Genomic DNA, 125,949 nt, shown 5'->3' with positions numbered 1-125,949 from the left:
CCGTGCTCGGGCCCTAATAATAAACCTAACAGATACAATAGGGTCCTTGCACTCCGTGCTCGGGCCCTAATAATAAACCTAACAGATACAATAGGGTCCTTGCACTCCGTGCTCGGGCCCTAATAATAAACATTCGAATTACAATAGGGTCCTTGCACTCCGTGCTCGGGCCCTAATAAACCTAACAGATACAATAGGGTCCTTGCACTCCGTGCTCGGGCCCTAATAATAAACCTAACAGATACAATAGGGTCCTTGCACTCCGTGCTCGGGCCCTAATAATAAACCTAACAGATACAATAGGGTCCTTGCACTCCGTGCTCGGGCCCTAATAAACCTAACAGATACAATAGGGTCCTTGCACTCCGTGCTCGGGCCCTAATAAACATTCGAATTACAATAGGGTCCTTGCACTCCGTGCTCGGGCCCTAAATATTAAAAAATGAAAAACATTTCAGAACACAGAATGAATTTCCAGAAAACAAAACGAAATCTTCAAAAATGAAAAACATTTCCAAACCGGAAGAGGCAGGTACTATGGGACAACGCTGATTGGATGATGATTTTTGTCAATCATTTCAACTGAAAAGTATTTTAAATGAAGCGATGACTGATTTTATCGTCCAAACAACAATGTACTATAATAATCCACGTATTTCCCATTTATATATCAAATAAAAAATGCAGCAAACTGTTAATGAACTTTAAAATTATTTTTTTAACATTTCGCCTGACACACGGTCACCCGGAAGTAGTTTGTGAGCACTTTTACTTTGAACGCTGTGCGCTAATGTCTACGGCTGCGAGGTTCACGCTGTCAATCATCTTTAGGTAAGAATCAATTCTGTGATCTTTTCTTTTGTCAGTCACATGTCTCTAAGGATGTTAATTTTAGGATGTTAAAGTGCTGCTTTGAAAAGATAATTTCTTTTTATCTTGCGCATGCGCAAAACGAACCCGATGGAGACGAACCGTCTTCACATGATAGCCGTTCCCGTTTTCGGTGACAACATGAGAGAAAAAGCTCCGAGCCAGCCTGATTCTGTGATTTATACAGTAATTACAGTAATTATATGGCATCAGTGTTGCTAAAAATCGACTTTAAGACTGAAATCAGTAAAGAAGTTCTTATGGGAAATAATATTTAAGTGCATTGTATATTTTTGAACCATGCATATACACATATACTGAAACTTAAAAATGAACTTTAAAGTTTATAAAATACTTAATTGAATTAACATGTGATATTTCTGCAGGTGAAGTTTCTCAAAGCGAAGTTCCAGAAAGGTTTGTGCTGCAGAAGAACAGATGGCAGCTCTACATGGGAATACAAGAAGACTAAAGTCATTCATATCATTGTGCAGTGTACAGGCAAGTCACCATGATTTATGTGAAATGTAATCAATAAATATTATTTAACCTTAATATCTAATTTTTTTTTTAAAATTGCAGGTCCTTTAAAAAAAAGTCTTTAACCTGCTGCATAAGCCTGATTAGTTGTAAATGATGCAGTGGGGAGTGAAAAACGAAGCACAATTCCTGGCTTTAGCGTCGGGCTGATGATCTGGAAATCACATCTATGAGGAATCGCATCAAACACTTGTACAACTCCAAACAACTTAATGTTCCTTTAAGCAAAACTCCAGTTTAAAATGTTCATATTAGGCTTGCTTCATTTAGGAGTTTTTCCATGTTTACCATTTTAGGTTTTAAAGCTTTATTAACAAAGATGATGTTTGATTTTCAAAGCTGTTGTTTAGAAATGTTTTTTTGTCAATGAAAAAACGGAATGCTGACGTGAGGATTGTAATAAAGGATATGAAAATAAACAAATTTGTTTCATAGCAATGCAGTATATTTATTGAAAACTTAACATGAATACGTTATTCAGTAACAGAAACAAAGAAACAGTTGTGGATTTTCCTTTATGGGCTTCTTCATGCAGTCAATCAAATGTTGCGCTTACATTCAGCATTTACTCAGCGTACCTGTCAGTCACATTTATTAGAGGAAAAAATGCATCTGGGAAAAGTCTGTTTGTGCTTAACACCTATATCAAAAAGAGTCATGTCAGGGAAGTTTTGTCCACATTGCTGCTCAGCATCACATCCAGAGGAAGATGCACAGGTAAGGGACCCCAGTTCCTGCTCGTACATGCTTGCAGCTTCCTCTGCACTGGACTCCAGCTCCAGCTCTTGAAATCCCTGACAGAGATAAATTAATAAATTAAAAATCCCTGACAGAAAAACATCGGCTGCCGTTCATCTTTCATTCAGGAAAAAGTTGAGTTCATCAAAATGAGGAGAAAATGGGTTAAACCAGAAATTCATTAGGGAGGGGTCAAAACACCAAACTCAGAATAAAATACATTATTTCAGTCTTATAAAAAAATACATTCTAAAACAATTTGGTATTCCTCCTCTGCCTGAAAGACTAAAACGTTTTTTTTAAAGATTTATTTTACACTACAGACTTTGCCACCTTTAGTTACACACCTGGACGTGTCTGATGATGAGCACATCCAGTCATTTACTATCATGTTTCTGTGCACTGACACACTCTAAAGTCACAGATCTTAATAGTGTAAATAAGAAGCATTCATAAATGTTATTCTGAGACACAAACTGCTGCAGTTTGCCTGACAGCTTTGCTGATTTATGCTGCTGGTACACCTGTCTGAGAATCCTGCCCACGTGACCCCCTCTCCAGCTGATGAGGTAACCTGTCATTAACTTATGACTGAAGGATCTTGGATCTGTCTGTAAACACCCACCTAGAAATCACGTGTAACGCTACATTTATTAGATCAAACAAATGTGCCTCCATACCTTATCTGTGGATGGCGGGACTGCATTTCCTGATGTGCGCCGTCTTTTAACACCCGTTTCTTCGCAGCTGCTGCTTTAGACAGAATCCTCTCACGACATTTTGAAACATTTGTAAACCTGGTTGGTGTTGATATTTCTGTGTGCGTTCTGTCATCACATCCGCTAAATATTCAAAGATTAACGTTTATGTTAACGTTTTATCGTCCCTTTCATTGTTTACCTGCAGAACGGACGTCATCCACACAAACTACTTCCGGGTGACCGTTCTGCTTCAGACGAAATATTCAAAAAATAATTTAAACCTTCATTATCTGTTTGCTGCATTTTTTATTTAATATGTAAATGGGAAATACGGGAATTATCATGGTACATTGTTGTTTGGACGATAAAATCCGTCGTCGCTTCATTTAAAATACTTTTCAGTTCAAATGATTGACAAACATCATCATCCAATCAGCGTTGTCCCATAGTACCTGCTTCTTCCGGTTTGGAAATGTTTTTCATTTTTGAAGATTTCGTTTTGTTTTCTGGAAATTCATTCTGTGTTCTGAAATGTTTTTCATTTTTTAATATTTCATTTTTTTTCTGAAATGTTTTTCATTTTTTAATATTTCATTTTGTTTTTCTGAAATGTTTTCATTTTTTTTATTTCATTTTGTTTTCTGGAAATTAATTTTTTTTCTGAAATGTTTTCATTTTGTAATATTTCTTTTTTTTTCTGGAAATTAATTTTGTTTTCTGAAATCTTTTTTTCTTTTTTATGTTTTGTTTTCTGAAATTTTGTTTTGTTTTCTAAAATGTAATACGCTTTTTAAATTGTTGCTGTGATCTTAAAAATGTTTTTGTATCGAGTGATTTGTTGAATGGTTTGCACTTCAGGGCCACCGTAGATTTTACCTTTTTTCCTTACAAATCTAAAATGATAATTTGAAAATTTGCATCAATTCATTTACTTAGGTTATATTTGGTTAATAAAGACATTGGTTAGTCCATTTTTGTCTTTATATTTGCAGCGTGACAACATTTGATTGAATAAAAACAGCGAATATGTAAATACTTTTATTTTGAAATTCCTACTCATGGGAAGGCAATGAAAACATGAAGCCCAGATGCAGGTTAAAAAAGACAAAAGAAAAAAACATGGAGGTAAATCAAAATATATTTAAATATGGCTCAATGGAAAAGTGTTTAAAACAACTGAAACATTCAAGAAAAGCTAAATGTATTTAGGGGTGACTTTCTAAAAAAATAAAACAGAAAATAAACAGCCAGATAAAACTGTTGCCTTCATAATAATCTCTCATCTGAAGAAAACCAGAGGAGTGGAAAGTTCTCAGAATTCATGGGGCATCAGCTCTGACTGCTCTGTGGCCTGGAGTGGAGCAGCAGACCTGCAGACCTGCAGACTGGACAGCAGTGGGCAGGTGCACAAGAAAGCTCTTATAATTGTTGGGCAGCTGCAGCCAGGCCTCTGGTGGGGCAATACAGCAACTCCTGAGGAAGACACGCAAAATGAGCTACTGCATCAAAAATTGAGGTTGGCAACCTCCATGCACGTCTGGGCGATTTTTCAAATGAGCATTTCTGGGCCCCAGAGGAAACCACAGCACTCCTGCTATCATAAGCAATTGGAAGGAAAATGAACACAAAAATCTTTTTTTCCTGGCATGCATAACTAGGTTGGGCAAGAGGGCACACTGTGATGTTCAAAGAATGGTGGATAATAGAGGCAAGAACAAAAAATTAGGTTAGCATATTTTTACCAATCACGTTTCATCTTCTTTTTCTTTAAAGAATGAAAAAGGATCAGAGAAACCGACTTTGAGCCTTAATAAGAACTGGGGCTGTGTTGTTTTTCTTGCTTTCATTGACAGACCATTCGAAGCTCAAAGGAGAAATAGCTCAGTTTTCACTTCAGTTTCTAAACCTTTTTCAAAAGTTTGATTTCAAATCACAGACATTTGCTTTTAGCTTTCTTTAATCCAAAAGCCTTAGCACGATTTAAGCGTTTTTCTTTATTAAATAAAGAAGAAAAAATTCCAGTAAGTGCTAAATTTTACAAAGTAAAATCAAAATACACCAAGTTGTTCAATGAGCTCTTTTGAAATGTAAGTTTTTGAAGGATGCCGAAATAGAAAGTTTGTTAAATTTATCCCAGAGGCCAAAAAATAAATTCAACAGAACGATATTCAAATATGGATCTCACTGTACCTCGAAATACCAGAAATTGTCAAAAAAAAAAAAAAAACATTTAGGGAAAATGTTTTTTTTTCTCTGCAAAATAGAATTGTAATATAAATCAACAATCTAGCCACCCATTAAACCAAGTTACACATTCCACCTTCATTTTAGAAAGCAGTGATTGGGTCATGCATTCTGACGGTTTGTGTTTATAAAAAAATATATTTTAAAGCAATCTACCTTTTGCTTTACATATTAATATTATACAAAATAATAAGAATCATAATACAACCAGCCCTCAATGTCTGGCCAGAGAGCACCTACAAAACCCGGTAGAAAGAGCACCCCTTCAATATTTCCCACCGTTACCAGACTTAATGCAAATATACTATTTAGGGTGATGCCCAGTTAGCTCTGGGCTAAGCACGTGTACACAACCAAATACACACTTTTTTAGGTTAGCTAAACATGTCATTGTCAACAGTACCTCACCTAACATGTGTTATAATCTTCTTTTAATTCTAGAAAGCAATGTCATGAAGCTGAAATTGATGGATTTATTGACAGGTGGCATCTAATAGAACTATTAGCTTGATGCAACACCATCTTGACAATTCTTTTTTTGAGCTTGTAAGTGTGATATAATGTTTATTCCTCTCTATAAACACCACTCTGTCTTAGCACCAGCCTCCTCCCAAACCATGAAAACAAGTGGGTTCTCACATTGTGAGAGGAACAGCCCCTTCCAGCAAAGGTCTGTGCTGCCAGCACCGCCCCCCCAGGCTGACACACTCAGCCACTTTCTCCACAGAGCTAGTGGTGTTTGGCAAAAACGTTTTCATTTCATATGCACACTATGCATCTTTGCAAACGTTTGGGTGTTGCTTGTTTTCGTGGGCGAGATGCAGACCCGCCGCCGAGGCCGACTCTAGGTTGACGTCATTAAATGGGTGACATTCACATGGAGCGAAAGGCGCAGGTGCCTCAGAGATCGAGTCGGCTTACTTCTGGTTAGGAAAAGGAGCTGTAAAAATACTTCATATTTAATTTTTGTAAAATGTCCTTTAGTGTTCCAAAGGTACCGTATTTTCACGACCACAAGGCGCTCTTAAAAGTCTTAAAATTTGTCCAAACTGAAGAGGGTAATATATTATATGGATATAGTTTATTCTAAAAGGTTTCTGAAAAGCATAAAATAGGCCCTTTAACTTATTGCTTTTTTTGCCCCATAGCATTAGCATGTTTCATCCTAAGCTCATTCTTAAAACAGTTACTCCTTCTCACTGTTTAGGTGTAGAGATAATGTAGAGTATTAAAAAACTGCTTGTCATATTTTAAACCTAAATTTGCACAAGACTTATGAATGAGCCTTAAGCAATACATTCATTGAACACGACTAACTTGTTGGTGGAAACTAAAACTTTAAAACTAAAGCTTAAACATACATGGTAACATGACTGTCTTTATTTTTATTTTTTTAAACAAAACAAACTTAAAACACACTTGGGGATAAGTTGAAACCAACTAGCCACAGATAACTGACAAACAAATGACTTCCCTGAGATTAAATATAAACCAGACTCCCAAATAAGGAGAGGTTTAATCGACTAGAACAGAAACAGCTGTGGATGATTGCTCACTCAAATCTGGTGTGCTAAAACTGAAAGGATACAAAAAATAAATAAATAAAGATTGAAACCAAAAAATGAAGACAAGAAAATGACAAATCCTCACAACAGTTTAAACCCAGTGAAACTTATTGAAAGAACTTGGTTACTTTTACAATGTGTCTTCCTTTTTGTTTTGTTTTTTTTGCCATTTTGAGATGGTGTCATTGTTTCTAAGGACACATAGAAATCTTAGCAAAAAGTAGTACTCTTAAAATTTATTTTATTAAGTGAACTTTTACTTAAGTAAAACTTAGCAAGTTTACTATAAATCATGTACGTGTGGTGTAGGAAGTACACAATATCTCAATACTTCTTCAGATACTTCAGCTCAATCAGGGAGAAGACTCTTCTTGTTTGAGCTGAAAGTTTAGACGGATGGTCGGGTCTTTGTAGATTTGCAGTGGTCTGATACTCCTCTCCTTCCGTTTCAGATATGCTCATTTTTATAACAATAAAAAGGACGGGGAAAAATGCACGGAGTGCATAAATTGATTAAAGAATTTTCCATCATAATCATTACATCACAAAAAGGTAGGGGTGCTTTATAAACTCATCATCCTCTCCTTCACTCTCACTCATGGTTCAGAGACGTAAGCATAGTGGGACAAAATAACTCGGCAAAACACAGTAAAACAGCTAAACAACTAAACACATTTGGTCAAAAACCCACACTTAAACCCAAATTTGTTCAGACAGGCAAAGGGAAGGGTATCCCACAATCCCTTGCGGTGCCGATCTAACAGCAGCACCAAAGTTACACCTACTTGATTGAATTAATTTGAATGAAAGTAAAATAAATGTCTAATAACTACGTGTTATTTTTAAGCTGACTTAACCAAAAAAATGATTTATCTTAACTGAAGCAAATAATTAAGTTAGATCAAAGTGAAAAAGTTTATTTTTCCAACATCCACATGTGGTCTTATCACCCTCTCATGGTGGAAAAAGTATTATCTGAGCTTCTTCATCCACTAAATAATCTTCAAATGGACACGCCATGCTGTTTCACCGCTCTCAAAACAAACTAACCTTCAACTAAACCTGCTCCAGATCAGGTTATGTTCAGAGCATGAGTTACTATGGCAACTTGACATATCCTGAAACATACCTCCAATTCTGGAACCGAAAGCTGAGGTTATCAACTTCCTTAGCCTCAAATTTACCGTGGGAGCTAGCATAACCTGCTTTCTGGAATACCCCCCAGGGGTGTCCAAATTCAGGCCTCAAGGGCTGGCAACCTGCTGGTTTTCCAGAAACCCTGCCTCATCTGCTGTTGATTACTTGGATTAGGTGTGTTTAGCCAATAAGGAGTTTCAACCGCAGGTTGATTGGAAAACATATAGGCCACTTGAGGCCTGGAATTGGACACCCCTGGTATAGACTAAGTAGTATACTACACTAGACTACTTTATGCTAGGGGGGTATATAGATCTTTATAAAATGTCTAATTTTATCTCCATTGAGCAAGGTTTCCTATCCAGTATCCTTTTGTATTGTTTTAGGTGAGTGTGGTGATTTAATTCACATCTGGGATCAGCCTGGGTTAAGAAGAAGGCTCACCTTTGTTCACAAACAGTGCTTATGTGAGTCCTAAGGCTCCTACGGGTGATTGTTAAAGTTGTGGGTGAGCTGGCCTTTCTGGGAGCTGTTTGACCTCTTCACAGGAGATGTCAAATTTTATCTATCTGGTTGATGCTTTTTTTGACAGCCAAGAGCTAGTGAGGCCTGGAAACAAAGAAAAAAAAGGAAAACAAATATATAAGTGAAGTGAAGGGGATTAGAAGCTAAGAGTGAACTGACAGCTCTTTGTGGGTTCATAGACGTGAAACCTTTCCCATTAATGCAGCTTTCAAGGCATTTAATAGGACAGGGTAAAGCCAACTTAGCACATAATTTCTTAAAGTTGACGTTTTAATCTTTTTACTTCACTGTTCTGCTCCATTCTGCATCACCCTGATATTTGATGAACTGAAGAACCCCCCCCCCCTGTAGTTCACATTTTCAAGTCGTGTCTTTAGATAACTTGGCAGAGTTGTCTGAGCAACACATTTGCTTTTAGCAGAGCAAATAGCTTTTTTTAAATGTAGCTCTAATTATATTTTCAGACGGAATTAGCTCTTTATGTTCTCCAACTGATCAATCAATAAATTGATTCATTGATTTCTCATGCCATGGGGCTCGTACACACGCATTCCAGCGACTACTTCCAATGAAAAGTTTAGACTGGCTTCTGCGTTCAAAACCCTCATCTTCATGCATCGCTACTCAAGTTTTTAAGTCAGATTTTGGCCTCTACGCACAAAATGCATGACCATCAGATGTGAGTTGAAGGTTGAACCATCTTAACCAATCAGGGAACTCGGTTTTGGTAGAGACGCATGGGTAGCATCCTTTTCAGTTCACGGAAGTGCCAACCATTTAAAAATCAATCACGGAGAAGAAACAAATAATTGGGATTTGTGCCTGGCCACAATTATATGACGCCAGGGCTTTCTTATGTCGGAATGGCGCAGTGAAAGAAAATTTCTGTAGCAAGATTTGCACAGCTTTGATATTTTGCACCAAGCCTATAGCCATATCCTTCGTAACTCAATTTTCAAGTGGCGTGCTTTCTTCCTAAGATTGGAGTTTTTTAATTCACAGATGGCGTTTGCCAGGCTACCAAATCAAATCTCACCGCCTACTTCAAGTTTCTGTGGGAATGTTTTCTCTGAGGATCTGGCATTGAGATAATGATGATATTGTCACCTTCACCCACCACACTTTGTGCAGATGGTGCTCTTTTCCTTTCATCCTTTAGCATTATGTTTTAGTGCCTCTACTTTGGCTTAATAGGGACTGCTTATTTCTTTCTATTTTCTACTGGAGAAAAAGCTGAAAGTCCTGAGGTCACTTTGAGAATTTTTATAAAACTGCAGCTTGTTAAATGAACCATGAAGCACGTGTTCAAAGCCTCAGATTGTTCTTCAACTAGAAAGTGAGGCAAACAACAAAACTGAGAATAATGCTACTGAGGCAGCATATGTCAGTAGTAGAAACAGTTTGACAGTTTTATTGTGAAAGAAACATCTTAAAAGCTAAGATCAAGTGCAAAATAAAAATAAATAATTAACTCCATGTTAGATTTGGTAGTATACATGGGGAAAGATTTAAAGCTTGCAAAAGAATGATTCTCAGTTTTTTTCTGTAGCTTCCATAATTGTCTTATTGCAAAATAGTTTGATAAAGCTGGAGCTTCCCGACAAACAGAAACATATTTGTTTCTGAAAAAGTTATATATTATATATATAACTTTGTGAGCAACTTATTGACTGCAAGCTGCTATGGTCCTGCTGCCGTTCAACTAGCCCAAATAATTAGACCTGTGTTGTTTTTAATGGTGATTAAGTATTTTTGTTTTCTTTAGTATTTTCCTAAGTAGGTGCAAACCAAAGCATTGACTAAGCCATTACATTTTTGGTTGTCCAAACCCTTGGAGGGCTGTAGACAGGTGCGGGTTAGGTTGTGGGTTGTAGTGACATTCATAGCGACGTCGCTTTTAGATCCTTCGATGTCGGCTCTTCCTATCATTGTGAAGCAGAATTCACCAAGCTTTGGATTGTTCACCCACTAATTGGGAACGTGAGCTGGGTTTAGACTGTCGTGAGACAGGTTAGTTTTACCCTACTGATGATGTGTTGTTGCAATGGTAATCCTGCAATAGTTGCAGACCCTATCTTCAAGGGAGTGGATGTGTACCCTTGCAGTTTCCTTTTGCCTTCACCTTAACCCTTGTGCTATCCTAAGCACTTTAACATTGGGAGTTGGGTCATCTAGACCCCACTAGACAGTGCGCTGAACCTTTTTTCTTCAATCATTTGTTATCTTCACTGGTGTCCATGGATTACATGAAATCTTTCCACCTTTATCCACCTTTGTCATGGTAGGGAGAACACGTAAATGTAAGGGTGGGGTCATCTAAGATAGCACAAGGGTTATGGGACGTAATAAAAACATTGCCTACCATTGTTGTGCGTGTGGTAAGGGTATCGTGAAATATTTGTCCGGATAATGTGAATTTTATACACTTGTGATGTGCGGGTGACGAGTGGCCCTAACATTAGTAAGGTGTGCGTGTACTGGCTCCTTACTGATGTGTTCGCGACGAACTGCATGCCCACTGAAAAAAATGTGTGTGAACATTTTCTCTCTTTGGGCTCTCCAGTGGCCAGCGATCTTTAAATATTGTGTTCGCCCACAGACAGCTAAGCCATAACATGGAGATGGACACTCAATTTAAAAAAAACAAAAACATTTTGATCAGACAAAATCTCAAAGATCTTGGAGAATCTTTCAACCTCCGTTTAAGGGGTTGTCATTAGGTGATCTTTCCAAACTCATTAGTATTTAAATTTTCATTCATAAGAGCCAACTAAAATGCCTTGTAAACTTTAAAATCCAGAATCATTCCCCTTCCTTTTATAGATATGACAGATGATGAATAGGGATCAACAGCATTTCCCTGTGATGAACAGGCCACTAGTGGAGGGTATGCTCTGCTTTTCCACCTATGATGAATAGCCCCTCCGGACTGGTGTGACTCTACTTAGGATGAAGCAGATACACAGTAAATAATGGATGAATAAATGAGTATTAAGGGATTTAAGGATCATAAAATATGTATAGCTTTTTCAGAGTTAAAGGGAGAAAATTTAACAGATTATATTTGTTAGGTCATGACTGTGACTGTAGGTGCAGGTCAGAAAACATGCAGTAGACCAATCTGTACGCACCACATGGAACATGACCTTTTGGAATCTTTTCAAACTTGTTCCCAACTTGTGACAAATTCCACAAGCACAAAGATCCTGGCTTTGTTGTACTCCAATGAACCTACAGGTAGGAACTCTGTTATGTGATGTGGAAAAGTCCTTGGACCATGTTTTACACCTACTGTTCTGATTGTGTTGTTTGACACACCTCAATCTGAACACAGCCATTACAGCTTTTGTTGCTCCACAAAGCACCAGCACTTCAGGGAAAAGTGTTTACCCCTTAAAGTAGATTTAAAGTTATGCAAACAGAAAACAAAAGTGTAAAAGATTGACTTCAGTTAAAAAATAAAATTTCAATTAATATGTTATTTTTACAAAACAGCAGAGCAAATTACCAAAGATTTATATGTCAGCAGGATCTATTTTAAATGATGCGTTTGGGGATTGAGAAGCTCCTTCAAGGTATGGTCAATATCTGCCCTGTGTCCAAAAATTGGATTCTTGCTTTTCCATTCTGCTGTGGATCTGTGACTTTTAGAAAACGTTAAACTTTGATGTGAAATCAAATTAAATGTCTTTTGGAGAAAAATAAAATATAGAATGACAGATACTGGTGCATGATGGGAGATGTGTTCAATGGAACATTGGAACAGGGATTTCCTGTCTGCCCCAATGATAGTTGGGGTTCTGATATCAGACAGGAAATGTTAGAAAAAAAGTTTTGACTGAACTAAAGCAGAACAGAAGGAAATATTAATGGTATTTCTAGTGAAATATTTTTTAACAATAAAAATACAAAAAAAATAAATAAATACAAGTTATAACCTTTCCTAAATGTTCATAGCTAAGTGGGTTTTAGAGCTTTCGGTACTGGTTCTTTGCACAGGCAGTTTTTGAATTCCTCTGAGGATCAGAGCGTCTTTCTTTCTCTTACAACACTTTTCGGAACTTTTGGTTATGCAAAAAAAAAAAAAAAACTTGCACTCTCTGCTCTCAATTTCCACTTGATCCTTTCACTATTCCGGCATGAAAAAGCGATTTTCTTTTTTTTCCCGACAACTCCGGCTTGAAAGCATTCTTGCTGTCTAAACGTGTGATTGGTAAGACTCTAGGCGATCCGGGTCTCTGAAGCTGCATTTCCACACCGCTTGCTTTTATCATATGAAATGGTTAAACTTCAGAGAGGCCTCGCACAATGTCTGTATGAGATGCATGCTACTTGTAGCACAAAGCACCTGGAGCACACAAAGTGCTATGCTTTTATTTTACGGCTTGGAGTAAGACATAAACCCCTTGCAAATTACAACAGGCTGCAAACCACTGGGAGAAGCACCTGAGATAAGCGGCTTTGATCCTGTGCCTTCTCCGCCGCCCTCCAGCAGCCATCCGTCAACAAAAATCCAAAGCTAAGAGGAGATCTAAAACTCCGAAAATTGTTTTCCTCTTTGCTCCACAACTTTGAATCCATTGCCCAAGTATTTTACGTTTTTCGTCAGCAGCTTCTTGCAGAAAATTGGATACCAGTTTTGGACTTGTCATTAAAATGGAGAGGGAAAAAAAGAAGGCTGTAGCTAGGGATGGGCAATATATCTGTACCAGTATTGGTGTCAGCCGATATTTCCATAACTTGAGTTTATCTGTGTCCTAAATAAAATAAAAAAAATCTACTGATATTCTTCTGACTGTTTTCAGAAACACTTTATTTTTTAAATGGGTACTTTTTCCTAAACGATTGGGATACTAATGTTTACCATCATAGTCAGAAATTGACTGTATTCAGGTAAATGTTATGTTTTGATAGGGACACGTTGTTCTTAATAGATCCCTAGCAATGGGAAGCTTATGGTTTAGAATTATGTCCATTAGTCAATAAATGGCCTGAATGTTTTCAGATATATTTACAAAGTTTTAAAGTGATGCTTGTTCATAGAAGATCCTTTGCTGTATGTTAAAAAGCTCAAGTACAATGTGATTTTCCAGAATGAGAAAAGTTTTGCATTTTAATCAAAAAACAAAAAGGAACTCTAAACTTTGTGTTACCATAGACGCTTAAATATCGGTATCGGCTAATATCGGCGCAGTTGCAGGGGAAATATCGGTTATCGGTATCAGCCAGAAAAAAAACTTTTTCGGCCCATCCCTAGTTGTGGCATTGGTTTTGTTTGTTTTGTCATTTTTCTTTTTTTTTTTGGGGATTGTCTAACTAGATCATTGTTAGATATTGTTTTGTTTTTTACTTTAATCTACTTCTGAAAGCACATTTTTTGCATATGGAGTTTTATTACACAACTATGTTTAAAAAAAAGACTCCTTATTTATGTGTTAATTAATGAATCATATTTATATACTTTTGCCTATGATTCTGTAAACGTCTGAGCTATGGGAGATACCTGCATAAACATAAACCCAAGGTAACCAATACCAAATATGAGTTTGTTTGTTTTTTTTTAACTACAAACACTTTAAGAAAATTTGTGTTTTTAATGTCATGATGAATTTTTACTTAGCCATTGATAATTACTTAACTTTTAATTGAAATAAAAAGTGTTTCTTGTGTTGACCCACTTTTATTTGGATTTTCATAAAAATGTTAGATTTGTAGTCTTTTTTTGAATAACACATTAAAAAATTAAATAATTACATTCAAAAGTAAATGCAAAAATATTGAAAAAATTGATTCTAAAAATGACAATGATTCAGAAAAATGAACAGCGCTTTATCTATCCATGCCCTGTTAAATGTAAATTTCTTCATGATCAAAACTGTAGCTTCTTAGTTCTTGCCTTTGTCATGGTCTGTGCCGTGACGCTGTAGCGCCTTTCATTTTCTTTTAAAAATTGTCTGTGTGCAACCAGCATATTGGTGCATTACGATTGGTTCTGTTGCGCTTTATTTATTTTATGCCATCAAAATAAATGTAGAAAATTTTCTCATAAAACACAACTTGTAATTGTCAGATATAATAATTCAAGTTTTTGGTGTATTTTTAAGGTATTATTTTCACATTTATAAATGTGTTTTTTTAAGATCCAACGGGAACCCCTAAAAAAGAACAAAATGAAACAAATAACAATTAAAAGTGGTAAAATACAATACTTTTGACCCACTTATGGGAGACTGTTCCCATAGAATTTGGTGGTAATCATGACTGTGGTTATGACTCCCCATTATACCTGATATGCCTATAGACCACACATAAAAATGTATTTTATTCAGTGTATTAACAAAGTTGTACTTTACATTTTATAGACAGTGTTTTTGTAATTTTTCCATCACAAACAACAGCATTATAAAAATAAAAGCACATGTAACATATATCATGATTATGGTACATTAATTCTCCTTTGTAAATCTCTTGTTCCTTTACTTTATTTTAGTTTTTTTCTTATAAAATTCATGGCAGACTTTTGAAAAAATGCTATATTTTTGAGGATGTACAAACATAGGAAACAAGCAGACTGGGTTCTATATTAAGATGGAGGAAAAAAAAAATAAAAAAAAAAAAATAGAATCAAATTTCCAAAAGAACAAAAAAAAAATCATGAAAAAAAGACCATAATGCATGTGTTTGTAAGATGATTACATTGCTTGTATTTATCAGCAAAAGCTTTTCTTAATGCATTTAAGTGACTGACATCTGTGTAAGCTGCAAACATTGCACCACTGGCAAATTATGAGTGATGGCAGAGCTTTAAATCTGTGTTATGATCTGTCAAAGTTCAGCAGGAGTGAAAAGCTGTGAGGCAAGTGTGGTGAAATCCTCTTTAACTCTAGGGTGTTGTACAAATTTATAGGAAAAGCCGATGTGAGAATCTCAACTACACTGCTGAGACTCACAATAACATATAAAATGTCCCCAAATTGTCCACTGAACAGCTTCAGAATTGCTCTTTACCATCATCAGGCCTCTGGGATAACCGCTCCATCTGTGCTCCTGGTCATCTGCCCACTTATTAGCTACACAATTTGGTTGTCTCGTATTCTATGGAGTGCGGCTGCTTGGCACTAAAAGTCTGGAGGGCAGCCTGGATCCTGGCAACGTCTGTGGTTGACAGTTTGAGCCTGTGCCGTAACAGACAGGAGAAGAGATCAAGGGGCTGAGCTCCAGGTGGGGAGAGCCGGTTGACCCGGTCCCGGATCTCCAGCAGCTGCAGTAGGGCTGAATCCTGCGAGCCCTGAGTGTAGGGGTAGTCCAGCTGTAGAATCAAGTCTTGGATCGCTTCAGGGTCAAAGTGCATACTATAGCCATACACCTGGATGCTGTTTATCTTCATGTAGCCGAGATTCTGTCCCGGTTCTAGGTATTCCAAGGGTTCATAATACACTGTTCCGTTTCCGTTCATTGAGGGCCCTCTGACCCGGCTCCGCAGGTAAAAGTGCACAGTCTCAAAAAATGTCTTCCACTTATTACCTAAAGCCAAAGTCCAGTTATAACAGTCATGGGGAAGGTCTAGTTTAGTCCTCTCCCAGTCTGGGTAGTTGTTTTGGTCAATGGGCATGATCCAACTCTCTGAGTGGCTGCCCCCAAACGGATTGATATAGACGGATAGCATTGGGTCCAGTGTGCTGTTCCTGGTAAGGCAGATCTGCAGAGAAATCCCCAAGAGCATGTGGACATGGTTTGACTTATATTTATTACTTTTCAGTGTAAGCAGCATCCTCTTCCTCCACGAGGGGTCAAACCAGTTGTTCAGCCTGACGTCGTTGCTGACAAAGATTCCATGAATGCTGATGCGGTTGTCACGCCTCTGCAGGAGGTAGCGCAGCTCTATATCCTGCAGGTCGATCTCGAAGCCGATGTAATGGTCAGTGGAGTCCGGCACCTCGTTCCGGCACATGCCCTGACTCAGCATGTAGCCGTGGTTGCAGGTGGCGCAGCGGGAGCGGTTTTCATAAGAGCATGATGCGCAGGAAGTGCCCTCTCCCACCGTGCAGGGGATCACACTCTGGCAAGGGGGGTGTTCGTAAGGGCAAGAGCAGCTGCGGGTCTCCTCCAGGTAGGAGCCGACATGATTGTTTTCACTGCAGTACATGATGGAGAGGATGTAGTTCAGCCAGTAGCTGAAAGGCCTGCAACACAGAGAGCAGCAGATTATTTCTACGCAAAAACAGAAGCTGCCTGTCAAGAAATCGAAAATAGTTTGACTCAGATTTATGTACAAAGGACTTAACTTGGGTTTCACATCGACAAAAACACTGCAGACATTAGTTATGGGCTTCCGCCATTCATAAACCATGTTGCCCTTATTAAAAAACCCTTTCTCTATTTGAAACCGAACATATTTTTGATGACACATCATGCTCTAGAGCTGATGCATAAATCCGTCTAATTAAATGTGATTTAGGAGGCCTGATTAAATCCTCTCATTACATAAAAAAATGGGTCATCATAGATGTCATGAATGCTGATGTCAAAAAACAGCCAATATCAAAGAGGCAGATTTTCAACACCTCCCATGTCTGCTGCTTGATCTGGTGGGGGTGTTAACATTCCTGCACTTTGCCTCATCTTCTCATCAGACCTCCTGAGTGAGACTCACATCTTCGTAATCCATTTGAATCGCTGAACTTTTTTGATCAAATCCAACCTGGAAATTATAGCCTGTCGACACGTGCAGTGAAAATTCAGTCCCTCACAGAAGATAAAGATGATTCAGCTGCCATTCACATCGCTTCGAAGACTTACAAACTTTCTAGTCTGTGGCTAAAATAACTAGGATGAGCTCTGGATCATCACTGTCAAGTACACAAAACACTTGAACACTAAGTTGTCTGACTGATGTGAAATATTTGGGGGGGGGGAAAGAAATGACAGCATTGTTATTTTACAGATTCTTCTCTTTGCACCAGTATTACTTACCATTTTTGTTGTACTAGTAAATGTTAGGTTGGGGGTTGAAGGGGCTTTAAGCTAGTGGGAAAGCATGTAAAACAGATGGATGGTGGGAAGTAGGGGCTGCCTTACTCCATTTCAAAAGTCACAACTCAGAGGTGAATTTCTAATGAACTACTGCTGCTCTGCAGAAACTATTTCCTAGAAGACGTCACAGGATTTTTAATTTTGGCTAAAACAACATATTTATAATTAAAAGACCTCTTGGGACGCTTTAAAATAGATCAAAAGATGATTGGAGTGGAACTTGAAGTTTTTGCAGTTTCTTTAGTTTGTTCTGAAACCGTTGACTTTAAAGTATAAGCCAAAAAAAAAAGAAATCAATCCATCACAAAAGTGCTAAAATATCATTTGTGTCTAAAACAAAACTCAAAGATAAAAATGAGCAAAAAAACAAAACAAAAACAGGACAACGGTGAAAATGTTTTTCATTCAGTACATGCTGTAATAGCAGACCCGAATTCCAGAGAATAAACAAGCAGATGGACTGCATGACAAAAATGTAATGTTATCAATCAGTCTCCCTCTTGCTTTATCCAACATCTGTCACATTTTTAGAATCCATCTTTTTCCTCCAGCAGCGTTAGAAGCTCTGCTGCAGGCACCCTGTGCTTTCTGCATAGATTATCCAACGAGAACTGCAGAGCTCTCATTGTGGGGCTAACAATCAACTGCACAAATGGAGAAAAACTAAGAAACTGATACCCAGAAACTTAACTTTGACAGTAACTTTGGATGTGTCAAGTTTTTTTCAACTTGTGAAGAAGATGTGAAGCTTTATAGTAAAATAATAAAATACAATTAAGTAAGATGAAGCATTTAGTTAAGAAAAAAAAGTCCATCTTAGTGTAAAGTCTATCTATTGAGATGATAGGTTGTGAAGGAATTTGTTTTATTATTATCATTGCTTAAATGTATTTGGTGAAATGTATGTTTAAATGTTAACTCAGATTGACCTTTTTACCTCTTCTGAAAACAGTTGTGTTTGTTCATCTGCTTCTCATCCCCAGCTAGGAAGAGGGGGTTTTACGACACACTGTCCTTAGCTGATAAGGAATACTGTCTGAAGTTAGAATCCACCAAATGGGTCATTATACGACACCCCCTAATGAACTTTTTCTCTTTGTCTTGAAACTGTTACCTCCTTCTTCTGTTCTTAATAAAAGGTGCACAGGGACAAGCAGAACCTTTGAGAAGAGAAGCGTGGTAGACGTTTTCTGTGACTCTTGCTCCTCTCCCTCGTGCATGAGAAACTTGATTCTTGTTGTGGTTTGTTGTTTATAAATGTGTTTTTCTTTAATGTCTAGATGCATTTATCTGACACAGGTCTTCTTAAAATTCACCCTATTTGACATTGTTACCACCAAGGTTGTGTTCTTTATGGATTCTTGAAGTACTATAACTTGTAAACAGAAAAAAAGGGGCCTATTTTTGAGTGTTTGTGTATTTTATTGCTGCTTCGAACTTTTTAAATAGCTCATTTTATTGCAAATGCTTTAGGATACACACATCGAAAGACGACCATCCCTGAAATGGTTTCTTTATACGGCAAATCTTGACGGTTGATTTTTTTTTTTTTTTTTTGATTTAGCAAATAAGATAATTATTTTAGGCATTGGTTATTTACTAATCTATGAATATCCTTGTCCCCTGATGTAAAAATGTGTGAGGGTCAACTATTTAGCCAGCATTCTTTGAACCCTTATTATTAGATGAAATGCAAATGAACTATTTCACAAAAAATTACAATGGGATACTTTTTATTTCTTCACATAGAACAGAAATATATCTAAACACGTTTTTACTAAGATTACTGTGAATTTCATTTTTAAAGACCAAAAATAAAATAAAGAAATGTTCCGTCTATGGACGAAAACAGTTTGTCAGATTTAAATGGGTTTGCAAACTGTAATCTTCTAAATGTAAATCATGCGAACAGGAAAATGACACAAATAATTATCTTATTCAGAGGTACAAACACTTGTGGTTTTGATCAGAGAAACAAATAATACTATTCTTCTCGTTTGACCCCTAAGGCTGTGAAGGTCAAGTTGTTGCCACAGCTTTACAACAGCTTGCAACATAACTCAGCCAATCAAAAATCTAGAAATCACTGTACTTAGAATGTGCTCAGGGCCGAATATTATTGATTTTATGACAGGACTTCGCAGGCTAGTAGAAATTTTAATGGAGGCTGCATTTGGCCCACAGCCAGACTTTGGACATGCCTGTCCTAGTCTGACCCTAATTACCAGGATTCCTAACAAGGTTACTAATTTGAACATTTAGTTTGTTTGTTTGTTTATGCATTCTTGAAACTACATGAATGGATCTTTTACTGTTGATAACAAGTTTGTTTTTTTTCCAATATACAGGACTATTAAGGTTTTTCAAGGAAATACTTATCTGTAAAATGTTCAAATTTTGATTCTGATTAAACTTTAAATGTATTATATTTTATTAAAAATAAAAAATAAAACAATCATTTAGTGCCACATTTGTGACAGGCATTCAGAAATGCGCTAAAACCATGATTTTGAACATGCATTTAGCACATGGTGTTCACACTGGACATGCAATACTGTTTACTGCTAACAGTTGGAAGAGTCGTGTTGCAAAATGTCAAATGCAAATCTCGCATCTCTTGCTCCAGGCTTTTTTTTCAACAGAGTTTTGAATGTGGAAGCCTGAAACCCCGATAAATGCACGTTTACAAAGATTTTTCAGTGGAAGGGGTCGCTTGTGTGTGCATGTAGCATAACACTTGTTTCTTGGCATGTTGCATTTTGTAAAATGAGTCTGAGATGAGTTTTGTTTTCAGCATCCTGTGCCACAACTACCCTAAGAAAACGGTCAACTTTATATCTGCTGCTTTTTCACTACACTGTTCCAGCAAAGGAGTGAATGTAGTTTGTGTGACAAAGGGAGGGAAAACGGAGAGGATGTAAAAAAAGAATCAAATAAAAAGTGCTGAAAGCTTGTCAGTGGAGAGTCAATAAAACGTATTAGCAGTTTTAACAGAACCCAGCCTTTCAGAAACTCATCAGTTAGTCAGCTGTGCATATCTCAGTCCTAGAGAGCAAACTGTGCACAGCACGACAGAGGAAGCTGTCTCACTAATATATAGCGCATTGTGTCAGCAGGACATGTAAAGTGTCATGGAGACGCAGCGTGCAGTATAGGCCAAAGAGACGCTGCGTGCTCACTCTGCAATCTGTTCATTGTCTGTCAGTTCATTTCACACAGTTCAATGTCACACACAAACTTTCTCCTGCCTCGGATTCAATTTACGTCGGTGAGCAAAACTGTTCCTTTTTTTTTTCCTACTCTCCACAGAAGATGCATTTTGTTTTTTCCCCATTAAAAGCCATTTTCATTTGCTTGGTGAACCACAGGAGAGAAAACAGCAGCACCACTTCTCTTTTCTCTATTTTTTGTGCCTGTTCCTCCTCCTCCACACACAAACACACAGTTTTACTCATGTCCGTTTCATGCATTAGTTTCTGTTTACTTTGTATTCCTCTGGCAAAGGTTTGGGATTTATAAATATATGTATACATATAATTTTTTCAATAAAAGTATAAAACAAAAGCTGTAGCTAAAAAGTGGAAACATAGAAAATTAAAAAGAATTAAAAAAAAACCTCAAACGGGAAAGATGTCTACTCTTTTTAACTGCAAAAGCAGGATTGGAAACTTGATAAAAGAATAAGAGCTTATGAAAGGATTGTGTTATGGAAAAAGAAATAAATGAATAATTAAAATGCACTGAACTGAAAAGTACTGGGGGGGGGTCACATTTTACATTTTAGTTTTTAAGATATCTTTTTTTAGTAACTTAGTGTTTAAAAATAAAAGCTCATGTCTTAAACAATTCAAGATGTCAATAAAAAATTTTGTTTTAATTATTTGAACATAAGAACCTTTTTTTTCTGTTGAGTAAAGTAACAGCTCCCATCCACTGAACTCAAATAACTTGAAATTTTGTCAGCCAGTTTTACATTGACTGAAATACAACAACAGTTGAAAAGACATTTTTTTGACAGAACCAGAAAATATCTTGACTATAAAAACATGTGTTGCAGTTTTTTAGGGTAGCGGGAACAGACAGAGATATACCATATTTTCCGGACTATAGGTCGCTGCGGAGTATAAGTCGCACCAGCCAGATGATGGCAAGTATGGAGTTGAAAACTTTTAATTTATCTTTGAACTGTTGCATGATGTGCGCTCGCATGCTGTCCATCACGAGCAGAGCTTTGCGTGTTTTAAAAAAGCCGTCTGGACGCTCATTGTAGCGCTTCGCTAGCCATAACTCCATCATTTCTTGATCCATCCACCCTTTTTCATTCACGGCGACAGTAAGTGACAGGAACTGGATTTTTGGCATTGTTTTTCATTTGAAAATGACCATCGGTGGCAATTTTGATCCATCTCCACAACATGCCAGCACCAAGCGTGATTTCTCGTCAACAGTTGTTACTATATTCACACTCTCTAGCCCTTTTTCTGCGACACTTCGGCCCATGGGAATGTCTAATGTGAGGGGGACCTCGTCCATGTTAATAATATGATCCGGTGTCAAGCTGTGCTCAGTTACATGCTTTGCAACGAACTCACGGAAACTGTCTACCTTGGCTTGGAAGTCTGCTGGCAGTGTCTGGCACATCGTTGTCCTTGCTCTGATAGAGTGGCGATTGCGTTGCATGAAGTGGTAACACCAAGAAGGTCCTCCCGCAAAGTCATTTATATTCATCTCCTTGGCAACCACCTTTGCGTGGAGACGCAACTGCACTGTTGACAAGCCTCTCCCGGCGGCACGTTGTTCAAGCACCCATAAGCGAACTTGTTCCTTTAGCTGTGGCCACCTAGCCTTTCGGCTGCATATTTCACTACTTGCAGCTTGTAATCTGCAGAATATGATTTTCATATTCCAATTTAAGAGCACATTCATTCAAAATAAAAAAAGGGTTTATAACCAAAATTGAGCCAAAATATGTATTATTTCAACCTTTAAAATGACAAACAAGGGATGTGCCAAAAGGTGAATGACAATATCTGATGCTTATTGTTGTAGCCACTAGGGTTTTTAAAATACTTTAAACCGCATCTATATTTTCTACATTTCCTCTGATCAAATCATTTTTTACATTTTATTTTATTTTAAGGTTGTTTTAAAAAAAAAAAAAAAAAAATCCTGTTACCAATAGCCTTTGTTTGTAACGCACAATATACGGATTCTGTGTATGAAATGCTCTACATAAGTAAGGCTGCCTTCTTTTATTCAGGATGCAATATAATTCATGATGCAGCCGGAATAATTCATTTACCAATGGCAGCTTATCACAATGGCGCATAGTTTTTAATTTTTTGTTGTTTTATATGTCTTCTATTTCCTAATAGTTACTCCCACAGTTGACTTCTTCACGTCAACCTGCTTACCTATTCCAGATTCAGTCTTCCCAGCCTGGTGCAGGTTAACATCTTTGTTTCTAGTGTCTTTAGACAGCTCTTTTTCTTGGCCATAGTGGAGTATGGAGTGTGACTGTTGTGGACAGGTGTCTTTTATATAGATTGGTGCCATTAATATACGTAGGTAACGAGTGGAAGACAGAGTGGAGGTCGTCTTACAGAAGACATTAAATGTCTGTGAGAGCCAGAAATCTTGCTTGCTTGTAGGTGAGCAAATGTTTATTTTCCACGATTATAGAGTTGATGAAAATGAAGAAAATGACATGCCACTCTCATCTTTTAAGTGGGAGAACTTGCACGATTGTTGGCTTTATTATTATACTTTATTGCCCCAGTAAGACTATGAAAAGAAAAAAATCCTTTATGGATCTAGAGAAATATTAAAGATTTGCATTTATCCGGAACCAGTAAACCACAAAATTTAACCTCTATCTCAAAATGAAGCCTGGTAAAGGACAAACTACTATTTAAAGTGACTACATTGACCACTGTACGCTCGTTCGAAAGTGTATTCACAAGCTTGACACCCCAGATGCATGTGGCTGGAGCTACTGAAACATGTTTGTATATATCTAATTATCTTCTTATCTTCTTCAACTTCATCTTCTTCCGTTTTGTCCCTTACGGGGTCACAGGGCGGTCGGAGCCTATTCCAGCCACTTATGGGCGAAGGCAGGGGACACCCTGGACAGGTTACCAGTCTGTCGCAGGCATAACAGATTGGTTTTATTAATTTTAAAGAGCTCTAAAAAAGTATCGCTAAACACCTCTCCACGTCTGGGTTCATGAGATCATTCAGAGACTCCCCCAGTAAGGTGTAACTCAACGTCTACTGTTGGAGCTGCCTCTGAATGACGGCTGGTTTCTTTTGGGTTACCGTCTCTCTGCGACCCAGTTTGACCTATCTTTCAGAGAAAAATTAAATAAAAATGAAAAAACCTTTTTATTATTGTCTCGATGAAAAAAAGAGAAATATCACTTCACCTGCTGATCACATCACTGAGCCATCACGTGCTGGATGTGCCACGCCATTCAAACCACGCTGCTGTGCCGGACCAATGCACCGCACCTGACACTCAAATTGCGCCGCAGGACTTCTGATCGCTTCTGTACGTTGACTTAACATTGAAACTGTTAACTTCTGATGCACAAATCATGTTCAGGTTCAGGTTTTTTGGACATTAGCTTAGTAATTTTTGTTCTAGTGGACAGGAATTGTAAAATCTGACAGTGAAAATGAATACTTTGGTTCTCTTGTTCAGTAATATGTAACATTATTTATCTTCACATCTTACAGGGTGGTATAGCAGTACATTAACTTTATTTAGTTTAAGGTATGACTTAAACTAACCCTTTTATAACTTTATCTTCTAAATAATGAATTGGAATGCCTGAAAGCAGAACTCTTCTGACTGTTCTCCTGTTAAAACTGTTAAAAATACATGCTTCCCAGACACATTACACTTTAATATTTTCTCTGTGAGTAATATGCATTCTTTAATGGACCTTGGAGCTTTATAAACCATTTGTTACCCCTTTCACACTGGAGCTCTAGTTGACAATCTTTCGACTACCGAAATTCATCAACCATTTTCTGTAGTTTAGGTTATTCCACCTGATTCTGAAGCGGAGAAAAGCAACCTTGTGCTGATATGCAACATTATACAGTAGTGCAGGGGTCGGGAACCTATGGCTCGCGAGCCATATATGGCTCTTTTGATGGTCACATGTGGCTCGCAGACAAATCTTTAATTATACTTTTTTTTTCATTAGACCAGTCCTTCTCGGGCGCGATGCGATGCCAGAGGCGCGCAGTAGTAGCGTTGCTTGGAGAAAAAACTATCAGTTTACTATTATCTATTATTTCACAGAGTTTGTACCACCCGGAAACCTGTGAATTGCCGTGCCTAAAACGGCGCGCTCCCGTCTCTGAGAAAGAGCGCGCAGTTGCGGGGACGGGATGTGTGAGGGAGAAGGGGGGGGGGGGGGGGCAGCAGGTGAATCGCGCAGGGATGGCAAAAACGTAAACCCCGCTGCCCGTCACTCACTGCAGCGTGAGTGTGTGTTTGGCTCCAGGTCTGCATGTGATCAGTCTGTCTCACATCTAAAGAACATTCAGACCTACGATCACGTTTAAAGTCTCAACGCCTGCATGAAGCAGAAACTCACCACGTATCAACCGGACAAGACCATCAGCAAAACTACCACGAATCATTTATTAGCAACAGCATAACGATGACTTATTGTACTTTAAAAGTGTTAAAATTACATCAAATGCACACATTCATTTGTATTTTTAGTTTTAAAAATATTGTCGCGGACTGAGTTTAACTTGGCTGTTGGGCCTCGTTAAAAGTTCTGGAGTTCATGGAACGCATCGATCAAGCAGTGATCTGATTGGCCCTTTGTTCTGTCGCTCAGCCTGTTGTTAGGGAGTTTGGACCAATGGGGTTCAGCTATGGGCCGAATAAGGGAAATGGGAGGACTGGAGCGGGAGCAGGGGAATAAAAAGTTGAGAGAAGCGCTCTCGTCTCGTCTCGGCGGGCGAGAATAAGGAGTTGCTGAATTAATTGTACAGCGTTTGTTAGGGGTCTGCAGTAACCAGAACAAAGAACCTTAAAAGAGGTTAAGTCTCCGTGCCTCAGTGTGGGAAAGGGACGCTACATTATTGTATGGCTCTTTCAAAATTACATTTAAAAATATGTGGCGTTTATGGCTCTCTTGGTCAAAAAGGTTCCCGACCCCTGCAGTAGTGAAATGTTTACACAAGGATACTAGGATCGTGAAAAATGGTTACAGTATTTCAAAGTGTGTGTTTTTTCAATTTCACCAGTGACATCTCAGGTGTTAAAGAGTCAATGAAGTTATGACATTGGGAATTTATATGCTAAAAATACCGTATTTTCCGGACTATAAGTCGCACCGGAGTATAAGTCGCACCAGCCCAAAAATGCATTATAAAGTAGAAAAAAACACAGATAAGTCGCACTGGACTATAAGTCGCATTTTAACTTTCACAACCTTATATGACACAATCATAGCAGACTGTTTATCTAATAATTTCACAGTAATTTTTTCTCAAACTTATTTATTTATTCCTTTCATGAAGCATCATTGGCCAACTAATACTCTGTTTTCATCCTGTTTTTGTAGAAACAGTTGTCATTTTTATTGTATTTCTGAATCTATGAAATCATTGGAAAATAGAATATTATGTTGTTAGCCTTCAAGATCTTACTGTAAAAAAAAGTTTGCTGATTCTCTGAGTCACTTAACATACTCTTAACACTTAACATACCTCATACATCAAATTGACCCAGGAACATCATCTCTGTTCCTCACAAATGAACATAACAGGAGGGTTAACAATGTATTTATTTCAATTTATTTCTAATATAAGTCGCTGCGGAGTATAAGTCGCACCCCTTGCCAAACTATGAAAAAAAGGGCGACTTATAGTCCGGAAAATACGGTACTTTAAAACAAAATTTTTACATAATCATACTTATTTATCTTATGGAGTCTTTCAGTTTATATGGTATGACCCAAAGTATGGTAAAAGAAAAGCAGATAAAAATGTTTAAATGATTTTTTTTTTATGGTTTTGTGATTTGACTGATAACTTCAAGTTTGTTTTTCCTGAAACGGATTGGGACCAAGTGATGAGGTGTAACATTGAAGCACCCTACAGTGAGACCTCAAAGCATTCATCTATTGTGCGGTCCTGCTTAGTTCACTTGATGAATAGTGTAACAGATGTGTAGTAGGTGCAGCACTTCCTTATCACACAACCACATCTGTGTGAAGAAAAAGGTCAGCTGAAAAAGCGTTTCTCACCTCTCCCTCAGCATGATAATTCGGGGCTGGGTTTGACACCTCTTGCTGAGGGTGAAGAGCTTGTTGATGATGCGTCGTGCTTTGCTCAGGAGCTGCTGGCTGCTGAGCTCCAGCTGTTTGTAGCGCTGATGAACGGATGCCTCCGTCTTCCAGAAGTACTGGATGGCGGATGAGTTCAGGGCGTAGAAAGTGGGAAGCCTTCGAACAAAGTTCTGAAACTCATCTGGAAGGCAAAGAGGAGTGTGAGATGAGAGTCAATTACCCCTCTTTCCATCACCAATGGCACGCTTGCTTTCACACTGTGTTCAGGCTGTACTTGGTCAATTCAGAACAAAACAAATGGGAGAATTGGTTTTTAGAGGTCACAGGATGTCTGTAGCTACGGGGCGAGCTGAAGAAGAAAAATGCAAACAGAAAAAAAGGAAGGATTAAAGATGGGATGGGGCGATATTTCTTTTGTAATGAACAGCCGTCAGCAAGCGAGCTTAGTCCACAAGTCTGTCAGGGAGAAAGCAGGATGGTCAGGGAGCACAGAGGACATAATCTGTCAGCCCTGCAACAGTTTGCTGCATGCACAGCGCATAGTAAACAGATTACATTAACGAGGCTTCCAATAGCAGCACCATCATCATGACAATTATGATTGGCTGTATTGAAAATCAAAGCATCTGCAAGTCTGATTATGAAAAAATGACCATGCGGCTGTTTGTAATTAGTTAACCTTATGTTGACAATGAAGCATCTGATTAGAAAACAAATTAGGAATCATTGGCCTTCCTCATGGTTATGCAACAACTCTTCCGTGCTCCTGTGAACATTTTCAGGTGATTCAACTGTCTTAATAGATTAAAGGATTTTCTGTTTTGCCAAAAGAGAAAAACAACACGACTGTTGCTGCATCCGTAGTTTGCAATTTAAGAAACATTTCCAAAGATAACCTTCAGCAGTGGTCTACATTATTGAGGAGCTGTGGCTTATGTTTACGGGTGGATACGGGCTGTGTGTTGGTAAAAATGGGAAGAAAAAACATTACGCAGCAAGCAAGTGACCCAAACATTATGTTACGTTTGTAGGCTACTTGGTGAGCCCGTAGAGAGAAAATGGACAATAGGTCGCAGCAAACACTTTTTGGATTTTTTTCACGCTCCCGGAAACCTGCGCTATGCTGAAAGGGGCCCGTTACTGTTGTTGAAGTAACAAGTGTGTGCTTAGAAATGAAGAAATTAGACAATCAGAATATGTTGTGTGGACATAATACGGGCATCCTTCAGGCACTAATATATCACGTGCAAACTCCATTCGTCTGGCATTTGTGGACGGCCAGTGCTTCTGCCTCACTAATGATAAGAGTGGGGCGCTAATGGCTCCGTAAGACAGCATTACTTGTACGTCATAGGTGCCAGTAAATGACATTATCTTTGCAAATGCTTCATGATGGCTGCTCCTGCAGATGACCCTCTATGGACCCGGCCAACCCAAAACCTACAGCACCCATACGGGTCAACTCCAATTCATGTGCATGTGATTAAGGCTTTAGAGATAAAACAGCAGTGTCCCAGTCATGAGGAAAGGTGAAGCAATGCCTGGCTGTTTGGTTTAGATTTAGCATAATACTGAACTCCTACATGAGTGGGATGCGATACCAGCAGTAACAGGGTGATAAAACAGTGGCATGCCAGATGTGAGCAGATTGCTATCTGTTTTTGAGATTGTTAAAAAAAAAAAAAACAAAAAAAAAAAAACTTTTTGCCTAAAGAATAGTTTAATTTGGTTTTATTATTATTATTTCATTTCATTTTTTTTGAGTGGCTTTTTTGGAGAAGAGCATAAAGAATAAAACTATTTGCAATGTGCATGGATGATGCAGACTCTATGAATGTATTATTTAAAATATGGCTTCATGAAAATCCAGAGAAACTTTGCGTAATATGTGCAGATTTTCGACAAATGTCTATGATGAATAACAGTTATGGGTAAATTACTTCTAAAAAGTAATTAACTACTTTACTTAATTACTGGATCAAATTTGTAATTAAATTAAAATACTCATTGCCTATATTATTTGAAAAAGGAATTCACTATTCTCATTACTTTAATTTTTTCCTCTCATATACAAATTCTCAAGAGGAAAACAAGAGACGGAAAACACCCTATGGTTGTGAAAATACTGTAGCTGTTTCATGCTAATACTTAACGGTGAATATAACATAATGTTGAGGATATAAAAAAAAATGTCAGGTGTTATTCATGTATTTGTTCATTTTATTTTTTGTGGCAATTGATGTCAATAGCATATTCACAAATGCATTTATTCTAAAGACTAGAGGAATTGTGAGTCACAGATGGATGTGGCATATTTGAGTCTGGATTGTGCGCAACATCTGGCTTTTAAAAATCGCTCTCGTATGAGTTATTGAAGCTTTATTCCCCGTGAGACGCAGTCAAAAATCACAACGGCTGGAGACAAGTTAGAAGGAGGGACAAAATGGGGAAAACAAGAGGGGAGAAAAAATGTATGCAGTGTTTTTTGTGAAAGACAAAAATCTAGTTGTAAGTATTAGAGCTTAGCCTAACCATCATTTTATCACACGAACAACATGATCTTGTCCCTTGAAACCTGCAATCTAACCACCATTATCATCTTGTCAGCCAGTTAACAGGAAGAGTGTTCCCTTCTGCTTTTAAAAATAGAAGACTCTGTCAGGTCCAGGAAGAGGGAATAAATAAATTAAAATCAAGGTTATTACAGCGATTTATGACTACGGTACCGCATTCATTTTTAAATGCTGAATCTATTAACAGTTGAGACCAAAAAATACTACGCATGATCAAAAGGGTATAGTTTCCCCTATCAAATGTTTGACTCGAGCCAATGGCTGCTAATTTGATTTTTCTCACACAATTTCACTTCAGTCCTGTGAACAAGAGCATAAGGCCAATGAAACATTATTAAAAGTGGTGATAGTCTGACACAGCTGAAGAGCCTAAGAACCTCTTTAATAAAACACATTGCGCACAGTGTGAAATCAAAGCAAATCATATCTGCCATCAAGCGACTGCAGGAACCTCATTTAACAATTTCTGATTCTGATGTGACTTTTCCTGTGGAAGATAGAGTGTACAAGCAGATGCATGTGGGGGTTTTGGGGAGATAATATTCCTTTATTAAATACAGCTCTGCCAACTGCACTTTTCAGGGTCTCTGGTGGCTTAAGTTATTGACAAACTATGTGATAATCAACTGCTGCTCTTACTGCAGCAGCAATATAGGCAGAAAGGTTTTCTCTGAGCTCTGTGCATGGAGCTAAGTTTATTAATAATGAGACCAAACTCATATTTTTTTGCTGAAAGCCATTTGTCAAACGTTGTATGGGATGGACCACACCATAAGACCTCAAAATTAGCTTCAGTTTAAAATCGTGAACAAAATTACTTTTATCCTTAGATAAAATTGGGAGGTTGTCAAAATCCAATTTTTCCTTTGTTTGTAAGAATTATTTAACAAATCCTCCTTAAATTCTTTCAAAAAAACGTATTTTGATAGGGCATGTTTCTTTCAGTTTCCACCATAGATTATGGTTTGCCACCATAGAATAGGAAGTATCTGGTTCCAAGAAGCCAAAATGTCATGAACATAAATCATTTTCTAAATGTGACGTCACACTCACTTAGTCCAGTTTGCATAAAGTCAATGGTGGGCACTTCGATCCACTCATCTAGGCAAATGTTGGACTCTGACAAGCTGATGTAACTGGTGTAACACTGAGGTTGGTAATCGTATCACTCATTGGGCAAAATTTGAAATTGTGTCAGTTTTGCTGTCACAAAGTAACACCATAGCTTCTTGGATTTATTAAGAAGTTTCTGTTTTAGTTGTGAAGGATTGCTGAGTTTTTTCCCATTTTCAAAGATTTTTAAAGTCTCACTCCAATCATCTTTAGATTTAAGATGTCGTTTTCTAGGACATAGTTTCTGCAAAGTGGCAGTAGTTCATTAAAAATTCATATCTGAGTTGTGGGCGGGACAGACCGTCACACCCCAACTTATCATAACTGGTGCAACAAAAGTGGTGAGCAATATTGGAGCTATCCAGATGTACAGTTTTGAGCCAGATTCCAGCTCAGAAAAGGAAAACAAAGACACACATGTATCTAGTCTGATACAAGTGGGTGCATTGTAATGGAGTAGAGCAGGGAAGTTGTGGCCTGCCGATTGAAGCTACTTCAATTGTATTTTTTCATCTGATTCTGATTTGCAATGATTTGAAAAAAGAAATACTCAGAAATGAAATGTTAAGCTTAATAATGCCACAAGAACATGTTACAAACACCAAAAACCTGATTTTCATCTTAATGGGTCTTTAAACCAGGAAGCAGTGGATTTTGTTTATTCTTTTTTTTCCAACAAAGGCATTTACTTTGACAGAGGACAGATAAAGAAGCTGCTTGCACCAAAAAAACTGATATCTAACTTATGCAGTGTTTTACTAGTCATTCTTGTACTTGTCTGCTGAAAATACTGGTGAGACTGCACATGCTTAATGCTTTTCAGGGGGGATAAGCTTTGATGTTAACAAATCGAATGAAGCCTGGATTGAGTGTAGCAATATGGCTTGAATTAGGGAAAAAAAGGAGAATAGAAAAAAACAAGTGTTGAAGTGTTATTATTCACATTTTTTGCATCATTTCCCAAAATGAAAATGTTTTTATCATAGATTAAAACACGCGATATTGCTTTTCAAATTGTGTGATGATGTAGAAGTTTATTTCCTTTGACGTGTTCATTTATACACTTCTGCTTTTCCTTGGGCTATGAAAGAAAAGGCTTTAATCACTGTGGAACCTATGACCCTTAGTTTTAAGTGGCCCTTTTTCCATTTTCTGGACTTTGATTATTGAACCAAACCGCTTACCCTGCAAGCAAAGAGGCTCAACTGGCACCAGAATGCGGTTGTTAGGATGTCAGGGATGAGGGCCGTGCGATACGACAATCCGCACTCCGGGATGTCAAATTAATAAGTAGAACATAGTTGGCTTTGCTGCTTCCATTCACTCAGTCCTGCTTTTGATATCTCCGACTGCCTTTTGCCACTAAGGGGGATGTTAGCGATCAATAGGGAGCGTTTATGACTGTATTGTGTTTACAGCTTTTTTTGTCAGTGTGCGACTTTTATTGTGGTAGTTGGAGGGTAAAATGTTTCTCAAAAAGGATCTAGGCATTCATTTGTGAAAATTGAACACTGATGAAAACCACTACAATTTATTCAACTTGATGTGTTGTAAAGCCTGGCATCTCTTCTAGGTATATGAGCAATAAAACTGTTAACATTTGTGCATATTGATGTTCTTTCTGCTCCTTTCTGTGTTCCTTTTTTCTTTGATCTTGCAAGATCCAATTGTCTCTTTTTTTCATCTTTTCCTCTCTGCCTCTGCCAGTTGGCTCCTCTAACAATCGGCTGTAAATTGTAGCCAGTGAGAGGTGTCACTGTTGTTGAATGAGTGCAAGAAGGATAACACTGACCTGACTCCTCAAATTCTTGGTTGGCCGTGTACCAGGAATCTTGGATTTGCAGTAAGCTGGCTTCCATAGCCTTCAGATGCACCTCAGGGCAATTACAGCGTGGGTAGTCGACGGCACACTGGCACCAGCAGTCATTGTCCCGGCACACAAACTGTCCTTCCTCATTACAGGCTATGTAGCTGAGAGCAGCCTGCACAAACCTGGCTCTCAGATACACGGGGAGTATTGCCTGGAGACCTGAGGCAAGGACCGAAACATGACAAAGGCATGGATGAATGGACAGGGAACTATGTAGAAGGTCTTTGAGCTTTACACAAACTGCACATACATGGCAGCTGCATTGCAAGGCCTCTAAATCACTTTATGCTGGACTGGCACTCTTCTTTTACATGTTCTTTTGCCACGTTTGACATATGCTTGGCATCATATGCAATATACAGAGATTCACTTTGTTTTATTTTTACAGCACACTTGTGTTTCTTTTGTTTTGAATCTTCACTGCCTGTGAAAGCATGCGTTGAAAAAAGAAAAGAAAAAAAAAACATTTGAAAGAGTGATTGAAGCTAAATTTGTTCTGACACCCTCATGCTGCAGCTATAAGCTTGCCAGAGAACAGACACTGTGACAATTCCATCAGAAATTGGGAGAGTTCAATTATGGATGGCCAACCTTGCAAATGAATCTTGTTTTCAGGGCTCTGAACCAAAACGGAGCTGACAGAGTCGAGGTTGTCATAGTTACTGCATCCGAGAGGACCCGTCCTTGTTTCGGTCACCTAAAAGGAGGAAAGCACAAGCACACAATGAAAATCCATACTGATTAAGAAAGCAACAAAAAGAATTAAATGTGAAAAGAGATGGTACACAACTACTACTAATGATTTTGTGAGTCAGTAAGATGGAAATTGAGTTGCCTTAGGCCTCTCAGGTGTAAATTGTAATGAGCACGAGTGGGTTTCATCTGTCAAATTCATCACAGCGTTTTGGTTTCATACTACCCTCTGACAATTATCGCATCCTAAAATCCAAAATTAGTTGTCTCCTTTAATTCTAAAAGCACACTAGGATTATTTAATTTCTTGGTTTAAACTCGTATCCGAACTATGAAATAGGGCTACAAATCTGCACAGGCACAAACTAGCAGCCCTTTTAACAGTAACCCATGAACACACGAGATGAATAATGGTTAAAGTTGTTTGTATTTTTTATCTGCAACACTAAACACTTTAAAACTTTTAAGATAAAACATGACTCAAAAGATATGAATGTCAGGATTCATTAAAAATGAAGCCTCCCTTGAATGCTGAGCTATTTCCAGCATGGATGAGCTGTGTTGTGTGGATTACTATAATTTTGATTTGATTTTTTGATTTGAAATGGTTTATTCCAAGCAATCAAATAGGAATCATACACAAAAACAGTAAAATCATCAGTTATACATTCGTACAATAACTAATCAAACTTTGGATAATTAGACATATTAATAAATATTGCTTGACAGGGATTGGAAGGAAGCAAACTTATATTATCCCACCCCTGTTCTACTGTAACCATTTTATAGCATGATTTATCAATATCCGGTTCCAACCTTTTATCAGATAGAATTAAGAATCTTGCAATATCAATAAAGCACATGACAAAGATGAATTACTTAAATTATTTTGTAAAAAATAATTAGGAAAGAAGTAAAGTTTGTACAAATAAGAATGCGTTTACATTTCAAACTTATGGTCCTTCTTTGAAAAAATTAAATTAGGGTATGATCCCAACTTTTACAAAGTTGGGATACTTGTAAAACTTTTGCATTTACGTAAAACAGTTAATTACTGGCTACGACTGTAAACATAAGCTTCCCAATCTATTAGGAGCAAGTTTACAGTTTAAAAATAAAGTGTTTCTGAAAACAATATATATTGGTAGATTACTTAATATTTGACAGACATGATAAACTGAAATTATGTAAATATCAATCGATTCAGTTACTGGAGCCGATATATCGCCTATCCCTAAACAATACATAAAAAATAAAAATAAACTTTTCTGGCTCAGCATATTTAACCTCTTATATCTCCATCCGATGACTTATGAACATTGGTATTTTCAAATATTACTTAACAACTTGACAACCAAGAGAAGAAAAATCTTAGCTTTTTTTTTCTTTGAAGAAACTGATAGGAATCATATCAGTCCTTTGGATCGGAGAAATTTTTTTATTTTTACTGCAGCTGATGAAGATTTTTGAAGCAGTTTACAAGGGAGTGCACACATACAGAAAGAACAACTTTATCTCATCCCAAGAGACATTTTAACATATTAAAAAGAAAAAAAGCAGATCAGTGACATCGAGTGAGATGCCAAACAAGTTGGCAGAAACAGCTACTTTGGCACCAACTGCGTGGCATTCACCAGTCTGTCCAGGGAGAATACGGTCTCCTCATTAATGCACACTCCATGCGTCCTTACTGTACAATTGCATCACTTACAGGCAATCAGTGAAAAAACAAGAGAAAACTGCAATGCAGGTAAAATTAGTAGAAACATTTTCCGAGTATAAGGGTTGACATGTATCACAAGGAGGCAAATGTACGGAATGATGGACCGTTAGTTCTTAGTTAGACAAGCTCAGTCAAACTACAGACAGATCACAGTAGTCTCCATTGAACAGTCAACTCCAGGGCACTACGAAGGAATGTGGCCAAAAGTAAAATTTCTGATTCGGGACATTTTGGATAAAGCATTCCAACTTGTTTTAGGAGGTATTCTAGAAAGGTGAGAATTCAGGGCCCCAAGAGGATGTATAGGAGTCTGGTTCATATTGCTATCAGTAATGCACGCAGGTGGCCTGCTAAAATATCAAAGATGGATATTATGAGCCCCCAGTTCCAGAAAGTTCATGCACTATTTTTTATCTACGGGCATTCTGCGGGCAACATATTTTAAGATTGTAACAAACATTCAACGTAAGAATGTAAGTAAAGACTCATGTGTTGGGTGCTCGTTCCTCTCAGTCCAGTTGTCAGAAATGAGGAAATTAAACAGAGTGTAGTTTGTGTGGGCATACTGAAGGCATCCTACGGCACTTACGCATCACTTGCACACCCCAAGCATTAGCGCACGGTCAGTATGGAGCCCGGGTGTGCACCTTGCTAATGACTACAGTGTGGCGCTAGGGCACTGCAGGACAGCATCAACTGTAAGTGTGTGTAACTTACATTATCCTTACAAATACTTCACAATACATTTACCACCAGCATGACAGTCATACGTTTTATTTTCGTGACAATCCTTAAGTTGGCAGCACCAGCCACAAGCGAACTGCAAGACATACCTACACACCCTTAAAGATGCGTCTGCACCTCTATGACTATATGGGCCCAGACAACCCAAAAACCTGCAGCACCTGTACGGGTCAACCCCTGTAAGGCATATGTCGAACCTGTTCCCAGGGGATGTCGGACTTTGGCTGACTGACTAAGTGCAGCCAGGGGTTCTGTAACTCTGCTTTGGGAATGATCCCCTACCTGCCATATTGAAGTAAGACATTAGGAGGCCATGGAAAAAGTGTTTTTTCACCTCTCCAGATAGGTGAAAGCTCTCGCTCCAAGTGGAGGAACTCAAATATCTTTGAGGTCTCGTTGAAAAGTAAGGGAAGGATAAAGTGTGAGATTGGCAGGCAGATAAGTGTAGCAAGTGCAGTAATGAGACTGGTGTTGATCCGTTGTAATGAAAAAGGACCTTAGTTTACTGGTCAATCTATGATACCTATGGTCACAAGCTGCATCCGTACTTACCTCCCCACCCCCACCCTATGGAGAATTAAAGGACGTTTTTGAGAGAGTGAGGTCTGGGTATACCTCTGCTCTGACTGCTGTCCCGAAAAATCTGACATCAGATAAGCAATAAAAGATCAAATCATAATTAAGAAAAAGTACATGTACAATATATATTTGACTACATATGAAGAAAGTACCAGTATAAAGCTCAGTAATTTTTGTCCTCAAGGATTTCTGACATCGTCTGACTGACATAGACAAAAGAAATCTTCATGAAAAACATTCTGAAACAGATGCAGAATTCATGAGTCCGTAGCCAAGCCAGCATTTCGAAAAACAAGATCTATATGAGAGCTGCTTTTACAGAGCAGAAGGTTGGGTGAGGCTTCTTTCATAACATCTGTTGTTAATTTGTTTTTTACTCGTGCTTGTAAGTTCCCTTTACCTTTCCCTGTGCCGAGAATAAAGCATCCTCTTGTACAAATGTGCCTCCGGAAGCTGTTTAGGCAGATAACTGATCCTGAGCTCCACTCAGCTCCATCGCTAGTCGGCCGATCTATTAGACCCCACTACATATTCCCGCTGGATTTATTCTACTACAAATTTTATATTCCCATTTATTACAAATAAAATGTTGTGATTCAGTGGGTTGACTGAATATAATAAGCCTATAAAAGCGAACAAAAAGGCAAGTATTATTTTTATGGAAACTTCTTCAATTTTCTCCAGCTATAAGGCCATTATTCTGTCAAAATTAATCATAGACTAATGCATTAAGGTGCAAGCAATTACTGCACAGTGAATATTGTGTGCTCAATAATGTGGCCATTTTACTAAACTTGGCCTGTGAAGTCTTTAATACAGTCACTCTTTGACATAAAAAGAATATTACCAAGTCATGTTCATTTGAAATGGCCTTTAGAAACAGTGGTTACAATTACTGTGAAATTCATTTCAGGAAAATGTAGAGGGTGGCTCTTCTCATTTGGAAAAAGGACGAAATAGGAGCAAAGATCTAACTTTGAAGTGGAAATAATTGTGTTGCAGAGTAAACAGGATGTCCCAGTCATGTAAAATGTGCCAATTTGTCTGTTTTTATATTTTTATTTTTTCATTTAAGATGGTAGAATTTTATAAACACATTTTCAAAAGGCTTATATTCTACATTTTGCATTTAGAGGTTTAAATATCTTCAGTTTTTCTTTCAGATTTTTGACATGCCAATAACGTTTAATTGTCGACCAAGCACAAGTGTTGCTGCCGTTTTATTAAACCATGATATTTCCATGGTTATTCCTATATCTCTGTGCTTTTGCAAACATGAAAAGTATGCAGAGAGATTTCAAAATCAACACCCAAACTCATGAAATCAGATCAGAATTTAGTTAGGTCTATCTTAACCCTCAACTCAAATTAAATCGTCATATAAAAGAAATGTTTAAAACAATAAATACAAATAAAAACGCCTTTAAATCAATCTGAAATCACATAGCTAAAGTGTGTTCATCTGGTCAACCATTTCACACCGGAGCTTTAGCTTCAGTGTTGACATTCTTTTGACTACCGTAACTGTTTTAAGTAATAAAAGTAATTCCAGTGGATTATGAGGTGGAGAAAAGCAGCCTCGCGCTGATATGCAACACTTTTCAGTGGTTAGTTGCTTAGATAATCAACATAAATCAGCTTATTCTATCATGGAGAAAATTGGCTTTGCGCTGGTATACAACACTTGACATTCATATTGTGTTGCATGTCAATGCAAAGCCACTTTTTTCCGCGTCAGAACCAGCTGATTTACAATGATTGCATAAGAGGTCGAAGAGTTACAGTAGGTCAAAGAGCGAGTGTTCTTTATGTGTCACAGGCAACAGCTCCAGTGTTCATAGCATCAACACATGTACTTGTCTTGAAAGACCAACATACAGTTCTGTCTTGGCATATTTGGGGTTTAGTTTTACCTTTTTGCATTTACTCTTTTTTGTGTTTTAATTGCTCTTTTTTCTTTTATAAAGAGATTAAAGTTTCAAAATAGTTCAGTATGCTCCCTGGAGAACATTGCTGAACTTTAAGTTCATCATCTACTACAATATCTCAGATAAATTAAAAATGGTAGGGAGGGGGGTGCAAACTTGTATGGATTTGGCATTTGGAGAAATTAAAAATGAGTGCTTTTCAATTAGAGGTGATTATTTATTTATAAATCCCAAGCAATGTTTTAAGTTTTCTTTTTTTCTCTCCCCTCTGCTCCTAATAACAGAAAATAGGGGATGTGGGGAGAAAAAGACACAAAGGATGTTAAGGTTTTTAACTCTCATTCAGGATTCAATTATTTTTCTTTCCATTAACTTTTGTACAAAGTTAGTTTTCAAGGATATTATTTTAGAGTAACAGTGGCAGGATTGCTCAGTTGGTTAAATGCAGGACTATGTCATGAAATTACGGTTCGATTCTCAGAGGGCACAATAAGCTTCATCCAGGGTAGGTCCTTGGCCAAGACCCTTTCCGCTACTGCCTAACTATGTAGCCACATGGGGGGCAAAGTCTAGGTCCCCCTGTGCAGTTCGCCAGCCCGGATAAAATACAGGGTTGTGTTAGGAGGGGCATCCAGCGTAAAAATCTCTGCCAAACCACCTGTGTGACTCAGTGAAAGCTGATTCGCTGAGCTGACCCCTAAAGGGATGTCAAAAGGTAAAGAACAAAATTATTTTAGACTAGAGTAACAATATTCTGATTTGAGTACAAGCTGTAGTTGCTTTACCTGCCTCTGCTTGGCAGCAGATAAATATCAAAATACACCCAAATGCTTTTGTCAGAGCAGAGCCAAACAATGATCTCTGATATTCAGACATTGGGTCCTAACTGATACACTGAAACCTCCAATACCAGATTTTGGGGAAGGCAAAGTGTCTAGTTGGGCAAATGTTGCCTCGTGGTTTGCAGCATAGCACAGCTCGCCTCTGAAAGTCAATACTTGGTACACAAAAAAAAAAAATTTGTTGTCTTTTGTTGTAACAATTTAATTTGCGTCTGAAGCTATGTTCACTCCAGCCTTTGCATTGTATGTCCAAGCGACCACTATCAATGAAAAGTCTTATGCATTCCATTCAAAACTATGGTCTTTACCCGTTCCTACGCAAGTTTCTATCCAATGCAAAAGTTTCTACGACCTTCATGGCCATTGAATGGCGTTGAAAGTTAAATTAGGTTGAACTTTGACTAATTTTGATCAGGGATTTGGTAGTGACGTATGGTAGTGACGTCTGTACAGACTAGCCAGACAGAGAGACAGAGATGGGAAGGACGTGCAACAGATAAGGGTGATTAAGGACAGAGATGGAAAGGTGCTAACAACCCAGGAGAGTGTACAGAAAAGATGGAAGGAGTATTTTGAGGAGCTGATGAACGAGGAAAATGACAGGGAAAGAAGGGAGGAAGATGTGGTTGTTGTGGAGCAGGAAGTAACAGAGATTGGAAAGGATGAGGTTAGGAAGGCTCTGAAAAGGATGAAGAGCGGAAAGGCCGTTGGTCCTGATGACGTACCTGTGGAGGTATGGAAGTGCCTAGGAGAGACAGCAGTGGAATTTCTAACAAGGTTGTTCAATAGGATTTTAGAGAGTGAGAAGATGCCTGAGGAATGGAGGAGAAGCGTTCTGGTTCCGATCTTTAAGAACAAGGGTGACACGCAGAACTGCAGCAACTATAGAGGAATAAAGTTGATGAGCCACACAATGAAGCTGTGGGAAAGAGTAGTGGAAGCCAGGCTTAGGAAGAAGGTGGAGATTTGTGAGCAGCAGTATGGTTTCATGCCCCGTAAGAGCACCACTGATGCCATTTTTGCTTTGAGAATGTTGATGGAAAAGTACAGAGAAGGTCAGAAGGAGCTGCATTGTGTGTTCGTAGATTTAGAGAAGGCGTATGACAGGGTGCCGAGGGAGGAGCTGTGGTACTGTATGAGGTCGTCTGGAGTGGCAGAGAAGTATGTCAGAGTAGTTCAGGACATGTATGAGAGAAGTATGACGGTGGTGAGATGTGCTGTAGGTCAGACAGAGGAGTTCAAGGTGGAGGTGGGACTACACCAAGGATCAGCTTTGAGTCCTTTTTTGTTTGCTATGCTGATGGACAGGCTGACAGACGAGGTAAGACAGGAATCTCCCTGGACAATGATGTTTGCGGATGACATTGTAATTTGCAGTGAGAGTAGAGAGCAGGTGGAGGAACAGCTAGAGAGGTGGAGGTTTGCTCTGGAAAGAAGAGGCATGAAGGTCAGTCGTAGTAAGACAGAATACATGTGTCTGAACGAGAGGGATCAAGGTAGAAGCGTTAGGTTACAGGGGACTGAGGTGAAGAAGGTGCAGGAGTTTAAGTACTTGGGGTCAACAGTTCAGTGTGATGGGGGGTGTGGAAAAGAGGTGAAGAGGCGAGTGCAGGCAGGTTGGAGCGGGTGGAGGAAAGTGTCAGGAGTGTTGTGTGACAGAAGAGTGCCAGCAAGACTCAAAGGGAAGGTGTACAAGACAGTGGTGAGACCAGCTCTGCTCTATGGGTTAGAGACGGTAGCAGTGAGACAGAGACAAGAGGCTGAGATGGAGGTAGCGGAGATGAAGATGTTGAGGTTCTCCTTAGGAGTGACCAGGTTAGACAGGATAAGGAACGAGTACATCAGAGGGACGGCTCATGTTGCCTGTGTTAGCGACAAAGTCAGAGAAGCCAGACTGAGATGGTTTGGACATGTTCAGAGGAGGGATAGTGGATTTATTGGTAGAAGGATGTTGGAGATGGAGCTGCCTGGCAGGAGGGCAAGAGGACGGCCAAAGAGGAGATACATGGATGTCTTAACAGAGGACATGAAGTTGGCTAATGTTAGGGTAGAAGATGTCCATGATAGAGTGAGGTGGAAAAGGATGATTCGCTGTGGCGACCCCTGATGGGAAAAGCCGAAAGAGAAAGAAGATTTGGTAGTGACGTATGGGTAGTGTCCTTTTTAACTCATGGAAGTGCCAACTGACTCATTGCGGTTTATGCCTGGCCGGAATTATATGACACCAAGTCTTTCATATATATGTGAATAGAGCTGAGAAACAAAAAGCCCGGAGCAAGATTTGCAAGATTTTCACTGCCTCAACATTTTGCGCTAAGTCTCTTCCAACTGCAGGTAGCAGAAATGCGCTAGTAAACAGTAGTGCATCTCTAGTGTGAACACCACATGCTAGCGCATCACATGCTTGGTGTGATCATTGCAAATCTGATTTACTGGTAAGATAAACATGAGGTAAACCGAATGGTCAAATGAAAAATGATACTTCCAATTGAGTAATTTAACTTTTTTCTAAATAAGAGATTAAATAAATAAATATATAATAAAAATTGAATGCCAAAAAAAACCCATTAAATAATAAATGCTCTGGATTTTCCCCAAAATCTTCTAAGGAAGTAAAAGCTTGATCTGAGAAAAATTCTGTTTTTACTTTTGCCGTCAAACCTTTGGCAAGTATTTCACAACTCTTTGCTGCATATCTTTAAAGTTGTAAAATCTGAAGTAAAAACAAAACACAGATACATAATGAAATATTGCACAAGCCATCCTATCCTTAGAGCTCATGATATGATTGTTTACTGTCTAAACTCAATCTTGGCTGACAAAAGCTTGATGTAGAGGACGCTTACACCCAGGCTCCAGGAACACCAAAGATAAACTGCCATCCTGAAGGGAGATCCATCTCTTCATGTCACTAGTGAATTATTGCCAAACATCACAACTGTGTTTGGTTTTAATATTTTCCCAAAGGTCAATACACAGTAACCACATCTCCTTCATAAATTAATGACAACAAGCGGATATCCAGCCAGAAGGAAAAAGGAAGGGTTCTGCCTCCACGGGCAAAGAAGTTGCCTTTAGTTGATGTGTACTTTTGACAGCTACAAGGTCAATGGGGAGCATACAGTTCAGAGAGACATGAAGGGGAATACAAGCTGGCAGCTCTGTATAGTATACATCCAATACCTCCAGTGAAAATGAAACTGTAACAGGGCATCTGTTATTCACTATACTACCACAGAAATGTAGCCTTGTAGATTTAAACAGGACATGTAGACAGAGCCTCCATAAGAAAAGAAAAATATCCCCCACTAACTCCTTTTTTTTCTTCATTATTGATGCACTAACTCAATTAATTAAAAACCAAACAGCTTCCACAGGGACTGTCAAATTAAATTCTACAACAGACAGATGTCCAACTTAAAGGGGAAAATTGACCAAATGCAAATCTGGAGATGACTCTTCTGTGCATGAAAATGTGGCCATCTGCTAAAAAGAACCCAGTGGGGCTCAGAAACACAAGAAAAGTCAGCCATTTGACAACCACGCCACCCCCCAAAAAAAACAAAACCCTTTTCATACATTTGTCCATATTTAACTTTTCACTGGGCATGTTTTGCTAAAAGGAAGTAAAAATAAATAAATAAATAAATTTAAAAAAACCACGGAAGTTGCACTATAAATGATATGTAAATGAAAAGGATCAGTTGGTGGGGTAATTATTAATGTGCCATAACTGAGTACAAGATAATTGTGCTGACTGTGTTGGAATAACTAACAGCAGCATTTAATGGAACATTTAATTGCACTTAAACTCTTTTCTAGAATAAGCAGTTTGTGATGTTCAGACACACTGGGGACGTGACTTGTTTAGCATATCAGCGTGAAGTTGCCCTCCAGGCCTAACTTTTGATGTCTTCTCCTGCTTCAAATGCTCTTTTACACACCAACCCTGCAAACATCCTTTGAGTAAATTATTTTGTCTGCATCTTTCCCACAGATGGATACCAAAAAAAAGATGCAACGCAGAGAACTTAAATAAAAACAATGAACTTAAATCTGTTTCATGGTGGAGAAAAAGTTATTTTTATATGGATTTTGGAAGAAAATAAATTAACAAAATATTTTAAATGTATCATCGAGACAAGGCAGTGATATTAATGTACAATAAAACAATAAAAAGACACATTTCAAATATTTTTTACTCCCTTCGTTAAAATTCCATTCCGGGGCCTGTAATTAAGTTGGTACTGTAAGCAATTCATCAAGACAATCTGGACATTTCTTTTTGTAAATTTAAGGATCAGATAAATTTCATTGACATGCTTATTTTCTCCTAGCTGAATGTCTGTGTATGTTTGCCAAGATTGTCATGGGTAAAAAAGAGGGAGTACAATTCTTTTGTAGGGCAGAAAAGTTGGCTGTATTATATGCTCGCACCAGGCATGTCACATGCATTCAGGAATGTGCTAAATGGGGGAAGTAACTTATTTATTTATTTATTTATTTATTTTACGGTTTACTTGCCTATGTATGCCAGTTGGAAGAAGATTTGGGAGAAATGCTGAAACGGTGCAAATCTCTAAATTCTTGCTCCAGGTTTTTAGTTTTCCAGCTCAACTATGATATAAAAAAAACATGATGCCATACAATTCCGACCGCACAGAAAACGCAATTCTTTTAATGCAATTCTGCTCCATGATCAATTTGCAAACTGTCAGCACTCCCATGAATTCAAAGGCACGCCTTTCACTACCACATCCGAGTCTCTAGTTTAACTTGCAACATGAGCTTGCAACACACATTCAATGGCTAAACATTTTGTACATAGAGCACCAAAAGGGTCATGAAAACTCGCATAACTATCCGTGAATGTGAGCATTATGAATGATTCTTCATTGGAAGTGGCCACTTGAATGTGCATTGCTGAAGGCGGTGTGAATGTAGCATTAGCTGTGGTTCATCTTTCGGCATATCCCTTCAGGGGTCACCACGATAATTCAGCTTTAACTGATTCACATAGATGGTTTGGCAGAAATCTTTACACTGGATTCTCAACACAACCCTTTATTTTATCCGGGGTGGGGACAGGCTTAAGGGGGCCCAGACTTGGGCCCCCAGAAGTGGGAAGGGTCTCACCCAAGGACCCACACTGGATGAGGCTTATCACGCCCTCCTGGGAAACAAACCCTGGTTTTCCATGCACCAGTTCTAAACGCAGCCAACTCAGTCATCCAGCTGAGATAAGCGCTTATGCATCTTGAGGTCATATACTCTGCTCGTGATTCCATAGAGTCTTTAGTTCTCCAAACATTTTTCTCCACAAAGGTTTGTTGTTCAACTAAATGATTATGAGTCCCACTTCTGACATCATTGTAAGAACTCGGCTAAGTGATTGCTTGATACATTTCTTTAGAATAATTATCTGAACTTTCACAGGAAGGAAAACATGTGGCACCATGGATCACACAACTGTAATCACATATTTTTTTTTGGCACAAAAGCAGAGCATGCTTGCTCAATATTTGCAGATATGACTAAACAAACCATCTCATAGATGTTAAAGGAGCAAACATTATTAATACACAATAGGTAGATGGCATCTCCCTTCAACAGTAGTCACAATGGCAATTAAAAACTAAAGTTATTAACTTGTAAGAGTAATTTAATAGATTGGGGATCCTTGGTTCACGCAAAGAAAATGGCATTCCTGCTTAACTTAAATCATCACATGTTCACTCAATAAATACTAATAATTATTACACTACTGATTTGTGGTATGTCCCTTTAAAATATTTGTATTTTAGGCACAGATAAACTCTGTGTGAGTTAATAGTTTCATTTTGAGATCAAACTAAATGTTTTTCTAACTGTCCTACACTAAGCCAATGGATCAATCATTTTCTGCACTATTATGCACACATAAAAAATAATAATAGATAAAATGTGGCTTTCCAGAGTCCAGCGCTAGAATAGTGAAACTTAATAAATTAAATAACTCTAACTTCTTTTACTTTTTGGTATGGCCTGGTCCATGGAGGCACTGTCTCCTAAGGGGAGCTAGGTGCGTCTTGCAGTTCCCTTGAGGCTTGTGCGGTGGTCACCTCAAGGGATGTCGTAAAAATGGAATGTAACATTGTTGTGCAGTATCGTGAAGTATCTGTAAGGATAATGTAAGCTACTGGGAAAGACTGGCGCCCTCCCCAGGGTGAACCCCGCCTTTCCGTGACCCCGAAAGGGATATGGCGATAAGAAAATGGATGGATGGATGTAAGTTGCACTGACCATATCCACGCGTAAGGGAAGTTGTGACTAAGGCTTTAACTTAGACAATGGCATTAAAGTAGAATTGAACTTATGAGATTCTAAATTTTTACATCCAATTGTCTCTCCGCTTTGACAGTTACTAATGTACTAATGTGATTCAATCGGATATAAATGATACAAATAGACTAAAGTATTATTTCCATAGATGTTAAATGAATCCAGTCCAGTCTAATAAAACCATAACACAAACCTCTGCTTCAATGCCCCTTTTACATGCGACTGCCACTTGTACTTAATCGCCTATCATTAGTTTGAGTCAGTGAACTGGGCCTACTTGCTCTTTTTGTACATCTAAAATTTATTATAAGCAATAAAATGAATTCACCAAGCTGTATTCTGATTCTAATTTTCAACATTCAGTGAGCCTTTGTGGGCTGTGGGGAAAATTAGCTCTTGTGTTTCCACTCCTTCATTCATGTTTTTCCCTTGATTTGCCTGCATAGCGAAGCAGGAAAACTCATTCCCAAGTGAGCCCCGAGGGCATCCCTCTTCTGTATCTTACTCTCTGTCAGTGAAAATGTTACTGTGCCTGCTGCCTCACACTAGAGCGGGGACATGCGGCAGATTGTAAAGTTGACATAGTTCCCCTCTGAGATCGCAGAGCAGCCCCACAAAGACAGGATGATTTCATCTCTTGACATAGTTAAGAGCCGGTATTTGGCAACTTGCATTTCAAAACGCTACACAGCAGCTATTTTTGTTTTTTCAGGCAATGAGAGGGTACTTACCTTTCTCACACAGTAATTCAGTGAGTTCAAGTTTTTCTTTTTGCCACAACAGCAAAGTTTAAGTAACATTTAAGCTCTGTGTGTTGTAAAAAAAAAAAGAAAAATACATGACATTAAGCAAATACTAGTTAGATTTATGCCAACTCATCAATAGAAATGTTCTTAATCGGGCATGTCCCAAGTCCGTCATGTTAGCCAAATGCAATTTGCAGGCTCCTGTCATAAAATCGATAATATGCAACAGGACAACAGCCTAAATTACGTTTTAGGTTGTTGTCCTGTTGTAACAGTCTTGTGAAACCTTCTGTGACATTTTCTAGCTCATTTCTAAAATGTCAGCTGTAAATAAAAAAGAAAAGTTGACATTGAGGACCACCGCTTCTAGGACGATTGGAAATTGGCATATTTTTTGTGAAATATATAACAACTGTGTCTGCCTAATATGGTAATAAAATGTGGCTGTTTTCAAGGAGTTCAATATCAAGAGGCACTACTAGACGATACACGCTGTCAACTACAGGCTAAATGGGAATGAACAGTGCAGATATTTGACACATTTACATTATTTTAGGTAGAACATTTCTTTTAAAGAATTTAAAGAAATGAAAGGTCTGCCATTGCAATACAATATTGATTAAATAGTTAATTTGCGTTTAATGTTTGTTAAAAAAGTTCAAAGAAGTCAGGCCGAATGGTTGGCCCTCATCATCATTTTGCATTATCTGGCCCTCATTACAAAAGGTTTGGACATGCCTGGCCTATGTTGATAAAAATTGAACAGGCCAAATAAAAAAAACAAATAAATAAATAAAAAATGTAGTTTCATAAATAATTTAATGTGCTGGGTGTGTACAGTAGATAGAAAAACAGACTAAACCTGTTGAGATTTAGAAAGACAGCACATCACCTATCCTGTGAACATGTTGCACTGATACATATAGCTTTGAGGCACATTTATTATTGAAATTTCAAGCCGCCTGTATTGTTACAGGACCAGCCAGTTGTGGACATTTTATTGACGGAGAATCATCACCACTGCAAGTCTCTCATATAAATAAATAATCCCACAAAACAGCACAAAACGTTACTTAGCGAGCTCATCTGAGCAACGGCAATCTTTAAATTGCTACACTTGAGTACTAGGGGGGATGGAAAGGGGAGGGGGGGGGGCATAAAAAAGCATTAATGTTTCATGAAAATCATCCCTCATCTCAAAATTGCCTCATTTACTGCACCTTCAAGAATTGTCGTCCTCTTAATCACCGCAGCCTAGGAGACGGAGTAAATCCACATTTGCATCTGAGATTCGTTTCCGGCTGTTTACTCAGTCTTTGAGGATTTCGATGCATGTGTTAAGACCACTTTGTTGCAGTGGCTTACACTCTAATGTTGAGCAGAGAGGGATAAGCTTAACGTATAAGCAAGGAAAAGGGGAAGGAAAAGAAGAAAATAGCATCAGAATGAGATTATCCTGTGCCTTGAGAAAAGTGGGGAAAAAAACGAAAAAGAAAAAAAAAGGGTCCCTCAAAGCTACAGGGGAGCAGACGGGGGACCTCTGGTAGTTGGAAGAGCATTTTAATTCTGGATGTGGTTTTATGTTCACAGAGCAAAACTATTTTATCAAAAGGGGCTAGTCACTTGCAGATAGCCCAAAAGGAGATATTTACCTAGTTTTTGGGAGTATAAATCCATTTTTTTTTACATAGTTTAGCGAGGCATGCGACTTATATTCAGGTGTGACTTATATGTGATTTTACAACATATCTCTCATTTATTTGCTGTTTTCCCACTAACAACCGGTTGCCCCTTTAGCAATTGTTTCCCAGTTACAACTACTAGAAGGCACTGTAGGTGTCTGTAGCCAGGGGCATGTTCAACGGGGAGGGTGGTGGGGCAGCAGCACCCCCCAAGATGTGCCACCCCAGTTGCCCCCCCCCAAGCTGAGACATTGAAGCTTGGTTTGGCATAAAATGTTGAACGACATGTACTGCCCCCCCCCCACCTCAACCCCCTACCATCAGTACCACACACTAGAGAAGGCTGGAAAGTCGCGTTGACGGCAGACACCAAAAGGAGCAATATTCACACAGTGACAATATGTTTTTAAGTTAAATAAAGTCAATGACATCAAAATATAATATAAAAACAAGCACACTATTAAACAACAAATAGTATTACAGGTATTAAAATCTTATGAAACAACTTTAGTTGCTGGTTTGGTTTACTAAAATATAAATTTCCTAACATTGCTGATGTTACAGTCCTAACCAACAGTTTCTTTGTGACAGAATTTTTTTTTTCAGGATCCACAAGTAGAAACAGGAAGATAAATAAGAGGAAGCAATGAAAGGTTCAAAAAAAGACTGCAGATTTCTTCATTAAGAAGCAAAGGATAGAAGGTAGGGAATGATTGAGCAGCAGCCATCAGGCACGTTGAGTTCTCCAGATATATGTGCATGAACAGAATTGAAAATTCTAATCGAAATAACAAGGTTTTATCTGAATAAATTGGATGTAATAAGACAAAGTTCATTTTTTGAATGTAGATTTTTAAAGTAAAGGGATTGCAGTTTGAAAGCAATAACACAGGTTGAGTTCGGAACAGTTTTTGGTAAACAAATGACCAAAATAAAAATTAAAGATTAAAAAAATCCATGATCTGAAAAATGTATTTAATTTTTAATTGCAAAAAAAACTGTTCCTTGTGTATGCTGGTTTTTTGTCTTTTGTAACAATATTTTTATAGATCATTGTTTGTTTTTTTTGTGAAAACACAGAGTTGTTTTTTAGCAAGTGCAACTATAAACATTTTTAGTATGTTGCATAATGTAAATATTGTTAACTGCTAAATTAACTCCGTTGAATGTGAATCACAAGTTGTGATTGAAGTAAACTTTTTGTTCCTTCAATTCCAATGGAGAATGTTAAAACTCTGCCCTGTCACAGTGAGAGGGTGAGGGCTTTTTTGAATACTCTGTACTTTTTATATAAATCAAAATGGATGAAGAGGCTTTGCTGTGGCTTGTTTTGATTTTATTTTGGGGTGTTGAAACCACTTACGTAATGGGAACCACTAACGTTTTTATGATTTGAATAAGTCTTGGGTCATTTGCAGGTTTCCCAAACCTGTGCCCATATCTGGCCGCCCCTAAAAAAGTATTTACTACTGACAGCAAAACACAAGAAAAAGAGCCGTCCAAATCAGCCATGGAGGAGACTCTGATCGTTCTCCTGAACTTCATAATATTTTTCCTATTTGCATCAAGACATTATTATGGCCCGCAGCACTCACAGACTGCAAGGACCATATTGTAACTGCTACGAGGGTCGAACACTCAAAAAGGTCCAAAACGTCAAAAAAACGCGTCCTAACGCCAAAAAATGAGGTCAAAAGTCGCCCAAAGCACAAAACAACACGACAATTGTGTAACGCAACAAAAATACACACACACACGCACAACACCAACGCACAAACGTCAAAATTGTAATCGCAAAAATGACGATAAAAACAAGAAAAAGCCCCAAAAAGCCCTCAAAGGAAGGGTTAAAAGCCCAAAAGACATGCCCAGCCTATAGTAAAAGACAGGCCGCATTGAAATACATAGGCCACCTGACTGCAAAAATGTTTTATATTGTTTTTCGAATGTTTATTATTACTATTCTTGTTATTCCTGCTTTTAATTTTCCTTCATCTGACCAATGCGGAACAGCAAGTCATCAAACAGTGTTACAGACATACGCAAGTACCGCTGGTAGAACCACCATAAGAAGGTAAAGATCACCGTAAAAAATGAGGGACATTTGATGATCATTGAAAAAGAGGCAGCAAATGCGAATCTTTTGCGTGGTAAGCGTTCAATGTGATCGCAGCATTATGGTGGGCTTGCCGGATTTGCAATTTATACTCCAGAGTGAGTTGTTTATGCTTTTTTCTACTTTGTTATCTATTTTTGTTATGCATGCTCTGGAAAATATGATAAATATAAAATTTACTTAAAGAAAAACAAAAAGCTAATCTTAAAAGTTGCAAACAAGGATTTAAAAAATGTAAAACGGCCTTATTTTTAAGATTCTATGTGATTCAGAAATTTAAAAACAGGTTAAGAAGGTTGCTTCGTCGACAGCCCATCACGCAATGAAACGTATCGGTTTGAAATGCAAATAAGTTGGAGACACGACGAAAAGACAAATTGTAAAACATTCATATTACTTTTTGAATAATGAAGGGTAGAAAAACAGGAAAAGAAAATCCACCCACCATGAATTATTCATACATGCTCTTGTCATTTTTCCTTTTTCCTTGTCGATCCTCTCATCATAGTCGCCTTAAACTTTGGGACTGCTGTTCTCCTCGTCTGTCGTTCACTCGGGTCACGTTGTCCTCCTCACATCTGTGCTCACATTGTCTTCTTGTTCACCTGCCTGCACCTCAAACTTGAATAAAAACCTCTTCAAGCCCCCTTTTTTTTGTCCTTGTCTCATCTCGTCGGCTGAGCCGCATATTACAGCTCAACCCCCCCTCCCTGGAAAATGTTTGACAAATGGCGGAATCTCTCAAAGGAAATTACTGAAATGGAAGGGCTGATTCATCACTCCGAGTAACAGCAGAGCTATTTTTTTGTAGCACTCCTATCTCATTTTTTCTGTCTTTGATTATTTTCCACTGTCGCTGCTGTGCTCGCTGCTACAGGCCTTCAGGCCAGGGAATTCTACCATTTAAATGTGTTATCTCTTAAAGCAAGGGGACCAGCGATCCCCTTAAAGGCAGCTTTGTTTTGGCATCCGTCTTCATTGGGGTGCGGTGAAAACCCGTGTTTGGAATTAGAGGCTGCTGATGCTGTGAATATTTTACATCAGTCACCTGAAAAAGCCTCAGAAACAAATGTACCACAGAGGGCTTTTTCTCCATTCATCTCAATCAGAGGGGTTTTTAGCAGCACTCGGGTTCAGCAATGGCAGCCAAATTAGCTTGCCGACCTCTTGCCAATTCACTTTAGAGAAAATACAGTTTTATCTCTGATGGACTGTAGAGTGGGGCATCACTAACTGTAAGTGAATGAAAACTGAGCTGTGTTGTAAGAACAGCCAGGCAATTTAGATTTTTTTTGCAGATACTGCGACAAATCAAGATGAGGGATTCTCAGGCTTGTTTCTGCTTTCAGACCAATAAGCTGGATGCCCTAAAAAGATTGTATTGCTAAATATTTAATTTAATAGTGATAGTTTAGCTCAGTGTTGGCTATTGATTGAAAATATAAGGCCAAAAAGCAAAATACTTAGCAAATGGTAAATGGCGTACACTATAGCGCTTTACTAATTTCTTAGCAGATCAAAGGGCAAAAAGCTATAGATGCACAGGGTACATAATGTACGCTCAAGTATGCATGTTTAGCCAATGGTGTTCACACTGGACAAGCAGGAAGGGACTTCTTTTATTTTTCCACAATTTACTAGCACATGTCCATGACTAGCACATATAGTTGGAAAAAGCTTGGTTTGAAATGTCAAAGCAGTGCAAATCTGGCTCCAGGCGTTTTCTTTCACAGCTCTATTCTGATATTTGAAAGACTTGGTGTCATAGAATTCCAACCGAGCACAAACCGCAACTATTAATTTCTCCTCCATGACCAATTTTTTAACTGTTAGAACTTCTGTGAATTAAAAAGGACTCCATTCATACATCACTACCAAATCTGAGTTCCTAACTGGTCAAAGTTAGACCTCAATAGGTAAAAATCTGACCGTGTTCAGTGGCCGTGCGTTTTGCCAAAAAACGTTCATAGAAACTTGTGCAGCTACGCTTGAATGCGAGAGTTTTGAATACAGAAGATTCTTAAATGTCAAAGACTTTTTTATTGAAAGTGGTCACTTGAATGTTTGTTGCCGTAGGCGGTGTGAACGTAGCTTTACAGTCACAAACACATTTAACCACGCACACACAAATGGTGGCTGCCTAAAACTGGCGCCAGCCAATAACCACCAGCAAACTCAATATAACGGCTTCAATATGGGCCAATTTTTTGAATTTTGCAAGCAAGAATTTTGTGGTGTTAACCTTATATCACCAAAGCTGTTGCTGGTGACACCTGTGTAAAAAAACGCTCATTGACATGGCCGTAATTCTTCAACCGTTTACATGATCAATTTGAATCAGATGATTTTCCAGTGGATAAAAGCACCGACAGAATTTGTTAATTTATGTTAATTGCATTAGCATTTCAATATCGTAAAGTGTTGCATATCAGTGCGAGGTAGCTTTTCTACGCTTCAGAATCCGTTGGAATTACATTAATTGCGTAAACTGTTAAAGAGTGAGAGAATGTCAACACTGGAGCTAAAGATCTGGGGCCTCATTTATAAAACTTTGCGTAGGATTTGCGTCAGAAGTGGCTTACGGATGAAATATAGGACGTGCGTACGCATCTTTCCCTTAATAAATCACAACCAATTCTAAATGCTGCGCAGCTTTTGCGGCTTCATGACACGCCTATAGTTGCCCAAAAATAGTCCGTGAAACGCCCACAAATTAATATTCATGTCTTGCGAGATCATGGCAAACACAGAGAGGAAATCAAAAAAACGTAACTTCACTCAATGTGAAGTAGAAGTTATCGTTGGCGAGGTGGAAAAGAGGAGAAAAATGTTGTTTGGAGGGGACAGTGTGGGCATTACTAATGCCAAAAAGGCACTTGAGTGGCGAACGGTGGCAGACGCCAAATGCTGTAGCCTCACAACCTTGGACCGTGGCCGAAATGAAAAAGAAATGGTCGGACATCAAAGTCGAGGCATAAAAAACGTCTAGCGCTGCATCGCCAGAGTGTCTCTGCCACCGGGGGGGGGCACTGGAGCGCCAGATGCACCGGGTGACACGCGTAAACACGCTGAGGCGCGCGCTTTTCAGTCGCCGCTGCTGTTTTTTACCGGTGTGTTTTTTAACCAGCCCTGTTACTCCCATAACGTTGCCGCGACACAAGCGGAAGGAGAGCTTTACCCGTTCACCCCTCCATGCACTGCTGATACTCATTCTTAAACACGTACAACAGTATGGCGAGCCGGGCATTGGCCCCCCCTTTAGCCCCTAAGACTCATGGGAAATGTGGAATCGCGGATGTAAATTTCCTCATCATAACTGAGGGATGTAATGTTGATTATATGATTACTGTTTGTAATTTTATGTATGATACCTAGATTGTCAATAAGTAAAAAAAAATGAAATAAAAACACCATAACTGAGGAACTTGTGAACAGAATAGACGTCCATGCTATTTGACAGATGTCGATACACTCAAATACGTGAGCCTGAGGCAAAGCTGGCACCACCCACAATGTGCTAATGAATTCCACTCATTCTGGGATGCTGGCCGTGATCTGTCAGGACGACAATATCGCCTAACACATGCGCGGCTTGTACTCTGCCGCGGCTTGTGTGTGTATAAAACTAATTTTATACGTGAAAATGGGTGGGTGCGGCTTGTAATCGGGTGCGCTTTGTAGTCCGGAATTTACGGTAGTACGTCTGTCCGTCCGTCCGCACGCCCGCACCTATATCTGCTCCGCCAGATGGACACATTGACGGGAATGTCAGTTTTGTACATTATTTCGTTCTGTTAACTATATCATTTATGAGGATGAATTGCACAACATGCCAGTATTGCAGAACATATTTCACTTTTCTTTTTGCAAATAAGTGTTCATTTGAATTTCTGTTGTAATTTTCGTTTGATTTTTTTTTGTTTGTTTCACTGCTGACCGATCAAACGGGTGTTCGTGTAGGCTGTTAATTGTAAGACTTGCTTTGTGAAGTCGTCATGTTATTTCTGAGAGGCAGGATTGTCATTTTCACTTTCACGTGTTTCTTCCATCTGCCGACGGTGTCGCCGTTTCTCATTTCACCCGTTTTTGTGCGTACGTCTGGGTCAGAGCTTGCGTGAAGGACCGCACATTTTCCTGTCAAGTTTGTTTTTTATAAATATCAACTATTGCGTAGAGAGTGGCGTACGCCTTCTTTTGTGCGTACGCAACGTTTATAAATGAGGCCCCTGGTGTTAAAGAGTTACAACAACAAGCTGTTGCTGCCACATATGCGCTCAGAAAAAGGATAAAAACATTATAGGCCAATTTTAGGCTCAATTTTGAGGGAAATGGGTGTTTAGTGTAAAGTGTAAAGGCTTCAAGATAGTCCATGTTTTTTTGAGGGGCAGATGTCCAAACAAATTAACCCCAAGGTCAGGATCTAGTCTTAGGAGTACACCCACACATCCCAAAACAAAGTACAGGAAAGAGAAATGGAGAAAAATGGAGGAGGAACTGAACATATATGGTGGTTTGTGAGGGTTAGCGGTCGAAATCGTCTTTTGCTCTTTTCTTATTCTTTTTGAGCAGGAGGATGGAGCAGTGGCCTTTGGAGGCTGACAACAGTGTAAGGTTGTTAAGGTTTCATGACCAGCCTGTCAAACGCCAGCAATTTAGCAGGAACTTCTGGTGCTATACCAAATAAAGATGATGCTGGGTTTTCACAGAAAAAAAAGTTACCTAAGGAATAAGTCATAAATTCTTATCCAATTGGCAAATTTTCTTTAAATAAGCAAAAATAATCTGCCAATGGGGTAAGAAAACTGGTCTCACCAAGAATTTCTATTTTAATAAATAAATTCAAGTCACTAAGAATGTTTTTTTCTCAAGCTAATATTAGATAGCTATTGAAAAATGTTTTCTGGCAAGACAGTAAATAAGGCATTTTTTCTTGTTAAGAAAATGTATTTTTACTTCAGATTCAGTGTTTGCAGTGTGTCATTTATGAATGTATATGAGTAATGGAAAAAGAACAATGAATGCTATGATTTACAGACTTCAATAAAATAATATATTTATTTGACGTCAGCGCTGACCAGAGCCAAAAATGACCAAAAAATATATAAATATATTATATTTGTTCTGCAATTCAGGAATTAAAAGTTAAAGAGAAAAGTTCAAACATAAAAACATAAAAAAAGATAGACAAATGTGTTCACTGTACCACATTGTTTTGAAAATTTAAGTGTCGCTTTCACACAGCTCTTATTTTGTCATCATAATTTATTTCAGACTAAGAAGGATAAGATTATCCTCCATGTTAGTTTTGGCTGTTCATGTCAACATGTCTCGTGCCAAAGCTAAGTTCCTGATTGGTTGATGTATTGCATGTTTTTCGCCGGTTTAGATTCCGTTCAGATTATTTAACTCGATTCACTGCAACACTCAAATCTTGTTGCGAAAGCCGAAACACACTGCTGCCCGAGCGCCACGCCCGACACTCTGATCATGTCTGTACATTAACTTAACATTGAAACTGGACGCCACTAATGCACAAATTGTGTTTTGTGTGAACGCAGCACAAGAATGGACAACATCTGTAACGCTTTGTTTAGACCGTTTACACATTTTTGAAGTTAGTTTGATATCTTTCCTTGGTCAAGGAGACGAGAGTGGACCTGAGCAGATGACTTTATGTCGATCCAACAGGTTGCATTGCATGCCCTCCCAGCAAATGTAGACATGCCATTGAGACTAAACTGTGACCGATTGGAGAGAAGAAAAAGACATTTCCATATTAGGATTATTACATGTTTAGGATTTAAATTTAAGTTGGAACCCCAGCTATGTTTAGCTCTGATTTTACCGTATAATTCAGCATTTGCGCAATTCCAATTCAGTAAAATTCTAGGATATCACTAGTGCCAATATGCATTTTTTCAATATAACACGTTTGCTTCCAACTACTCACAAACTGTCCCAATTTGCTGATGTACAAACCTACGTGCATATAAATGTGCGAACAAGAAATAATCAAAGGTCAAGCTTAAAAATGTGAATCCTGCTTGTTCTCTGCACAGTTTAGATGAAGGGAAGTGAGATCTGATCATCCCAGGCTTCTACTCAGTCCTCAGGGCCCAAAATCCTACATGTTTTCCATTTCTTGCCTAAAACACGACTGAGTTTAATGACTCTCATTATCAAGCCTCTGCAGAGCTCGATGATAAGTGGTGCCAGGTATCTTTTAAGCTTGCTGACACAGAAAACATGCAGGACGGTGGGCCCTGAGGACCAAGTTCAGAAACCACAGCTGTAAAGCATTGTAAATGGGTTAAAAAGCCATTTTAAGCATGAAGCACTTTCCAGCAACGCTAAAAGCACCTCCTTTAACTGAGCCACATCACCCAGGTATCTAGCCTACTCCTGATAGAATCATGTCGAGATCTTCTATAGAGCACTTCTTCTATTCCACTCACTTTTAATCTCATCTTTTGACATTCTGACTCATGTAAGGCCTCTATTTTCATCCCGCTGGTCTTTTTGAGCACCATATTTCCTTAAAATCCAAAAATCCCTGACCGCAAAGCCTTTTTTTTTCTTCCCCCCCCCAGTGACTCAGCACTTCTTTGTGGAGCACACCAGCTATGCAGTCACATAACAATCAGAGCAAGAAGGCAGACAGTGTCTCACGATGGGGTTGGGGCTCTTGCTGCCTTTAATCTGGGATCCTAATCAGTTTACCTGAAGCGAGTGCAAACACAATAAAGCCGTGTGGGAATAGAAAAAATAAAGAATAGAAAGTTCTTTGGAAAACCTGAAGAATTTGGTGTGAAGGACAAACTCTGCTTTTTTAATCCCTTTGGCCTGATAACGACTGACAGAGTGATGAATGAACACACCCTGAAGGCATTGAGCAGTGAAAGATGCGGGTGATATTTACATCATAAGCTTATCTGGCTGTGTGCTGCATGCTCTCCACATATGAGCTTTTGCATACACAAACACACAAAAGAGCAAAGAGTGATATAAACAATCCAGCCCGCTTCATCTGCTCTCTTGGTCGAACTGTCTCATGTTCATCAAGCGTGTATGTTTGCATTCAGCTGCATTGAAACTGAAAACAAAAACATGTTGAGAATGACAAAGGCATGAGATCCCTGTAACAAACCAGAACAATCATGTCAACAATAACATTATTTCTATTAGTTGCACTGAGATCATAACTCTAATTAATACGCACACTTTCAAAATAAAAGTTTAAACCGTTGAACAAAGTTCTCTTGACTGATACAAAAAGAAACCAAATTTGGAAAACATACAAAAAAGTAGGAAAAATGGAACAATATTTAACAATAACAATAAAAACCTGTCAAAGATTTTTTTATTTAAAAAAAAAGAATACGCACTAATAGATCCATTTGTAATAATAAGATGCTCAAAATTCCTAAATGTCAAAAACACTATTAGAACACAGTTAGAAAATTAGCTGTTAACCGTTTTCCACATGCAGAGAACAAACTGAAGGAACTTTCGTTAATGGATCATTATATAATAATGAGTTAATTACCATCTTAGAATTGCTTATTCAAAAGGAGAGTAAAAGATGGACAGAAAGTGATGAAGTAATTAGCGAGTACCCAGCATGGTGTACCACTTTAATTTAAAGTGCACACAAAGAGTAATAAGTCTAAAAACGATTGAGAAATCATTGAGTTTTCTTTTTTTTGTATAATTTAAAGAAACTAAAATATTCAGACTATGTGGCGAAATGTCTGCACATATCATCAATGACACTTTTTAAGACACAATAAGTAAAAGAAGATGGCAAGAGAATTCATTAACTGATTTTTTGAGCAATTATCTCACAGTATTTCATCACATTTCCATAGTTAATCTTGTTCCTATTACAAAGCAATAATTAATAAGAATTATGTCATACTAGAACCACTTTGAAGCATTATAAAGTAATGACCAGCTAGCAGATAGATGACCTCACAAAAAAGCTGAAAGCTGTGAACCTTCTTGGAATAATTATCAGGTAGGTGCTGCTAATGAAATGCATCTAATGAACTGATCATTGGCAAGTGAGGCCACTCTATAAAAAGCAGTGGAGCAGCTTGGTTTGTGTGTTAACACAAAGCCAGGGTGCAAAAGCGTCGGCCATGGTCTCAAAGACACAATCATTGCTGCCCGTCAGTCTTGAGAGGGTTGTAAAAATTGTTTATGAGAAGAAAATATTTCAAGTCCCCTGCTAGTCTTTACAGATTGGATGCACCAGCAAGTTCAGCTCAAGGTTAGATAGTATAGAAAAAAGGCTAAAAATGCAGCTGACACCTCAGAGAGGGGTTGCATTTTTTATGTTAAAAGTTCATGACTAGGCTTAAAAAGAAAAAATCAGAGAAAAAAAAAGCTTCCTTTGTGACCAAATATTGACTCAGCAGCAGACTATATGGGAGCAAAGAACAATTGTACACAACTTTATGAAATAGCCAAACAATATTCCTAAGCAATATAAAAAAACAAGTACTGTTAACCTTGTTTAACAAAGGAGGTAGGCTAAATTCTAAAAGTAACCTGTGATAGGTGAAATCCGCAAAGTATGACTATAGGAAATGGCGTATACTTATTAAGTGATTTCTTCCTCGAAGGCCCAAAGCGTTTTACAGTCACAGGTCCATTCACCCAGCCAAACACACACAAACACTGTGTCTTGCACATGGGCGGGCAAGGCAGGAATCACACCTGCAATCTTCCAATCAGAGTTTGACCGCCCTACCTCTGCACCACGGCCGCCCATTTCAAAGATGTGTAACCCCTCACTACACGTTTTATACACTTTTCTCAGACATACAATTGCGTTTTAACACTTTCAAAGTCTAAACTTTCAAATAAAAAGAAGTCTAGTATTAGAGAATCAAAACAAAGCTCTGCCAGTGATGGAAGATTTATGTAAATCTGGCAAGCTGAGCGCATTCTATACACGAGATATGGCACAGAGCAGATTCATTGACAAGATGTACAGCCAATCAGGGTGCAGGGAACAGTAAAAGAAAAAAAATCCCCCAAAAAATCTGCGTAAAATGTGAATCTGACAGAAATGTACAATATCTGTCACAGGTGGTTGTGGATTTTTTTTTACATTGCTTCATATTTTTTCCTTCTAAATAGCAGATTTACACAAAAAAAATATTTATATAAAAAGTTTTTAATCGGGGTTTCGAATTATGTTAAGAAACAAGACAGACTTTTCTGCTCCTGTCTCGGCTCATATTTAGCTGTGAAATAGCCACAATAGAAATGTCCCAGAGTGAAAAAAAAAAACGAGGCTACATTTAATAAAAAAGGCCAGTCAAGTGTGACAAAGTGAAAGTGCTTGCATTCACAGCTGGAAGACTCATACAGTTATTATTAGTGTCAGACGGCAAAACTGAAAGGTTTCATACCCAACTTTAAAAAAAAAAAAAAAAAAGATGTTTGGTAGCACTTTATATTAAGATTCCTTAACAAGCTTTGTCAACGCATTAACAAGCATTATAATAGAATGTTTAGGGTGTTAGTAAGACATTTATTAGTACAATAAGTCTACTAAGGTTTATTAAATTACTTAGTTAACACATTTACAAGCATTATTATTAGGATGTTTTAAAATGTTACCGGATGGTTCAAATCTAAAATGTGCTTTGGTTCATTTACAACCAACGTTAATGGCTAGTATTTCTAGTTAATCTTCTCATCCTCTTGTTTTGCTTGTGCCAGTTCACCATTTAAGTCAGGCAATGATTCTGGGTATTTTTAGAGAATTCTTTAAGGTTCTGTGTTGACAGTAAACTTGTTATGGATAAGTGAGCTTTTGTATTAATCTCACGTTTTATACCATATGATTAGGATGTGAAAAATATACATTTAAGGCTCCATCACCTCACTTCATGGTGAGAATGCCCTGGTTCAAATCCCAGCTGGGACCTTTCGGGGACTTTGCATGTTCTCCTCTTAAATATGTGTTTTTTTCCGGAAACTCTGTCCCTAAAAACATGCATTTTAGACTGATTGGCAGGTCTAAATAGTTGCTGGGTGTGAATGTGAGTGTGTGTGGTTGTCGGTTATCTTCGTTGTACAGTGATGGACTGGAAAAGCATCCAAGGTGTACCCTGCCTTTGACCAACAGTGGCTGGTATAGGCCCCAGCAACCTCATGACCCCAAAAGGGATTGATCAGGTTTAGACCTACCGTATATGTACCTAAATGGTTAAAAAAGGAAAAAATAAATAAAAATTAAAATAAAAAAAATAACTAATACTCCCAAAAATCCCACTCTGATCATCTTTTGATCTAATTTAAAACCATTCCCAGTGGTCTTTTAATTATGATTATGCTTTTATTTAGACAACATCTATTTTAGGAAATAGTTTCTGCAGAGCAGCAGGGTTTTACCAGAAATGTGCCTCTGAGTTGTGGGCGCAGAGTTAGCCTGGCCCCATTTCCCATCATCCATTTGTGTACATGCTTTTCCGTTGGCCTACATCCCCTCACAACCACAACATAACATTACTGGTGCAACAAAATTGTCAGTAAATATCTGAGTTATCCAGCCATACAGTTTTGAGCCAGATGCCAGCTCAGACGAGAAAAACAAAGACAATAAATGGATCTATTTTAGAGGTAAGATCGGGCCTAGAAAATCCAGCCCGACCCGACACAGGCCCGCGGGCATGAAAGCCGAAATCGGCCCGAACCCGACCAATTAACTTGATTTGCAGGCCCGAGCCCGAAGCAAACCCGAAAGTTCAATTTATCCCATAGTTTTTTGGCAGAAAAAAATGCCAAACGTTACGAGATTTTGATGTGCACTCGCTTAATTACGCGGAGAAATACTGCAGCCGCGGCGGTGAGCGTTTGCCTTTTCCGTTCCCCTGTCTTAAGTTTATCCTTGAATTCTTGCTGCTCCATATCGGGGATACCTAAACAAAATAGATGCGGACTTGCGGAGAGAAGATTACATTTACGACACGTGCGCAAAGTGTGCCCTGGCTCTGCGTCTGCGCTTCCTGTTTAGTAGTAGTTATATAGCAATGACCTTACAGCGCCTTCTCTGTTTTAACCAAATTATTTATTTATAACAAGTATTCCTTCGTTTAGTATCCACATATATCGTTTTAGTATACATTTTTATAAACATATTGTAAAGACCCAGAATTTGGACAGAGCTGCGGGTGGCTGGCGCCCCCCTCTTTCTGCCGGTTGCTGGACCACAGTGTATGTCAATCAACAGTGGGCTGGGGACTGGGGGGCGGGGTCTACCTGTGTGTGTGTGTGTGTGTGCGTTCGGTGAACGTTTTCCCTCTGAGTAAGAAGAAGCTGGCTGTGCCTTTCAGTTCATGCGGTAACTGTTCTGACATGCAGGATTAATAAAGAGCTGTTTGACAACCGCCCGCCTAAGGAGCTTCTTTGCAGCTATTACAATATAATTATTAAAAAAGTCAGCGAGACAGAAGCTCGGCCTGACCCGACCCGAAATTCAGGTCGGGTCGGGTTCTGACTATTTTAATCTTAACTGTCTTTATAAATGTCCTTCAAAGGCCTAAAGAGCATGCTAAAATACCTAAAAATTGACTTTCATTGGAGTGAGTCTTTAAGCCAATTAATCAGTATTTGGTACAGTACATCAGAGGGACGGCTCATGTTGCCTGTGTTAGCGACAAAGTCAGAGAAGCCAGACTGAGATGGTTTGGACATGTTCAGAGGAGGGATAGTGGATATATTGGTAGAAGGATGTTGGAGATGGAGCTGCCTGGCAGGAGGGCAAGAGGACGGCCAAAGAGGAGATACATGGATGTATTAACAGAGGACATGAAGTTGGCTAATGTTAGGGTAGAAGATGTCCATGATAGAGTGAGGTGGAAAAGGATGATTCGCTGTGGCGACCCCTGATGGGAAAAGCCGAAAGAGAAAGAAGAATCAGTATTTGGTACAGGCTCTAGTGTCTCATCAACAGTGGTTTTCCATGTTTTTTTTTAACTCCATAGTTCTTTGTAGTTAATAGTAAATACAATATGCATCATCAAGTGTGATATACTTTATCTGATTTTTAATCTCCACCAGAGTTTCAAAAACTGACCATCTGAAAGCATCAGCAAAGTACAAGCTATCAGTTACAGTCAATACTCGTCTTTTCCAAAGACGCATGAAAAAGTGCCAAATTTTTGTCTTCTCTTTTTAGACCACCACTGCCCTTTTAACACACGGCATTTGGTTTATTTAGACAGGTGTGCATGAAAGGAAACAGTTAACTGTTGGTTTGTTGTAAAATGGATTTTCCGATGGAAGGGACCATCAACTCTCACTACACAGGTGTGTGGTTAACCGTCTGCTGGATAACTTCATGTTGTCACAAGTAACTGTGCAAATGTGTTCAGAGCGATCAATACTTGTGATTGATATATCCTTGGAAAGGCTGCAAAAAAATTCAACACTTTGTATAAGTGGTCGTATTCAGTTGGCTTGTGAGCACAGTACGGCTTAACATTTTTATGCTTCATTCTCCTTGAACCTAAAGAAGGGTACTTTCCCGAAGATGGTGCTTAAATGTTAATGTAACTGATTTAATGAGATGAAATAGTCTTTTTCCTTTATCCAGCAGCCCTACACCTTCTCCTGACACCAAAAATGACTATTTAAATGCCAAAATACCAGCTTTTACCTTTGCATGATAAGAAGCTGATTTTAAAAATTTGAACTTGACTTGTGGTTAATAAGGACACACATAATAGGTAAAAAAAGTGTCAAAATCGGTTTGCTGTTTTGTTATCGTCTTCTTTGTGAAAACAAAGCAGTATTTCATAGTATTGCATGATTGCATCAGTCCATTGATGTCACTTCTTCAAAAAAGAATGCAATGGTTTTCTATTTTTCTGCTGTCTCTGGTACATGCAACCGCTTCATGCCCAAAGAAATTACTGCATTGTCAACACATGCCAGAGAGGCTGCCAAAGAATGTAGATAACAAGACAAACAATAGAACCTAATTGATAAAATTGGTAAAAGTATGTAACGCTAGTGATCAGTTTCTTCTATGGCATGCTGGATGTCAATACAGGAATCAGCGAAACAAAATCTCTTTAGAAAAATGACCTTTAGAAGTTGCAGTAAAATTAAAACTATGGGTGGAATAAAGGGCCAAAGTGAGCTTAGAGTTGCCCGAAGAGCAGCAGGCTTTTACCTTGATGGCAGTGGAGGCAATCTGGATGTGGTGCAGCTTGTGCAGGGTGCTCTCCCTGTCGATAAAGTAGGAAGCAGCCAGCTGGTGCAGAGCTTCAAGCGTCACAGCTGTGCCATTGGATTCACTCCCTTCAGATGTCCGACTCAACTTCCGCTTGTCCACAAAGATCATTAATGACTCTTCCCCTGCGAATACAGACGGAGCGACACAAACGTTGGCGTCATTGCATTCTTGACTCAGTCCCTGGAAGCGCACACTTAGCATTCTCAGGTCGCGTTGTTATTGCGAATGCAACAATAGGTGAAAAACTGCAGAAAAAACACAAACATTTGCTCATTTAATACTCATAGGGTGATAAATCTGCAGCTGGTAGTAAATGCACAAATTACTTCACAGAACAAGTATTTAAATGAGTCGAAGCTTTCAGAGGATTGAACTGACAGAGGATGGAAGGAGTCAGAGATCGATGGAGAAATCCTTTTCTAATGGGATTAGGTTTTATAGACAAAAGGGTTTTAATTTGCAAAGACACTAAAACAGCACACATAACATCACTACTGGGGATACATAAAGTTTTACACTTCTAGAGAGAAAAAAAATCACTTTTAATAACTGTTCCTTTTTTTATCATGGAAAAGTGAAATCTGGGCATTCAACCCAATCTATTCCATTTAATGACTTGATGTTCCTTTTAAAGACACATTTCTCAATAAGCTATGAAAACTCGATTTAATTGACTTTAGCGGAATTGTTTAAATTATTTCCATGAATGAAAACAATGCAGAATTCAAAATCCTCATCCCTGTGGGTGTCGGGGACTGCCGGTTCCTCAAAGCAGCTGGCGTGCTGTGAAGCATCAACAACTGTAATATTAGATACTGCAAGCACAGACTCCAGAAACATGAAAAGATTGTTTGTCTGATCGTTTTTGCCACGCTGCGTGATTCATCAAATCACGCAACAAACGAGCTCTTTAGGCTGTGTCCAGTGGAGCCTCAGAATCACAGGTGTTGTGTTTGACCAATGGATGTCTGGGGACTGTCATTCTCAACATCTGTTTGGAGAGCTCTCCTTCCATCTGTTAGAGTTTCAAAACTAATGTTGTTGCTGTCAAAGCCTTCAACAAGGATAAAGAATCATGACGTTTTTTTCTAATTTTTTTTTTCTTATCGCAAATCTAAAAAAAAAAAGAAAAGCTTTGATCACTGTCAAACTTTACAAACACTGAGGTCGAGCTCTCAGCTGGATTCAATTGGAGCACACATGACTTCATTTTTAGCATAGATTTAAAGTATTGGTGCTAACCTTTAGGGCTTGGACGAGGGACCTCGGTACATGTCAGACTGGTTTAAGCCAAACTCCTCAACTCCAGGCCTCAGGTCTTTTAGCTGGAGAATGTCAGCAGCTGCCTACACCTTAAATCCCTGAGGGTTTCACTTGCTTTTGCTTAGATGTGATTGTGTTGACTCCATTTAAAGGAAACTAAAGACTTTTTTTTTTTTTTTACGAGACAGGTTTCCTGTGTTCTCTTCTTTTTTAAGGTTTGTATAGTAGTTATGTTTGTGAAATGTTGGCTTGTTATTGACACAAAAGCAAAAAAATAAATAAGAAATAAGGGAAAATTCCTGAAATGACACAACTGCAACGCTTGGGAGAATGTCAGACAGGTGTTGCAAGATATTTTGTGTACTTTCACTACATATTTGTGAGGATTATTACTTTATTTCGGTTTTTGGTCATGTTCTCTTAGCTGTTTACCTTCATTCAGTCACACCAGGTTTAGGTTGCAAATTATCCCCAGTTTCCTTAATTTAGTTAACGATCATTAGTGTATTGAAGTATTGGGTTTTCTGTTTGTTATTGTCAGCTCAGCTGTTCCTCTTAAAATAAATAAATAAATAAATAAACATGCTCTTGTCATTTTTTATTCTATTTATTTAATGATTCGGTTTCTGCCACTAAACCATGTCTCATGCATTTTGGATGCTACACTCATCTCCAGTTCCTGATAGCATTGAATTTTGAAATAAAATATCTGACCCGTCATTTTTTCTTTTCCTGTTTTCAGCATTTTGGGATCAAATTACAAAGAAATCAGATAAAAGACAAACATTACATTTCCCTCAAAAATTTATCGTCTCTCAAATAAAGACAAAACGTGAGAGAATTAGGTAATAAAAAAGTTCAATAATTGTTTTAGAATTTTTCCCCTTTTTTCATGATGAGATTCAGTAAAAATTCTGAAAAGTAAGAACTTCAATATATATGTTATAATAATAAAAAAATTGTAAGAATACAGTTATTTTTTAAAGAAAATCTAGTATTTTGGGAGAGAAAATGATTTGACTTTTTTTTCCCTCCCTCATCCTAAGAACACTTATAGCTTTCTAAACCAGTTCATTTGCTACTAGGCCAACGACGTATTGTGCATTTAACTAGTACACAATTTCAGCAGCTCAAGAGGGAGAGACCCCTTGAAAGTAAATTAAAAAAAACATTTGAAAACCTTTTGAGGCATTCTTGAAACGTTATCATGTTTGATTTGCTGTTTGAAATGTGAAATGAGCTGTTGCAGCCCAGAGAAAAACAATCTTAAGGTTAATCTCACAGGCGTCCATTTGCACAATCTTGTGCCTAGAAGACTGTACAAGAGCACATGTTTGTCAAATGAGGGTTAGAAATAGATCCAAACTTTGGGACATCCAAATCCACACTGATAAGCTAATAACAACCAAAAGAAAGGATGGCTGACAGGCATCAGAAAAGGAATGAAAAAAAACAAACACATTTGTTGACTGATAAAACAATCCCCACTGATGGTAGCAGTGACTAAAAGGAGCACAAGTAGCCTCAAAATAAAAAAAAAAGAAATCACGTGGACGGTGAAGGCAAAAGTGGTAATTGGAGCATTCAGGGCTGTGACCCGGAGTGCTCCCATAGCAGGCAGATTCCAAGAACAACACAGGGGATCTCAGTCCAAAAAGACTGCAGTCCTTGGAACAGCTGAGATTGAAGCCTCAGGCGTCCAGGCCTTTGGCAGAGGACCTGAGCACGCCTCTTGAAGGAACTGGGGCTGCTCAATGTATTTAAAATTTAACCAAATTAGAGCTGCACGATATGAGGAAAACTCGCGATATGCGATATTAGTGATCAATATTGCAACGATGATATAACCTGCGATAAGTCAAAATCCCCTAAATTATTCTCCAAAGGACCCTCGTCTAATTAGGAGGGCAACATCTAACATAAAAGTAAGTAAGTAAGTAAGTAATCTTTATTTATATAGCACTTCTCACAGAGAGCGACTCACAAAGTGCTTCACAAAGTAAAACAATATAAAATCAGTAACGATACCCAATAAAACGCACACAGGCACAGAAATAAACAAACAAGCAACACTCAAAAAACGTTCACTTTGAATGAACATAAAAAAATTATGGAAAGGATTTCCACATGATTAGATTGCGTTACTTGAACAAAAATGAATCATGTTGGTCCTACTTAATTTATTTAGGTTGGCTCAACTTAATGTATTTAGGTTCAAACTAATAAATTTAAGTTGATTCAATTTAAATAGAGCAGTTGCACCCAACTTTAAATTGATATTGTTGCTCATTCTAAAAAGAAAAAAGTTGATCCAATTTAATTGAATCACTTCAATTGGTCACACCTAAGTAAATTAAGTTTATTTAACTTGAATTTCTATTTATTTCTTTAATTTTATTTATTCATCTGTAATTGATATGTTGTTCCAAAGTTACAACCAATGGGTCTTTTAATTTTCACATCAAAGACATGAATTACCCAGCAAAGTCCCACATCACAAGACAGGAGCTCAATTACCGCGAACTCTGTGTTAAGTATTGGAACATTAACAGTTTGCCACACAAGGGGGTTGGTCTTCATCCTCTACCAAACTTTAACTCATGGTGCAAAAAAAATAAACATAACAGTTTAAATCACTAGTTAAAACAGAGTAAAACAGCTAGACAATAAAATCCATGGACAAAAACTCACACTTAGACCCCAATCTGCCCAGATAGACAAAGAAAATGGTATCCCACAATTCCTTGCGATTACTAATGCATCCAATTTAATGGTATCATGTTGGATCAACATGATTGAAATTAGTAACTTTTAAATGGATTATTTTTATGTACAATCGACATGATTCATTCACGTAAGATTTACAAACATAAAATTTTCTGGTTGAAATGACAAGTTACTTTTTCGTTAACTTAATTGGCTGGTAATTTCCTTTTTTTGAGTGAAAAGTGAACACAAGTAAAAGTCAGCTAAAAGCTTTCCTAAATAAAAAGGTCTTAACTTGAGCTTTAAAACACTCGACCGAGTCAATCTGGCCGATTGGTCAACAACGTGAAGGGCTCCATCTGATTGGCCAAATGGATAAAGGGATTTATTCAATTCATTAAATAGTTCAATTTGCTAGAAGATTGTTTTAGAACATTTAAGGTTTACCATTTATTGCGATTTTCGCCGACTTTTGCTACATGGATATTGCACAGCTTGAAATCGCGATAACGATAAATTTGCGATTAATTGTGCAGGCCTAAACAATTTTTTTTTTTTTTATAGTTAAAAGTCACCCCCAAATGCTTTGTGGAATTTGAAATGTGTCCACGACAGAATCACAGCTGAAGGAAAGAAAAAAAAACTGGCAATTAAGCTTAAACTAAATCAGAATCAACATAAAAAACCCAAATGGCTTTCAAAAAAGCAGCTTTTAATTTGAGTTTAAAGGCATCAAGAGATTCCTCATTCTCATCACAAATAGAATCTGAAAAATAAATAAATAAAAAGTCTGACAGTTGAAGACTGTTTCACATTCTGGACTTGGATAGCCGCAGTGTAACATCTAGCTCAACATTCAGAGAGTGAAAGTCTTCTTGTATGTTGATATGGAAACAAGAGATTTTCTATTAACTTCTTAGCATCTGATAAGAATGTCTTTGAAGGCTCTTCTACTTTTGAGTGACAGCCAGTGCAGCGAGGCCAGAAGAGGAGAGATATGGGCTCCCCCGGCTGTTTCAGGCTGCATTCTGGCAACAGTGTCGTGAATCAACTGTAGAATTTTTAAGGGCACGTTGAAGACAGGCTGGTAAGATGACTTTCCAGTTCAGCCAAAGAAGTAATAAACGTGAAGATGGCTTTTTCAGCAGAAACTTCAATATCAATATGACAATTTAAATATGTCTGTCTTTTTTTTCCCCTCAAAATGGGTATTCTGCCTGCATAAATTGGAAACAGAAAGACGCTATAAAAATATTGCTTTCTATTATGCATTTCCTACCACTATACACAGCAATGTTTTTTGGCCAACACGTCATAAAAAAGGGTTTGGACCACTCTCTTAAATCAGTTTCATTACTAGCTGATATATCTGTATTTATACCATGTTCCGGGTGAATACTCGATTCTGATTGGCTGCTGGGTGTGCATCAAAACCTGATAACCGCACGGTGAAAAAAGAAGTTCCGGTCACCTAGCTTGAATGTTTTGTATCACTGCGCCGGCTTCTTAAAAACAACCTTTTGCTTCATCATTTGGACAAAAACAAGCGGTAAGAGGTGAACTTTTTCTCTGAACTGATGCTTTATTCAACCCATCGGAAAGATCAGCATATATATATATCACCGAATCTTGACTGCAGCGGTGGCCCGACGCGGACTATTTGTTACGTGATGCGGCATATCCGCTTTTTGTGAGAAAAGCGATCCAAATTTGAAAAAAAACAAGAATTAAGGACTAAAAACTGGTTAATATGTATTGCCTTTGTAAATGACCATGGTATGAGCGGGTTAATGGCCTTCGAAGTGTGCATTCTTACTTTTTAAGGTACTTCGCAGAAGCAACCGTCCTCCACTTCGTGTTAAACGGTTCAAGCTTCCACGGCGTGCGTTAAAAAGTAATAACGCCTACATCGTCGGCCATTAACCCTTACCTACTCACCATCACTATACTACATTACTTTGGTTAGAAGACAGTTTTTAAGTTGCAATATTTTAGATTTTTTATTGTTTATACAATTTTTTTTGCTAATATCAGATCAAAAGGGAATACATTATTTCTTGCAGGATGTACACAAGTGGTCCCCAACCCCTGGACCGCGGCTCAGTACCAGTCCGTGGGTCATTTGGTACCGGGCCGCACAGAAAGAATAAATAACTTCCATCTTCTTTATTTTTTAAATCTGAAAGGTGTTTTATTTGGAAAAATTGCCTGATTCTCTTTTAAATCCGTCTATGTCACCCTCGACGCAGGCCAAGGCGCTCTTCTCGGTCACATGATAGGTTAAAATAAAATCCAGGAGCTAGCAAAATGAGTAAAAAAACAAACGTCCTTGGAAAGTTTCTTTGCCAAGAGGAAAAGGCCCAGCCAGGAGACAGAGAGGAAGGAGCCTTCGACTTCCAAAAAAAAATAAAGCTACATTTAATAGACAGTTCTTCTGTCTATTAAATGTGGAAAAAAAATGGAAAGGGTAGAGGATGATGACACCTGTGCGATGTACAATGACATGCCTGTCAAGCTCAAAGTTCGACTAGTCACATCTTTCTTCGTCCTTCCTCGTAGTGTCGCTACAATAAACATTCGCCACATCTTATAGACCGGTCCGGGAATCTATTGTCTGACGTCTCACCAGTCTGTGGCGTTACAAAGGTTGGGGACCATTGATGTACACAATAAAATTGTTATAAAGCATACATATTCCAATATTCTTAACATCAAAATGAAAGACAATAAAAATCTACCACTATTGTAAAACAAATGTCATCTTAAATTTGGATAATAAAGTTTCAGATGACACAGGACCACAGGACCTGTCTTCTAAACCTACTCTGATGAAAGTAGTGTTTTAACATGCTCTTGAGGCATTTTTCTGATTATAGAGGACATATATGGAAAAAAATGGAATAAAATTCCGTTTCTGTTTTTTTTTTTAGGAATCGCTGTAAATCAGGAGCAGATAAAAATAAATGCTGTTGAAGAATTTGTGACAGAAAATACATTGGGCTCCCTCCTCCTAGTTCTCAGATATGGGGAAAGGAAGGGCAGGTTAGACTCAGAAGTGAAAAATTTCTTAGAAAAAACTGCCCCTCTGCAAAAACTATTTCCTAGAAAATGACACTGGCATCATCATATATAAAAGACCACTGTGAACGCTTTTACAAAAGATTAAAAAAAACGATTGGAGTGAGACTGTAAAGCCAAATGGATGTCCAAGATTTTGGAAACTTTTGGTTCGGTTCACTGTGTTTTTAAATTCTACAAGTTGGTTAATAGCTACTTTACTTTAGATAAAGAAAACAGCTTTTGGCATGCATTTCAAGACCAGTAAGATTTTACAAAGAATTTGTAAATTTGCCACACCCAGATATGCTGTTTTAAACCAAAATCATTTTACTATTTTTAAACCCTTTAAAAATGAAGATCTTCTTTTTCAGAGAATGTAAATAAATACTTATTTTCTAAATAGAATTAATTGATAAACAGATATACAGACCCTTTCTTAAAATTAATAATTTTCCGCATAATAAAACACAAGCGTTTAAAGCACTTGTGGTAAAACAGTCTGATGTGCAGAATGCTGTAAAAGGTGTGACTCTTCCTTCTGCTATAGTTTAATTGTAGCAGCAGAAAGATTGCAACATAGTCCTCCCAGACTATTTAAAAGCTGATATTTATCATCTGAAAGTGTGTGCACAAGAGGCAGAAAAAATGAAAGAGGTGTCAGGAAAAGGGGAGGGAAAAAAGGCTTGTGCACTAGATAAGTGTTGTAACTTTGCTGGGCTAAAAGAACTCTGGCAAAATTTACCATAAATGTTTGGTAAATGTATAAATTCTGTGATTTTTGTCAGAGAATACAGGCTTTAAAAGTAGTAGTCAATCTAATTTTTTTTACAGCTGAGTCAATATTCCGTTAAGCTTGAATCTATATAAGGATAATTCAAGCTTAATTTTAATTTTTAAATCCCAAGTCTTAATAGGTGTTTCCTTTGTTTAATCTTTTAGGATTACTTATGAAGTGGCTATATGATACAGTTTTAATAGTTATTTAAACGCCTTTAGGCTTCAGCAGCATTTTTTAAGCCTTTTAAATTGATAACATTTGCCTTTTGTGAGCCTTCAACTGTCTTGCATGAGTTTCAAGGCACCTCTGGTCCGATTGGTGATTAAACCACACCCAAACATTCCATTTCATGCTGGCTGCCTTTTGATTGGTTAGCCTTACAGAGGTGAGAGCCTCTCCGAACACAAAAACACAGATGGGAGATTTGTGAACGACAACAAGAACAAATGAACAGCAAAGCCGAATTGTTCTGCAGCTTTAGATGAAACTATGTAATCTTTGTAAAACCCTGCAAGCATGTTTGTAGGCAAAACTGTCATCCTACTGTACAATGCTGAAGATTTTAAAACAAAACAAAACATTTGAAAGCAGCTGTATGCTCATGAACGGTTTCTTTGTTCAGAGAACAGCCAAAATAAGTTGGGAAAGCAAGACTTTTGTGGACAAAAGACAAAAAGCAAAAACATTGGTCCAAAAAAACTCTACTACATGAGGTTCTTAGTATTCATTTTCTGTAAAAAAAAATAAAAATAAATAAAAAATAAACACAAAAGTGAAGCTCACTGTCAGCGAAAATTAAACTGAATCCACTGCTGCTTAGATTTTTAAACCTTCTAAAAGCCACACCATAAAACAGCATTATCATTTTTTTAAGAAATAAAGATGGTGTAAATTATGATACACCGGTTGATTTGGTGAGTTTTTGCTCCCAACAATGTCAGTTTAAAACAAAAATAATAATAATAATAATAATAATAATAATAATAATAATAATAATAAGACATGAGTGTTTAGAAAGAAAAAAATCACCCTGTCACATAGTTTTTTTTTTTTTTAAATTTTATTGGCAAACTGTTCTTGCCAAAAATGTTTTTTGAGATTTTGTGGAAATAACGAGGAAATGTCTTTCTGCTGCCCCTAGTGGAATAATAATTCACCACAGGGTAACATGAACCATGTTATATACAAAGGACTTTTAAGTACAGTTATGACTGTGAAAGCTGTGACAGATTTATATTTGCACTTTTTAACTATTGTTTTTTCAAACATATATATCTATATTATATATCTATATTTAACCCTTTAACACCTGAGATGTCACCAGTGACACCTAAATAGCATACACTTTGTGACAAACTTTAACTTTTTAACGGTTTATGCAATCAACGGGAATCGAATCATTCTCACGCAGGAGAAAAACTATGGAGAGAAATTAGACTCAGTCGGATTTGTGCGTGCGTAATACTTGATTTGTGCGTAAATTGGGATTTGTGTTTGCATATTCTTGCTTTGTGCGTTTGTAAATTAGGATTTGTGCATAAATTTGGATTTGTGCGTGATTTGTTACTCACATTATACGTTTTGTGTATAAGTTAAAAAAATATAAAATGAAAAAAATACAAAATGCAATTTATGTATGCACAAATTAAGATTACAACAGTTTGAAACTACTTACACACACACATCTTTGAAAAACACAAATCTCCAGTGTACAAGCAACATGATGTTGTTTATTTACCTCCCAGTGTTGCAGAAAGCAGGAAGTGGGTTCCATATTTCCTGATAATGTTGTCAATGATGGCACTTTGACTGGGCCTTCTGCCCAGCTGCCTAATAGTCTGGAGGAACTCGGCGTCCAGCGGTATGGAAAAGCCATTGTTTTCTTGTCTCTCCAGGGCCAAACTGTTCACCTTCCAACGTCCAAACTCTCTGCAGCAAAACACAAAAAAACACATGGTCAACAAAAAAAACATGTTGTGCTGCAACATGAATGTTAGGAACGCTGCATGGAGGCTCATTTGGGAAAGCCTAAGAGAGACGAAATGTTGCACAAAATCCTGAGAAATGTGGCTCTAAGAAGTGGTGAAACAGGAAGCTGCAGTTAGACAGATTCACGAAAGCCTCAATTTAGGGATTTACCTTGATATAGCAATAAAATAGGAGGTAAATATGTAGCTTTTAAACACAAAAGGTTTAAAAATGATATTTTAGTGTCAGCTAAGTGACTGTTTTGAACTAAATTTTTATTTTTAAAAAAATGGCCCCTTGCTGTCTTCACTCCAGATCAGAGAAATATTCTGGAGGAAAAAAAAAAAAAACATAGTCTCTCAACTGGTTTTGATTTGCACAATCTTTTCTCATCTCTTGTTCTTTTTTACAGTGCTGTAGTTTCTGTAATCATGGACAGAGTCTTGCTGCTTTAAGGGACCTCTTTGGGATGGAACAGGCTTCATCTTCAGACTTTGTTAATCAGCCTGGCCTTGGAGCAAGCCAGCTGCCTTTATCAACAAAGTGCAGGCTGGGTGCTGCTGCTTGATGGCGTAGATTTGTAACATTGAAATACAGATGGCGACAAACATAATTCTCGAGCCCAACAGTGGGAAAGGGCTTTCAATTGCTTCTGTGGAGATGTTGTGAAGGAGGTGAGAACAAAGTTCTGCATGTGTTCAAAGATGCTTTGGTTTTGCAAAGCTGAGAAGCATTTTATATTTTCATGCAAAAGAATCTTTTATATGAGAGCTGGCAAAATGAAAAAAAAAAAAAGAACTGCACTTATATATTATTTAAAATGGTTTCCTTTATATCAAGATGTCTCTTTATCAGGTTTGAGCTTAAACACAGAGTGTGTAGTAAAGTCTTGCATGGCAGAAACAGGTCAGCAAACACCTAGCGTCGGAGATCTACTTCAAAACAACTTTCATTTGAAGCAAACTAGACAGAAAGCAACGGGACTTAAATTGACCATTTTATTCAAACAAATAGCCAAGTCAAGTCACCATTAAAAGTGTCTGTGGAACAGTCTCCCAGAGAGCCTCAGGGCTACAGAGACAGTTCATATGTTTAAAGGAAGGCTCAAGGCCTACCTTTTTAACCTAGCATTTAGCTGAAATGTAGGGATATATTTATCTTATATATATATTTAACGCAAAAACTGAATCTTAAAAAAGTAAAAGATTCTTGTTTGAAAAAATGTCTTATTTTTTGTCATTTTTGTAAGACAATTTGAAAGAGACCTGGCCTGCCGTCCTCAGCCAGAAGAGTAAATTAAACAATTTACCCTAGCTCTAAACTTTTTATTGATATTTAAACCAGGAAAATCATAATTGTTACTGTTCCGGTTGAAGACTTCTAAGTTCTGGACATTGATGTCTGCAGCTATGTCCTCTTGAGAAAAACTATCAAGCTTTTCAATAGCAAAATAATCTTAGTTTAGCTAAACATGTAGTAGTGACTGGAATTTATTTCTTAAAATAAAAATTCTCTGTAAGACCATCTCTCTCACCCTATAGGCATTTTTTTTTCCGCTTTTATATAGAAAATCTGCCAATGGGGTAAGAATTTTTTACTTATATCCAAAGGGCATGTTTTGGCAGTTTTATTCTATGATTTTTTTTTTTTTTTACCTATTTGATTTGATTTTTTTTTTTTTTTAATCCACCTATTAAGGTTTATATATTATCTAGTTATTAATCTGTTTTTCCTTTTTTGTATTTTATTCCTCTTAAATTTTGGTTCTAACTCCAGTGTTTTCCTCTGAAGAATTCTTCATATCAGTGATGGGATCTCCTTGCTTTGATCAGTAGCCTTCTCTACTGAAGTAGCATTCACTGTGAATATGAGTGGGGTGGTTGTTGGTGTGGAAAGGTCTCCAAAATATGATTTCTCCACTTTGATATCAAGCCAGATCTCTACTTGGCATCTAATTTTTAAATCTTTTTATGCTTTGTGTTAAAGTGTAGAAATATTTTTGTGTGTGTAGATTTTCACTTTTTTTACGAGAAAGAAAAGACATGCAAGAACAGTTCACGCTGTAACCACTTCTGTGAATTTGTAAATAACTTCATGTTTTATTTTGAATAATTTTTAATCACCTTTTATTTTATTTAGCAAAAATGTTCGTTAATTTAATTTATTTTAGTCATTCTTGTTATTTTTACCCTCCAGGGCTCTTTACCAAATAAAGTGGCTAGTCCGCTTTATAAATGTTTTAAATAATTGGTTTATAAATGAATTGATTGTTGATGATAAGATGGCACTGAATAATATAATTTGGCTTTTTCATTTTGTAAAACAAATCTCCATGAACATTTCTTATCAAATTCATAATTTAAAAAGATTTATATTTTCAGCTTTTCAGAAATACCGTAGTTTTAGTCCCTGGATTTTACTTTCACTTTTGTGAACTTCAATTCAAATACTTGTTATTTTTGCCAAACTCTTCCAATTTGCTGAGGAAAATAATGCAAATGCAACGGAATGTTCAACAACATTGCTAATCCGGATAAACAACAATCTTGATTTCAAAGAAGTAAAATTTCAGATTGTATGCTGGCATCTCTTGGATTTGATGCCAGCACACATCACCCATGCTTTTACAAATCCTGCAGCAGCTGCACACATCCAAACAAAGCGGCCCATACATGGAAAACGTCTCCATCGCCCAGAATATCACACAGCCCCCTTGGGTGTGAGACTGCTGCCAATCAATTTCCCCCCCAATAACAATGACCCCTCTGAGAAAAATGCAAACAGAAAACCGCTCATTAAGGCCTGTTTTATGTTGATGTTTCTCTTTAACAAGCAATCATTAGTGTTTTTGGCCGTCCTCTGAGGCCAGCCGAAGGGAGAAGTGGAGGGGGAGAAAAAGAGGGATAGCCCAGCTGGGATCGACTCAGTTTCACCACGTTGAGAGCTGATGGACGTTTATGAGTGGTGTCACGGCGAAGCAGCGACAAACCGAGTATATAACCGAGTATATCACACATAGATCTGTTTCCCTGCTTTTCATGGAAGACTGGTAATGTACCCCCCCCCCCCCCCCCCCTTAACTCTTTCACAGCGAGAAGCTGAGTGACTGGAATAGGCTGCTGCACACATGCGGGTTTAATCCACCTGCAGCTCTGTGTTGCAGGGGGCCCCAGGCATATCTACCTGTCAGCTCCCCCTCTGAGTGAGCCAAAGCACCAATAGGTAAAAAGATGTGAAAGCTACAGGGGCCACAATCAAAGCAGGCGGTGGTGATGGTTGGTGGGTGGGGGGTTACCGTGCTGCCTGTCCATCATAGCACTGCTGTCTCAGATCCATCACAAAAGCTCAGGCCGCCTGAGGGGTGTCCTCTGTGTCCAACAAAACAAATAACTTGCTGATGCAGTTCAAACGCACCGCTGTGTGCAGCCATGTGGACTGAAGTCAGTTCAGAACTGCGGTGAAAACGCCAAAGCAAAGCCCGCCTCTTTTGACCTCCACGCGATGGATCCTAACAGAAAAAACTAAAAAGCTGATTCTCTGCTATCCACTGTCATCTACAAACCCAAAACTAGCCAACAAGAATTATCTTGTTAATTTACAAAAAAAAAAAAAAAAATTGAATGTTTCTATTACCCCTTCTAAAAGAAAAAAGAAAAACTTCTACCAAATGCTACTGCGTTTAAAAATTCCTTTAAAGACTACAATGAAAATTATGTTTTTAGTATTTTTGACGTATTCTATAATCATTTTTCACATGCTTCAAGAATTAAAACTTGATGGAGGACATGTACGAAAGAATTTAGATCAAAATTGTATTTCTGAGTTTTTTCAAAGCGTGGAGCAAAATGCACCATTTGAAAAAGCTCAACATCTTAATTTCAAGGCAAGTCCCACTCACAACTAAGAGATGAATTTTGTAATTCATCGGCGGCTCCGCTGCCAATTACTGGCGCCAGCCTGTAACCACCAGAGGCAATGTGGGGTTCAGTGTCTTGCCCAAAGACACTCCCACACATGGGCGGGCAAGGTGGGAATTGACACACCCATCCAATCAGAGGGTGACTGCCCTCCGCTGCACCATAGCCACCCATCATAATTACAAGACAATTGGGTATGCTTTCACAATAGAGAAAAATTTCGTTGGAGTTTAACTTTAACACTTAGAAACATGCTAAATTAGGGTATACTACTCACAATAAGTTAAGGATATTGTGAAAAACTTGGTGGATGTCGTATACATAGTGTTTATTTCACTTCACAGACTTTGTATTCCTCATAATGGTCTCACTGTGTACAGTGTGCCTCACTGATTGAGCCAAAAAAACTAGAAAAACTTTTTCAATGTGGCATCAATTTCAACATTCTGTCAGTATAAAAAGCTGATTTTGCCAGTAAGTCATTCCAAGTTCATGAGTCAAACAGCCATGAACACATGACGTCACTTAACGGACGAGCAGTACCAAGTGGCCATAGTGCACCTTCGGGTTGGTAGTAGCCAGTTAGATGTTGCAGGTGAACTTGGTTTGTTTCAAAGTGTCATCACCAGACTTGCATCAAGACACAGAAGTACTGGCAGAATTTGTGACAGAACCAGTAGTGGAGCCCAGTACCTAAGGACCTATGCACTCAGACACTGTTTTGTAAATGTCACATAGATGCAGGCCCGTTTGTGCAATGTGAGGGGGACTAGGGTTTCCAGACAAACCCTTAGTAACCAACTTCACGAGTCTGACTTGAATGCAAGGTGACCGTTGTAGTTGACTCCACTGGCACCAAGACACCACCATGAATGTTTGCAGTGGGCACAAGACCATGTGACCTGGACAATACAGCAATTGCCAACGTTCTGTTCACTGATGAATGTCAGGTCACCTTGCAGGGAAAAGGGTGGTCGTCAACATTGCTGGAGAAGGCAAGGTGAGCATTATGCTGAGGTCAACATGGTCCCCAGGGTTTGCTCTGGTGGAGAAGGTGCAACAGTCAGGGAAGGAATCACCAGAACCGATAGTTATTGTAGATGTCCCAGTCACTGCCTGTTCTTACCTCAGAGACATCATACAAACATCTTCCTTCCCCAATTCCACCAGCACACCCTCAACTTTCTTTTAATGGATGATAATGCTTCACCACATCGTACTAACAGTCTCATCTAGACTTCAGTTCAAGTACTTTAAATGGTATGACTAGCGATGTCGCCTGACCACAATCCCACATCTGGGACTTGCTGAAACAGAGACTGGATGATCGTACCCCACCACCGAGTGACCTGGCAGAGCTGCGTGTCGCACTTGTGGAAGAGTGGAAAGCATTGCCTCAAAACAACACGAGGCCATTGGGGAAAATGAGACATGTCGAGCTGTCAAATATCCACTATTGACCTGGTTGATTTTGGATGGATAGATGGACAGACAGATCAAAACATGACACTGACTTAGACCTCTAAGCTTAATGACAAACTTTGGTTTAGTTAAATGAAGAAAATAATAAAAATATAGGTATTTGTTTTTTCTCCGGTTGTCCAAAATCAAGAGTCTTTGAAGTAAATCACTTAGATGTTAGAGATAACAACAAATTATGGAAGAATTTTCTGAAAAAAAGAAAACTGTTCTCGTTATTTGCAAATGACCAGGAGTGACTTAGCAATTTTACGCCATCATAATTTGTAATAACAGACTGTCTCGATGACTTGGAACATCAATAACTGACACTGGTGAACCCTATTTATGAAGAAAAAAAAGTTAATACTTTTTAGTAGTGATGGCAACATATTATTAACCTGACTGTCTAACTTGAGCCTCAAATCATCCTGTATTCACTGAACCTTCAAGTGAGAAATCAGATGTGCCTCATTTCACGTAGAAAAGAAAACATGAACTAATGACAGTTTTCCAGGACAGAATAGACTTTTTATATCTCCACTAAGCAAACAAGACTAGTAATCTCATATTTTCCTTACAGCTGACAGCTGAAAATTCCTATATCGTGTACACTGCAGCATCATTAAAGGAAGGAAAGCAATTCTGCTGTTTCCAGTTCCTACACTTTATTTATTGGAAAGTCTGGCCATTATGGAGGTTACATATTCCAATTTAAAAAAAAAGCTTGTTTTGTTGCACATTACTTTAGAAAATGATTGGTTTGAATATTATTTACTTATCCTATATAAGTTATAAAAGCTAATTTAAAAATGTGATTTAAAAAAACCATAACATTCTATATTTAAGGCGCTAAAACATAACAAGGTAAAATGATAAAACCATGGAGAAACAAAAAGAGTGACAGCTGATGAGCTGATCCCAAAAAAGCCCAATATTTAGAGCTACGGCTAGATTTAGGGTTGACCCTTTAACATCTGAGATCTTGCTGGTGACCGCTAAATAATACACGCTTTTTGACATACTGTAACTCTTCCACCTTTTATGTGAATTAGTTAATTCTGAAGAAGCTTTTCATATTGTCTTTGAATCGATATGCATAACATTACTGATGTAGAGTGTTGCATAACGGCCCAAATCCGCTTTGCTCCGTGATAAAATCAGCTGTTTTACGTTGATGGTGTAAAGCACTACTGTAAAGCGTTGCATATCAGCGTACGGGTGCTTTTCTCTGCTTCAGAATCCACTGGAATAAGTTAATTGCGTAAACAGTTGAAGACTTACAGTAGTTAAAGGGTTAACTAGTCATCATTTGTGTAGTGTTTTCCAGCCTTAATGCCCTTGAAAACTTATTTCCAGCTATAAAGGAAAGAAAAACCTTATTTTTGCTTTCAAATAGATGATAAATGAAAGTAAGTCTGGAGCAGTTTGATGAATATTTGCATCAATAACAGAAAAGTCTAACAACAAAGCTTTACTAATAGACTAACATTAGCAATTTCACAATCTGTAACTGGGATGGTTTTTCTCTGCTATTAATGAAGTGAAGCCACATTTTCCTATTGTGCATTTATTCTTACAAAAATAAATTTGAACGCGCGTGTACAAGACACTGATTTAGGAATGGCTCATTTAAATATTGAAGAATCTTAGCAACTTAAAAGGAAAAATAAAAGGTTAAGACACATAGAGCCTGTTTTGTATATTTTTCATGTCTACGCTTAGTTCTTAGAAAATAAAGAAGAAAGAAGCAGGATAATCTCAAAAATTGGCTTTTTATCAATAAAACCTGAGCGAGAGCGCAGATGTGTTCTTTTTTATTTTTTAGCTGGGTTACCCCACATACCAAAATAACAGTGTTCAAAACACACTTGGCTAATGTGGACTCAAAGTTATTTCAAGGACCTCCCCAAGGAGAATATTTTCCAAATGAGAAAAAAGTCCTTCATGCTTCATTCAATGAGAAATGTAAATTACATTTGTTTAGAGGACGTTGTAAGCAAATAGCAACAATTCTACAGTTATTAATGGAAATGCAATGTCCATCTTACTCATTTTTTCCATTGTTAATTTTTCTTTTCTTGTGCATGGCATTGATCCTTTTCAAAAGTCATGTGTCATTTGTAATCGAGAGAGGTTTTTATTGATGAAGAATTGCAGACAGGCTTTTCTTCTCAGTGACTTAAAAGTCGAGCTTGTCATTTCCTGGAATGCACTTATTGGATATCAACAGTCCTGCACAGATCAGTGAAACATGGGATGTAGTCGCCTGGATATTAAATTCATCAAACCATCACAGAAACTGAATTCCAAAAAAATAAGTAAACAAAATAAAAACAAGATGAAAACTATAACAGAATGCAGCGATGCAGGCAACAGCTGCAGGTTATGAGTGCTTCACATAATTGCCACCAACAGTTTCGTCAAACAGCATCAAACAAACAGAAGACCATTAATTTGTGAAAATCCTATTAAACCTCCTGGGAGCTTTGTATCAACAAGATAATAATATGGATGCTCCTGTTTTGATTTTGTTTTCTTTTAAATCTTTGAAACAAAAACTTATTTCAGACATTTGACAGAGGTGCCAGGTCGACACTAATATCATAAAGGGGATTAAGATGAGAGGGATTCACAGAAATTGCTTGGTAATAGAAACAAAACACTTGACAGGCTCGTTCTGACAGGCCAAAGCAAAGTCTATGTATATTTAATTTAGTGTTGCTCCTAGATTAATTGTAAGAATTTTATTTCTATATATTCCTTGGTTAGCAATGTAATAATAAAAAAAAGCTGTGAACAAAGTCTCAGTGAAGCAATCTGTGCAAGCAATGATGAAAACAGAACCATTACAAGGTAGAAAAACAACACAGTGGAGGGTAAATACAACAAAAAGATTACAATCAGAGAACAAGATAAGATGTGGATATAAAGTGATTAAAGTCGTAAGGACTGATCAAGACTGTCAGGACTTTGGGTAAAAAGTCAAAATAAGCTTCTTTCTTCCACATCTGTTATATGTTAGAATAAAAAAAAAGGTTTTAATTTTTTAACTTCATTTCAACCTTTTGTTGAAATATTATTGTGATTTGTGTGTGTGTGTGTGTATACTGTTATACGAGCTTAAGAATTAATAATAAAGCAACACAAGCCTGGTAGCTATGATTATGCATCTTTTGGGTTTAGGCTCACCCTTCAGACAATCTGGCTCTTTCATTTGAACAATTTAGACTGCTTGTCGCATTGCTTAAGTCCTGGGTACTTCATGACATTGTTTTTCAATCAGAGTTGGCCACTGGTTGCTTTTTACTTTTTGAATGTCCTTTTTGAACATAGTTTTTATATTGTTTATGTTTTCAACCAATGATTGTTTGCCTAGGTGAATGGTTTCCCATATATCATTTGTTAATGGTGTGAGCTGATCAAACATTTGTTCAATAGGCTGAATGAGGTCAGGACCATGAATGATGAATGTTGGCAGGCTATTTTACCTTCTCCACTACACACACACACACACACACACACACACACAAACACTTTGGGTACAAGAATTGTCATCTTGGAAGATAAGGTTTGATGATGACATGCCTCAACAATCTATTCCACACTGCCTCCACCAAATTATGTGACTGGTGCAGAATTCAGCAATGCCCAATTCTATATTCCAACTACCGTAGGCAGAATATGGACTCTTTAACATGTTCAGGTTCCATTGCTCATGTTGCCACCACCAACACAAATTAAGATGACAGTGAAGGGCAGCCATTGAAAGACCATTGGAAAGCTATATGAGACCATAAATTGACTGCATGTCGTTTTTTCCAGTTGGTCTGGGCAGAGAGCCATTGACTATATCATCCCCCAAGCATTGAATACAAATTTTTGGAAGACATTCTTTGATATCAATGTGCTGACAGGCTGAAGAAAATGGTCTTCTTGAAGTTTCACCTCACGGGATGCCAACTTTTCAGCCTGTCTTCAACATCTCTCTTTACTTGAAACTGTTAGCTTGGGGCAGGCACCGTAGTCTACTCAAGATACTGACACAAACTGACTAGGGGAAAACAAACTTGAAGATGCCCTATTCATATTAGTCAATTTTGGTATGCTAATATATTTGGAGCAGACACTATGAGACCGCAGTACCAGTACTCAAGCTCAAACAATTTTGGCAACTTTTTCACATACTTGGGTCTGATGGTAATCCCACAAACGCATGTTCTTTGCAAATGTTTAACAGAGCTGGAAACTGGCTTCTCAACATTGTAGTGCTAATGAGGATTTCTTTTCGACAAAGACATTTTCTACCAACATAAAATACTACCCTTTTTGTGCCAAGAGTATTTGCAAAGTGTGAAAAATGTGTAACTGTTGTGTTTTATTTTTCTTTACAACTGAACAATTCAACTATTTGGAAATCTCAACAATGGTACCTAATGTTAAAAATCCATTAACTCATTTAAAATACTCTTGTTTGGGCTTCAAGACATGAATTGCTGGTAATGGAAAATGCCACTCGACAGTCATAAGCCATTACTCCAGAGTCATATGTTTAGCTCTTATGCTTCAATTTTTATTGGACGCACCTGCTAGTGCAAAGTCAGCATATAGAAGCTTATTAACAATGCAGCATAACTTGTGGTACAAAAACATCTGCCCTGAAACCTGCCTGTGGCACACCAGGGCCTGAAAACTTGCAATAAAAACATCTGATAAATATCTTACAGATGATGAAGGAAAAAGTCAGATGCAACAGAGTAAAGATATTTCAGAAGTATAGCAACAAAGACTGCAAAACAAACTACAATATACTAAGAACAAAAAAAATATCTTGTAGATTTCTCACCAGACCTTTCTGCCCAGAAAATGTGGCAGAAAATGGATGGATGAAAACCATTTTATCTTAACTTCCCATTAGAGAAAATGGCCCATCAGTGTCACGTCAGAATGACTTTTCTCATACATTGTATTTATTACTTGGCTAGGCCTTCAGTACGACTGTCTGTAATTGTTTGGTCAGGAAGTGGCTCTTCTCAATGACGTAGAAAATATAAAAGGACCAATAACACTGAACATTAGCTGTTGACTTTGACTAATGACTGTGCTGCCCGTCCTAGCCTCAAAAAAGATACAGCAAAGCTAAATAATTTGCTTGTAATACAAACCCACTCACAAATAATATTTTTATTGTTGCTTTTATTATTATGTATCTATTGTTACTCTTACAACATAGGGTCACGTTTGGGTCAAATGTGCAGGTGTTCCTTAAAGATAGTGTGGACAGTTTGCAGCTCGCTCTCACTTTGGTCAAATACCTTTTCTCCTCCTCTTCCAGCCCTTCTCATTTCAGTTTACTGCCAACAGTAAGTCTACAAGGGGGATTTGCAATTCAGTGTACTTTTTGTGATTTTATAAGGTAAAAGAGATAGATAGATAGATAGATAGATAGATAGATAGATATAAACTTTATTAATCTCCCAAGGGAGAAATTCAGGTGTCCGGTAGCAAAACACACAACCACACACAACAAACAACAGTAAAAAGACAGTTCACAAAATAATATCAGTTCATATCAGGCAGGTTCATTAAACAGCCTGATAGCTGTAAGGACAAATGAGTTCTTTAGGTGGACTTCCTGTGACGTCATTTCCGGGTGAGCTATTCCCAGTGCTAGCTGTGTGACTGCTGTCCTCTTGTTTGGCATTAGCCTTACTACTATTGCTTACTCTAAGGGTTATCTGGGTTAATATTCACATCTAGTACCTTTTATTAGCGAATTCACCACTGTTAAACCGCTTGCTGTTCACTTTTCTCATTTTGCTAAATAAACCACTTCTCTTTACTTAAACACCGCTAGCCTTAGCTTAGAACCTAGTATGGCCACCACCACTCCTTCCGCCTCTCCTCCTCTCTCCTGCCCCATGTGCCATATGTTTAGTGATGATCCTGCCTCCTTTAGTGAAGATAGGGGTAGGTGTGTTAAGTGTAGTCTTGTGTTAGACTTGGAGGCCAGGCTGGAGCAGTTAGAAGCGCGGCTCCGCACAGTGGAAGCTAAGCCGGCTAGCCAGGTCGTTACTCGTAGCGCGGGCCGCACTACCAGGGCTAACTTAGCTAGCACCCCAGCGCCCTCCCAACAGCCGGGAGACAGTCAGGGGTTTGTACCGGTTGGGAGGAAACATAGTGCTAAACGCAAAAACTTAGAGCACCCGAGACTCCACGTTAGTAATAGGTTCTCCCCCCTCAGCGACACACCCGCTGAACACTCAACTCTGGTTATAGGCTCTTCTGAAGTTAGAAACGTGGAGCTCCCAGCGGCTACTGTCAGGTGTTATCCGGGGGCCAGAGTTGGTGACATCGAGGGGAACCTTACCTTACCACTATCGACCACGGTATTTTACTCCATAGATTAGAGCAGGACATAGGGATCAGAGGATCTGCTCTCCAGTGGTTTAAATCCTATCTGTCTGATAGGTATCAGTTCGTTAATGTAAATGGCCATTCCTCTCAGTGCACTCGAGTCAACTATGGAGTCCCACAGGGCTCAGTCTTGGGACCGATCCTGTTTACGCTTTATATGTTACCCCTAGGAAACATAATCAGGAAACACAGCATTAATTTTCATTGTTATGCCGACGATACGCAGTTGCATTTATCCATGAAGCCTGACCAGAATGACCAGATAGAGAAACTGAACGCCTGCATCAGTGACATCAAGACCTGGATGACAATTAATTACCTCCTCTTGAACCCAGAAAAAACTGAGGTCATTATACTTGGTCCTAAAAACCTCAGAGATGCTCTGTCTGCTCAGATAGTCTCCCTGGATGGTATAAGTATAGCCCCCAATTCCACAGTTAGAAACCTTGGGGTTTTACTTGACCAGGATTTATCATTTAAGGCTCACATATCTCAGGCATGTAGAACTGCCTTTTTTCACCTGCGGAATATTGCTAAGATCAGAAATATACTTTCTAAGAGTGATGCTGAAAAACTCATCCATGCATTTGTTACGTCGAGGCTGGATTACTGTAACTCCTTGTTAGCAACGTGTCCTAAGAGTTCCTTAAGAAGTCTCCAGCTTGTTCAGAACGCAGCAGCTAGATTGTTAGCAGGAACCAGCAGAAGAGATCACATTACTCCTGTGTTAGTTTCGCTCCATTGGCTCCCAGTTGATTCTAGAATTAAGTTCAAGATCCTCCTGTTAACCTATAAGGCCTTACATGGAATGGCCCCGTCCTATATTAAGGACCTCATAGTCCCTTACCAACCAATCAGAACACTTCGCTCGCAAAATGCAGGACTGCTTGTGGTTCCTAGAATTGGTAAAAGTACGGTTGGAGGTAGAGCGTTTAGCCACCAAGCCCCTGTCTTATGGAATAAACTCCCAGCTCATATAAGAGAGGCCGACTCAGTTTCTACATTCAAAGCTAGACTGAAAACATTCCTCTTTGGACAGGCTTATTGTCAGACTAGTTAGTATTCAGAGATTATTTAACTTAATGTTAGTTTGTTTTAAATTAAACTTAATAATAACTATTTCTTTTAAAAGGCTGCTAGAAGTTGAAGCTGGGGTAACTATGGTACACTGGGGTTCTGTCCTCTTTCCTTTTTTACTTCTACCCTTCCTCTCCTCTATTCTTGATCATAATTTATCATTTAGTTCTCCATGCCTCTGTTTGGTGCAGTGCGATTCATGTATTGTCCCTCTTTTCCTCTCCCCTCCTGGGGAGTGGGAGTGCTTCCAGACTCCAGTTGGCTCATCCGTGCTCCAGTTCCTGACCGTTTACCTCGCCTTGCTCCTGCTCCTACACCTGGCTGTGGATCCTGCCTCTGGCTCATCTCTGGCTCGTCTCTGCTCTGTACCTGACCGAGTACCTCGTCTCTGCTCCTGCTCCTACACCTGGCTGTGGTTCCTGTCTCCGGCTCGACTCGCGCCTTTGACTGTCCCGATAACCACGGCTGGATGAAGCTCGTCTGCTGGACTTTTATATATGTAGTTGTAGATTCAGATAAGTTAATTCTTCTCTAAGATTTCTGGTAAATCGCCTGTCCGTCCTGGGGGAGGATCCCTCCTTCATGTGGGCACCCCTGAGGTTTCTTCGTTTTTTCCGGAATCCGGTTTTTTTGGGAGTTTTTCCTTACCGCGAAGGGGGGTCTAAGGGCAGGGATGCCAGTATAGCTTAGTCAGTTTGTTAGTTCATTTTAGTATTTTTCTATTGAACTCTTTGTATTCGTGATCCTTTTGATTTCATGTTTTACTTCGAAGCCCATCGAGACGACTGTTGTTGTGATTTTGGGCTATACAAATAAAATTGAATTGAATTGAATTGAATTCTTAAAGCGCTCTGTCCTGCAGCGCAGTGAAAGGAGCCTATTACTCCATGAGCTCCTCTGACCAGACATCGTGTTGTGCAAGGGGTGTCTAGGATTGTCCAGGATGCTCTGAGTCAAGGCCCTCATCCTCTTCTACAGCACAGATCCCAGAGAGTCCAGAGAGTGCTGAAGTGACCAGTCTGGGTCTTGGTTTGTTTGGAGTCAATAGTTTTATTTTTCACAGTCCAACGTGTTCTCAATTACAACTCCCCCTTCACACTGAGCCAACACCTCTGCTTATATAGCCTCGCCCCGATTGGTTCAAACACTTACAGAAGTGATGCAGGGTTAACAGCTAAACACCCCTTTCAAAATGGTTTCAGATGAACATTCAAAATGGCTGCCAAGCAGCTTAACAAACATTTGTTCAAACATGCTCTGGTGAGGAAGCAGGTGAGCAGAACAGGTAAAATCAGGTGGACACAAGTTGACACACACAAGTAACAAATGCCACTTTGTTACACTCCCCCCCCCCCCCCCCCCCTGAACTAGACACAGCAGTTCAAATCTCCGTTTTCCTCGACAAACAATCTGCAACAACATTACAATGGGCAGGTCGATAATGCACTGTAAAATTATAAGGTTGCAATAAAAGGTACCACCCAGCAAGGCGTGTGTTGGCATTTCTCATGCGGTTCAGCCATTGCAGGGGACGATGATCTGTCTTCAGGATGAAGTGGCGCCCAAACAGATAATATCGGAAAGACTAGCCAGTATCCTTTGCTCAGGTCGAGTGTGGTGATCTATTTTGCTGAGCCCACTATTTCCAAAAGTTGGTCCACTCTTGGCATTGGATACGGGTCAAAGCTGGAAATGGCATTCAGGTATCTGAAGTCAATACAGAATCTTAGTGAGCCATCTTTCTTTGGTACAAGCACAATAGGGCTACACCATTCACTGCTGGAGGCTTCAATAATACCCATTGAGAGCATCAACTCAATTTCTTGTTGCAACACTGGCACCAATCGCTCAGGGATGCGATAACTTTGTTGTCTCACAGGGGCCTCCTCCGTCAGTCGGATCTTATGCTGGACCAGTGATGTGAAGCCTGGAGTTTCCTGAAACAGCTGTGGATCTAAGAGCAACATGATTGTTTCTTGTTTTTGAAAAGACAAATGAGAGAGGTTGACTGAAGAAGCAGTTGGATTGCTCGTGGGAAAGAATTTCTCCGTCTCCTCCTTTTCCGTCACTGACCCAACAAAGAACTGCTGGGAAACCGTCCCCTGGTTGCTGAGAAATACTTTCAAAAGATTGACATGAAAAAGCTGATGTTTCTGTTGTCTTTCAGGCATGAACAGTTCATAGGTCACATCACCCACCTTTCTGGTGATTTCATAAGGTCCATGCCATTTGGTCAGAAGCTTGTTTTCACTGGTTGGGAGCAACAGCAACACCTTTTGGCCTGGAGTGAAGGTTTGCTCCCGAGCTTTTTTAATCATACCAGGTCCTTTGGTGTTTCTGTGCAGCTTTCATATTCTCCTGCACCAAGGCTGCCATTTCCTCCAATCGCTCTCTCATTTTCACCACATACGCCAAATCTTTTCTCCTTGTGACTTGGGGTCCTCCCAGTAGTTCTTCAGGAGATCCAGTGGCCCTTTGATCTGGTGACCGTAGAGCAGCTCAAAAGGTGAAAAGCCTGTGGATGCCTGTGGAACTTCACGATAGGGAAACAGAAGATAGGGCAGCCACTGGTCCCAGTCAGCACCTGTGTTGGAAATAAACTTTCGGAGCATGCTCTTTAGAGTCTGATTATATCTCTCCACCAGCCCGTCCGTTTTGGGGTGATATGATGTGGTCTTAATTCCCCTAACCCCTAGCAACTTATAAACATCCTGCAACAGCTTAGACAAAAAGTTGGTTCCACAATCAGTGAGTACTTCTTTAACAATTCCCACCCTAGAAAAACAACTGCAAGAGACAGTTCGCCACATTTCTTGCTTTAATTGATCTGAGTGGAAAAGCTTCTGGATAGCGGGTGGCATAATCACAGATAACTAGTATGTAACGGTTACCTGAGGAGCTTTTCTCTAAGGTGCCCACAATATCCATGACATTTTGTTCAAAGGGGGTCTCAATAATTGGCATATTGCGGAGTCGAGCACGAGCTACCCCCTTCAGTGAGGTCATCTGGCATGTTTCACAAGAGCTGCAAAAATCAGAGAGTTGAGTGTACAGTCCTGGCCAGACAAAATAGTTTGTGATCCTACTTAAGGTTTTATGGAATGCCATATGACCTTCCCAGGGAATCGAATGCCCAAGCTCCATGACTTTCTTTCTGAACAGCAGGGGAAGGGCAAGTGCATCCTTTTTCCCACGTTTCTGGTACAGAATACCCTTTTTGATTACATAAACATCATCATCAAGACAAGTAACTCGGCCTGTTTTTACCCCATCAATTTTAGTTACTTTTTCAAACCAAGGTTTCAAAGTGAGGTCTTCTCTTTGCAAGGCTCCTATGTCTTTGGGAACTTCAAAATCAAGAGAAACATTAGGCTGAGGTACTTTAATTCATATCTTCCCTGTGAACCATTTAACTTCTCTCTCCTTTTCTGCATTTTTGGTTTCTTAAGTTTAACAGTACTTTGTTCCCACTCATCATCATAGAAATGTAGTTCCTCCAGCATTTTTGAACTTTGTGCTCTTGTGACCACATGACAGGTTTTTACCCCTTCCATAGCATGGTTAATTATCTCAGATTGGGGCGACTCTCCAAACATCGCACTTGAAATCTGAGTGGTTGAGTGGTGCATAAGGTCATGAAGTGTGGGTATATCATTACCCAATATGACAGAATATGGTAATGTTGGAACTACAGCAACTGATGTCAAATAAGTTTGACCCCCTACAGTCAAATAAACATCAGCTGTGGGATATACCTGTTCATGACCGTGGATACAACTTATTGTGGCCTCATTGTCATTTTGTTTTTCCTGTGGAATCATACTGGCATGTACGAGAGATTGGAAAGAGCCTGAGTCCAGCAAAGCTTCACCACGTTTACCACTAACCAGAACAGGTACCGTACAGCCCTGTATTCCAACGGTGCTGAAGGCCCGGTCACCTGCTGGTCTTGGAACAGAACTCAGAAGGGAATGTTTAGTTCAGCAGTTGGCAAAAATACTGGATGTGGCCTAAATCATTACAATGAAAACATCTCCGCTCCTTTACACCTACTTTAAAAGTAGGTTGTGTTTTTACGGTTTGAGAAGGATATCTACTATCAACATTTCTATTCTGTAATTGACCAGACCCCCGATCACCCCCAAAGGACTCACTTGAATGGGCATCATGGGTTTCCCGGCCAAGGTGGATTCTTCTGGTTCCTTTTCTGGCTGAAGTGAAGATCTCCACAAGGCGAGCAGCTTCTTCTGCTGTAGCTGGATCATGCTCACGAATCCAGACCTCCAATTCTGGATGCACCATCCTCAGAAACTGTTCCAGAATAATCTGCTCTGAAATTTCTTTCACAGTTGCCTTCTCTGGTTTAACCCATCTTCCAAACAAGTCCTTCAGCCGAACATAAAGCTCCCGTGGTGTCTCTCCTAGATCAATCTTCGGGGATCTGAACCGGCGTCGATAGGTGTCAGCTGTGATCTCATATTTGGCTAAGATTGCATCTTTCACCTTGTCATAGTCTTCTGCATCTGAAATGTCCATAAGCACATAAGCAGCACGGGCCTTTCCAGTCAAAAGGGGCACCAAATGAACCGCCCACTTTTCTCTGGACCACCGGCATACTTGAGCCATTCTCTCAAATGTGGTCAGGAAGTGTTCAATATCCTCATCCGATGTTAATGGGTGAAGTTTAGGCTCTTTCACATGCCTAAAATTCTGGCCACCTGGGTCCATACTGGCTCCTGCATCATGGTCGTCACCTTCCAGAGACACTCTGCTGCCATGATTTTCATGTGGACCACGCCCCTCCTCCTGCATTGCAGTCACCTGTTGCTGGATCTGCTGGAATTGGTCATGCATGCCTCTCCATCTTTGTTCCTGGCGGGAGAATTCCTTTTCCAGGTTCTTGTCTCTGGCTGCTTGAGACTGGACCAAGGTTTTCACTAGCTCTGCCAGCTCTTCCATTCTGTCTGCTGGGCTTATTGCTTCCATGGCTCCTCGGTCATCCCATGGTCCCACTCACCCTCCTGGTCTGGCTTTTTTGCACCTCTAGTCATCATGTTTGCCACTCAGCACAGATTTAGATCCCACTTCTGACACCCCTTTTGACAGAATAGCATAAGCGGCTGTGCTGAAGTGACCAGTCTGGGTCTTGATTTGTTTGGAGTCAATAGTTTTATTTTTCACAGTCCAACGTGTTCTCAATTACAACTCCCCCTTCACACTGAGCAAACACCTCTGCTTATATAGCCTCGCCCCGATTGGTTCAAACCATTACAGAAGGGATGCAGGGTTAACAGCTAAACACCCCTTATAAAATGGTTTCATTGAAATTTCAAAATGGCTGCCAAGCAGCTTAACAAACATTTGTTCAAACATGCCCTGGTGAGGAAGCAGGTGAGCAGACCAGGTATAATCAGGTAGACACAAGTTGACACACACAAGTAACAAATGCCACTTTGGTACTCTTTGACACTATAGTAGTAACAACAGGCTGGTCTTTATAAGCATTACAAAGATTGCCTAAAAGAATGTTTTGTTCTTCAGAGGAGTTACCACACTGTCAGCACAGTTGACAACGTTTGTAAAAATGTATTTTAAAAAAGGTGCATTAATATGTGGTCACATTTGCGACCAAATGACTAACTGTTTGAAATCCACCAATTCTGAATGAAAAAATATTTTTTTTTAAATTGAAGTTCTGTCCTTTGTGTGATTAGTGTAATTTCAAAACAAGTTGCCATCAACAAAACATTCGTTTTCCAAGAGATGGCTGTCCCATCATCATTACATAGTTAAATCAAATTTGATTTTGTTAGATATAATTATATTTACAGTGAAGGAGTACTCTGCCCTGTATTCTTTTGTGTTCTTAGCCAAGCAGAGGCATTACACCTTTGATTTATGACCTTTCTGGTAAGAATTGTTGAGTGAAATACAATTATGAAACACAGTAGGGAAAATCACTGTGCTACATTTACGGGTTCATGAGGCAACGTCACAGTTCACTGACTCACAACAGTGACTGCAAAGTACTGTTTTACTTGAATGTCAGTAGGATTTTTAAACAAGACCACCTAAACTACAGTGTTTACTTCTTTGCATGTCTGTCAAAGACCAGACTAATTTAGACTTTCAGTGATTCAGCCGCACTTTTTCTTCTTCCCTCTATTGCTCAATGCCACAGGGATTTAAGCAAAAGAGATGACCTTACAACATTTATTAAAAAGCCTGCTTTGAAGTTTTATGGTTTGTTTGTTTATGAACCATTATTAAAATGTATGCCAGGATGATATTGCATGCATTCCATGATGTTGCTAAGACATTTAATTGTGCAGCAACATCTTGCTGCAAATTGAAAAACATCATCAGGCTGACAATGCATGCAATTATCAACCAAGAGCAAATGCGAATATTGGAGCTGTGAATAAAGCAGAGCAAGTGACAGACTTTCATGGACACAAAAACGCAAGCCTACAGCACACATTCAAGCCTTATCTTTACACACAAAATTGAGCAACATTATTTTTAAAACCTAGAAAATTAGATAATATATGCACGTGTTAATCAGAACTAATATTTTTTTTAAGGTATTCGGATTTCTTTTTTGTTTTTTTTATTTCTTCTTTTCATGTCTTATTGCATCTCACCTAACTGGTTATTGGGTTCCTTCTATGGTTATATTGGTTCCTCATATGGTTTTATTGACAGTCTTATTTTCAAGGTCTTTTTCACCATTTTATTTTTCTATCATTTTTTAGCCTTATTGCTTTATAGGCAAATAAGGTACATGAATACAGTTGAGACAAAAAAAAGCCAACTGTCCTTTGAAAGGAATCTTCTTGCTCTGCGCTTGGATCATGAAAAACATCTATTATAAATCTTCCTCCTACAGTAATTAATAATGTAATTAATAAATGTATCTTGTTATTAAACTCTGTGATGTTTCTGTGTACAAAAGGAAAAGCAGCACGATGTTAACATTTTCAATAAATTATAATGTATACACAATTTTATATTTTCAATGATGCACATAACAAACATTACTTACTATCCTCTTTTCAGTTCATGTAACTTTTTTTTTTAAATACTTTGTATTCAGGATTGAAGTGCATGCAAAAGAAACATTTCTTTTGTTAAATCAGTTTTAATATGGCAATGAAAGACATGTAATTAGAATTGGTAAGAGCATTGCAGCTACTTTACTATGCTGTAATAGGCAGATAAAAATGATAGACATTTACTACAACCCCATTTATACATTTAACATTCAAAGTCCATACACTGAGTGCTGATGTTTAAAGTTTTTTTTCTTTTTTTTTTCTTCTTCACAAACTATTTTTATTTGTTACATCTGATTTTTGCTGAGGTTTCCATTCAGCCGACCTGCTGTCAAATCACACATTTGTTTATTCCTAGTTTGGGTGCAATTTCATGAGACACATTGCACTTGGAAAATATAGAATATGTCAAATCTCAAAGACCTCTAAGCAAAAAAGAAAGATGTGTCATCAACTGATACTGGAGGTCTTCCTTCATAGTTCAGGCCATCTATTCCATGTCCACTCAGTCTAAGCGGTCTTCTTCCATGGACCTCTGGCCCTGATAACTACCCTGTTGCGAACTTGTCAGAAGCCATAAGCTCTGCACACGATGACGTCCTTGTCGCCTCCAATGTTGCTGCCTATCAAGAACACCACGCTGCTCTGCCTTTGTCCTGAAGACACTTTCAACCTCTGTGTGAATCATCATGAACAGACAGACTTGCGTGCACAACAACCCTCACAGAAAAAGCAGATGAGGTCTACTGGATGCCCAAGAAAGATTACACACACTCGTGCTCTCTCTGAAAAACGTGCTGTGTGTAACTTCCAGACTAACATATTGATTAGAAACAAACAAGGCTGTGGGTCGACACCCACTGCCTGCAAATGCTTTCGACAGTGAGTGCATAAGTACAGTCTGTCAAACAAAGACGAGAGCCAGAGTTGCTGAAAACGTGTTCTGACTTTGAATGATTTGCTTTCCCATCTGCATTTTTTTACAATAGCTTAAATCTTATGCTGAAGTAATAATTAACACATGACTCATGATAATTTAACGCATGAATTAATGTGGTATGCATCATGGAATCCTTGTACTCTTCATAAACTGATAATAAACCATGGGATTGCTTCACAGTTTATAAATCATTACTTAATGAATGCTAACTTGCTGTTACTTCATAAATTAATGCATATGGCACCACATTAGCTGGTTTCTACGAATATCTGTTTTTAAATTCATGCCTCTGATAAGAATCTCTGTAAAAGCCATTGACTGTTGGAGCTGAGATCCTCTAACCTTACACGGCCCTTTTTACCTGATGGCCCAATTTAGTCGTATGGGAACTGAAACGAGCAAGCGTGACGCCACCCATTGAAGATAGCTTACTTCTGTGTCCAACTAAATGGAGTCCATTCAGTTGCAATTCTTTCGTGATACAGATGTCATCATTTTGAAACCAAAATGACTCCAGTAAGATCGGTCCGAGTCGCTCTGAATCAACGCTCCTAAAACCTTCGCCAACCAGCAGTGGGCTTGTTGGAAGTCCACACCCCTCCCATTGAAAGCTAGCTCAAGAGAATCTTCCAATCAAATGTTAAACGTGGAGGCCAGAGGGCACCACACGCTTTCACTGAGGCATCTGATTGGCCAGTCAATAGCTTGAATAACTTGCACTATAGAAAAATGTGAAAAAAAATAATAAAAACATGCTAAAAACAGGTAGTTGTGCAAGAATGGTTCATTTCACAAATATAATGACAGAGTAATAGTTTTAATAGCTGTTTATTTCTCAAGTCTATGGGATTTGGTTTCTTGAAGGTGGCAGATACTTCCTATTTGGAATGTGAGGGGGGAGGTGGTCCCTCATTCAAGTTCTCATGTACAGTCAATGGGTTTTTTGATGTTGGGAGGAAAAATGTAAAAAATTAAGTATTTATTTAAATAAAGAAATACTTATTTTGGTTACAAAGAGGTATCATTGTGTAGTTAAAAGTAGAAGTAGTTAGTTAGAAGTAGTTAGTTTTGATTACTGGTCAGATATTTAAACCCAGGTATACATTTTAATTTTTGCAGTGATAGCCTTTTCTGCCTGAAAATGTTCAGTTAAAAAAAACAGAAAAAAACAAATATATTAATTTATAAATTTGACAACAAAATTATATATCTAATACAAGTAATGAAGTGGTTCTCTCCAGATGATGTTTGCTTTTTGGCTTTTTGAATGAAACCCCCCTTACCACCAACAATTTAAAAATGGAGTATTATAACCCATCTTTTATGTTTACCCGGATCTTAAGTTTAGGCAGTTAAAGCTGCAAAATCTGAGAGGGAAAATTGAACAACCACAGGATTTCACTGATTTCCATGTAAAGAATGTGATGAAAGATTCAGTTGAATTAAAATGAGAGCTGTGTGTCAATATTGTAATATATAAATAAAGTTGATACATTTTTATTTTATTTTTTTTACTAGGCTGTAAATGTTTAATACAGTCTGTTAACTCCAAATGAAAGAACATTTAAGAATCTTAACGTAGTGGCTTTTTCACCAGTATGACCAACGTCACTTGATTAACCAACAATAGGAATCTTGGAATGATATGACAATGAAAGAGGGGGAGAAAAGGATTTTAAATAACAATTATTTTCGAATAGCTATAATTTAAAAAATAAAGTAAACACTGTTCTCTTAATTAACAGAACACAATTGTAGAGTGGCTGCTGCCGTCTCTTCATCAAGGTTTTCGGTTTGCATGTCAAACAGATGCCAGTAATGGAATACATTTGAATAAAATCTCTTCAGGAATTCAAGAGTTATTTTTTTAAGCAATTATGTTTCTATTTGCTTGATGTATGCAACAAACAGCATATGAAATGTATGCAGCGTCTATCAGTATTCTGCTGTTGCTTTGTGAGCGTTCTGCCTATCAACACTGCTCCTGGGAGGATACTGATGGCAGTTTGCAAACAGTCAACCACTCACAACCAAAGACAAAAAAAAAATACAATTATATCGTTTAAGAGCCTAAGCAAACAATTTAGGCAAGGAGGAAATGGCATTTACCTTTCAAAAGTGGTTGTAGCATTTAATGATTATCAATTCTGACAGGTAAAACTGGGCTGTTATGGAAGAATTTGTTTGTGCACTGTGTGCCAACAAGTGGCAGCTTGCAATGAAAGAATGTGCAAACTAGCTGCAGTTTTTAGTGGGAATATCCTATTATATTGCTTCATTTGTAGTGATATGATTGGAATATTTATTTATTTGTTTCCGTCTTGTCATGTTATGTGTGATGTATGTCAGAGTCATATGTCCTGCAGAACAGAAACCTGCAAAAAAGCAGTTTTTAAACCGAATCAGGCCAGATTATTTTATATATATATATATATATATATATATATATATATATATATATATATATATATATATATATATATATATATATATATATATATATATATATATATAATAATTTTTTAAAATCCTTTTAATAAATCAAATCAAACCAAACCAAATTTCATCATTTCACAAATCATATTGGAATATTGGTGGGCATTTTTTCTGATGTAAAATGTGACTTTAAGGCATTATTTTTAAATCCTGAAATAGGTCAAAGTTTAGTTTTAAAGATTTCTGAAGAGTCACCAAACCATAACATATAAGTCATAATTTGACAAATGGAAAATGAAAGCAGCCTGATACAGATTCAATTTGGGTTCAAGACATTTGGAGAAAAACTATTTTGCAATTTGTGCATCACATTTAAACTTAATTGAAAAAGAAAAAAACACATAGGTCATGTCAAGTAGCCTGATGAAAGCAGGAGTACCTATGAACATTTTCATGAGTTCTTTGGAAATACCATTAGCAATTCTCCATCTGATGACAAAACTGGATGAAAAGATGATTGAGACAAAACCCCATTTCTGAGTAATAGAATTAACATTAAAAACATCAACACACGAATGTGTAAAAAATGAAATCGCTTTAATCTTTTAGAAGTAAGTTGTTAGACTATTTCGATTTGGTCGATAAAGTCTAACTGTATAGACGAATGATGAAACAAAACAAAAGGTTTGTTTCTCTTTATTTTATTAGTATTTTGCAGCATTTGTACAATAATCTTTCTAATTTAAAAGATTAAAGGACTGGAAGAAATGTCAATTTGTGCTTTTTTATATTTTTCAAAATTATACTACTATGACTTGTAATATTGTATAATAGATTACATAAAATCGGGTGCAAAGACTTGGGATTACTGTTGTTAAATGTTGCGTAAGGATATCTCTCATTACATTCACATGCATGCTAATGATTTAAAACTTATTCTGAATGAGTAATTTTCTAAGATTAAGTAACTACTATTTAAAGTCCCACTCCGATTATCTTTTGATCTGTTTTAAAATTGATCCCAGTGATCTTTTAATTATGATTATTGTGTTTATAGCCAAAAAACCTGTGTCGTTTTCTAGGACATAGTTTCTGCAGAGCGGCATGAGTTCATTAGAAATTTGACTGATTTGTGGGCAGGACTGCTGCCATGGAGTGAGCCCGCTTCTACTTCCAGATTTTTCGAACTTCATCCATCTGTTTTCACTCTCTCCTGCTACATTACAGCCCCTCACACCCCCAACAGGCAATCTATATTGGAGATTTCCAGCTGTACAATTTAGAGCCAGATTCCAGCTTGGACGGGAAAAACGAAGACCTTCGTGGATTTATTTGTTATTTTTATCTGCATGTTGATGCATCAGAAAGGAGCAGATCAGGAAGCTATTGACCCACCTATTGTGCCTTCATCGCCACAACGACAATGATTTGAATAAAGAAATACTCAGAAAGGCTATTTTAATCTTGATTTGTTTTTTATATGTCCTCAATCATAAAAAAATAAATAAATAACATGTTAAAAACACCAAAAAGACTATATATATTGGAGTGGGCCTTTAAACATGTTGGCCCCAGAATAAGTCCCAATAATTTAAACTCTTAAACTTTACAATACAAAGAAAAGTACTTGCCATCAAAAAAGAATGTATTCTTATAGTGGTTTAATATACTCAATTACCATGCTGTTTTTTTTATACGTAATGTATTATTTATTAGGTGTTTGACCGCTAACATTAGGGTAGTTTTTCAGTTTAAATGAAACCCTTGATTACAGAATTAAGAATTTGGTATATAAACCCTATGTGGAGACAAAATAACATCTAATCTTCAAATTGACCAGACATTATTTCAAACTTCAAAATGTTGCTGGTCTTTTTAAATAAAATAATTGAATATCAAACATATATTCAGATTTCACAGTTTAATGTCTTGCACTGCGGCTTGATAAGATGCTCCATTCATCGACATCCCTTCTCCTATTTTCACAACTGTTGTATTTATTCTTTTTTGGTTTCATTATTGTCATTTAAATGGTCTTTCTCATTTGTGGCGCCCACAACACAATGGAAGAGTCATAAACACGGGAAGATAAGGCACAACAGGCTGAGCTAAGTGACAGCCGTTCCCTCCTCAAACACCTCTGCATGTAATTGAAACACTAATCATCCCATAATTACAAGCGGCGACTCGTTGCATTAGATAAAGTCAACCTAATAGCCAGTGAGCTGACAGCGGAATAGAAAAAAAAAACACAGGAGATGAGGCATGATGTAAAAGTTATGGCCCATGAAGAAGAAGAAAGGAGGTGATGACATTTTGACAAATATGCTACTTTGTCTGGAAGCAGCCTGACTGCTTACAAGAGATGAGAGCTTCTCACGTTGGCCGGGATGATTTCACAACTCTAGAAGCTCCTAAATAGTTCAAGGAAACAGGCTTTTTGCTCATTGTAAGCTCCTTTCCAGGTCGGATGCAAGCTTCGGCATCGTGTCCACTGAAGTACAGCCAATTTAGCCTCATGTTGTGAGAGCAAACTCAAGGAGTCTTGTCTTTTGAGTGCGGCAGCCGCCAGCAACCCAAGGACACCTGGAACCAGATGCCTGCTTTTAGTGTAAAATAAAAGCAGCAACGCTTTTGTGAGGTTTGTAATCTTCGCTAGGAGAAAAGGAGGAATGAGAAAAATGAATGGCTGTTTTAAAACTTCCATTATCCCTGACATACAGGTGCATTTTTCTGCATTTATGGTGAAAATAATATCGTTAAGTGCCTCTGTGCCTGTATTTTTTTCTTTTTTTTGCCGCTTTTGAATTCGCTGAATCCATTAATCCATCATGTTATTATTATATTTGATAAGACCTTGAAAAGTAAAGGGGGGGGGGGGGGGGGTACTTATTTCATTTCTAAGATTTGCTATCAGAAAATCATGATTTTTCAAGTTACCTCGGTCTGCTAGACCACCTTAACCCTCTAAGCTTCTTAAACCAGCCCTAATGTCATGGGGACACAGAAGACAAACTACTAGGGCAAAGAAAAATCAATTTAACTGCTTCAACACAATACCCCATAGGTATTTTTATTTTTAATATAAGCAAAAAAATAAATTATAAATATTAACATGTTCAGTCTCGTGCATCGTTCCGGTGCATTGACGAACCAGCAGAGGGGGATAAAGCTGTGTTTCCCCTCCTTTCTACCCCCCACCCTTTACTTCTCTCCCTCTTCCGTGGCCCCTGACGGGAAAGGCCAACTGAGCTCCGGGGAATATTTATGAGCAGAAGAGAGCAATTGGTTTGAGATCATTCGATGAGGGCGGGTGAGAAACAGAGGGGGGAAGCGAAGGCTTAGAAAATCGAGAAAGTGTAGATAGACGCATAGACAAAGGCATAGCCAGAGGTTAGGTATGAGTGTTTTTTTACTTAACCTTCTTTCACTCCCCATGGGTAATTAACAGAGAACTTCCTATTTCCAGTTCTCCGCCGTACGCCCAAGTGTTGCCGCATTTCTATTCTGAGGAAGTGATGAATTTGCATGAACACTTCAGGAAGCTGTCCAGATTGAGCTCATTTTGGCTGCTCAACGAGTCCAGTGTTAGCTTTACACTCTAGTTTAGAAGCACAGCGGTGACAGTTAAAGAGTCAATAACAGAACGTAATCGTCTAATATAAATGCTGAAGGAAAAAAAAAAAAAACACAAGTGTCTGTGATCATCAAAAAGTAATAAAACCTGACTAAATCACTTTTTTTATTAAAGTTGCATGGGTCTGCTTTGGACCTCTACAGAAAAAAGACAAAAATAAAAGCACAGCACGCCGCAGTTTGAAGGCACCTCTGATGTCTTCAGCTCCCCGAATCTATGACTGCTCAATGATGGCTGGCAGTGTGAGTAGTGCGAGGTATTTAAAGTCTAAAAAAGAGAAGTGTTTTTAAAGGAGAGGAAAGAAAATGTCATTGTAGCAACTCTAATTTTTGTACTTTTTTCACCTTGCTTTATTGAATTTTTCCTCTAATTAGCTGACTTCTGCTCCTACTTTTTTATACAAAACTGAAAAGGCCAGTGTAGCCCAATGGGAGAGGGGGTATGAGGGTAGGCATGGGCTATTTAAGTTTCCAGATATTTGTTGTAAAAAGGTCAATGACAGTCATATGATACCCCACACACACATGATTTCCAAGAATCAGAGCGCTTTTTTCTTTTTTTTCAAAAGCGAGAAAAGAAAAGCTTCAGTAAAACTGTTAATCCTGTCTCTATGCTCGTTTATGCTAATACCTTTCAGATTCATCTGCTTTGGGAGGAGTATGGGAACAAAAACAAGAAGCGAGAGACAAAGGTATCAGTTCAAGAAGAAAAGAAAAAAAAGGAGAAAAAGAGGATGCCAACTGGGAGATAGCGAAGGAGGAAATGATGGATGTAGAGAAGCAAACAGCGCTACATTCTCTGTCTTTGCCTGGCATTGTCACCCCTGTCAGCTGCTAAATGCCAGTGTCAGTCAACCCTCTGTTGGGCTGGCAGCAGCCCTTGCTCTGCACAGTGGCCGACTCTCCAACATCCGTCTGATCACACGGTACAAAAACAGCTGCCTCACTCAGATGCTGAGGCATGCTCTGATATTTTAAATGTACCCACAAAAATAATTTTTTTTTCTTTTTTTTTTTAACAGTTTGTAACCTATGTTATCAGGAAATGTTTATTTTGTTTTGGATGATTTAAAGGAAAAGGGGTTTTATAGCTGCAGGGTTCTGTCATTCAAGGCCGCTGCTATAGGTAAAACCGAACAAGTGCACAAAAGACCCACTAGGTCTGGCAACTTTTAAACCACATAAGATGATACATCCATCACACAAACATATGCACGCCGAGTTGCTTGCCCTTTCAGTTCTATTATATAGTGTGTATAGGTCACGCTGCCTTGCACACGTATTGTGCTCCTGAAAAAGATTTCATCAGTTTCAACGAGGAGCTCCAATGCTCCCAATATGCTTCAGTCCTAAAAAATAATGAGCGCATCAACAATAAAATATCAACTCCTGAAAGTTGGGTATCTTATTTAATCACAAATATCTGTGTACAAATGTGGAAAAACGACTAAATGTTTTAACATCTGGGCTCTGGAGTTGACATATGTCTTACCAAGAGTATAGGGTTTGGTAATCCTAGATTTATGAACTCAAGGTGAAAACCTGCATAAGGCAAAATAATGCATTTTCTGTTTGCTATGCTCAGCTTTGTCTCGTCTACAAACAAAAGTTAAGGGGGAAAAAAACGAGCATCGTACATCACAGAAAGCTTTCAAACAAAAACCCTGCTGCTTTTAAGCACACACCCACCGAGCTTCATGCCACACAGTTCTGAAGCCACTCACTGTCACACATCAGCAGGCTCAGTAAGGGATCTGTGATTTTCCCCAAACCTTCCTTTGGTACCTCGGCTGAGTTTATACTGAAAAAGCACAGTTTTGTATCACGCTCATACCACATGTCTGTGCTCTGCTCACAGAAACAGCAAGCACATGTGCAGGCTGCACAGAAAGAAGCTTGGATCTAAGCACAAACTGCACATTTTAAGTTCCAGGTTTTAAACCCTTTATCAAACATCTGCCACCCACTAAATGAACACGTGGCACAAAGTAAATACAATTATTTTTTCTCTGAACTGATAAACAAAGAACAAGTGAAAAAAAATAGATTCATATTGTGAATACAACAGACACCTCTCACCTGTATATCTTGTACTTGGTGGTGAATCCCTGCTGGTACCGTTCTGAGAAATCAACAAACTCCTGGGAGTTGTGAAAAGGACCCTTTTCTGACAGCAGCCAGCCCAGGGGCCCGGCGGAGCCGCTGAAGCCGGCCCCGGCAGAGTCCGCCGCGCCGGCCCCTATCAAGCAGCTCTGGAGCAGGCTCAGTGTTAACCACGTCCATGGAAACATGAGGGCCGACAGTCTATTGGAGATGCACGGGCCACTCATGCTGCTTCCCCCGGCCCCGGTGACTCCTCATTCTCACTGCACTCCCGATGAGTCTTGCTAGATGGAAAAAAAAAAAAAAAAAAAAAAAAAAAGAGGAGGAGGAGGAAGAAGAGTGAGAGGAAACTAAAGCACATCAAAGTGATGGAGGTAAAGCAACAGGGATTGTCATGATCATAAATCACTACTCCTGTCATGTTTCTGTTTGCAAATCAAGCAATTTTTACGCAACACAATAAAATGTTTACACTGATCAAAACATATTTTACCTAATTTTGCAAGTCTATCAGTCCGGGAACGTCAAAAAATTAATTTCCAAAAGAAAAAAAAGTCCTCAATATAGCCGGGAAGTTGGGGTTCAGCTGAGCGCACGGACTGCGCAGCATTGAAATGAGATTCCCCCCCACCTTAGGTGTGCCGCAAACGGACCCAATGAATGAGCGCCTGTGCAAGTTAAACTACACAGAAGTAGACATCCGCATCCCCAGAGCGAGCTCCTCACTTTCAGTGTGTTGTATTTCCAGCTGAGAGCGTCCGGAGGTGCGCAGCGGGAAAGGGCTTCCACTTCAGAGGGGGGAGAAGTCAACGCGCACAAGCCACCCGCGCGAGAGAAGCTGTGCAGGCTGCTGTCCCTCCAAACTCATCCTGGCTCCTTGACGCACGCAGAGCGCACGGAGAGCCGCCGTGGATGCAGGCGGTGACTGGACTCGCTGCGCACGGGGCGCGTGAATGACATTCGGGGCGCTCTCTCTCTCTCTGTCTCTCTCTCTGTCTCTCTCTCTCTCTCTCTCACTCCCTTCACTGTATTCTGTGCCTCTTCTTCCAATTTAATTTATTCCAGCAGCGAGAAAGCGAGGATACTTCCGGTTGGATGGAGGAAGTGTGAGTAGGAGGTGTTCGAGAAGGGAGGGCTGGAAGAAGATGGTCAAAGATGTGAGATGCCTGAGACTGAAGGCACCTGTCGTTCAAATGAATGCAAATGAAACTCAGGGAGAACAAAAAAAAAAAGATAAATGACTTTATTAAATCTCCTGCACTGGCTTTTATTAGCAAATTCCACACTTGATTAAAAGATGCGTCAAAGTAAATATTAAAATGTGGTTTTGTTTATTAAAATCTGCATTCTGGGACTGAACCGGATGGGGGAGGCTGCTAAATTTTAAATTACTTTATAAACACCAGAGAAGTTATTTGAAGAATGACTTTAATGATGGTGGCTAGATGATCAGCCACACAGAGGAGGAGGAAAAGAAGGGGAGTCTGTGCACTCAGCCCCCCTGGAGTTATTCTCGTTATCTTCTTTAGCCCCTCTTCCTCCCGCTCCCTCCTTTCCTGCACAATAATCATCACTTCCACCATCAGCAAACTTAATTAGATCTGCTCCATCCAGGCGCTTGTGCGTCGGACACTGAGCGTGGATCAGGGAGGCGGAGAGCAGGCGAACAGAGGAGGGTGGTGGATATGTGCTGCCTCTCAGCTTTTCTGCCGACGTTCAAAGGGAGGTTTTATACAGGGATTGGATTAGAGAAATGAACACCATTGAGTCTCAAGATTCACTTGCTCCCAAACTCAAAGAGAAGCAGAAATCCCGTGGCGCAGACTTGCAGAATTTGAAGTGAAAGAATGAGTTGATTTGTCATGGTTTCATCATCACTCCTTCCTATTGAGTGTCTTTTTCCTCCAACCCTGCCTTGCAGTGATGAGGACTTGTGAAGGACAACTACCTAATCGGAACAGACAGTCTTTGGTCTTTAGTGTTGCTTCTGACTGATAGGATTTTTTTATGTTCTTTGAGCTGCATTGTTGCTGACCACTTAAAGTTTAAAAAGTTTTCAATGAAAAGGAAGTCACAGCTCCAGACTTTTATAAAACAAGACCCTAAAAAAACATAACTACCCAGGTTTCAGAGCTGCAAGAATCTTCTGAACTGGACAGAAACAAAGTCTCACAGCTCATATGTACAAATTCATATCAATCTTTTTTTTTTTCCATTTCTTTTGTAGGTCTTGTAGTCTCGGCCGCTTGTTTATTTCATTTCAGTGGAGACAGGCTAGCCAACAGAATTGATTGCCAATTGACAGAGTATGAGATTTTCCCAGTGAAATGTGTGCATATGAACCAAGTGCAGAGGAAAAGAAAGAAAAAAAAAAGAAAGATCAAAGATAAAGTCACAGCAAAGCACTCATTAAAGCTCCGCAAAGGTGTGTGCTATGTGCAGGTCACAGTGGCTGAGCAGTGAACTATAACAAAGAGTCATCCTTGTGCTCTTTGAGGACCCGCAGAGAGGAGATTGCAACCTTGGAAACCACAGTCAGGCAGACAGGTGAGTTTTGAATTGTTGCCTATTATTTTGCAGCACACACCTCTGTTTATAATCTGCAAAAATGACCTAGATATTAGACATCCCGTGAAAATGTTGCTTTCTAGCAGGATTGTTACAAAAAAAAAAAGTAACCAAATAGACCTCAAAGTACTTCTTTGATTTAGTTAAGGAGTTAAAATACTCTATAATAATATAAGGGCATTGTTGTTTAGGTAGATGCCAAGACATACAATTACTAAAAATCACACTCATCAGAAGCAAGATGTCTACTTTCTTGTCTTATTAATGCATTTTGATCTGATATACATTTGTTTCTATATCTCTTTACTCTTTGAGTTTTATTCATGTGTCATTTTTTGTCTCATTTTGTTGGGTGTGAGGGGTCGGGAGGGTTGAGGGTATGCTGTGTGTTTCATTATGGTATTTTCCATTGTCTTAAACATGTAAAGCACCTAGCATTACGGCCGTATGAAAACCACTTTATAAAAAAAGTATTAATTTGAATATAATACACTTAACAGGTATTAGTTCAAAGACACAGAATGACTTGCTTTTAGGATATGCATCCTAAATATAGTAAATGATAATTTGAAACAAAAAAGGAAAATTAGCAACAGAACAGGAAATTAGCAGACATTTTTTTATGTTGTTTTTATTTGAATTTTCTGGATTATATACTAAAAAAGGCTAAAGCTATGTTTACTCTGATTGCAATTCATGTGTCAGGGGCATTCAGTTTGATGTTAAGTCAATGTACAGAAGCAATCATAAGTCCTGTATCAGGCATGGCACAGCACAGTGGTGTAGCATCAGCGCATTTTGGGCATCTGGTGCAAAGTTTCCAGAGTTCAAATATTGGAACTCTTGGCAAAGCTTCTAAAGCGTCAACCAATCAGGAACTCAGTAGTGACATGTTGATGATTTAGCAAATGGAGTCCAAAACCCATATGGCGGAGAATCCAATTGTCCTCCTCCTGAACTTTACGATATTTTTAAAATTTGCATTAAGAAAATAAGAAAAAGAAAAGTATAATGTGGGGACAGCAAGTCGCCATAATGGCAGAGATGGAAGTACAGTTGAAAGCGGCCGTCATTCAGTTCCTGCAGTAGAACAATCTCATAAACCCAGACATGGTGACATGCTTTCCAACACTATTTTAGATCTCTTCAAAATAAATCAATCTCTCATCTTCATCTCAGCTGTGACTTATGTGAGATTTACAAATACAGACAAAGATTCCATCTAGTGTTGACGCTAACAACTTTTTGACAGTAGCTCCTCCCACACACGTCAAGAGTGTCAAATCTATGAGCACATTTTTACAAGTGTCCAACAGCAAATGTGACGCGTGTTAAAACAGAGGCGCAAATTTGGGAACTCCACAAACCTGTATAGTTTTATAACTTTTATTTTAACTTTGTGTTTCAAGTTTTTCAAAATTTAAGCTTTTATTTTTATGTTTCAAATAGATGGCAAAATGCACCCCAGCAGTTGCTCAAATAACAAATGACTGTTAGCTTCTCTGAACAGCTCATATCTTACAGCCCATCCAGACCTCTCAGTTTGTTACAATTTGCATTTTTCCATGAACATGAGGGCAGAAAATCTTCACTTCCCTTGTGATCAGATTCCTTAATCAGAGTTTTGCCCAAAAAAGGTTGAAAGTGACGTGCAGATGACACTCACACTGCACATCAATGAGCCGCACCAGTTAAAAGCAGTAGAAAATAACCACAACCTGCAAAAGCAAACAGCTGGCGAGCACACTTCATGCTGAGCCTTGTTTGAGTCTACAAGTTCTGGAAAGTTACTGGAGACTGTCATTAGAGAGGGGAAGTTGTTGGGAAACATTCACTTAAGCCTGAATGTGCTGATTGATGCCACACTGGAGTCTATGTAAGGAATAGTCAGGGGGGAAAAAATATGTTAGAGGTTTTAATTAGCCTTTGGTGATGCTTTGTCACAACACTGTTGACTTCAATATTGTTGTTTTTCTTGAGCGAAACAGCTAAACCATCCATGACTCAGGCAATACCCACCTCATGTACTCCCAAAGAGATCAGATTATGCTCTGGCAGATTAATCCTTCAAGTTATCTCTGTCAGTGAAATCTGATGATGAGGACAAGTGATCTTTACTGTTGGGATAAGTAGCTCTAAATCACACAGCACTCCAGCTAAACGCTGCTTTGTCCAGGGTATTAATTGCGAGGAGACACTTGTGAATAAAGGGAAACCCAGTGGGGTCAGAAGCACACTTAACACAGAGATTAAAGGAGCCGGCAGCCTGACCGACTTTAATCAGAATGCTGATTAGTTATTGCTCGTTTGGATCATCGGTTACACTATTAATCAATGTGAGAAATGCCGTTCCTCTTCTCTGATTGTCTGGCTGAATTGTCGTCATGCCTGTTTTATTTTGTATTTGCACAAACAGGCCTGCAGGAGGTGGGGGTTTATAGCCTGAGTCGAGCTGTTGACTCTGAGTTGTGCTGTTCTCAAATTGTGTGAGACACAGCACAGCACATAGTACAGAAGATAAAGTAAAAAATAACCGGAAAATTAAACTAGCCTTGTGATTTTTGATGCACCTTTTCTAATAGAAAGAAACTCAATATTTTGAAATTAAGTGTAAAGCAAGCTGCATTTTTTTTGTACATTTCACTTTTTTTAAGATTTGTGATTGATTTTGTGCAGAGACATACAATATTATTGAAATAGTCCCCCTAAAAACTCACTTAATCTTAAATTCAAGAACTTGTATATATATTGTCTCATATTCTCTAACAGAATTACACCTTTTGAAGTCCTTCGCCAAGTTTGAACACACTGTAGCTGCTTATTTGGTCCACTCTTCCATGCAGATCATCTCAAGAGCTCTGCTGTTTTTGGCCTGTTGCTCAGCAATTTCAACTCCAGAAACTTGACGTGCCACTCCTTCATTGCCCGCTTGGAACCATTGCTATGGTGAAAGATCCAGCTGCATTTCATCCTTGATCCTGTCACTGATGGAAGCAGATTTTTCCTCAAAATATCACCATACTAGGCCCCATTATGTCCCCTATGAAAAAAAGGCGCCCCAAGCATGATGTTTCCACCTCTGTGCTTCAACAGTGGGTTTAGTGTCCTTGTGATGCAACTTAGGATTCTTCCCCAATACGACAAGTGGTGTTTATACTACAGAGCTCCATTTTGGTCTCATCTGAGCACATGAAAGTGACAAATTTTAACAGGGCCTGGACATGTTCTGCCTTAAGCAGGGGGACCTTTGGAGCACCGCAAGATTTGAATCCAAGACTATATAGTGTGTTACCAATAGTAACCTATATGTTACTGTGGTCCCAGCGATCTTTTAGACCACTCCCCCCGTTCCTAATACAGTCCTAATACGATTTATTTCCCACAAGGTGAGATCTTGCATGGTGGAGGTTAATTGTTGTGATCTTGTATTTCTTCCATTTTCAAATAATTTCTCTATCAGTTGATCTCCTCTCACTAAGCTGCTTGCTTATTCTAAATTGGGTCATCCCACTCTTGTTTAGGTTAACAATCTTGCCCTTAGCGTCCTTTGACAGCTCTTTGGTCTTGGTGAAGACGATGCAGTATGGCTTAAAGGGTGTAGACAGGCGTATTTTATACCAGTTTAAATGGGAGCCATTCATACAGGTAAGAAGATGAGGGTAGACGAGCTCCTTAAAGAAAAAGTAACAGGTCTGTAACAGGTCTTGAATGTTTGTAGGAGCTTCGGACTTATTACTTTCTGTCTTTCTCAGTTTGGAATAAACCCATGATAAACATGACAGACCTCTTTCATCTTTTGAAGTGAGACAACTTGCAGAATTAGTGACTGCTAAAACTGAAAAGCCATCTGGAAAATGTCCAACTAAAGTGATTAACAAACTCCTATTTTCTAGACGGAGAAGAAAGATTGACATACTGTGACTATTGTATACTGAACTGCAACTGAATCTTGATTGTTTGGTATAACACAGCTCTAACACATATCCAACTATTTTGGTCTTGAAGAAAACATCAACTAGAAGCAATAAAAACTGTTAGAATCTGCAGAATCTCCTTGGGCAATTTTCTGAACCAGCATGCTACACAGCATATGCTCACCATGGAAGCAAGGCATACTGTGTGTGCATAAACAAGAGCTGCTTGTATGAATTAGAAGACACTGTCAAATTTTAGCAACATTCATAAATTTAATTTACGATTTATATGTTTGGAAGGCAAATCATCTTATGTTCAAGGTTGGATCCCATACTTTTGTACATCCAACTTGTTGTGAAGAAGCCTGGTATAGTTTTAGTTGGACAACGTAGTGTATAACCTCCATTGAAACAAAAATAGTCCCAAAAAGAAAGCACATCATTTTATGCTTTGCATTTTATAGTTCTGTGTTTCAACATGATATATGAGATCAATTTTATCTTTGTTTTTTTCTTAATTATGCTAAAGCTCATCTTTTCTTTTCTTTTTACGGTGGTCTTTTCTGAAAGTGGCATATTCTCTGACAAAAAGGCCCCATCTATCTTTGTTTTAGTCAACAGACAACACTTTCATTTCCTCCTGGAGGCTACATTTAAAATGAAAGTACGTGGAGCTAGAACAATATACCAGCTAATCACTGCTGCAGTGGGTTTTACATGTATCTATTTGACGTGCTAACTTAAAAGGATAATAACTTCCTGTTTAGGCTAATTCGAAGAAGAAAATAAAAAATAGATCCAGCCAAGTCAGTTGATTAACCACTAGGTGGCTTGTAACAGAAGCTGGTCACTTCAACAAAAAAAGAGTCCTACTTTACACCTAACAGACATAAAACTGTACATACATCTAGTTCCCTTTTTTCATTCTTATCATGATTTAATATGCAAAATTGCTGCACTGGGGGGTGAATTCTTTGATCCTTCAAATTGTATTTTAAATTTGATATCTTAATCGCTGTTACACATTATTGTTGTTCACCTTTTGTCATATTCCTTCAGGGAATAACTTGTGTCTACATAGTTAGACTGTAGCGCAAAGGATCATGTCCAAAGACTCATACTGGATGAAGCTCACCACTCCCCCTGGGAACCAAACCCTGGTTTCCTGCCATTCCCACTGTTACACATTGATGTAACCAATTAAAAGATAGGTGCCACCAAATTCTCACTAAACTACAACAACCTTACTGGGCACATCCCAACAATCATCAGGCTTATATTTATGCATTTATTGATCCTTTTTTTGGAAAATAGGCTTTATTGACGAAATATCCAGCAAAGAGACTAAAATTTTCAGGAGATGGTACTAGATTTGTCACAGGCTGGGAAGTACATTAAACTAACGACTTCCTTATTGCTTTGCGATGGAGTCTATGAGGGGTGAAAGTACAAGATGAGGCATGGTCTTCATGGCAGAAAGCTAGACAAGCAACCAAAAAAGCAAAGCAAACGGGCTCGGAAACACATGTTCAAGCAACCACTTCCAATAAAAAGTCTTTTTAGTCTATTTCAGGATTTCACATTAAAAAATGATCGCATTCACAGGTCTCTATGCAAGTTTATAAGTCAGTACTAAATGCCCGGTCACTAAACACTTGTCAAAAGTTAAACCAGTTGAACTTTGATTAACCAGGGACTCAGCTTTAATAGTGACATATGGGTAGCGTCCTTTTCAATACACGGAGACGCCAGCTGTTTGAAAAGTGATCATGGAGGAGAAATTAATATTTGCGGTTTGTTTCCAGACAGAATTGTATAACACCAAGTCTTTCATATTTAGGAAGAGATCTGTGAGAGAAAAAGCCTGGAGCAAGATTCATGAGATTTCCACCACTTCGACATTTAGCACCAAGCTACTTCCAACTGAGAGTACATGCATTAGTACAGTCCAGTGTGAACACGGTGTGCGAAACATTTTCAATAACCAGCGTTCAATACATTTTTGACATCACATCACATGCCCAGTGTGTACGCAGCATAAGGTAACTTGCGTGTTATAGCAGTCCAACATAAAAACAAGAGGTTTTACATTGTCTATTGGGTGTACTTAGCTCATTAAAGGGGTGCAATCTCCTTTGCACTGTATGAAACAATAAAAGGGATAAACATACTTTTTTTCCTCTTTTTTTATTTGTTAGGTTTAAATACCTGAGACAAAACAAACGACAACATTTACAGACATTTTACAGTTTTCTTTTATGTTTGTGTTTCTTTACATTCATTTACAAAAATAACATTTAGTTTAATGTTGCGTGCATCAAAGTAGATACAGCTATTTATCATTATGTTTTGATACTTGGTTCAGTTTCCGAGACACCAGGCGTGAGTCTCTCCTCCATGCGGGCTTTGACCGGCGCGATTCATCTCCCTACCGAGTCCCCAGATGCTCAGCATTTCTTTCTCGTTGTGTTTCCCCTCTGATTGATTCAGACATTTATATATTCAGTCACCAGTGCAGTGACAGCCGGTGTGTTTATGTGAGCTTGCATGTGTGTGTGTATGTATATAATATGATAAGGAGTCTGTGTGAAACCATTCACCACTGTCAAGGCTGGTAGACTTTTCACCTCATCAGGGAGTTGAGTTCATTTACGGGTGCAAAATTGTTATCTGCAAGTGCGGCCACTTCATTCGAGAAACCATTAACTCCAGAGATTGAAATATATACTGTGTTGCATAGTAAAGAGTAAACATTATTGCATTTTTATTGGTTTGGAAAACGCAAGCCTAACGAGCAGCTGGCAAACTCAGATATAACTTTCAAGATGTTGTGCTTACAGTAATTATAATATATTCTTGTTTTCTTGCCAGTGACATTGAGTGTAATAGAGACTGAGTGAACATGTAGGATGAAAGGAACTGAGAACAGAGAGTTTTGATGCTAGGTTAGGGTGTGTCAACTCCGGTTATGGAAACGTTTCTTTACATATCCAATTGTCTGCTAGTAGTTGAAAAGTATTCCCAGTGGATGAAGCCTAATGGAATAAAATGATTAAGGTTCTTTTCCCACTATGATAGTCCTGATAAAAATAATTTCACACCTTTGCCTGTTTGGGTTTGCTTCCACGAGGTTCCAGACCCAAACCAGAGACAGAAATAAACCAAACTGCCTGGAATAATCATGCAGTTCCATATGTTACTCAGTTGGGGGCGATATTAACTGGGCAAGACAAGAGGGAAAACCAGGATGGAGAAAAACGGCTACTCCTGTTATCTACTGATCTTATTATAATTCACGTTAGTCTGATAGACATTCTGATAGTGATTTTACTTTTTTTTTTTTTTTTTCGTGAATCCCGCTTCATTTGCTTATCTTCCACACTTTGGTTTACCCCAAAAGAAAACAGAGTCCCTCAATCTCAAGGAGATTTGGGTTTGCATGTTTGGTCTACATCCAGATCGACAAACCCCGGTGCAGAAAAAACGTGCCAGTCTAAATGCAACTATAAGGAAAAATTATCCAGTTCCAACCTGTGCTCACTAGGTGGTGATACCTCTAAACCAAGACTGGGAAACAAGCATAAACAAGAAAATGGCTAGTCTCAATATTCCTTGGGTTATTACATAGCGATAACGGCCTCTACTTCCTCTTGACATTAATCTACCCCGTTTAAAGCCTTAGACACGGACTTTAACTGTACAGGTGCTGCAGGTTTTTGGATTGTCCGGAGCCATAGAAGGTCATAGAGAGGTGTGGCCACATCTTAAAGGGAGTGAAAGTGTGTCTTGCAGTGAGGGACGGTATGAAAATGCAACATACAATACAGGATGCTATTGTACACTGACCTTCAGCTGGACTCTAGCCATTAGTAAGGTGTGCACACTGGCTTCTCACTGACCACTGACAAATACTTTATGCATGGGATGTACATCATTTACTATCTTTACTTCACTTCCTCAATTTGGTTCACCCTCAAGTGCATCAAGACCCTCACTCCCAAGGGGAACAGAGTTTGCCCTTTTGGTCTGTAGCAGAAAAGAAAGGGCAGACGATTGGTAAGAAAAAAATGGATGACTTCAACTACTTTAAAAATATAAAAATGAATAAATAAATAGAAGTAGAGTGGTTCCTTTGGTTTTCTGTTGTTGATTGTACTGGAATCAACGTGAATCTTCGTGAAATGTATTGGCTTTCTAAGTCAGAAAAAAGGATATGGCTCTCCTGTGTATTTACAGGCAAGTTAATGTAAAGTTATATCAACTTATCCACAATGATTGCATTCACTTAAAGATTGAGGTATAACCCATTTGAAAAAGCATTTTACAAGTATACCTGTAAAGTAAAGGAGAACAACTTTAGGCTCGAAGGGAAAAACTCTTGGATAGAAACTTGGATTCTTGCTGTTGGTGGTTTCAATGCTGATTGGTATGATTTTGCAAAAAAATAGTACCATGTAGGAAAGGGCATTACACAATGTAACCTAGAATGAAGGGGCCACTTTCAGACAGCCTCTTTGTACCACCTTTGTCCCATTACTGTTCTGGATGAAAGAAGCCTTTGTGGTATTTTGTTACATACTCTGTACTCATTTAAAAGAAAGTCACAGCCCTTCCATAGCAGAAATGGAATGAATCTGAATGGGATGGATGGATCGTCATCACACCATTCTTGTGGGATGAGGGTATAACTTTTTGAAGAGGTGACGAAAGTAATCTAAAAAATAAGGCCTCCTCCTATGGTTGCCGTATGGAGTGGGGCCCCCCTCTTTCGGTTTTGTTTGCACCTTAGACTTGTAGGGTCCTTGGTAAGGGGGGTGCTTGGACATCACTGCAAGCAAGCAGCAGATGTCCTCCTGGCACCCTACCCGCCAATTTTAACCGCACCTTAGACATTTAGGGCCCCTTGGTGGGGAGGGTGAGGGGACATCACTGTGAGTAATCAGGAGATGTCCCCTTAGTGCCCTACTCACCAATTTTAACTGCACCCCCCTTAGTACACACACCCCTCCCCCTTCAATATATACATTCCAACATAAACACACACACATGCACACACACACCCTCTCAAACACACATACACGCACACACATTTTGCAAGGAAGGTGGGACCTGGGTCCATCTGTCCCCTACCCCTTCCCTGGTGGGGGGTGCAGGCCCCTTGGCGATGGCGGCCGTGTCCCTTGGGTGCCGGCTCCCTGGGCCCGGCGGTGCTCTCTCCGCGCGGTGGGGGGGGTTCATATTACACCTGAGCCGGGGGTGTTCGTGTCCCTGGGGGGTGGGTCCTGGTCCTTGCCCCTGAGCGCTGGGCCCCGCCAAACTTCCAACATGGCCGAGCCTGATCGGGCCATATTTATAACACCCCTTGTGGGCCACCCTTTTTTCCCCGGGGTTCCCCCCTCCTGGGAGGGGGCGGCGGGCCCCTGCCTTGCTCCTCCCTGGACCAACCGTGGGCCGGGTGGGTGGCTGCCTGGGGTGCGGAGCGGGTCTCCCTTGGGGGGGTCCTTGCTCGTACCTGGGGTTGGGGCGGGGGGATGCCCGGAACTCCTGGGTGGTGGTGGGGTGCTCGTCTGGGGCTGTGGGCGTCCTTCTCCGGTGGGGCCCTGCGTTGGGCTCTTCCGGCGCGGCGGGGGGGGCTGCTTTCCTGGCTGGGCTGGGGCGACGCTCTCTTTCCCTCCGCGCCTCCCTGCTCTCTGGCTCTGGGGGCCTCGCGGCGGTCCTGCTGGCCCTGGCCTGGGTGGCGGTCTTGGTCGCCCGGGAGGCGGTTGTTTCCTGCCTGTTCCCGTGTGGCGTTGGGGGAATTCCGGCTGCCGCTGCTGCTGCCGCGGGGGTCTGGGTGTGGGGGTGGCTGGGCGCTCCTCCTCCTTCTTTTCACATTCCACCATCCATTTTAGAAGAACATAAACACTCACCTGAGCACAGGTGTTAGCTCACCTTTGCACTTATAGTTTGCATGATTGAATGAATGAAAGATTTCACACTAGTTGGTTTAAAGGCATAGGTATGCGTTCGTGAACACTATCTGTTTTGTGTACATGTTGACATGTGAACATTTTTTTGCAGCTAGCAGGTGTGTTGATAATATTTGAGTGTGTGTGAACAGGCCCCGCCCTTTTTGTACTACATTTGAACTGTACCGTAATGATAAACAACCAGTAAACCTGTCTGCTCTATGCTGCTTCATGGTCTTACCCCCCCTCTCACTATCCCCCCCCCCCCCCCCCCCCCCCCCGACATCCCTCCCTCTCTTCCCTTCTTTCCTTTTCCGTCCGGTCCAACACCAAAGATTTTCAATCATGGTTGAAATGAATAAAGTTTGGCCTCAATTACAAAAGGGGTTAATTCAGACATACCTTTGGTTTGTCTGAAGATTAATAACCCCTCTTGTTAAAGTAAAATATGTCCAACACAAGAGTCCCTCAGCTCTCATCTGCCTGCCTAGCTGTTGGACAGGACAAGTAAAAAAATAAAAAAAATAAAAAAAAAATAATAAAAAAAAATAAATAAAAAAATAAGGCATAAATATGTGCTGAAATGTGTGCTTTGACTAACCGCTGCTTAACATATTCAGTGGTGATGTTTAGTACCACTTATTCAGCGACAGCAAATAAACAGAAATGAAAATAAATAAACAAGCTATTCAGTGGATCTGAATAGCATGTTTAATCTGTCAGCCTTGTCTTTAAAGAGTTTTTATAATTTCGGCTTAACCCATTTAGGTTAAATTTTTATGAACTCAACCTTGTGTCAAATAGAGTCAAATACAGTCAACAGCATATTAAATGGAGCGTCTGAAAGGTCCCCTGACAACCAGTGTGTGCTTACCACCCAAAGTATAACCTATGGGCTGCTGTTAGAATTCTAAGCTGTCTGAGAATTTTTTTTTTTTTTTACTTAGCAGATATTTATTAAGTGACAGGATTTGTCTCATCTATAATTGCAGGGTTAATGAAAAACATTTGTGCCAGAAATAAAGAATCCCAGTTGTCTCGGAAGTCATAATTGAATCGGTTAGTTCAAAAGAGGCCCAAGTCCAAGATGTTTGTTTTTCCAGGAAATTGTTTTAATTGCATAGCTTAAAGGGAGGCTACACCAAATGATTAATACTTTACCCAGATTTAGCACCAGTTCATAGCTTACAAATTCTATAATATGAAGCACCTCACTTTTATTATTTCAGAGGACTAGCAAACTAAAGTCTCTGGACTTGGGCCCTTCTTGAATTAAAAAGGGGTGCTGCCATATTGGATAACTAGTGCTGCCATCTATGGGATAAAGCAAAACCCATGCAAGAGAGGCCCAAGTGCAGGAACTTTGCACTTAAGGCATTTTAAGTGTCAAGCATAATCAATACATTACAACGGAAATCTCAATGACAAGTAAAATGTCCACAGTTGAGACAGCGATGAACCAATCCAAATGCTGGTTAAACTATCGAATGTACACAGCAGCTTCAACAGAATAGAAACAAAACACAGAGCCACCATAACAGAGCCAGCATCGAATGATGGCCAAGATTCACATCTGGCTCCTAAATAACACAACAACAGAGAAAAACACCAAAAGCCAAAGCAAATTCAGCCAGCATGAGAAACCCATCCAGGCGAGAACCGCCAGCCCTCACAACCACGGAAAAGACATGGTCTGGTTCTGTACCACCCTTCCTCCCTTGGGGCCAGCTGGTGTGTGGACAGTAACCCTGCTTTGTGTTCCCCAGAGAGTACAGCCCTAGCCTTCGGGGAACTAACATCAGCCACCCTTGTGAATGTGTTAGCTTTGTACGCGGCCCCGTCTTCTCAACCTACCAGATATTTTGTTATTTTCTCTCTCTCTGGTTGGTTAAGGGGTTTCTGGCTGGTTTGTAGGGGCAATGTAATAGGCTCTTTCCAGGACCCCGTTTTTGAGTCAGCCCCTAAGGGAGGCCTCTTGGAAGTATTCAGGTTTGACATGACTTACATTAGACCTGTCGGCACTTCGCAGTTCATCCATTATGGGCATCACCAGCCTAATTCCTCGTGTTCCCTCCGTTTTTTTGTTTTTGTTTGTTGCACTTCGGCTGACCATGCCATTTCCATGATTAATCCACTGGACGCAATGCATGGCTGGGGATGGCGGAAATTGCAGATGTTCTCACTGTTCTGCCTCTCCATCCCTCCCAGTGGCGTCTTCTTTGAGTTAGGTGGCGCTCAAAGTGTTATTTATCAGTTTACCTTTCGGCTGTCATTGCAATTCTCATGTTTTCGCCTACATTTGTCAGAAGCCCTGTGCTGGACTTTGTGTAATTCTATTGGCTCCCCTTCATTTTGCATCCTATTGATCATTTCTTGGTGGTCTATTTTTTCCTTTATCTCCAGTCTTTGCATCTCTGTGGTCGCGACTCATTTTCGAATCTGTGTTTCCACTTTATCTAAGTAAAATGTATGGTCCTTCACCCGTCTGGATGTATTTTCTGCCATGGATCTCTGGTTCATTGATGCAAGCCTCTCTTCCCACTATGAAGTCCCGCGCATCTTGTTTTTAAATCTTTGGATGTAAAAAAAATAATTTTGTCGCTGATGGGCCACCAGAATTTTTCTACCTCCGTGTTCCTTGCTCTGGATGTCTCTCTTTCTTGCGTTTCTGGTCTCTCCTTCTTAATGCTTGGAGTGGTGTTTTGTTGTGGCGATGACTGATTCGGGTCTTATGTTTCCGTCCACTTGTTTCTGGGGCTGTTGGTTTTGGGGGAAATTTTATGAAGACTGGTTTATGAATGTCCGGCCGCCAGAAATTTAGGTTGTTGAACCCAAATCCATAGCTCTAATGGTTCATCAACGGATCATCGTCATCGGTTGACATGGTTTAGTGTTTAAATAACGAGCAGATTTTATATCTGGCCATAGAAACAATATCACTGACGCGTTCTCGCTTCAGTTCCAAGAGTTAAATTTTGTGTCCGCAAGCCAATCCCCAATCTGCCCTGCTTTCAAGCAGATGACACTCGACTAAGAGCATCTCCATTTAGAGACTTGATGTACTTCGCCTCTAAATGCATGTGGTTCAGCCCGGCTAAAATACTATCAAAACCTACGATCCCCCATGGATCTCAAATTGTTCTTCCTTTGCAGTATCCAAACACCCCTTTGCCAATTGATATTGCAGTAATCTGTGCTTTTGTTGTCCACCTATTTGAGAACCGCTGATTTCAAGTATAAAGCATCAAATCCAGCCGAGCTGGAGTCCTTGCTCCGTGAGATGTTCAACTTTCTCATCTACGAATCTCCTTGGTCCTTGGATACCCTTCCGTTCGCCTGTTCCTCGATGGCCTTCTAAAGGTGTGTCCCTCCGGAAAAGACAAAAGGTTACTTTTCTCTTACCATTGGTGCATATAAAATTTTGGTGTTAAGATTACGTGCAGGTTCCATATTTCACTGTCGATTCTCTGTTGGAATCTGTGCTTCTGATGGCTTTCTATGGTGCGGTGAATACACAAACTGAACCTTCTGTTTAAACTAACTACTTGATTTCACTTTCTCAGATTGTCGTTCAAGAGCACCTTTATTCCCTTTATCTCAAGCATTCTAAAACAGATCAGTTCTGCTAAGTTATTTCTATATACAATGCCAAGACTAATACTGCTTTTGTTTTTATCTATAAATCGTTTCCTGGGTCTGCGACCCCCTACTCCCCTGGAATTTGGATATTACTTAATTTATTACTTAATTTATTATTAATTACTTATTTATTAGGAAAACATCGAATTTATGGCCGTTAAGCTCGTATTTTAGTACTTCAGATGAAAGCGTTGAATTTATGAATGTTACTTAAGCTTGTATCATGGTATGCCAGTGGAAGCAACGGAGTTTGAACGTTAAGCTTTGCGTCGTCTTACAGGTTGGTTCATGCCGGTTTCAATTTATAGTTCCCTACAGCGTCTTTGGGGATATTGGCTCCATGTTCAATTTGCCTGGCTCTTTTTCTCTTCTATTTAGATAAATGGTGTATAGTTATATACCACTTTTCTATCTAACAGGCCCAAAGCACTTTACAGTCACAGACCCAATCACACACACATTCACACACTGGTGGCGGCTCTGCTGCCGAACACAGGCGCCCGCCTACCACCAGAGGCAAGGTGGGGTTCAGTGTCTTGCCCAAGGACGCATCGACTCATGGCCGTGCAAGGCGGGAATCGAACCTGCAATATTACGATCATGGGTCAACCGCCCTACCGCTGCACCACGGCCGCCCCACAATCCAGATAGTGTGTTCCCTTCGTGGCGCTGTACTCGAACGGGAGCGGCCCCACGGTCAATGGTGCCGGGTCACACATAGCAGTTATACTTGTAAGTCATTTAAATATGGAATGCCTCCGAAACACACTTCATCTGACTGAAACACACATAATCCTGATCTTAACATTCACTTTCTCTTCAAACTCTTGCTGATCTCCTTTTTGGTTTTGGGGGTAGTTTAATACCCAAAGTTTTCTATGGAGATCTTTGTTTTATGTATCTGAACGGAGCCTTACGCCAAACTAAAAGAAATATTGAATAAATCTTCAGCCAAACTAAACGAAATATGGAATAAATCTTTTTTACTGCAAGAGTTGTCTGACTGAAATTATAATTTTTTCACAAGTATTTTCTTGATGTAAAATGTTGTCCATGTGTGAAAACGAGTCTTGCATCTGCAACCATAGTGTGTACATCTGTAAAGCAAATGCAAGTGCAAAATAAGTTTGTGCTTTTACAGAACCAATTTGTCCTTGAGAAACAAATATTTGTGGTGGCAAAACTTTAATCAAAAATATTTTCTGTTTCAAAAACCTTTTTTTTTAAGTCTTTAAAGCTCCAAAAACAAACAAGTATATTTTTGTTCTAACAGTGCACACTCAGATCTAAAGGAATAAACTAATGGCATCCTTGGACTTTTTACATGATTGTTTCTTCTGAACTGATCAACCAGAGCGTTAAAAAGCGTTATCCTACGCTCCGGCTAAATACTTGATTCTGATTGGCTACGGGGTGTGCATTAAAAGGTTATAATGCTCACCTAAAAAAGAAGTTCAGGTCACATAGCTTAAATGTTCTATATCACTTCGCCGGCTTATTTAAAACAAAAGTTTGCATCTGGACAAAAACAAGCGGTAATCAATAAGCGGTAATAGGTGAACTGATGCTTTATTCAACTCATAGTGACGACCAGCATATATATCGCTTCGCTTTGCCCTTTCAAAGTCAAAGTCAGTGCAAGCTAAGATGCTCGTTGTCCTGGTAACATGACAACGCGCCCCACTACAATTTAAGACAAGAGTTCTAAATTGGTAAAAGAGGGATAAAATACAGGAGGTACACATAACACTAAAACTAAGATTTCGGAAAAAAAAAGTGAATCATAGTAATTTGTGCAGAGTACTGACTTTATTTAAAAGATGTATTCATAATATTTACTCAAAGTCAAATTCAAAGTAAATGTGAAGTGAATTTTCAAAAGGAGATGTTCCAACAGCCAACGAGAATGCAAGATTTAGATTTTTTTTAGAATTAAGTATAAAAGAAAATGCAGAGATCTTACAAATCTAGTCAACAAATTATCATATCTGTATCACCAAATCCCGACTTGCACTATCCACAAACGTTTTGAAGCCGTGTGTCCTCCCTTCATTTTCAGTTTTTGGCTACTTATTTGTTTTTCATCTTGTGCTGGATTTGTAGAGAGGGAAATTTGTTTCATGAAGAAACGGAGAGGCAAAGAGATTGAGAAAAGATTGAGAGACTCTCCTGCAGATTTAAAACTAGCGGTGGAATGACATTGGCTCGGATTACAGAAAACATAGGTCAAGGGATTGAAACTGTCCAGGCCATGACTTCTGATAAATGACCTCAACAGTCCTCAAGCTGCAGTGCTCAGCCAAACACCCGAGCTTGGCTATAACCATGTACGTGCGTCATGCATATTGTTTACATGCTCGATTGCTCACCCACTGTGACTGTAACTGTCACCAGAGTGTGAAAATTGCCCAAAGGGCTTAGTTTAACTGTGTCCTGACACTGACAAGAAATAGTAAATTCCACAAGGCTTTTCATTAGATGCATATTTTAACCAACAAACTACTCCTTCAACATCGAGCAGCTGTCATTTTTAAATCATTGTGGCTAGAAGGCCCCCAGAGAACACATGCTGTGCCAAGGCCACTGCCTCATTTTGTAAAATCCCAAAAAAAAAAAAAAAGTGATTCAGTTTAAAATTGAATGCATCTTTGATTTGCTCAAGCTTCACTTTTCCATCAAGTTTCATGAAGTATGGCCTGAGAGATTTTACACTCAACTCTGGAAACAAGTTTCTGCTGAAGTAGTATGGATTCAAAGCTAACAGCAGTGGCTCTGGAGTTCTGAGTATATTTAAAAGAGGAAGAAAAGCAAAGCAGACAAAATCAGGAAGGTTGCTATTGATGAAAGGTAACCAATAGGAACGAAGAAGCTTGCAGATAATTGCCAGTCTTTAAACCTAATTTGATATGTTCATGGTGGTGCACTGCAAAAACACAAAATCTCACCAAATATTTTTGTCAAGTTTCTAGTTTAAATGTCTTATTAAATTTTACATGAGACAAAACTAACTAAATAGTAACTTTTCAGTGATATACCGTGTAACTGCCCTTAATAGCATGGCGTTTATTCAAAAAATCTGGCAGCATGCCAAGCGTTTTTAAAGACAGGCGTCTACTCAAGATGGGCTTTTAGTTCGTCGCAGATAGAATGGTGAAGGATAATGGATTAATTTCACTGCGAAATTCAGTCGAGAAATGCAGATGAACATCTCAGATTTATTGAAATGATAAAAACATTGTATTAAGTTCTACTTATCATTGTGGTCTTGTTTTAAGAAACAGACTTGCTTGATTAAAACTGAAAATGTTTTTGACTCATTATCTACATAAATTTTAAGACAAATATATCTTTAAATTAGCCATTTTATTTTAAGATGATTATGGTCTATGGTGCAACAGTGCTTAGATTTTTTTTTCTGATATTTTTTGAGGGGGTAGGGGGAGTATAAACATGTATGTAATATAGACTGTAAAGATATAACACGTTTTTGAGCTATGCACCTAATTTTGAGTGTTTAATGTTTATTTTTTTCTTAACAAAGCTAGACATCACAACTTATTTTAAGAGATCTTACCAAGACAAACTCTACTAGTTCCATCGACAGAATCTTTTGTTTATAACAAGGTAAAAACTTCTTGAATTCTACATTTTTTAAATTGTTAATAAAATGACATTGTTGCTGTGATTCGACAGCAGGAAAATAAGGTGTTTTCCTGGCATTCAAATATTGCATTCAAAGAGCAAAAATGTTAAGGGTAATTAAAACCCATGCAAGTATCATGCCCAGGTTGTTAAAGAACAATGGCAATGGTTGGTAAGTCAACATTTTCCACTTTATGAGTCATAAGCTATTAGCTTAAAGATTAATCTAAAAAAATAAAATAAAAATAAAACATTTCAGAAAGCATTTCTGCTTTTTCAGCATGTTTCAAGCAACATAGGATTTACTGGTGAATGCAACATTAGACTTTGTTTAATGGTCAAAGAGGTTTGTGATGCTCCCCATTGGTTTGTAGTGGGATTTTGTAAAGGCAGCTAATTTAAACTTCGTAGTTGTCGACATCCTAACCAGATTTGAAGTCATATATTCAAACATGACTAAAAGGGTTGCACAGTGGCATGCCTGTTGTTGAAACATACCCACTGAAGCTCCATTTTGAGATTAAAAAGAAAAGAAAAGAAAGTTTAGTGAAAATCACACCAGTAAAGAGTCCTTAAGCATTAAATTGACACTTTTTAAAACAATTGTAAGGTTTTACAACTCATTTATTTAAGCCTTTACACCAGAGCTTCAGCTGCAGTTTTGACACATTTTAGACTACCATAACTCCTCAACCGTTGAAGGAATTAACATAAATCCAGCAGATTTCCTGAAGCAGAGAAAAACAGCCTTGCACTGATATACAACAATTTACATTAGTACAAGTGCAAAGCCGATATGCAAAGTTGCTTTTGTCTGCGTCTCAATCAGCGGATAAACATTGATGAAGAGTAATGGTACATCAAAGAGAGTAAGTATTTAGGTATCGCCAACGACATCTCTGGTCTTACAGGGTTAAGAGTCAATGGAGACTATTTAATGAGACACTTAGGGGTAGCTTAGTGAACTCATTTGGCTTTAGTTACTTTCAATTCATAACCAGTTTCAAACACAAAGTGGAACTGGTACCTCCCAATATAAAACTAAGGTGGAGCAACTGACCCTGCTATTGCTTTTGAACCATCCTTCCTTTGTCCTGTGTGCTTATGACAGTCCAAGAAACATCATATGAAGACCATTTCAAGGGAGGGAGTGCAGAAGACCATTGTCAAAATCCAGGCTTAAACATGGACTGATCTTTGGACTATGCCTATTTTAAATACATGACTTTGCAGCCAAATGATGGATAGCAAGGCCTTTTTTGTCACAAAAAGAAATAAATAAATAAATATATCACCACAAATAAATGGGGCTCACATCACAGTCTATAAGACATTGCAGCTAACGTTCAGTTAGAGTGCATGAAAACAAGTTCAAGTGTAAACTCTGTTCTGAAATAATGGAGAGCAAAATGTCTATACACAACTACTATTTCATGAAAATCAACAATATTATACCAATCTAGGTTTAAGATCAGTCTTAGATTACTAGATGGGATTCTCAGGTCCCATAGGTCACATTGATAAAATAAAAAGAAAGAAAACACTCAGAGACAACATTGAGAGTAGTCACCATCACCCTTGAATTTATTTATTTGATGTGCATAGGGGAAAAAAACAAGAAAAAAAAACCATTCAGAATTCCAGCTGGGTTCTTTCTGGAGCTGGCATCCTCTCTCTGTGAACGAGTGGGTTTTATTTTGGACACTCTGACCCACTCTTTGCCCTGGGATAGACTCCAGCAATCCCCATGACCCTACAAAAAAAATATCAAGAAGAGATGTTCAACTGGTGGATGGATGGGCATAAAATTGTGGAAAAACATAAAATAATGTAAGGAAAGAAGCATTTGAGCAGATGTCTCTCTTCAATTAACCAGTTTTCAAGGGCATACATGGTTCTTCAGGCTGAAGGAGCTTAGAAAACCATTGATCCCAAAATATCATCAATGCCCTCAACCCTGTCAAGAAAATAGTGGAGATGAAAACATTGAACTGCTCATTTAACATGACTATTCTGCTTCAGTCTACCATGATTAAAATGTGTTGTGCCTGCCCTTTTTTTCCTAACAGAGAACTTTATGCATAGATGTGCTTCAGGGCAATGAAGGCTATGAGTGGAGAACACCAAGGACATAATGAGGTAAATATTAGACTTTTTCAATGGCGGAATTATTCTGCACAAGATGTTTGCAGTAATTTTTCCACTCATTGTTTGCCCACATTACAAATAACCTTGTTAAGGTCACCGTTGTTTTGGGGTAGAAGCTGCACCAGATAACTCATTATGCTATAATGACCTGCAAACTTCATTTGGATGTGCAAACTGAATCGGAGCAAAACGCTTCTAAGGTTCCTATCTTTTCATTAATATGAAAAGTTATATAAGACAACTCTTCCTAACTTCCTTAAAAATAACACATTTAAAGTATGACTTGATTGATTTCATCATATTTGTAGTTTTTTTTTTTGTTTGTAGATTTTTTTCCAATGTTGTTGATGAAAACCCATCTATCTATCCATCAATCTTTTATTTCTGCTTTGCTGTCCATCACAGAACCACAAATAGACTGACCCTGTGGATGAAAAATATTCGACTCAATTCAATAAAAAAAAAAAAATCAACTCAGAGGAAAAGTGATATGAGAAGGTTGCCTTGAAAAAAGCAATCAAGGTGATACTTTTACACAATTTGACTTCTACTTCTTTTAAATATCGCCATAAAATATAAAATGTTTTACAGAAAGACCTGTTTTTGTCTTAAAAGAACAACAAAAAAAATAAAAGTTAGACTAGCTGAAACCTCTGCCATTCTGGCTTTAAAGTGCGTTTGAGTTCACATATGTTTAAGTCTGCAGGTTATAAAGTGAAGGTCTATTTTGCACCGAGCATGTTCTATTCAAACTTCCAAGGTGTTTTGTAAAGAATAAAAGTCTAGACTAGAAGAGGAAATGTTTTTGATTACATTCTACCAAATTTCAAGTATCATTTATAGTCTCCATGAGGCTTTTGACGTGTTTTATAAATATATCTTAACGGTTCAGCCAATGTACAAGGACCAATTTCGTCTGTCTTTGACACGTCTCCGCACATTTCAAGTGGCTGGAGTCAGGCTTATATGATGCTTAAGTTAAATGCACCTAGATTTTCTTTTAATGTCTTCAGATATCAGGCATTGAGGCTTCCTAAAAAGATGTTTGCTTCATATAAAGAATCCAGGCAGACAGATATTCATGAATTTGAAAATCTGCTTCTGATTTTTCTTTTTCAAGAGGGATCAAAAGTTTATATGATACTGAAATCCCTTTGCATTGAGATTTTCTGCAACAGGAAGAAGCAATGAGTGCAGAATAAAGCTGAACCAAGAGTGAACCATGTTTAAAGATAGTTCTGAGTGTGTGTGTGTGCCCTGTTTTTGTGGCAAACTGCCGCGAGACACCGCCAGATGCTGTTTTGGGACATGATCTCAGGAGAATACAAAGGCTTGGATCTCTCAGACCTCATCAGCTGCCACCAACACTGTGACAGTGGGAGAAAACCAAATTGGATGTAATTGCAAACACTTAACAAATAAATGGAATCCTTTAAACCGAGGGTGGGGCAGAAAAATTACACAGGATCCCCAGCTTTCATAATTGAGGCCTGACTGACAGAAGATTGTAGAGGTGAGATCATTGATTTGTTTTGCAACGTAACATACACTATTACATATAATTACTATTACATGCATAGCTGTAATTTTGCAAAAGTATACTAGACTGTATCAGTCAATGACTATAGGTTAAGTTATGTGTACCACAAAATAAACATTAGTTGCACCATTACTTGCACCATTACAAACCCAACACTAGCTGAATCTGCTCCCTGACAGCTGTCTAGTTTAAATGTGCATTTAAAATGTGACAAACCGGTCATCCAGCAGGTGCACACCAACCCTTTTCGGATAAATAATTTTTATTATTTCATGTATATATATATATATATATATATATATATATATATATATATATATATATATATATATATATATATATATATATATATATATATATATATATATATATATATATATATATATTTTTTTTTTTTTTTTTTTTTTTTTTTTCACGTTTTAAGGGAATTTATTCGTCCTCAGTAATAATCAGGAGAATTACTGGCAAGTATCAATAATAAGGAATCAGCTTGTATTTACTTTCCACTTATGCAGTTCTGCTGCCAAATAAACAGATACAGAACAAAAACAGAACAAAATGTCCCTGAAGCACGTAAAGCACGGAAGGAAAAATATTAATTTTATTAATATTTTTTTTCTTCTTTTTTTTTTTTCTTGGGGGGGGGGGGTCTTACCGCTCTGCAATAAGACCAGCAGATGTTTTGACAACCATCCAGCTACATGCGCTTGGCTTGATATTCTCACAAGGGTCCTCTCCTGGCTCTATTTTTTAACGGCCATGAATAAATTAACCACTTCTAAACAACTAGCAAGCACAGTTTGGTGGAATCAAGACAGAGCGTACACTGCTTTACCCCACTGCAACACTTTCAAGATCACACACAAGCACCT

At 38.7% G+C, this 125,949-nt stretch overlaps 1 protein-coding gene across 2 annotated transcripts; it reads right to left on the bottom strand.

The window, feature by feature from the left end:
• Nucleotides 1-14,612: 14,612 nt before the first annotated feature.
• On the bottom strand, nt 14,613-104,217 carry LOC101162995 (BMP/retinoic acid-inducible neural-specific protein 3). 2 transcript variants are annotated; one of them, XM_004068210.4, is made up of 8 exons: nt 102,172-104,217; nt 101,655-101,962; nt 72,410-72,600; nt 62,802-62,986; nt 32,824-32,929; nt 32,155-32,391; nt 26,635-26,857; nt 14,613-16,503 (listed from the first exon to the last, which is right to left on the bottom strand). In XM_004068210.4, exons 2-8 carry the CDS (start codon nt 101,903-101,905, stop codon nt 15,387-15,389), a joined length of 2,310 nt encoding a protein of 769 aa, XP_004068258.1. In that variant the 5' UTR covers nt 101,906-101,962; nt 102,172-104,217; the 3' UTR covers nt 14,613-15,386. The 2 variants fall into 2 exon arrangements, with proteins under 2 accessions (XP_004068258.1, XP_020558196.1); XM_020702537.2 differs by having other exon boundaries at nt 102,405-104,217.
• Nucleotides 104,218-125,949: the final 21,732 nt, after the last annotated feature.

The sequence above is a fragment of the Oryzias latipes genome, chromosome 4, assembly GCF_002234675.1.
Source record: "Oryzias latipes chromosome 4, ASM223467v1".
In the NCBI taxonomy this organism is placed as follows: Eukaryota; Metazoa; Chordata; class Actinopteri; order Beloniformes; family Adrianichthyidae; genus Oryzias; species Oryzias latipes.
This window is presented reverse-complemented; position numbering and strand designations above follow the sequence as displayed.

Bases quoted from the DNA above. Each gene is read 5' to 3' on its own strand.
- LOC101162995 (XM_004068210.4), bottom strand. From the start codon at position 101,905: ATGAGTGGCCCGTGCATCTCCAATAGACTGTCGGCCCTCATGTTTCCA. The intron at 62,987-72,409 runs GTAAATAAACAA...CTGTATTCGCAG, and splicing joins GCTTTCTGCAACACTGGGAG to GGGAAGAGTCATTAATGATC. The intron at 16,504-26,634 runs GTGAGAAACGCT...TCTGTGTTGCAG, and splicing joins ATTATCATGCTGAGGGAGAG to GCCTTTCAGCTACTGGCTGA.